We start from the raw sequence: 106,467 nt of genomic DNA, 5'->3' as shown, positions 1-106,467 counted from the left end.
CCTCCCCTCCCTCCCCCGCCACCCCCCGTCCCCGTCCCCACCCCGGCACCCCGCCTTCCCCCCCGTCCCCACCCCTGCAGCCCGCGTCTCCCTCCCCCGACACCCCCCGTCCCCGTCCCCATCCCCACCCCGGCACCCCCCGTCCCCACCCCGCCACCCCGCCTTCCCCCCCGTCCCCGTCCCCACCTCGGCAGCCCGCCTCCCCCCCCTCCCCATTCCCCCGACACCCCCTGTCCCCACCTCGGCAGCCCCCGTCTCCCTCCCCCTCCCCCGACACCCTCCCTCCCCACCCCGGCACCCCGCCTTCCCCCCGTTCCCCGACACCCCCCGTCCCCATCCCCACCCCGGCAGCCCGCCTCCCCTCCCTCCCCCGACACCCCCCGTCCCCGTCCCCACCCCGGCACCCCGCCTTCCCCCCCATCCCCGTCCCCACCCCTGCAGCCCGCGTCTCCCTCCCCCTCCCCCGACACCCCCGTCTCCGTCCCCACCCCGCCTCTCCCTCCCCATCCCCATCCCGGCAGCCCGCCTCTTCCTCCCCCATTCCCCCGACACCCCCCGTCCCCATCCCGGCAGCCCGCCTCTCCCCCGTCTCCATCTCTATCCCAGCAGCCTGCGTCTCCCCCCTTCCCCCGACACCCTCCGCCCCCAGCCCGGCAGCCCGCCTCTCCCCCGTCTCCATCTCTATCCCAGCAGCCTGCGTCTCCCCCCTTCCCCCGACACCCCCCGCCCCCAGCCTGCCTCCCCCCCCCACACTCCCCCAGTGCCCCCCATCCCCACCCCGGCAGCCCACGTCTCCCCCCACACACACTCCCCGGCGCCCCCCACCCCAACCGCAGCTGCCCACGTCTCCCCCCACACACTCCCCCAGCACCCCCCAGTCCTCAGGCACCCCCTGTCCCAACTCCGGCACCCCTCCAGCAGCCCGTGTCACCCCCCACTCCCCCAGCACCTCCGTCCCAACCCCAGCAACCCGCACCCCCCATTCCTCTGGCACCCCCCCCCCCAGCACCCTCTGTACCAACCCCAGAAGCCCACATCACCCCCAGTCAGGCCCTGTACAAACTCCAGCAGCCAGCATCACCTCGGACTCCCCAAACACCCCTGTGGCCCCTCAACAGGGGACGGCAGAGATCTATTTTAAAAATGAGTAGGGAACCATCCATTGTGCAAATTGTTTACCCCCAGCCCTAGTGATTACTTCCCTTATCTTCACCCCCAGCACATTTTGTCAGGCACGGAGGTGCTGGAACAATGTATATGTGTATAGTGGGGGTGCTGAGAGCCATTGAACCAAACTGTAAACCCTGAATATGAGGGAAACCATTTCAAGCCAGGGGATGCAGCAGCACCCCCAGGTCCAGCCCCTATGTCAGTCATGCTCAGTGCATTCCATTCCATTGAAAGCTCTTCCAGGTACAGCCCATGCGGCCTTTCGTCTTTGTACAGCACCTAGCACCAGAGGGCACGTCCCAGAGACGGCTCTTGTTTGACTTACAGCAGATGTTTTTAGAAAAACATCTTGATTTTAAAATGGCCAGCAATAGAGCATTCACCCCCACCGTTGGTAAATTGTTCCAGTGGTTAATCATCCTCAGTGTTAAAAATTCACACCTTCTTTCCAGTTTTCAGAGTAGCAGCAGTGTTAGTCTGTAGCCGCAAAAAGAAAAGGAGGACTTGTGGCACCTTAGAGACTAACATTTATTTGAGCATAAGCTTTCATGAGCTACAGCTCACTTCCTCGGATGCATTTCCAGTCTGACCTTTAAGCCAACTTTAAGCCTTTGGATCTTGTATACCTTTGTCTGCTACATTAAAGGTACCACTATAAAATAGATTGAGCTCCTTGAGGCACATAGCTACTGTTTCTACTGAAATGTGAGGATGTGAAGCATTATATTAGTGAAGATTACTTAAAGGGCTCTAGTTTTGCTCTCAATTATTTTTAAAAGTTGTCCCTTTTCCACATGAAAGTTCTAGTTCTGAATGACAGCATACTTTGAGCCAGCTCCATTCTTACTTCCTTAAACTCAGAACAGATGATGTCTCTCCCTTGCCTGGTATGGTGGTTAAAAATCCCTCCGCATTTTTGCAGAAATGATTGTTCCAGGCAAAAAAAGTTAAATTGAGGTGACAGGTCCCAATCCTGCCATTTACAATGCACAGACATGCTGCTGCAGCCCGATAGACAGCCCTGTTGATTTCAATGCGGCTTCAGGTTGTAGTCTGCCTATACATTGAAAACTGCAGAATCAGTGCCTTAGAGAATATCAGTTAAAACTAAGTCATATAAATAAGTCACAAACGGACTAAAATTTTAAAAATACTCTTATGCTTATTGTCAAGCTCTGGGACAGTCACAAGGTTGCACAACAACAAAAAGCTGCCAAATAGCTGCAATTTCTCTCCAACAAAGCGTGACTCTCCTCCCCAATTCTGAATATAGCCTGAATATTCCCTTGTTTGTATAAAGAAATATCCAAAAGTCAAATAAAAACATACCTAGTAAAGATGGGTTTTCCCCCATTCTACAACAGGAGTGTGTCCTTGCAGATGGTATTTCACATAGACAGCTACCTGCTGGAGCTTACTCGTGTCTAACAACCTCTTTTCGGCATGAGCAGGAGTTGAACACTGTGCTCCTGGTTCCCATCTCAGTTACGCAGGCCAGTTTTTACTGTATAACAAAAATCAGAGGCATTTGCTTTACAGCATGAGAGGGTGATCGTTTTTTATTTCCACGATCTTTGCATTTATAAGAGGATCTTTGTAGATTTAAACATTCTAACTCATGGATGTTGAGAGATGCTTTCTGTACCATGTTATATACTTTGCTTTACTTTGAACAGACTAGTCTAGTGTTGCAGGCAAATGTAGTATGTGAAGCGTGTAAATTTGCTGTTTTGAAAACATAAAATAAATGAAGGGAAAAACAAATTGGAAATAAATATTTTGTTTTATTAACACTCAAAGTGCCATTATCTATAGTCGTTCCATAGTTCATAAGGTTACATCCAGTAAACCTCTGCACCATAACCTTTCAAAAATGAATAAAAATTTGGAAGAAAAAGCAATCTTTCATTGTGCTAATTCTTGCAGGTCCTCATGCATGATCAACCTAAACAAAGATGTGTACCAACAATATATAAATTTCATATAAACAAAGTCATTGGTCAAACACAAAATATAAACATGGCTTCTTTTACATCCGATACAAAAAAAACCCAACCCAAACAAAATAAAAGCCATTTACCAGCAAGAAAATAAAACAGGTAAATACATAAAAAAGTAAAAAAAATCAAAAAAGTTTTTTATACATTTTTACAAGCACAATTTTGAGAATGTAACAAAGTCAAAATGTGCACGAAAAGTGGAAGAAACCACACCGTACCAGGCAATTAGTAGGTCCTTTGTTTGACAGAGTATACTGGCTCTTTTCCTAAACTATGGATTTAGAGACATTCAACAGTGCACTGTATACCTAGCATGAGGATTTTTACTTGGGTATCACTTTAAACATTATACAGGATTTTTTTTTTTAAGCCACAAAAATGTTAATCAAAATGGAAGTCAAAAGTTTGACTAGTATTCTTGAAAGGAGTAAGCCACATTTTTAAAGCATGTTCTTATCTCATGCGCCAATCAATCAACAATATAGTAACATGCTTTATCTTTTCTAATACCAGAAAACTAGAAATGGGAAAGGATAAAGAAAGAGAAGCATTACCATTAAATGTAACACATAGAACAGGAGATGGAAAAATCTGACTTTTCCAAGATTGATTTTTTCCCCCCCCTCACATTTTTTCAAGTAGCTCTGAGAATTCAAAGATTGCTTTCCCCTTTTCACAACAGTGGATTTTCTCCGTATCACTGACACATTAGCATTTTGGTTTTTTACAAAAGTCTTAAAGAGAAATCCCACTGTTGTCCCTCCAGAGTGTTTTAATATACTTCTAAGTACAATTCATGTCCAATTTTGGAAATACAAATACATTTTGAATGATTAAAAACAAAATTAAAAAAATATTTTCTGAACATCAGCCAGCTGAAAATATATTTATCTAGTAAATTATCTCTCAAAGCTTTTATATATTTAATTATTCTAACTAAACATAGTACCCTTAAAAAACAAGTTCATAAAAATGTAGAAATGAAACTGTGGAATAAGACAACTGGGATATTTCTGTGTGTGTGTGTACACACCGCGTACGCACGCACACAAAGTTCATATACAGAATTACAAGTATACTTTAAAGTTGGGAAAGTTGTTAGACACATTATAGAACTAGTAAGCAATGCTCAACTCCTGAGTTCCTCAACCAAGATATAACCATAGGCTAATACACTTGTACACAAGATATTCCATTTAAAGCAGCAACAGCAGTGCAGTTACTGATAGCAACATCTCAAAAGTAATAAAAAAACATACATCCAAACAGTAGTACATTGCACACATACTTGATTCTCATACGCCCATCAACAATTGGTCAGAGTATTAAATCAGTGTACAAATTAAACATTTTCAAAAATGTGCAAAAAAGTCAACATTGATAGAAAAAAACACCTTTGTGTATACATTACAAACTGTGCCCAGCATTCAACTGAGAGTAAAAACATATACAGAGAGAAACTGATAGATTAAATATAGAGAATTTAACAGCTACATAAAAATGTACATTAGATCAAAAGGGCAAATTTACACATTTATTCATAGCATTGTGAAAATTAAAAAGCCTACTTTCAAACTTATCCAAGTCTCCAACATTTATTTACAATGATATTCCATTAAATGAACTGTGTGACATCTGAGATGGCAGACAAGTTTTAACAAACCATTTACATTTTAGAATGAATGACATCAAGATTTAAACCAGTATTAGCGAAAGATAAACACTGTGAAACTGACAAAAAATTCAATGCTTGTCTTTATATCCACATTTATATATTCTTGGGGGAGGGGGAAAGAAGATCTATTATAGGGGGAAAAGATGCAAAACTTTCTGAAATATTTCCCACCTTACATTCAGTGTAAACCCATATTATCTTTCTTCTCTCCTCCCCGCAAGGAGCCTGATCCTGCAATCCTTACCAGCAGGAGTCCCACCAGCATAACAACTGAATGATCAGGGCCAAATTTTCACTAATTTTTATCCAGTTTTTCTCCCCTTTTAAAAAAATAATGGAAAAAAAAAAGCTAGTCAAAATGAGCTTACTAAATTCTGTCCTTTCAATACGTGAGAGGTCAACTGAATTACACCTTTAGTTGCTACAGATTTTCCCCAAGGTATTGCTCAAATATGATCCAAAAAAGGTACTGAAGTAATGCCAAAGAAATTTAAAACGTAAATCAGCCAAACAAAGGTTAAATGCAAAAGCACTCTTTGTTCCTGATGTGGAGTTTAATGACTTAGAAATCCTATCTTGGGGGAAATTCTGCTCCCTCCAGTGTGCATTCGTGGCTCTCCCCTTAAGGGCAGTGGAAGTCCCTTGTATCTAGGGGTGAGATTTGGCTCTTAAATTAAAAGGACTGCTTCCTGCAGCAACCTCTGAAGTCTTCTGGTTTGCTATGGCACTACGAGCAGTTCAGATCATAAATCTACTTTTCTTCATGGCTTTCCTTAAATGCCCCCAAGCTCAAACTTGGCTATAAAGAATATCATAGGAAAGGAATTTAATCACCAAGTTTGTGCATTATGTTAGTGATGTCAATAAGATCGTGTAGATCTTTTTTCAAACTTTTCCTTTTAATGCTGGAATGAATTTTGCATCTCAAAACAGCAACGAGGAGCCTCCAAACCTATCCTTAAAAATGGGCAGTGCTGGACATAACTTTTACTAGTACCTGTTTTATTCCATTTAGCAATAGTTTACTGGTAGATAAGGATGAGTAATAGTACTAATCTACGAAACATCACTTTTGGCTCTTGTAGAGGGGATAGAAAAGCTTTGGTTTTTTAAGTGATTTGACACTGCATACTTGTCATGAATACAAGATAGGAAGTTCCCAGCAATAAGAAATGGTATGGGCAGTAATACCTTTGCTATTCCAAAAAACACCATATGGGTTTCCATTCAAGCACACAAAAATATGCTTTTTTTATATTCATGATAAAGTTTAAAGAACTAGACGATTAAAAAGCTAACAAATAAATTTACTTCTAAACAACTGTAGATCTGACCAATTTGCTCAAGTCTCTGAAGCGGCAGTTTGACACTGGTCAATGTTGTCTGAAGGAATGGCTTACTATACTGCACTGTACCTTCTGCTTCTAGCGGGAACGCTTTCATTCAAGACAATGGCAGAGTTAGGATTATTTAAAAGAAGAGAACACAATATCATTGGAAACAAAGGTAGCTCATTTGAACTATCTGCTAATTTGTGCAGTAGTATTGGCTCTGTCTTAACACTTTTCTTAGCCAAACTTCCTTTATTATAGTACAGTACCACGTATAGCAAGTGGCATGTCTAAGCCTATGATCTTGGGCAAGTTATCTAGCCCACGTCTCAGTTTTCCAATCTGTAAAATGGGGATAACACTAACATCCTTGTTGGAATGTTTGTACAGTACTCTGAAAAAGGAGAGCACTGTAGGTGCTAAGTATTTTTATCATTTAAAAACAACTGTAGTAAATTCTCAACCTAAAAGTCTGCTACAGATACTAGTTAAAGTACAACTTTTGATGTAGTTAGTGAGTTCTGCCTTGGAAACTTGCATATATTTTTAAAGACTATTTTGGTGGCACTGAATAATTAGACGGCCATATGATTTAAATATGGTGTCTATACAAAAACAAAATTAAGGCATACAGATAAAAAGGCACTAGCTGAAGAGACAGCTGTTAAATTATTTTTCAATATTATAACCAAAAGGACAGTTTAGCTCAATTTGAAACGTACCCTGAACTATTACTCAAAAATTTTGCCTAAAAAATTGGAAGGAATTATGTATGCATAAAGTATAGTTTGTGGTTTAGATTAACTGAAATTCTACTCAATTCTTTTTTGTAAAGTAAGCATTTTCTTAAAATCATCACTGCACATCATTCTCCCCTTAGACAGGACTGAACTTGTACCAAAGCACATTGTTTGTTTTTACAAATGGAGTCTGTGCCAGCCATAAGTTATTCATATTTTTCTCCATTTCAATCAGATAGAAACCAGCTTATTAAAAAATACACAGAAAACTGTAGTTTAATTAATAAGCTTATTTCTGACTGGCTGAAGTACAAACCTACTGGTTATATAAGCCAATAAGAATGCAGCATATCAGAATTATGCAGCGACTAGCTCACTATTAAAACCAATTTACAGACAAGTTGTTAAATATTTATTACTAAACAGATGTAACAGAAATAAAGTCAGTGTAATAAAAAATAGTTGCCAGATCAACAGCTCCTGATTTGAAAATAAGCATTTCTCCTCTCCCAATAAATCTTGACACTTCTGTAAGCCCAGTTCTGCTTTGGTATTGACATAGGAGGAGACCAAAACCCTGTGACAACATTCTGTTCCACTGACATTTTCTCATAATTGGACGTAGTACTCACAAGTTAACGATTCTAAAATACTCTAATGTTAGTTGGTAGGTTATTCAAAGTGGCGCAGAGAAATCTTGCTTCATGACCCTCATCTTCAATGGGATTTTAATTATGCAGCTCCATGCACCTTCAGAATTATAGACATAAATTGTATTAGTTATACTGCCAGTGATGTGCTAGATGCCTTATGGACATGTAGGGATCTACTGCACCATCATTAAAAGCAGATAACACAAAAACCATTTTACCTCAACATGATCTTACCAAGTTTCCAAAAATGCAACATGCAAGGGAATGAATGTACTGCCTGTTTCTCAAAAGGCAGAATTTGACTAGCTTCAATAGTTCCTATTTCTAGCTCAAAATATAGTTTTATTTTATACAGTAATTGTTTAAAGGGTTATACATAAGTAGCTTAGATCGGTTGGGAGGTTCTCCCAAGGGTAAAAAAATAGTTCAGTCCTTCTTGTGATTCATATGACAAGATCTTAATCATGAACAACAAAACTGGTGAAATTAGTCATAATTAAAGAGGTACTATATTGCCTCAGTAGCTTTCTGATATGTCCAACAATTTACAATTCAGATGGAATTATATTTTAAGGGGAAAACTATGCCTAAAAGTTTTTAAAACTTTGTATTATTCTGCAAGTTCTCTCTTTTCCCAATCTCAAACCAGTTTACCATTGTCAAGACAGAAAGCAATCTTTTAAAAAGGCACAAAAGCAGCAGTCTTGGGTTTTTTTGTTTTGTTTTCCAGTCACAGCTAAGAAATGACACTGCAGCATAGAGAAGCCAACTCTGCCTTGCAAATAGGGTATATTTTTTAAAAACTTCAAGCTTCAGAGAGCAGTTTCTTTTATTGATCCAAGAGTATCTTTAAAATTTCTGAGTGCTGCAGTTAAACCTGGTTACATTTTCCCTTTAAAGTTCATTTTTTGTACTTTTTGGTAATATAAATGACTTTCTTACCCTTTCAGATACCACTGTCTATATATGTACATTTTCAGCTTGGCTTTTGATACCTTCTTAATTCGTTTGAAATCAATTTCAGATATATGGTTTGTACATTATGTAAACTATTAGTCTACAGTAGAACCTCAGAGTTTCAAACATCTCAGGAAAGGAGGTTGTTCATAAGTCTGAACAAAATGTTATGGTGATTCTTTCAAAAGTTTACAACTGAACATTGACTTAATACAGCTTTGAACCTTTATTGTGCAGAAGAAAAATGCGGCTTTAACCATCTTAATTTAAATGAAATAAGTACAGATAGTTTCCTTACCTTGTCAAACCTTTTTTTAAAACTTTCCCTTTACTTTTTTAGTAGTTTACATTTAACACTGTACTGTGCTGTATAGTCTTTGCTGCGTTTTTGTCTTTGCTGCCTGATTAAGTACTTCTGGTTACAGATGAGGTGTGTAGTTGACCAGTCAGTTCGTAACTCTAGTGTTCATAACTCTGAGGTTCTACTGTATTTTAAAGACAGTCTCTACATAACTCCCCATACTGTCCCCACTGCCACTAAATTTTGCTTATGAAGCAAAGGTCCTTTACAGCACAAAGGTTCATGCAGATTCTTTCCATAGACTGCTTCCATAGAGTGACAAAGAAGCCAAAGAAAGTGAACACAAGTTTACTTTAATTTTGGCTCATGGGTTTTCCCTGACTGAACTCTCATCTCATGCATGTAAACCCTGCACTGCTGCTTACCATGACCAACAAAATGACCAACCAGATAAAAGTCACAATAATCACAGAAAACAGACAACTAGAATAGGCCACCTGTCCAAAATATTGTGATCGTGACCCCAATAGAAGAATAATTGTTCACCTACTACAGGTAAATGGATTAGGATAGATCCAGACTCCTAGTTATGCTGCTGATACACAATTTAGCAGCTAAATTCGCAAAATAAAAATTCAGAAACCTCAAGAGTCTCTGTCTCGTGAGCCAACACTTTAATTTCTCATTGTAGCCCCAATACATTCATTTCTTAATTTTCATGCACCTCAAGCTTTTGATAGTCCTAATAAGGACAAAAAGCACAGTGGACTCTTGGAACCATTACACAAAGTCTTGCCAGAATGGTTTGATGTCCAAAGCATCAGCACATTCCGTCTTTACATAACTGTGAGGGTAAGATAGGCAACCAGTGAATCAATCATACTATCAAGAATCAAACTTAAGTTATATAGGTCAAAGAACTTATTTCCAAACTCTCTCTCAAATTCTGTATATTGCATACTTTTATAAAGATGGGAGGGTTTGACTTCTCTCTCTAAAGTGAAGTCAGTTAGTAAATGCTTCTCATCAGTATTTTTCAGTGGAGCTGTTCAAGGACTGTGAGATTTTGTCTCAGAATTTTACTCTTTTACTGCCCTGTTCTAGAGATGGAAAAGATAAATAAACAGTTTATGACTGTCTGAGATCTAGCACAGTTTGATCCTTCTGGATTGCAAAATTGTAGACTCATACTATTTAGTTGCTTTGTTCCTTTTACATCTTTGGTCATTTTTAATGCAAAACTCAGCATGACACATTGTGCTGCTGCTCTTTGTTTAGTTAGACTTCATTTTCAAAATTCATGTACAATTGCTACGTCACACAAGCAGCTTTAAAAATATTCCACTTTTTCTGTATGGTCTGTCCCTGATGTTTCTATGTTGACTGCTTTTAATGCTTTCCCTAGGAAAGAGGCATTTTAAAGTTTTTTTTTATCATCATTGCTGCTTGAAAAATATGACCTAAGAAGTCTTGAAGTGCCTTGTTGTCAATTGACACTAATGGAATTAGACACAAGGAATTAGAATTCATTTTATTTCAGGGACTTTTTCTAACATCCTAATAACTGGATTGTGTTATTAAAACAATCGCATTTAAAACAATTTGAGAAGGATTATTATATTCAGAAAAAAGAAAAGGAGTACTTGTGGCACCTTAGAGACGAACACATTTATTATTAGTCTCTAAGGTGCCACAAGTACTCCTTTTCTGTTTGCGAATACAGACTAACACAGCTGCTACCCTAAAACCTGTTATTATATTCAGTTGCATGACCTTCAAAATACATTCCTTCTCAGTCTCTGACAATTGTTCTGAATGTCTTATTCCTTGGTGATCATTTGGATAGTCAGATAATGCATACAGTAAATAAGGATTAATTTTTTTCTTTGACATTCATTGGATGGTGAACGACTTTGTAAGACACAAACCGGTGTGAGATAATCACCTAAGGGAAGTGACTCCTCCCACCCCCTTAACTTCTATAGTAAGTGTATCTTTGGCAGCTGCAGGGGGTAAGGATTCTCCTGACTTATTTCTATTTATCTGTTGATCTTTTTGGTTATTTTTTGTTTCTTCATTATGGAGACTACCCCCTGAGCTTTGCAGTCTCTAGAAGTTTGGATCTATAATAATTGATTTACCTGTAATTTTTGATCTATGAAGGTAACAGAATAACTTTATACCAGCTCCCACCAACTACTGATTTAGGGTTACGCTCCTGCCTTATTTTCTTTTGGTCACAAAGGAAGTGTCAGGCAGGTGCTCTATTATGCAGAGCATTCTCTACTGAGGGTTCTAAGTTCTTTGAGCTTTCTAATTAATTTCCAGAACTGTGGGTTCATGCCTCAAGTGTGATATTCAGAAACTGATTAACAAGCTAAAATATAACTTAAAACCCTCAGCAGCAACTACCTACAGTACAAAGAACAAATCACAGATAATGATTTTATTCTCCCTGCATGCTAGCTGCTAATGTATTTTTCCCTGCATCCTGAGACAGTCAGCGGTGTTAGAAAACGTTACAGTTCTTGACAGTCCAAGTCACATGTCTGTTTTCCCCTTAGTTAAGGAATGAATATGTACTAAAGTGCTTTATCTGTGAACCACATCAGTACATTACAGAAACAAAAGGTTCTAGGTCGGGAGGGGGGACCCTCATTCTAAATACAAAAATTTAGATTCTTGCTTATAATCTAAGTGAAACAAAGAATCAAGAGAAATATGTTTTCTCTCTTGTCTTTTTTCTCCTTTTTTTGTACAAAAATAAAAATAAAAGTGCAGTCAAATAGAAAATAAATGCAGTAGATGCAAGCTGAGTTGAGGCAGGCTGTTAGTGATAATGTGCAAATGTGTGTCTTAGCAGTTCATCTGCAGATGGTCGCAACTTGGCCTCGATAAAAATCCGCTTGAGGAAATCCCGACCATGGTCCGAGACATGAGGTGGCAGCTGTGGATTGGTTGGCTGGGTGGCAATTTTAAAGATGGCAGCCATTGCTTCATACTCTGCCCAAGGGGGTTTCTCAGTGAGCATTTCTACCACTGTACAACCTACGCTCCTGAAACAGAGGTGAAAGTAAAAGAGCAGGTTACAAACAGAATGATGTTCTCCCCCGTGGAAACAAAAACTACAACATGGAAGCTTACTGAAATGCCACAAATGGAAGATTGTTGCCCACACATCATTGCAACTCAATTCAATTGAAAAAACAGACTTTTATCACGTCTATAATTACACACTTGATTTGAAGGTCATGCTAGCTACTGCAAATCACAACTTATGTCCTGCTCCACATGTCAGCTAACCTGAATGCAATTATTTCAGTGGCAGATGTTTATGTGACTTGCTCATGTGACCCTGGAATCCACCTTGTGCCTATAATTTTCCACAAACTGAGACTGAGAACTTTGTTTGGACAGTAATATTCCACTCACATGGGAGAAGGTATAAAAGACCCTTGGAAACATCTCCATTTTGTCTTCATGTCCTGCTTCATTTTTCTGGACTGAATTTCTAACAAGGAAGCTCTAAACAAGGACTCATAATCCCCAAGCTATTTGGGTAACTTCCAGATAGACTTTTTCAAACTAGCAGTTTATTCCATCATTGTTTATTCCATCACTGATATAAGAATTTATGCATATAATCATTGCAATGAATTCCTCAACCATTTTAAACTACTTCTTTTCTCTTAAAAATAAATCTTTAGATTTTAGCCACTAAAGGACTGGCAACAGTGTGATTAGTGGGTAAGATCTGAGTTATATATTGATCTGGCGATCTGGCTGATCTTGAGAGACCAGAAGAACCCTGTTTGATGAAATTGGTTTTCAATAACCACTCATCATAAAGTATAGTGTCTAGGTGGTAAAATAAGTGCTGGAATGCCTAAAGAGACTGCATTTTTTATTTCTTGTTAACCAGTGTGGTGAGACAGAAGTTTACTTTTATTACTGGCTTGGTATATCTTATGATAGAATAACTATCAGTTTGGGGGTAAGTCTGCCCTATTTCTCAGCAGTTTGTCCTGAATCTGGCATCCTCAGCTGTGACCCACTGACACATGGTCAGTTTATCTAGACAGCACGTTAATTTCTTACTTGAAAAATAAGATTTACAAATGCTAGAGCCAGCAATCTGAATTTCTGGGCCAACTCCACAGTTTAGTGGCAGTGCTATCAGACAGTGGTGTTAAAATTATTCTTATGGAGAAATCCCTCTCCCTCCTTGCTCTGGCTTTAAGGTTGCTGCAATGGGAACATTTTAGAGAAATGTGCTCTTCCCGTAAGCAGCGGACACACTGTGAGTATCCATCAGAGACAGGCATTGTGTCCTTACACGAAGTGCATCTTTTAAACTCAGGAGAGCTTGGCATTTTCAGAGTCCAACTTAAGTCACAGGACAATAAAAGAAAAAGGGGGAAAGGGAACTCCTGAGTGGGTTTTGTTGTTTTTTTTTTAAAAGAAAAAGTCTAAATGGTTAAAACGGAAACCTAAGACTAACAATGAACTAACTACTGGGGACTAAACTGAACTAATAACTATTTCAAATTCTTTTCTAGGTAATTTTGTGACACTGCCGTTGGAGCTCTGTCTGCAGCCGAGGACGGCTGAGAAGGAACTGAGGGGGGTTGGGACACGCGAGCACGAAATGAAGTGCCAACGACATCGCGAAACAGCTACTGCGCACGGGCATCCCGACCAGGCACTGCTACCAAAAAATCTCTGATCGGCGGCGCCAGGACACACTGGCACCTGAAGTGGAGCACCCACAGGGACAGCACTCAAAGAAGAATTATTCTCATTCTTGTAAGATGGTGATATTTCACTGTGTGTTTTGTGTCCCAAGCATTTTGATGGGGAATGGGACACTATATAAATAAAATTATTAATTTTGAGACCTTTTGAGTATCAACCATCCAGAGTACAATGCACTTGCAAATAGTTGTGTCATTTCACTCAAAGAGCTCTTCAAATCACAATGCTCCCTTAGTTCTACTGTTCTGAATGTTGCAGTTTCTTTTTTTAAATAAAATCTTCAGTATAAAATATGTTGGTGTTATATTTTGTGTGATAGCTAAGTAAACTCAACACGTAATCCATTCTGTTAACATATGGTAGAGACCTTCAGGTATACAAGGGAGCAGAAGAAAGAAATAAAACTAAAACAAATTAGCCTCTTCCCCTCTCAACATGGTTGTGCTCATGATATGGTTTGGGCAAATGCTACTTAGGTAACTTTCATTAATCACTGAACTGAATGAATTGTGACATTTTCCTATGTTAGTGCCCCTCTAGTATTTACAAGTATGCCAGATAGGCCTAACTTCATGTGAGCTTGGTCCACAGTGTTCTCTTGTGGTCCTAAGTCAGTCAGCACAGTCACTGATATACAAAAACCAATCTGTTTAGTGTTAACTGATCCCCTGCCCCAATATATTCTTCATTGTCTACATAGCTTGTTTTCACCTTGGGCAACCAGAAACACATAATGAGTGCGCTCACGCTTAAAATAATGAAAATTTATATTTTGCACAGTTGACCACAAGGACATCTCCTCTGGGGTAGTATGTAGCTGTTTTTCATTAGAATAGCTCTTTGACCTACCAGATATCTGCTTTTCTCCCATACCCTTCTCCACTGATAACTTCAGGACTCATCCAGTATGGAGTCCCCATGACAGACTTCATTCCCGTGCCAGAGAGACAGATAGTCTGAAGTCGCTTGCTGGCACCGAAATCACCTAGCTTCACATTGCCTGCTGAATCCCGCAGAATATTTGCTCCTGGAAGAAAAAGAAAAATCTCTGCTTTATAGTCAGTAAAAGCCAATCAACTGCATGAGAGTGAATCAACACACATTTGGTTTAACTGATGCATTATAACAACAGCCAAGTATATTACATGGCACAGAACTTGCCCCTTGCTCAGAACTGTTCTCTAGAATCTGAGCTTTCATTTTAAAAATTATTTCTAGCCCCTATGGTTGGAGAAAAAAACCTCTGAAATCTGAACCAAGTGTAACTGATGCAGTGTCATCTACCTGCATCTGCAGAGAGTCTGAAAATTATAGTCCTGAGGCATAACCTGCCCTATTTGTCTCACTCAAGTCTCTGTGGATGCCACAATTCCACAGCTGCATAATTTGGCATATTTCCAAAATGCCATGGAATTCATCATTTTGCTGCAGCCTGGCAACCAACATTTTTGTGTGTGTCCCTGGGCTGCCTGCACTACCTCTTGCTCTGCAGCTTTGCGCATAAGGGGAAGTTAATTGAATTACAGTGCATGATCCCTGCAGAGTTCGCTGGAGCCAGGTAACAGGAAGTTGGGGAGCCAGAGCTAGAATCCAGCTTGCATCTAAGGACGAGAGGAGATGGACGCGTAGTTTGATAGGCTAGGAAGCAAGAGACTAGGTCAGCTAAGGAGGTAAACTGCTAAAGCTAGCTGCTTCCAACTTTCCTGACTCTTATGAGAAAAAGGAAGATCTGAGCTGAGTTCTCTGGGCAACACCCTGGGAGTTGAGGCTCAGGTAGCGGAACTGGGCCATCCGGAGAACATAATAAAATCCCACAACTGACAATCATGAATGAATTTTACATTAATGACTATTTTCCACTCTGAGCTACAGCTGTGTGTGTACTGGCAGTCGTGGTGGGGATGGGGACAAGAGACTATTTCATGGCCTTAGAATAAAGTGATGTTGCTGCAGAATTTAAGAGTTCTTGCTGTGGAATATATGGGGCCTGATTCTAATCTTAAATGAAGTTATATTTGAAATAATTTAATGAACAAAAATAAAGTCAAAATCCGGAGGGCAGAATATTAGGGGCACCTCTGTCATCTAAGAGTTTGCAGGTTATTTCAAAAATTGACCAATTTGGAAAAAAAAAAGTGCTGGATTAACTCAGAGCTTCTCAACCTTTTCCATTATCAGAGTGCTCTAGGGGTCTCCATTCCTCTAACCAGGACTACCTATCCCCCCATTTAGCAATATAAAAATGGCAGGGTGGCCACAGCTCCCTGACACTGATTTGCAACCCCCTGGGAATTATGGAGGTCCTTTCTATGAACTTTCTGAGAAAGTTATTGACTTGCCAAATCTATCTTATATTAAGAATAAATAAAAGGGAACTGGTTGGGTAAGAAAGAAGTGAAGTAAGGAAGGAAAGTGCCTAGAGCACTCAGAAAATCTGCATCTTCATATCATGTTTAAAGTGAATGACATACTTTTAGGTTTACAAATTTATTTAACTTGGTATAAGCAGGATAGTTGAAATCTGTCACCTTGAAATTTACAAAAAATTATATTGACACATAAACAGGAAAATAATGTAGCAATTTTAGCAGCTATGATACAGTTATGTCCACCAGATTTACTCACGCTCGCTAAGGGTTTCAACATTGTGTTCGCTGGATTGTTGTTCATAAATAAATGTTTTGAAAAGTCCTGATATTAAAACAGTCATATATACCCCTATTAGTATCCCATTACTCACTAAAACATTTTTTTTTCTCAGTTTGCAACATTGGCAATTTTCAGGTTTGAAAAACATTACAAAGACTGGACTATTGAAGTAAATCCTGATGGAACTGCTTGAAGTTAAGCCAATATTCTGGCATCAGAAATTTAGCAGTGACCCTTTAATTTTATTGCAATCATTTCCCTTTGGTTTATGAAGCTTCAAATGTTTCAAGGTCATGTTGCTTATTTGGAGTAGAGAAAGCAGAACTCACATCTCTTCTTCAATTACCTTTAATATCTCTATGTACAATCATATTACTGTGCAAATAGTAAACTCCCTCCAAAATCTGCCGTGTGTATTTTCGGGTCACATTCTCTGTGAGTGCTCCATATGCTTTTAACTGGTCCTTAATGGAACCCTGTGGCCAAAAAGAAAAAGTATTAATAATTATAGCACTTTTAAGAATGATAGAATAATTTATCTTTTAACCATTATTAAAAAATAACTGGATTGTATGAAGTTTGTACCAGAAATTTAGAGATGCAAGGCTCTACGACTTCTCCGGATCAGCTTAATTCACATTAGCAGTTATATCTCCAGCTAAACTAAATGATTCAGCCTTTAACAGGAGCATAATGATACACAGAAATGTTATCAAGACAATGAATTTTAAAAATACCAAATAGTTTAAATGTTGCTGAGCTGCTGTACAGGTAACACAGTAGAGTATTTTCCTTCTAAGCATGATTTTTTAGAGATTTACTAGTTACATGATGATGCTGTGTTTGGCACTGTACACGACACAGCCATTGACCGCACCCAATCCATCTTACACTCTGAGAGACAACAAACGGAGAAAACGATCTGGACAACCCAGAGCATGACATTTAAAAATATGTTGTTTAATAAGTTTTAGGTCTCAATAAAACAACAGGCAGAAACTTGGCATAAAAAAAAAGTCTCAGCCTACATCTGATGTTTTTCTAAATATCTTAATACAATTTGGGTTGGCCATTTTAAATTACACACTTTAATGGTTTAAAAGGAACAGTACCAAGACAAAAACCCAAAACTATACAGGTCTTTAAAACTGCATACTTTGATACTCTGTCCTCCAGATCTCAGAAAATCTTACAAGTCTCTAAAATGAGATCCTTGTCTCATCTAAAATCCTAATTTTTCTTCTGTGCAGACTTATAACAACAAACTAGAATGCAGCAATTACTTATGAACATTTAGGGATACATGAAACAACTGCATCTTACTATACTCAGGTCTGCTTGTTCTATTTTGTGAATAAGTGAAAATCTGCAGTTTTCAGAAAGCAAAATATTTCCATAAAGGAGTAGGCAGACAGGAGGGACAGTACAATACATGCCTCTGTGCCAACAAAAAGACAGCTGCAAGATCTAATTTTCAACTTATCTCTGGCTATTATTAACTAGTTTTTGCCCTCACAACATCTTTGACTGGCTGACACAGTGACCTAGTAATAGTGCCCAATGCACTGAGAGAGAGACCTAAACCTTAGAACTCGAGCTTGATCTCTCTCTCTCCCCCCAAGTCAACAGGAGTCCTATGTATGGCTACTGGGATACTCCCTTCATAGGCTTGCTAATTGGTTCAAGAGGCAGCTGTGTATATTCCTCATCTGTTAGAAGCATCTCTAGAACACAGTCAAGCTGGAGGTGGATGCAAACTTAAAAAGGAATGTTAAACTTGAGATACATGATTAAAAGTTGTTAAAAAAAAGCTCACAAAACTGTTTTTAAAAGACATTTGTTGCAAGTAGTCAGCCAGAAGCACACAAATATTGTGCTCTCTAAACTAATTCTAATTCTGAATTAATAAGCAATTAATACAGTAGGCAAAACTCAAATGTTATAATGCAGTTGTGTCTGTCTTTGGTTAATGATTTATCATCAGACATTTCCTTAACATCTGTGTGTGCTCCTGCAAATCTTATCCATTTAGATCATTGGTTCTCAAACTTTTGCATTGGTGACCCCTTTCACACAGTAAGCCTCCGAGTGCAATCCCTCCTTATAAATTAAAAACACATTTAACACTATTATAAATGCTGAAGGTGAAGCGGGGGTTGGGGGTGGAGGCTGAGAGCTCGCAACCCTCCCTCTCCCTGTAATAACCTTGTGACCCCCTGAGGGGTCATGACCGTCTGTTTGAGAACCCCTGATTTAGACTGTTGGCACACATTCTGTAGAAATGAGAATAGCCTCATTAGCCTCATAGCCTGCAATGAGCTCTCTTGCTTACCCCTGGCATGTATTCCATGAATATAGAGAGTGTTCTTTCGGGGGGATCCCTCAAGCAGCCATAATACTGAACAATTCTTTCATGCAGCAGGTTTTTCAACAGCTGAATCTCACATTCAAGTGCATTTACCTCCTGAAAAGAAAATATTCAGTAAAACTTACTATAGTTGAGACAAAATGATCTCACACAACTTTTAGATTTCTGTTAATAAGACTGACTTTATGAGGGTTTACTCTGCAGTCTGTGTAAAGTTAACACATTTTCTTGTTAGAAAACATCAGCAGTAGAAGAGGGAGAGCAGATCTACAGCATAATCTGAGAAATGTTTTGACTTCTATAAATTCTTTAGGGATATTTTCCAGTTATTTCAGTTTCTTTTGATTTCAAGAATCATTCTCAATCTCATATACTCAGAAACTAGAACCTGTCAGGTACTTTATTTTAAAATGTCAACAAATTCAAGAGCTGTACTGTAATATTATGTTACAAATTTTCAGTTGGATGAAAAATTCTCAAATTAAGTCTTTCTTCGGGTATCACTAGAATTAGTTCATAAAAGCTTATCTCAAGTTAAGCAACACATTTATAAATCTAAACTATAGTTCACAATTAATTACATATTTTAGTTTTGTTTTTCCTCCCAGATATATATTTTATTATTTATTTTTATAGCATGGAAGTGGTTAAGGGTGGAAAAGCCACTTATTCCCTGCTGTAAATTTCCCTATACAAGTTCATTAAAAAATAGGTATGATTTAGAATTTTAAGCATTCCAGAGGTTCCATATGGAAGCCCTTCACCAAAACTTGGTATTTATCCATCACAGACCACTTGATGTTGCCACGGGTGTGTTACAAGAAGTAATGGCAAGTTTGGTAACTTCTGAAAGGTAACTACTGCAAAAATGGCATCATGTGGTTCCACGTTTACTGTCCTTATGATTTCCAGAGCAAATTGGTTACTTTTTACAATAATTTGTTTTTAAAGCACCAGCACTAAAAACTACAGCTGCAAGTCAATCTTTGTTCTGTCTAGCTCCTATGCCACCAGCAGTAATACAGTCTACAGCTGGAAGTCAGCCAGTTAATTCTGCAGATGATGCATGAGCTGGAATGGAATCCAGCCCACTCTCCCCACAACTGTACTGACTATGGAATCCTAATGAATGAAAAGAAGAATTTATTTTTGTCAGTAAAACTGGCAGCTACAACTTGGAATACAAACAAGGAGCAGATCTGGGCAGTAACATGGTGCCGTTTTTACATTTCTGACTGTAACTGTATTTAAAGAAGGACAAGTTCAGATTAGACGTATGTAAATACTACCTGTCAACAAAAGCACTAAAACAATGCTCTTGGGAGAGCAATATAGGGGACCAATTACAGTAGGTTCATTGGCATTGCACTTTACCTATAATGTCAATTTGTACATAACTGCAGTCATATCCATTAAACAGTGTTCTTCATCAAAACATTCTCTATTGGTTTCATTATCAAACAAAGCTAATGTACACTAGGTTCCTATATTTTTCACTTTACTACTTAAAATAATATTTCTGTAGAATGTACCTTCCATGTTAGATTATGGTTTAGCTTTATAGCCTCAGACTGTATTGAATTTGATAATACATGTTAGTTTCAGAGAGATATATCTGAAGATGAAATCATGTGTTACATACCACTATATTCATTCAACTGAGTTATGAAGATTTTAATGAAACGGGATGTTTATCTGTCGTACAGACTCATAGAAGTATATGTCCTCAAACATTCATAAAATTAAGTGAAAGCAAAAAGCAACATCAGTTTAGACCACACAGAAAACCACTCTTAAAGTGATCCCTTTACAAATATTTCTTTCAGGGTCTCTTACCTTGCTTGTCTCTGGACTGTCAGGGTCAAATTGAACCTGTTTAACAGCCAATTCTCTTCCGGTGTCAGCATCATAACATAGATATACTCTGCCAAAAGCACCCTGACCCAGCAGCTTGCCAAGTCTCCAGTTAGTTGGCGCTCGTGGTGCTGAAAATAGAAGTATGTCTTGTTTTTAGAATGAGTTTGTTATTCAGTTGTTCAAGAAAAACTGGAACACAAAAATAAAACTCTTGAAAAAAATACTTTAATTTTAAATTTCCATGTAAAAAGCACGGATTTATAAAATTTCCTCTAAATAGAAAATGTGATCCTGTCAGCTACCTAATAATCTATATTTTATCCATAAAAATACATCCAAACACATAAGTACAAGATACGCACATCTGAGGTACTTACTAAAGTACCTGAAAAGGAGACTAAAATACATTTCATCACCGAAGTATTTTAAGAGTACCCTTTAAAAACAAGACATGATCTACAGCAACTACAAAGCATACATAGCTAGTATAAACACACACACCCAACCACCATACTAATTAAGTCCCCTGTTTATCGAAACAAAAAAATTAAGCCCATAGCAGCAAGAGCAAATAAAGTCATCATTTGACTGGTAAGCATCTTACTACTTCAGGTCCAGATGTACACTAACATTATTAAATGTTAAGAAAATTAGTGATTAGTTATAATATAAGTTATAATTATAATGTAATACTGTAATAATACTATGGATATGCCTTTAATAACATGTATTTTAGTAATTTTGTTGGTTCTGATGTATTATATATTTAACGAGATTTTTTTAAAATTTTCCTTTGAAGACTGTAATGTGCCTTTTTAACTTACAGCGGCTAGGTGGGCTGATGTCCATTACTGACAGGGTAGGATTGTCTATGTCACTTCCCCTTCTTCTCATTCGATTCTCCTCATACTCTGGAGTAAAGGTGCTGCTCCCACTGCTTGTACTCAGGGAGTGATCGGTGGGGCTGAAACTGACTGGAGACCGGAAGCTGTTCCCCTGGGTCCTTCTAGCCCTTGGAAAGGTTTTACGACCTGTAATGATGCACAAAGACTACCTAGAATACTGTACCATGAAGAATAAGTACTAAACAATATATGTCTGTATACTGCATGAAGTGTGCACTGAAAACAAAACAATTCAAATCTTCCATAGAATATGATGAAATGATAATGAAAGTTACTGGTTTAGCCTGCTGAGAGGGAAAGTGTGCAGAATGCCTACATGTAGAGCTCAGACTTAAACTAGCTTAATGACTTAGTCCAAGACTGGCTAGCTGGGAGAAGTGCATAAGTAACATCTGCAATTCCTGCAAACAGTTTCATAATTAAGTGACTCTTTCTACTGGTGGTTTGAAGAAAATGGAGACAAGTTCCAAAGGCAACAATACTTCTATCTTCACTGCTATGAAAGGCTATTATCTATTCCTGGAAAACAGGCCAAAGATACACTAGAGTTCTAATGGCCCACCTAGTGAGGAATCCTCACACAGAAGGTGTTTAAGTTCAGATGAAGATGAAAGATAGTCCATAATGGACACTACGGGAATTACCTGCCTGTAGAAGTTTCTTCCTGTCAACCACTAACTGATGGGAGCTAGGAAGAAACTTCTACAGGCATGGAAGCATGGATTCCCTCCCCTCTTTTTTCTCTATCTAATGTAACTCATTATCCAAATGTCTAATCTTGTTTTGAAATACAATACCTTCCAGCAATTAGTTCCACAGGTTAATTAACAAGTATTTTTGAGTTTTAAATTTATTGCTTTTCAATTTCATGACCTATCCTTCTTCTCTTTTATTATGAGAATCAGTAAACAGGAGCAACAATTTAGCTACTCTATGCTATTCCAGATTGAGTAACAGCGAAGTCTATTCTGGGTAGTAAAGTATCACAATTACTCATGGCATTCATTGTATGTTCTGTATAGTTTGTGCATAGGCTTTTGGCAGAGATGGTTTCCATGTACAGTTGCTCCCATGATTCCCTAATACTCTAATCTACATCTTCACAGGAGCTGGGGCAGCTCAGCATCTTTGAAAAATCAGGCTACTTTAATTTAGGTGCCTTGTGGTAGGGTGGTGCCCCACCCCCAGGCAAGATTGGGCTACAACAGGCCAGAGCGGCTGTGTGGAACGGCAGCCAAACAGAGAGGGACTGTGGGGGAGCCAATCAGTGCAGAGCAGAGGGCAGCCAATCGGGGCCAGGCTAGACTCCTCTATATAAAGGCTGCCCAGGAGAGGAGCAGGGAGTTTCTCCCAGACCTTCAGAGGGGAAGGTCTGTCTCCTGAGCTAAGGAGACCAGCACCTTGGACAGCGCAGTGCTGGGCAGGCTTGGGGTGCGCCCAGAGGAGAGCTCCAGCCCAATACCTGTCAGACTGCAGGCCCTGACCAGAAGGGCCTAGAGGGTGCAAGGGGTCAGAGGGGAAGTGACCCAGGGAAGACGGACAGATGAGCGGAGAGAAGGAGGATGGAGAGGCTGACACTAGAGGGTCCCTGGGTTGGGACCCAGAGCAGTAGGAGGGCCTGGGTGTCTGCCTCTCCCCCCCCCCCCCCCACCCCTTGTACTGCACCTGGCTGTGGAGGAGTGGCCGTGACAGACTGCAACTGGCCCTTGAGCAGAGGGACTAGACTTTGGGGGTTGTGGTTGGCCACTGTGGCAGAGGCGAGCTGGAAGACTGCTGTTAAACCCCCCTGGCCCGGAAGGGGGTAAGGATGGACTAAGGGGCACTGTCGGAGGGCAGTGACCAGAAGTGGACGTCGCCCATCAGGGAGCAACGTGGCTCTGGATATGAACAGGGGAGCAGATGATGAACGGGACACCACTGGCACAGGGTGCCCTGCAGAGGACAGAGCTAATTCCCAGATGTGCCAGCGGGAAGCGCTGCAGTGGTGAGTCCCAACCCCGTCACATGCCTAAACACAGATTTGTGACTAACTTTAAGCATGCTTTACATTTATTTCAGAGAGAACACCTGTTTGCTTCTCCAACATTTTCAGATTATATTTGTTAACTCTTTCAACTTCTTTTTTGAAAAAAATAAATATTGAAAATGTTACTGTCCCATACTCACCATCATTGTAATCTTGGTGATGATATGAAATATGATACCTTCGGGGATAAGTCCCGCCTTTTCCAAATTTCTCAAATACTGGGATATCATAGTCTATGGGGAACAAAGAAAATATTATCATACATTGCAAAATTAAACACATGAGGAAAAATTCATAAAACAAACCAAATTTTAATTGGTCTTGCATCACAAGTGTTTAAAAAAGCAACCCTACACTTAACCCTGAAGTGGACTCTTGTATAAAGAGACTTGTAAACTGGAAGGCTGTGCATATAAAGATCAGCAAATTAACATTCAGCCTACTAATCATGTTTTAGTCCCTATAAATGATAAAACAGCAAAACAATAAAAAAATAAATTTAATTAGATATCACATCCACTCAAACATGCTACCATCTGTTTCTAAGCAGGCACAAGATTACAATACCAATAGAACAGAAAATTATGTCTTAGTAGATTTTTTTCCTTCGATTGGCAAGTAAGCTTTTTCTATAAACCTTAGTTAGTAAACTATCTGGAGCGGCAGCATTGTTTGTGGGAATTTTCTGCCTGAAATGTTAAAAGCAATCTCCTGTTTATGCTGAATGGAAAAAAGATTCATGGCACTTTCTGTAAAAATATCTAAGACATCTACAGACTTCATGTGTATGGAAACACTGCATTCTATTCATTTAACGTTCAACACATAAGAAGGGTTTGTCCTAGCATCTGTTGCTAAACCTCTCCCTCACTGGTGTATCCAGTTGTCTGCCACCCACTACCCCATAGGTCACTGCATGATTCCTATCATAAGCAGGGCTGGTTGCACCACCTATTAAGGTTGTCCAACACTTCTCCTTATAAGACCCTGTTTTTCAGTTTTGTACCTTGCCAAACTTTAACTATTTGGGCTGACATTTTCTGTGCTGGTTGTCTGCCTCAGGCTCAATTTGTCTGGAAAATTTCTGCCAAAAGGGTTTAGATGTTTCTGAGAATGAGGCTCAGAAAATATATATATTTTGACCATGTTAAAAAAATTCTGGTGACTTTCTTTGAAATGCTCGAACACCTGCATGCTTTGGAGCAGGTTCCTGAAATTTGGCAAGGAGCAGGAGCGGCCTTTGTTTCAAGGATGTGTTTTTTGCCCTCTGGTAAAAAGGCCACTCAAATCTGGCTAAATTATAAACCTTTACAAAAAAATTGTTTTCACATACTCAGTTTAGACTTGCTAGCTAAAATCTCCAAAGATTCCATCCTCACTGAGCATGCTCCAGCCTCTCAGCTCCTAGCACTGACCAGACTAAACATGTATCATCCTCACAGATTGACTGAGCATGCTCCAACCCAGAGCTACAAAGGCTGGTACGGAAACAGAGCAAGTAGCTGGTCTCTCCTGTGCTCTCAACTCTCCTGCTGGCACTCAGGCAGTGTGAAGGAGTAAGCTGTCTCATTTGAATGCAGAAGGGACAAAAACCAGACCATGAGAGAGAGACAGGAGCAGACTGGAACAAGTGGCCTGGTGAGACAGGGATTGGCAGTGGAGAAACTGTGACTGGGAGTTGGGGAGGGGATAGACTGGGAATTGGGAGCTGGGACAGAGTTGGTGAGGGAAACAGGAGAGGGGTAGAAGGAAGAGCTGGTAGCCAGGTACCTGAGTAGGGAACACTGAGATTAGACGAGGAGCTGGGGAGACTGGGACCTGGAGCCAAGGAGGAGGTGGGGGTGGGGATGGGAGGCTGAAATTGGATGAGGAGCCCAGGGAGAGAGACTGAGCCAGAGGTGGGGCAGGAGAAAGATATAGACTGTATGAGGAACCAGGGAAAGACTATGATGAGGGCTGTCTGGGCAATAAGACTGACAACAAGGAGCTGGGACAAGAAAGGAGGAACTGGAGCTGACTGAGCAAGGAGGCTGGAATCAGAAGCCAGGAGTAGGGAAGAGTCAGCACTGGGACAGGTTGGAAGGAATGGGGTAGAAGAGGTCAAGCTTTGAAGTAGGCCAAAAGAGGACATTCTCTTCTAGAGCCTGGAATGGAACCCAAGATTCTTGAGTCTCAGTTTCTGCTGTCAGCAAATACTTGTCAACCCCACTGCCAAAGTATGTGTCATCTTCCATTAAGTGCTGCTCCACATAGAGGATGATAACCTAATACTGCTATCATTTACTCTGTTAGCTCAAGTGGCAGAGATGTGGTGATCTAAAGGTTCAATATGATGCCACCTGATGGAATTAGAGTGTGTAAGTGTAATTTCATAAGTTTTTAAAAAAAAAAAAATCTTCAGATTGCAGAGTCAAGCACACAAGTTAAGAAATGCCAGAATTCAGGTTGCCTGTGCAACCTTAATTAAGCCCCCTTATGTGAATGCATTATGACAGTCTTTAATGATCAGATCCTATTTTTTCCATAGGACACTTGTCTCATTCACTACACCTGATAGACCTACTCTGGGGACAAATCAGGGATGTGCAATGAAGCAGGCTGTTGGCTGTAGGACTACTGCCTCATTTGTTGTAGAAGTTGGAAGGTATGCAGTGACCGAGATAGGAAATAGCAGGAAGAGAAAGGAAGATCCCGTGGTTAAACCAGTTGAACGCTGCCCCAGAAAATCTGATTCTATCGTCTCTGCCACAGAGTTCCTGTCTGATGCTAACCAAGTCACTTACACCAAGCTTTTCACAGGTGGCCACTGATTGTGTCATTTTCCAGGTGTCTGCCTTCAGACTCTGGGGTCTGATTTGCAGAAGTTCCGAACACTCACAAATGCAACTGAAGTCAACTGGAGTTGTGCTTCAATATAAAAACTACTACATAATACTAGTTACTCTGAAAAATCAGGTCCAGGCACCTCAAATTAGGCACCCAAAATTAGAGAATACTTTTAATCCTAATCTGTGCTTCAGCTCCCCGTGTGTAAAATGGGGATAATATCTTGTCACCTCACAGCAGTTTTGTGAAGATTAATTAATAGATGTTTGTGAAGCACTTGGATACTATCGTGATGAGTGCCAATGAAAAACCTCTGACAAAATTAATAATCCTGCTTTTACAGAAGGGTTTGAATAGTGTGCACTAAGTAAGATCGAGGACCATATACTGAACAAAAAGGATCAAACAAAATATTGAATAGCTGTCCATTAATTGAGCATTGTCTATTCTGTGCATTGAATGAGGCATGGGACATGTGGAAAAAATAGTGAAATAAAGGCTCAGACAGGTTAAATAAATCACCCAAGGTTACACAACTATTCACTGGCAAACCGGAACTATGGTCCTGGTCTGACTCCTAGTCCTGTGCCACCAAACAAAGGTGTCTCTCTTGCTTTTGGATGAGAGGCAAAATTATCTTCTCCTGTGACCCAAAAATCCCTTGGTGCCAACTGGCAGACAGTGCAGAGGGTTTCACAGGGATCCCTTGGGTATTTGTAGAATAGTTCACCAAAGGGTGGTATGTGAGGTCTCTATTGAGACCCAGTAGCCACTGGTCATTATAATCAATACAAAATGTCTGTACTAATTGGATAATACTTTGCAAAATCTACAAGAGAAGAAATCTATAGGAAGGAACAAACTGAAGGGGGATATTCTTGTTTATGAATAAAGACAAAAGATTGGTCTGGCCTATCTTGGAAGTCCAAAGGGACACACTGAATACTTCACCTAGGAAGCAAACTGACAGCATGCTTGTCTCTTGTCTCATGAAAAGAGGGTCATAGCCAGCCAGGCTGTAAAGCACTGCAAAGATTCTGGGTGAGCAATACTCTACAAGACATGAGTATCTTAAGTTTAGGCTCTACAATGTGTGTTATGATTTTATTTCATTTGTAATTTGTTTTCAATACTTCTACTTGCTACTACTTGATTCTCTATGCTTTGTTAAATAAACTTATACCTGATTTCACTATAAACAAATCTAAGTGTTATGTGTTAAGCACAGCACTGATCTGAGGTGAAACTGGTAAGCTGAGGTGTTTTGAGTCTTTGGAAACAGCGAATCTGTGAATATGGAGAGTGTTCAGCGGATGAGAGGATGTACTGTAGAGATGCCTGAAGAGTTGAGGTGTGCCAACTACTGACCTGTAGAGGGACAGCGGGGCCTGTGAGGTCTAGAGGCAAGTGCTTGTATGGCCATGGCTGGTAGCGCTGGGGAGCTGAGCCATGGCAAACACAAACAAAAGGTTTCCTCACCCTAAGGGAAGGTGGTAGTGAGGTGCCTCAAAACCCTGGGTACCCCAAGGAAGCATCACATATACTATGTACATGCATCCTGAGACATGTTACTTACAGCTGGATGTATCTGGTAAGACTAAATGGCCCCAATAGATTTACCTACCTGAAAACTCCTGGTGGTTATCTGGATAGCTCTGTGCTCGTGGCATCCGAGATTTGGGGTAGCTATCTCTAGAAGCGTAAGACAACATTTTAGATGCTCTGTTACTGGAGAGTCAGAGTAGTCAGGCAAGCACTTAAGTTTTACTGTTTTATAATTGTTGAATTATACAGTACAGTGTGTGCTATTGTAGACATGAATGGGACTCAACTTTGAAATACCAAAGCTTGTAGGCATCAATTACAATGGATGGATCTTGCTTGGGATAGGGAGGAAACGAATGGCACTGCTCATTAGTACAGACTCTTAGTAGACACAGCAGTGCCAATGAAGCCACACACGAGCTCGTGCTTTGCACCTTCATGGATAAACAAAATCAAAACATCAGTTACAGGATATTAATTTAGCAAGAATTTTTGTAGCCTATTAATATTTTTTGCCAAAGAAATGCAGAGTCTTGCAGCTCTCGGATTTCCTTTTTCCTTCTGTGAAGCTCAAGTGTTTTCATAAAAAACTTTAAAAAGCAATTTTATTGAATTAAGGGGTTTTTCATGTGGTCAAATTTCTTACCTAGAAATTTGTCTTTATGTAACTCCCAGCCACCAAACAGGAATGGATGGGATTCCAGTCAGACAGAACAACCAATTGCAGTAGAGCACTTTCATAACCATACCACCCCAGCATCTTCCTTTTCCAGATAAGGATTTCTCTAGTAGGCAACAGAAGCAGAAATGGAGACAAGCCTAAACCCCTGTTAGGAGTCCTTGAACAAAGTAAGAGGCAAACTAAATGAGGATGACAAGAGTCTCTGGATTGGTTGAGGCAAGTCAAAAAATTTCTATGCAAGAAACTTTTTCATAGGATACTTTCAGTCTACCAATCAAGGTTAATTGGTTCTCTTAGAAAAAATCAAAAATTAGGCAAAAAATGAAGGCTGTTACTCAATCACAGTTAACTCATGTGATTAACTCAAAAAAATCACACTGTTAAACAGAATACCAATTGAAATTTATTAAATATTTTGGATGTTTTACTACATTTTCAAATATCTTTCTATTACAACACAGAATATGAAGTGTACAGTGCTCACTTTATATTTATTACAAATATTTGCACTGTAAAAAATATTTTTCAATTAACCTCATACCAGTATTGTAGTGCAACCTCTTTATCATGAAACTGCAACTTACAAATGTAGTTTTGTTACATAACTGCACTCAAACAAAAGAATGTAAAATTTTAGCGCCTACAAGTCCACTCAGTCCTACTTCTTATTCAGCCAATCGTTAAGAGAAAAGTTTGTTTAAATTTACAGTAGATAATGCTGCCCACTTCTTGTTTACAATATCACCTGAAAGTGAGAACAGGCATTCACATGGTACTTTTGTAGCTGGCACTGCATGGTATTTACATGCTAGATATGCTAAACATTTGTATGCCCCTTCATGCTTCAGCCACCATTCCGGAGGACATGCTTCTGTGCTGATGAGGCTAGTTAAAAAAATAATGCGTTAATTAAATTTGTGACTGAACTCCCTGGGGGAGAACTGTATGTCTCTTGCTCTGTTTACCCACATTCTGCCATATATTTCTTGTTATAGCAGTCTCGGATGATGACCCAGCACATGTTAGTTTTTAAGAATACTTTCACTGCAAATCTGACAAAATGTAAAAATACCAATATGAAATTTCTAAAGATAGCTACAGCACTCGATCCGAGAATCTGAAGTGCCTTCCAAAATCAGAGGGATGAGGGGGTGGAGCATGCTTTCAGAAGTCTTAAAAGAACAAACACTCTGATGCGGAAACTACAGAACCCAAACCACCAAAAAAGAAAATCAACCTTCTGCTAGTGGCATCTGGCTCAGATGATGATGATGAACCTGCATCGGTTTGCCCAGCTTTGGATAGTTATTGAGCAGAACCCATCATTAGCATGGATGCATGTCTTCTGGAATGGTGGTTGAAACATGAATGGACATATGAATCTTTAGTGCATCTGGCATGTAAATATCTTGTGACACTGCCTACAACAGTGCCATGCAAATGCCTGTTCTCACTTTCAGGTGATATTGTAAACAAAAAGCAGGCAGCATCATCTTCTGCAAATGTAAACAAACTTGTTTGTCTGAGTGATTGGCTGACCAAGAAGTAGGACTGATTGGACTTGTAGGCTCTAAAGTTTTACACTGTTTCTGAATGCAGGGGTTTTTTGTACATAATTCTACATTTGTAAGTTCAACTTTCATGATAAAGCAATTGAAACCTCATACTAATATAACTGAAAAATACTTTCTTTTGTTTGTTTTCAGTGTACATATTTGTAATCAAAAAGTGAGCACTGTATACTTTGTATTCTGTTGTAATTGAAATCAATATATTTGAATATTGATTTTTTTTTAATTGTGTGATTAATCGTGATTTTTTTTAATCACTTGACAGCCCAATAAAAACCCTAACTACCTAAAATCGAGTGCATAACCTTTTACACACCAGCTACAAAGTGGATATTTCAAGCATTGATGCAATCTCTCTGTACCATACATAAGTTTTGTTATCTGTAAAATGGGGATAACAATTATCTCAAAGGGGTAGTTGAGAGACTAAAATAATATTTGTGAAGCACTGATTCTCAAATGAAAAGTTGCTATAGAAGTGCCAATTATTCAGGAGTAGAAAGCTTTCTTTCCTACAGAAATGGAGTACTCTTATTAGAAAACAAATGCTACATGAATGGAGGAATGGAGATCTATGATTCAAGTTTTCTTGAAGTCTGTGAAGCTTCTTGAAACTTCTTAAACATGGTATAAATAGCTATAGAACTAATCTTTCCTTCCATTGGAAAGGATAGTAATTTCTCTCTCCTTCTCTAATTGGATAAGCATAACTAAATGAATTCATCCAGTAAGCAATCTTTTGCCCCTAAGTATTTCCAAGCTTCCGGAAAGTTCAAATCTCAAAAATTTTCAAAGATCCTTTTGTGATACTTTGACATGAAATTGTAAGCTAATTGTCTTTCCCAAAAAATGGACATGAAGAGATACATGCCTTAACTCTAAGTAGTTATAGCCTTCAAAGTTTAAACAATGTGGAGTCCTTGTGGCACCTTACACTAACCAATTTATTTGGGTATACATGGGCTATAACCCACTTCATCATATGCATCCGATGAAGTAGGTTATAGCCCACGAAAGCTTATGCCCAAATAAATTTGTTAGTCTTTAAGGTGCCACAAGGACTCCTCATTGTTTTTGCTGATACAGGCTAACAGGGCTACCCCTCTGAAACTTAAAGTTTGCAGTCTAAGATGTATCTGATCTTCAACTCCAAGGTAACCATATTCAGTATGCCACTGATATCAAGCTAGATTTCAGAGTGACTCACATACCCCATTGCTGTGCCACTATTTTGACTCATGGGACTCCAGTCTAGTTCTGAGTCCACTTAGCATGTGTTCCTGGACACAGCAGTTTTTCCCTACCAGTATAAACATTTGAGAAGCGGAGATAGATCAGAAGCCCCTGTTGTTGTCATTCTCTGTCCCATGCTCCATAAGCACAAAACAAGCTGGGAGTGAATCTTTCCCCACACTTTTTACCCTCTTCTAGCCCTGCATTGCTAGTACAGGAAAGGAGTGCTGTTGATGTTTTGACAGTGAGAACAGATTAGAGGAAGAAGTTCCTGCGGTGCTTTGGATATGGGAAGTTAGTCTTTTGGCTCTTGTCAGAGTGGAACAGGAAGAGAGCAAGACTTTTGAATGGATATTTAACTCCATGAGCGCTTCAATCATCAACAGTTAATTACTGGCAGGATCACAAAACTTTACAACAAATTAAATTACAAGACAACACAAAGGGAAAGCATGGACATGTTTCATTTCTGATGACAATGCAGAAATTTTGCACCATGTGCTGGGTTGAAGAATTTTATTTATTTGAGTTATGATGTCTACCCACACCTTTAACCATCACCCAAAATTTAAGTATATTTTAGGGTTTTTTTCATGAAACCTGTCATTATAAAGTTTTGATTCAAACTTCCAATTTCAAATAGATTAATTTTTACTTTCCCACAAAAGAGAATAAATGCCCTCTCCACAACCATATGGTGAGACCCTCTCAGATCATCCTTCAGTTTCCAGCTCCCCGATTATTTTAAATGCCGGAAAAAATGGACTTTGCAGCATGCGTGGAAGATAAGTCCTTCCACAATGATGTCTTCATCAAATAAGGAAAGAAGGCACAAGGAATTTACCTCAACTATGACTGGCTGTTCTGCCAGTCTGACTGGTTCAACATGGGAACAACCATCCATTTCAGGTTGGTGGATCTGTGGTTCATAAATGTGTACTAATAATTTTAATTAAGTATTTAAACTCCACACCTCCAAATATTAGACAAGAGTGGCACAAAATGACAAAACCTAAAGCAAATTTAAAACCAAACCAAGATAAGTTGACTGTATCTGCTTGTTTCTCCTGTACAATGATTTATTTCAGAACAGAAAATATTCAACTTAGCAAATAAGTCAGTCAGTTCATCTGGGAAATGTTCAAATTTTGTTTTATTTATAATATTTGGGCATGTAGGTGGAACTGAAATGTTCAGTGAAATGTGCCAACAATATAATCTTATGTTTTGAATGGATCTTTATCTGCAATGACTATACACAACTATCACTCACCTTTCCATTTATGTTTGACTGTTTGCACTGATTTATCATCTGTGCAGTAATATTAAGCACAATGCTGGGTAACCTATTAGTAGAATGGAAGTTTCTTGCAGATTATGCCAAATTCTAAAGTGGATGTTTAATGGAGCTGTTCATGGCTGTGGAATACACTCAATTTACAAACAAGACAACGATGTCCAGATTTACAATAAATCTCTGTGTGCAACAAAAAGCAGCAAGTCCAGAAACTGATGTATTAAATTTCATGCATCTTCAAAAATAACAGGCTGATATGGCACTCTTCTCTTCTGTGCATCAGTAAGCAGTTAAATCCCAATAAGTTATAGTGTTTTTGCTTTTCTGTGTGTGTTTGAAAAAAGTACACCTAGAAATTGTTTCTGAAGGTTGACTTACTATGTTCTGTGGTCAGTACTTTCAAGCAATCTAGCAGAAAAAAGTGCTCAATGTAAGTAGTTCTTACCCATCTAAAGGACTGTCAAGTGAGGGGCAGCTTCCTGAGCCAGAGTTTTCAGGACTGCTCAAGGACAATGGATCCAGCATCTAGTAAGTAACCATAAGAGAGGGACTGAAATTTTTTTTTTATTGTTGGTTCTTTGCATCACATTTTATAGCTCAAAACCCTAACATACTGATCATAAAAATCAGCAGTTATAACTGATGTGGCCGAAGTCATATTGTATGGAGTCCTGCTTGTTGAAAAGCACTCTGGTGCTCTTCTCCCACCTAATACAAACAGTGTTTGTATTTAATTTACAGTGTTTAGGAAATAGTAAATTATAGCAATTATGTTAAAAGAAATGTATGTAGTACACACACAAAGAGAGGAAGTATTTGCAACACCTATATTAGATTAACAAAATTGCTTGGTCTCTATCTCAGGCTGAAATTTTTTGGAAAATATGAGCAAAAAAATTAAGCTACTAAAGATAGTTAGCTGTGGCAATGTTTCAAAAAATTTTGTTTTTTAAAGAAACGGCTCCAGGAGAAGGAACTTGAAATTTGGAAAAGAGATGGTTATGGGGTCAGAGGTGTGTCTTTTGCTGTGTCGGTGGCAATCCAGGTTACATGCCCTTTTGAGTGGCTGGTCCAGAGAGGATAACAGTCTACTACTTCTACCAGCTGAGTGAGTTATTCCTATAGATTAAATGGTAGAGGCATATGCTATAGAGCTGAAGGTCCTAGGTTTAAACACTGATGACTCATGCAGGTGGTTGTTACAGTTGCATGTGCTATAAATATTTTACGTTTTGGAGTGTCCATACATGCAATCCTTGGTCTCTAATTTCCTGTGAGCATTTGTGTACTTGAAATGTCTGAGAGGCATCAACTGACTTTATGCAGGCCAATGGTAATGATTATTATGTACAGAAATGGGCTGGATCTGATCAGAGGATGGGTAGGCAGCGTTGTCCAGAGGACAGGGCCTGGCACTGAGGGTCTGGAGATATAAGTTCTACTCCCAGTTCAGACACTGACTTGCTGTGCAACTGACAAGTCACTTTCACACTATGCTTCTGTTTTCTCTTCCACTCTCTCTCATCTCATCTCATTGTAAATGCTTCATTGTAAGTACTGACTCTTACTACTTGTGAGTACAAAGTCTTCCTGTAGGGGGTCCTGATCTCAAATGGGGCAATGAGACACCACTGTAATAAGGATAAATAATAATGGCCCAGATGTGAAAAGTACTACATATCCCCTTTTCAATCCTCTGAGCTATTCAGACCCCACCCACCTTTTCCATCAGTATCCAGATAGGATATGATATTGAGAGAGAGAGCAGGAATTCTGGTAGATTCTAATAGCTTCATTCTGGTGGAATAGTTGAGTAACAGACAGATCAGAGGAACAGAATGACACGCCCCTGTGCACCTGCTAGAGGAAGGTGGTAATGCTTACTAGGTTTATAGTACTTAAACCATTATAGAAACATTAACTGAAAAGCTGATAGGTGGTAATTGGTAGGTCAGTCAGTCACCATGCCCACAGTGACATTTAATCAAGTGGAAATGGAAAAAAAAAATATTTACTTGATCCATGCTTTCTGGAATGAACTCTCCTTCACTATTGATACTAGTGAATGATCCATTTCGTACCACCTGGTGCAGCTCATCTGGAATGTATCCTGGGGGAGGTGAACTCCTATCACGTGTATTAGATCCTTTTAATAAAAAAAAGGCAATATTGGAGAACAGTTTTCTTGGACTGGAGATTAAAAACAATCCTCTCCTGCAAAAAAGCTTACTATGGTATTTTTTCTTTTTGTAAAGCACAAAGTTTGCTTCTACATCTACCATGATTTATTTCACAGTTTTTAAAAGCTGACTGTTGCTCTCATGGAGCCTGATACTGCAAGGTGCTGATTTTCCAATGGCCCAGGATTCAAAAAACAACCGCTCCTCCTCCCATTAGGCACCATCAACTAAAACTTTAATGTCATCTCCTAAAATTTAATACTTTAAAATGTATTAAGTGACAAAATAAAGCCCAAATCCTGCTCAATGGATGTGGACTCTGCTCATGCGGAGCAGCTTCCAGGATCAGGTCTGATGACGACAAATTAAGAACTACTACACATCATAGGTAGGATTGCTTAAGAAAGTCAATCTACATATTGAAGGACTGGAAAAGTGTATTGGGGTACTTGAGTTTACCATGATTAAAATTAAAATTTCCATTGTTTCTTATAGCAGAGAACAAGAACAGTTCAGTTTACTAAAGAGGGTTTAAAGGTGACTGCAAACAATCCACTACCATCACATCACTATGCCTTTAGTATGCTGGAGAGGGTTCCAGAATGATTCTTTGGGATAAACCCCCAAATTAATTGACTCATATTATATGAAAGTGTGTGAAAGGAATGAATCTTAAGGTGTACTTCAGACATCTTCCTTTGTCCCCACAGATTAGTATATATTTGTTTGTTTTCAGTGTTAGCTTTAAGGATAGAACTTACTTTTAAAATATGAAATTCTCCTTTACATCCTCAATAACCCAAAATTAAGGGCAGTCATAAGCTTCATGGGGCCCAGAGCTAGCTGTGATCACTTTCTCCTTTACAAACATTCCTAGACCTGTAGTCAACATTCTGTGTTTCTCCTGGCGTTTTTGGTGCCCTTAACTTCATTAGAAGAGACAATATAATTCTAAATTTATAATCTGGGAATTGTGTCCATCTACATATCCGTCTCTGGATAAAAATTTGCCTCTGCCAATGTGCAAGCTAATCTGGTGCATTCTAAATCTTGCATTTAGAATGCACCAGATTGAATGTACTTTTCCACTGTACAGCACAGGCATATAATTCATTAATTCCCAGCACACCAGATGACTGGATCTAGATTTCATAAGAGAGGAGTATTTACTGATGCCAATTCTCATGATTTTTATTGACAACCTCATGAACTTTTACTTAAAACCCCAGCTCCTGGAGTCTTATGAGGATGTGAGAATTTCAGCTTTCACTAAAACACACAACAAAAAATGTTTATAACCATCATCCGTGCAGAGAAGAGCTTGAAAACACAAACCCTAAAGACTTAATCCAGAAGGCAAATAAAAATAATCCAAAATGTAAAAAAAAAGAGAGTACTTGTGGCACCTTCGAGACTAACAAATTTATTTGAGCTTCACGAAAGCTTATGCTCACATAAATTTGTTAGTCTCTAAGGTGCCACAAGTCCTCCTTTTCTTTTTGTGAATACGGACTAACACGGCTGCTACTCAAACAAATCCAAAATGTATTATTTATTTTAAAAAAACTCATGATTTTTTGTGGCCTGACTCATTATTTTAAATCTTGCAGCAGGTACTACTGGGAGTTGTAAATAAAAAGCACATTTCAACTGTATCAAACCAGGTGTGACAAATCGTTACCTAAATACAAAGGTCCTTATATTACATTAACATCTGTATTTAATATGGTCATATTTAAAATTTTAAAGAAAAGATGTCTGAATATCCAATCCCAAAATAAAGTAAGCAAACATTTAATTAAGCATCCAACTATCTCCTTAACACAGATGAGTTACAGTGCCACACTATTTTCTTTTGTTTGTAACAGTGCAATATATACACTGCAAAAATATGCTTACATGATGTGCAAAATCAGAACGTAATTGACAATTAAACTGACAAACAAATGTTACTTGTTCAATTAATTCTTTAGTCACAGAAGACATGAAACCAAGGAATCCACATAATTAAATTTCACAAGTTAACCTCACACTTCAAACTGCATAGGAGAAAAGGTTAATTAGTCCAATGCTAACACAGCTGCTTCTCTTAGAGGTACTTTAAGAGCAGCCTGAACAATCTAAATCACCAAACATTTTTAAGAATGGAATCTTGCAGTCAGGAAAATGCATTGCCATTTAAATAAATATGGCTTTGTTCAGAAGCTCAATCCTGCATGTAATGAAGTCAAAGAGAGTACTGACACTGAGTTTAATGGACAGAAGGGATGAGTCTGCAAATGAACAATAAAAAAGAAAATCTATAGGCTAACATTGGGGAACAAAGAATTAACCCATTTGCTAATATCCCAAATCTAATTCTATTACAGGGTTCTTTCAACTATGGATCAATTCTTTTTTTTGGTCAGTCTTTTCTGCACTAAACATTTAGGCAAATTAAAAAAATATTTACCTTTATTTATTTTTTCTTTGATTTTTACAACTAAAAATTATCACCCAACTCATCAGCATGAATAAACCTCAGTAAAAGAAACATGACATCAACCAGTCAATCAGGATTAACGGAGATACTCTCTCAAAAGTATGAGTCTGCAGACAATTTAAAATGAAAGCTCATACACTTAAAGTCACAGGAATATTAATTGCTTTACCTATTACAGACAGCCTGTTTTTCCTCTCTGCCACTCCAAATACTGTATTATCCAAATCTTCCAGTGATGGCAAGGGTTCCATGTTACTCAGAACAGGAACCTAAAAATGAAAAAAATATAAAATAATATATGTTTAATTCTGTAGTCCCAAAAGGAGAAGAAATAAAGAAAAACACACTACAGATTTCCAAAAGCTCTTTGTTACGAGAAACGTTTCCATGCGATATCTTTTTTTGCGTAAGGAAAAGAAGCCAATTTGCTTCAAAGTCCATGTATTTCATATCATTTCAGTTGTTTACTCAAACATTTCTACAACCATGTCTTAAATTACACTGAAATAGCAAGTTATGTTTTTGTTATAATTAGAATTTTTTTCAAACTTGCAATTTTCAGTTTGTGTCAAGAAAAATACACACTCTCTTTTAGCTCATAGAATCTGATGTTTGGATTTCATCTTCAAAGAATCACTATACAAAATAATAATAATTACTTATAATGTGGTATAACTCAAATGACCAAAGTATTATTGTGCTAGTAATGTCCACATAAAGTGGTACTGTGGGACATGACAAAAACCTATTATATCTTCACTGTTACCATTTGTTGTGACAGATACATTTGAACACCTCTTTTTTTATTTAAAGAAAATTTGAAATTATTAATTTAAAAAAGTTAAATGCATTAGCCTCTGAAATTGCATTCCTATGTTGGCGATTTTACACATTTTCCTATTTTAAAAAATATCTTTTGCTGCTGTATGAAAAACCCACACAAAGAGGGTAACTCAAATAATTTAACTCTCCAGGGGAACACAGTGAAAATGACCAAACATGAAATGTTGCATGCATAAAGTAAACAAACTCAAAAAATAGAAAAAACATTCTCTCTAATCTCTTATGTTTCTTATAACAATAATAGATACATATTTCACAGAGAAGTGTAATTTTTAAGTAGGCAATGTCCCGTTGAACTCTTTAATCTAGACATAAATAAATATACTAATTCATACCTGTGAATTTCCATGTATTACAAGCAATATCTTGAGGCTCTTCATGTGAACACTACGATCTAGCAGTTCAACAGCTTTGTCCAAATCATCCTGTGTGGTTAATGGAATCACCAGCTACAGGGAGAGAGAGGAAAAAAGTTGTCTTAGTAAGGGACAAAAAGAGTAGTGTTGGTGTAAACCCGATACTGTGTGTGACTAAGAACCCCCCAAAAAATGTTTTTAAAACCAATTAATATAAACTACTATAATAATGCAGCATTGAGACACCTCAGTCAGGCACTGAAGAGAATTAGGAAATAATGTTAAATTTGAATCACAACTTTAACTTTGCCTTCTAGTCTGCAAAGCATTATGAAACAGGCATTCATAACAAAGTAACAACCATTTCAAAATATACAATGTAACATTTTCTGCAGCTTTAGATACATGTAGCATCTTATAGTATATTTTCTTCATTCTCCTACATAGAAGTATCATAATAAATCACTATACCTTCCCCCCACAGAGCTCATATATAATTTCTTTTCTACATCATTATGTACAGTATTTTGTCACCTCACATAGTATACATTCAAAATACATTTTTTAAAAACAGTAATGTTGTTTGTACACATTCCCCAATGACTTATCTATTAAGTAATTACATTATTCAAGAAAGGTGCTAGACATAAACATTCCTACATGGGATAAATACAGGCCTCACTAGGAAGGCATGAACTGAATTAATTCTTTGCCTAGGCCAAGGTCACAAATTGCCGACTGAAATCCATTTAAATTATAATTAACATTTTTTAAACCATAACCATATTTTAATCAAATTAGAATTGAAATATCTCCTGTTTATAAAAAGAAACTGCACAATACTGGTCTATATCAATGGATTTTCCCTGCCCACAAGTAACTATTGTAATGAAATTTGAGGAATGAAACATTTTGCAAATTTGGTTCTATAGCAATCAATTAACCTCCATGTTACTCAAAGAAAAACACAATCAAACGGGTGTGTGTGGAGGTGCGGGGTGGTGTACATTTTAGAATAAAACCAGAAACTAAGCTATTAGTATTTGTATTATGTTAGTACCTAAAACCCATAATCAGGGATTGGGACATCACCATAACGGTCACTGTAGAGATATAAAGTATAGTAAAGACTGTCCTATCATACAATCCTAGAAGATTAGGGTTGGAAAAGACCTCAGGAGGTCACCTAGTCCAACCCACTGCTCAAAGCAGGACCAATCCCAACTAAATCATTCCAGCCAGGGCTTTGTCAAGCCGGGCCTTAAAAACCTCTACGGATGGAGATTCCACCACCTCCCTCGGTAACCCATTCCAGTGCTTCACCATCCTCCTAGTGAAATACCTAGTCCTACCTCAAAGACCTTAATTACAATACAACAAGTGGACAAGAAGACAAGGTAAACAGTAGTTTCTAATATTTATTAGCTTAACAGTGGCAGGTTGTTTCTAACACACTTCTGACTATACCTTCTCCTTTCTCATTTTAACTCAAAAAGGGGACAAGAAGAGCAGAAAATTCATTCACATGCCCTGAGGCAGATTACCCTTTTGTGGGGCCCTGGGCCAGAGCAAGTGGGTGCCCTCCCCACCCCTTCTGCCTGCAGTAGCTCCCTCTGCTGCTCCCCCTTCCCTCATGCTCCTACCAACAGGAGAGCCAGGCGGGTAGGCAGAGCGGGTCACGAGGCAGGGGCACCCATTTTTCTGGGGCTCCTCAGTTGGCTGTGCTGCCCAGAAGAACTAGGAGGAAGAAAACAATTAAGTCCAGAAATGGGACAGAAGGTCCGGCTCTTTACTCAAATGTCCCAATTCTAATAATAGTATTTAACACTTACATAATATTAATCTTTAAATCTCCAAGCACTTTACTGTGAGGGTAAATATCATCCACATTTTACAAAAAGGAAGGGAGGCACAAGAAGAGATTAAATGAGTTGTCCAAAGGCACACAGCAGGTCAGTGGCAAAGCTGGGAATAAAAATCAAATTCACGACCCCCATCCCCAGTCTGGTGTCCCATCCATCAGGGCATGCTGCCTCCCTACAACATTTTGGGCTGTGCCCTCTTCCTTATCCCTGTTTAGACAAATCCCATTCACCTGAGGGAATGGTGCACTGGAGAACCCTGCAAACTCATGGTAGAAGTGACTAACCTTGGCCATTCTGCAACTTTTTAAGCAGGAGGCCATCAGGTGGCCTTCAGTCATTATGAAAATACGTTGGATTTCAGTCTTGAAATGTTCAGCTGTCAAAACCATTAATACATTAGAAACTGAGGATTTAGGAAGGCAGAATATTACCTCATTATTGCTGTAATGCAAGTCCATAGGCTGTCCAAAAGCAACTTTAGCTTTAGATGCAAGATCTTCTAGTTTGACAGGCCTGGGAAATTGTAGAATCCTGTAACACAAAAAATAATTTTTGGAGAAATTTTTCACTAATTTGAAAGGATCATTGTTTATTAATGAATTACCCATGAATAATCTTATAACAGGAAAAAGAAAAAACAGTTTACCAAATATTAGCTGCCTGCCTTTCTGGGACATTAATATGCAGAATAAATTTAAAAAGCATCTTCTGTAGTAAAAATTAAAGGAACGCTCACAGTTTTTCATATTTTACTAGGCATAAAATTAGGTCCTGCTAGCTGTGCTTGAGTAATTTGCATATTGCTCCATTCTGGTGAGCACTCACAGCATTAAGTATTCCAGAATCCTGCTCCAACTATTCCAGAATGGAGGATTCTTGTAAATTTCAATAACTTCTGTTTAACAGAACTAAGTAGAACACGGGAGGCAGCTATCACTGAGGCTTGATCTGTTCAACATACTTACTTCGGTATAATTACGCCACTTGGGTGTGAAAAATCCACACCCCGAACGAAGTAGTTATACCGACCTTAACACACACACACACACACACACACACACACACACACACGTAGACAGAGCTACGACGGCGGGAGAACTTCTCCCACTGACATAGCTACCACTTCTTGCAGAGGTGGAGTTAAGCCAATGAGAGAGTTCTCGCCCATTGGCTTTAAGCATCTTCACCAGATGTGCTGCAGTTGTGCCGATGTGAATTTGTAGTGTACACCTGCCCTAAGAAAAACAGGATGTAGGCTAGTAATTGACTGACCAGCAGAAGAGTTAGAATTACATCAATATTACCGCCTTCATTTTAACTGGCTAACAAATTTTCTAGAATCATGAGGAGAGTTTAAAAATACCATCCAGCCACCCCCCTTTTTGAAAGATATGATGTAGTTAAATTGTTAAGACTAACAACATTGACAGTGTTTCTTTAAGTAAAATTCCCTTAAAAATTTCTAAAATGTGGGTTATAAACTTAAAGATTTCCTATTAGCTGAATGCCACCAAAACTAAAAGATCCTAAATGTGTGTCACTCTGAGCTTCCATTACGTACAAATATCTCTCAAAAAGAAGCTGTTAAATTATTTCAGCAGAAGGCCATATAACAGACTTTTGCTTCATCGCTATTCTAAGTGACCGAGGCAGATATGAACCACAAATCCTGAAGAGGAATTCCACTTGAATTTTATGGATATTATGCTGGAAAATGAACAATGGCTAATGGTCCCTTTTATCTGTGTCTTCATTAACCAACATACCAGTAAGAACGTTGTTTCCTCGGGAAAAGGAGGAGAGAAGCTAGGTCATCGTCTCTTTCCTCTCTCACCTTTGTGCAAGCCTGGAACTTTGCTTACTAGAAGACTTTGGCTATCAGTTTAGAATGCCATATATATTATCTTAGGAACTTATGAATAGCTCTGACTCCTCCTTTCTGCCTCCTATTTTACAACAATGTAGAAGCACCATTCAAAATATTTATTTATTGCATAACCCTATGTCCATTGTGCCACCCCATCCTGGTATCTTTGGAACTGTATGTTCTTACACAGAACAGAGCTCAACCTGCATATTGGACGTGGTTCGTCCAGCATCACCTGTTTGCAGTTGTAGCTATGTTGGACCCAGGATACTAGAGGCACAAGGTGGGTGAGGTAACATCTTTTATTGTCCCCACTGCTGTTGGTGAAAAAGGCACGCTTTTACCAACAGAAGTGGGTCCAATAAAAGAATGTTACCTCACCCACCTTCCTTCTCCAGTATCACCTGGGCATTAGCTCCAAATCACTTCTATCTGGCCTGAATAGTCTTAATTTTAAAGGAAGCTACAAGGATGTCTTTTGCATTACATAAAACATTCTTCCACAAATGATGTGCTAATACATTTCAATTACAATTCTAGACACAGACAGTGAAGTCTGTTAATGGCCAGTAAGAGTACTTCTATTTTTCTAGCCATTTTAAAAGGTGGCCACACTGCTTTCTGATTAGCATGGAAGAACTTGCATTGATAGATTTTACAGGCCACTAACAACTGGTGACCAGTAGCACAGGCTTCAGTGTAATCTGGTTTTTTAAAAAGGAAAAGAGAACTGTTGCATTTGCTATTGTTAAAAATGGGGTTCTCTATCATCATTATTACTGGTTACATAGTACTGAGTGTGCTTGGTGTTTCACCAATATAAGGATAAAGGTCCTTGCTCTGAAGAGTTTACAATTTACACAATGAATATGACCAGAATTTTTGAGGTTGTTTTTTTATTTTGAGTTAATTTTCAATAGTTTAACTTGTGACCACTACTCACAGGAAGGTCTAGGGATTTACTTTGTAAGAAGCATATTGGCAGGAAGTACTTGGAGAAGAGAAATGAGGCATGGCAAACCTGTTCAGGAACAGAGTTCCAAGCAAAGGAGATGCATGAAGGAGGAGAGTGGGAGACCTCCACAAAGGGGAGATTGAGTCATACATCTTAGCTTTAATTATGCATTTTAAGCTTTTGAATATCTTTTTGAATATCTGGAAACCAATCAGAACAGCCCAGTTACAAATCTCAGAAGACTTTCCTATAGAAGAATTGCCAGTTAGGATTTTCCCACAAAATCACAGTCAGTACAGAAAGATCAAATCAAAACGTTTCCTTTTCTTACTAATGTAGGGCTTGATCCTGCAACCACTTATTCATATGAGAATAAGTCCCAGTAACTTTACTCGTGAATAAAGTTATTCATGAGAGAGCATTTGAAGAATCAGGTCCATTCTTTGGAATTTACATCTAAGTAAATCCTATTTGACAATTCCTTGACTAATCGAAAGGGTATAAAGCTAATTATGCAATGAAAAAAGTTTTCTAAATCCCACTTTTCACTCTTACAAATATATCAACTTAATAAAGCTTAGGGCTGGAAGAAGTCTCCAGATTAGTCTGCCCTTCTGCAAAAGTGCATGAATTGCTCAACTCATTTCTCTGGAAGTTACATTGCGAGTTTGTCTACACATTTCTGGTAATGGAAAACCGCTCTGGGTCAGGTATTCCTCTGACCTCATGATCAACATTTTTTTTCTTAACATTTAAACTAGACTTTTATAGATAATTTTATAGATCATTGCTGCTAGTGACTACAACACACAGCATCAGACCCCAACTAGGATGGCAGGCAAATATGGTAGTCTCAGTAATCACTATAAATTCTTTGTACTGATAACAAAATAGCTCTGGTGATCCAGTTTAGATTTTGCATTCTCACTTCATGTACCATGACCATACTGCTTCAACAATTCCTGACCACATATACAAATCTACTTATATTTGAGGTGTACACTCCTTGTTTGTGTAATTAATCTATGCTAGAAAGTTCTATTTTAAAAGCTAACATATGAAGATTTGGTAAGACATTTGCTAATAAGATACCTTTTTAGTTTTAAGAACAGTTTGGGGTCTACATTTAACAGCTTTTAATTAATTTTGTTTAAATTATACATTTCTATTTTCTGCTTATTTGTGCTGACTGTTCTATTTCTCTTAAGTCATGTGTGTACATCAATTTCTATCAAGTACTTTTAATGGTTTCTTTGGGACACTAGCAGAGAAATAGCAATAAAACCCATAAACTAGCAATAGAAATGCATTAAAAAGTTTCTTTTCCTGCCTTACCTTTTTTCACCTCGGTGTTCGAATTTGACTCTAACATCATTCTGTAATGAAAGAGAGAAATTATACATTTTTTAAAAAGCCATAATAGAAACCATTATAAATTATTAGTTGGTGACAAATTCTTACTCAGAAAACCATAAAAATACATTTAACATTCTCAGACATTTTGTTTAATCTTTAGAGGGGCCATAAGGTTTATTTATATTCTTTTCTGCCTTACTGAACATTTTGGCAGAAACTAACACAGACAAGTGGAAGATTATTTCTTCTGGTAAGGTATCCGATATGATAAGTCCAGAAATCCATGAGGATCAAAAGGATGGTTTTGAAGTAAACTAAACACTTGTGTGAGAAAAAACACACATTGGCCAGGAACGGCGAACCGCGGCCACTGGGAGCTGCAAGGGGTCATACCTGCCAACGTAAACAAAATGTCTCACAGCCCCCCAGTGGATTACTCTGATGGGCCACGTGCCAAAGATTTCCAACCCCTGATTTACATTTAGCTGTATTAAAATGCATGTAGTTTGCTTGTGCCCACTTTACCAAACGATCCAGATCGCTCTGAATCAGTGACCTTTGCTCTTCATTATTTACTGCTCCCCAACTTTTGTGTCATCTGTAAACTTTATCAGCAATGATTTTTAGGTTGTCTTCCAGATAATTCATAAAAATATTAAAATAACTGAACGGAACCCAGCGGGACCCGACGAAAAACACACCAGTTCAATGATTCTCATTTCACAGTTATTTTTTCAGACTCATCAGTTAGCTAGTTTTTTAATTAATTTAACATGTGCCATTTTTCTTTTAGATCTTCCTAGTTTTTTAATCAAAATGTCATGTGGTACCAAGTCAAACACCTTACAGAACTCTAAGGATATTATACCAACACTATGACCTGTATCAACCATAATTGATTTTTTAAATGAGATTACAAGTTAGTTTAATGGGATCTATTTTCCCTAAACCCATGCGATTTGCATTAATTATATTATTCTCCTTTAACTATTTATTAATTGAGTCCCATATCAGCCACTCCATTATCTTTCCAAGGATCAATGTCAGTCAGACAAGCCTACAATTTACCTGAGTCATCCCATTTATTCTTTTTAAAAATTGGCACAACATTAGCTTTCTTCCAGTCTTCTGGAATTTCCCCAGTGCTCCAGCATTTCAGCATTAATGGTCCAGTCAGCTCCTCAGCAAGCTCTTTTAAAATTCTTGGATGGGCAGTTATTTGGGCATGCTGATTTAAAAATGGTCAGCTTTCCATTCCACTAATATCTCTGAAGGATGTTAAAGAGTGTTATCACCATATGATGAGACCATATCATCTGTTTTTCCCCAAATACGGAACAGAAATATTTATTGAACCACGTCCACTTTTTCTGCATTATTATTGATAATTCTACCATTTCCATGCAGTAATGGAGCAATACTACTGTCGGGATACTTTTTGTTCCTAATATATTTTTTAAAACTTGTTTTTTCATCTTAATATACACACATGCTTTACAGCTGCCTTCACTTCCCCTCTAAACCAGGTCAGTTTTTTTTAACCAAGACAGCCTTCTTCCTTGATTATGACTCTCTGGGCAGCTAGCAAGGTGTTAAAGTATTTCCAATTATCATTCAATTTTTTCTGATTAAAATCTTCCTCTCATCTGATTTGGCTCACAATTGTTTTCAGCTTTGTGAAACTGGCCCTGTAAAAGCACCAAGTACACACATTACTGGTTTGGACTTTATTCTGCTTGCATATTATGATACAAGCTTGTATCTAAGCTACCATTAATTTTTAGTTTTGTAATCAGTTCCTCTTCATCGGTTAGGTCAAGGTCTAAGAAAGAATTACCCACATATTGGCTGCAACACTTTTTGAGTTAGGAAATTGTCATCTATAATGTCTAGGAATTCTAAGTCTGTTTTAATACTGGCAGCATGAGAACTCCAGCACATCACTCAAACTGAAGTTCTCCATGATCTCACAGTTCTTTTCCCTACACATTGTAAATAGGTACATAAGGAGGTTGTCATCCTGTTCCCTAGTATGATTGGGAGGTCTATAGCAGACACCAACTAGTACCCCATCTTGTGCTTTATTTGTTAGGATATTGATCCATAAACATTCAAGATCATTTTCTTCCAAGTTATCACTGACTCAGAAACAGATTATGCGATTTATGACAGAGTGCCACTCCTCCTCTCCTTCTGCCCGCTCAATCCTTCCTAAATCAGTATTGCCATTTTAACATTCTGATTGTGTGAATCAACCCATCAGGTTTCAGTAATACCAACCTCATCAAATTTATGCTCAAACGGAAAATTCCAATCACAATTCCTTGTTTGTTACAAGTGGAATATCTATGGCTTTTAAACCACCAATAAGGAATGACCCCCGCCCCCTTCTTCCAAATACTGAAGATAAAATAGATTAATACACAAATACATGTAAAAATTCAAATGTCTTGATAGACCACCAATTCAGGCCCCAATCCAACAAACATCCATTTAATTCTATGGGATTATTCTCATGAGCAATGCTATTCACATGCCCTTATACAGAATGTACAGAATGTGACCTACTGTACAAAGGCAAAAAACTGTGGCTTTTTGCTTCTTTATGAAGCTCACAGAAGCCCTAAATATTATTTTTCAAAATAAATATAAAATTTGAACATTCTGACTAAAAACTTCTCCCCCCACCCAATTGTTCAGCTTTATCAATTCTCTTTTGCAATACCACAATCTCCACTAGTTCTCTAGCTGCCCATAGTCTCTGGGAAAAACACAGTTCACAAGAACTAGTATTTCTAATGTCAAACAAATGAAAAAAAAATCTTTCATACTTTCTCTATGTATTTCCCCCCACTGCAAACCACCTTTAATATGACAGTTTCAATACCTGGATAGTCCAATTCAGTTGTATATGACTAAATTCAGTCTAAAGAAACAATTCAAAGAAGGGACGGCAGCAAATCTTGCTTTTAAAATAAAAATCCTAAAATAAGTCAGCAAAAAAGACTGTGATCCAAACCAAAGTGTGATCTTGACAATTAGTGTAATTCTCGGTCTTTAAATATTCAATTAGGGAGTAGGAAGGGGATGCTTTACCTTCACCAGATACATTTAGTGTGCATGTGTTTAGAATGTGTCCTGAAACATTACTCTTCATTTTTGTAACTAATTTCAAAAATATGCAGCATCCACAAGGGATTAGAATCGCTCATTTAACACTGACTTTGGTCTTGCAATTGGAAAATTATAGAAGTCACAGTAGGATATACATTGTTCATTGTGTTAGACAAGAATGCAGAAAATTACCTGTTTTTTGGGTGAAGATGATTTTGGTTTTCCTGTTTCTTGTACTGGCAATGCAGGACGACTAGCCTTATGAAGGACAGCCAAATCCTGCATGATTGAATTCAAAGCTTGCTGCTCGATAGAATTGAAAGACTGATCATCTGTTTAAAAAAAAAACCAAAAAAACAAACACACCAACAATAGGACACTTAAAAGTTCAAATTGTTTCACTTGAAAGCTGCATTTAAAAATTGACTAGGAAAATAAACATGTTTCCTAAAAACTTAAGAAAGGGCACACACATTCATCACAATTAGCTAAAAAAAAAAAGAGATCCTGTAGCTAGCATGTTGCAATTACAAACATTCATTAATTTGTTTCTAGGAAGTAACATCATAAGCAGGACTTAAGGAACTAAACTTTTATTGTTAAGTACTTAAATTTAAATTTTTGAAAAAAAGTAAAAGCAGCTTCCCAACAAATTAGGACTGACAATTCAATTCACCTTGATACAACTGCAGACTATAACTAGGAAAAAGGGTTTCAAAGGCTGTTTCATGTAAAACGCTTAGGAAAATGTGAGAGAAAAAAATTAGATCTTCAATTTGTAAAGATGCACTATTATGGCAGTACTTGTTTGTGGCACAGAAAGACCAAAGTTAACAATTTACTGTGGGCATCATTCTTCCCCAACCTAAACCAGTAGAACTCAGGCACACCGAAAAAGCAACACATTGGAACTCTAATTAGAAGAGACTTTTGCTACTTGCTGATTGCTCTCAATGTAGTTTTTAGCTAGCTTCAGGACAAATTCTGCAGCAAAGTTCATGTAGACAGGTGGTGAAGAGCTCCCACTAGAATCTAGAGAACTGCTTAAATGGATTAAGCATGCACATGACTTTATATTTCATAAAACTAAAGCCGTTTGCACAGCAGGGAAAGCCTGGGAGATTGGTAGAAAGGAGAGAACAGTTACATATATTAAAACTTAGTTCCTCTTGGAAACTCACATTTTAAATGTGCATAACCCTCCTTTGAGGCCAATACAAAGTCGAACAACTATATGAATGACTCCATCAGTCCTTCAAAAGGTGAAACACCAGAGTCTCTAATGTTTTAATAGAATGCCAATCATTGCAGTCACCCCTGTGGAAGAACTCTATTAGGTTATCAAAGTTAAATATTAATGGCTGCATTGGTCCTATGCATAAATGAATGCCAGGTTCAAAGATTCAATTTTATGATCCTTGACAAGCATTCTTGTGAAATGCAATTTTGTTATAATGTTAATTTTGCAGAAGTAGGAAGCAAGCAAGAATAATGTGCTCTCACTTGAAGAGGTGTCAGGGCTAAGTCAGATGTCACTGACAAATATGAATGGTGACTCCTCAACTTCAGTATTTGCAACTGATACTGTTCATTTATGCCATCACCACCTTACACAAGGAAAGGAAGAGCTGGGGATAACAGCAATTCCATGTTCATCTAGCTAACTTCTCTCTTCTTTAAAATAACTTGTACTGGGATTTACAGCAACTTAATATTTCACTGTCACGGTCCTTTTAAGCTGTGGTTTATGCTGAACACTAAAAAGTGGTTGAAAAGAATAAAATACAAACTTGTATAATGTATAAACAACTGTTTAATGTAAATAGTAAATATAATCCAGATTTTAATTTTTTTAAATTATCCAAAGACCTTTGGCCATGAATGCCTAAAAATTAGTTAGACCAGGTAGGTAACGTAATATCTTTTATTGGATCAATTTCTGTTCGTGGAAGGGATGCATTTTTGAGATTCACAGAGCTCTAAATAATAAATACGAATCTAATAAATATGAATCATCTATTATTGCTCATTGATCAAACTGAACTCAAAAATAAAAATCAAGTTACAGTAAATTCATTTATTTAAAGATAAAAACACTGGCAAGTTCAAAAATACCATTTCCTGTCTTTAGTACCGCAAGAATTGTCATAAAATATTGTAACAGTACCATATGATTGCAGTAACACCACAATTGTAAATGTCTGCACACAACTGAAGATGTTAAAAATGTAGTTATTGTTAGCCAATAGCAGTAATGAGCTACCCAAGAGTTTGTGTGGGATGAAGGTTGATGATTCGATACATTCAAATAATTTAAATCTAGTTTCCAGTCTTTATTCGTGAGCTGTAGCTCACAAAAGCTTATGATCAAATAAATTTGTTAGTCTCTAAGGTGCCACAAGTCCTCCTTTTCTTTTTGAGGATACAGACTAACACGGCTGCTACTCTTAAACCTGTCAAAATAGGCAGGTCAAAACTTTTACTTGGAACTAACCAATAGTGAAAATCTGCATTCATAATAATGGTATAAAGCCTCTAAAATTTTCCTACCAAGGGAAAAATTAAAAGCAGATCTGTTTCTTACTGCAATACTCTCAAGCAAGCCAACTGATGCACACTTGCTCTTTACTATGATTTATGGTGGAGTTTATGATGAGAATCCTGGACCTGGATCAAAGGATTTGAAGCATGTCATCGATGTGCTTCATCAGTTGCTGAACTACCTGAAGTCATCTGCCATGGAAGGTGGTGGAGGCAGTGCAGCTTCGCCAGGCAATGACGACAATACAATTGTGTGAGGTGTCACCTCCTTGTCAGCCCTTGCTTCCTGCTCCTTGAAGGTCTCCTCCAGTGGTTCTGGTTGAGATCGTGGAAGTAGAGGTTGGGGAGACTCTCTCTGCATATGTGCCCTATGACAGCGATTCAGGGCCCTAACGAACTATTGGTGATAAAGGACCCGGGGTCCCAACAAGGTTACTCTAGGAGCCCAGAGAGCATAGGAGGAGGCATCCACCATTGATATCAGGTGCACAGGGGTCAAGGTAGAAAAATGATGTCTTGGAGGATAAACAGGAGAATGCTGTACTGAAATCTGAGAGTCGGAAGAGTCATCCTCAACATAATCCAGAGTTGGTGATAACTGTTCACTTTGGATGGTTCAAGTCTGTAAACAAGGTGGTTCCAATGAAAAAATGTGGAGTGAGCGACCAAGAGCATCTCTGTGCAGACAGCTGTCCGGTACCAGTAAGTAACAAGGATTCTAGCTCAGTGTAGACAAGCAGGTTTTTGAGTGTCTAAACTCCTGCGGTACTGGTGGTATGTAGGAGGGAGTTAAATGAGGTCTGGTGGAGAACGGCTTTGGTACCAAGCTAGGTACTTGTGTTGAGTGTATGAATGCTATGGATGTCAAACACTTGATATGAGGGACAGACTCCAATAGTATGATACAGAGATATGAGATGATGGTATAAGGACCAGGTGTGACACTGCACCCCATATTCTTCATAGTGATATTAGTATGATATAATTATATCATGATTATGATGTATTTTATGCAATATAAGGCATGTGAGGTGTCATTGGAAAGGCTATGGTTTGCTGAATATGTATTATTTTTGTATCCAAAGTTACGAATATTGACTATATCTATTTCACACATAGCTATTCCTGGGCATCCCCCACTAGGCAAAATGCTCTCAGTCTAGATGGCTGGCTGGGAAGGGCCCATTCAGGTTAAATGAGCCATTAGGAAGAAACAACAGGCCTTAGGAGAAGCTTATCTCCCATCTGGTGCGCCTTCCTGTGAAGGCTCTCAACAGCCTGTGGGAGATGGCTGCTGTGACTCTACAGGGAAACATGACCAGGTAACCTGGTGCTGGATTCCATCTTGGAATGTCAGTATTTTTCCACTGACTGGCATGGGAAGCAACCTTTGAAACAAAGGGTTGCAACCATATGCAAAAGCTATAGAAGGCAGGGGAATGACATCATCTGGATTCTTCACTCCCCACCCAAGAAGACTCCTGGAAACACCTGAGGAATGAAGACTGAACTGGAGGAAGTGCTGGACCCAGGCTAAAGGGATTTTTAGCCTGTGAATGGAACACCTGGGGGTTCCAAAATGGAAGCAAGTGCAGCTTGCCCCTTAAGAATCTGCAGCCTGCTTATATCCTCACTTAGGGTGAGAATCTGCTATTCATATCCAACCTATTTAGTATATTAAGCTTAGATTGCATTTTTTGATTATTTGCTAGGTAATCTGCTTTGATCTGCTTGCTTTATAATCACTTAAAATCTATCTTTTGTAGTTAATAAATTTGTTTTTGCATTATCGAAACTAGTGTATGGGAATCCTAACTCGGGGGGAAGAAGGCTGTTGCATATTCCTCTCCACACTGAGGGAGGGGGTGAATTTTATGAGCTTAGGCTGTAGTCCTCTGTGCAGCGCAAGATGGTATAATTTTGGGTTTATATTCTGGGGGAGGGGTTACGTGCTTAAGGAGCTGGGAGGTACCCAAGCTGGAGCCTTTCCATGCAGGGGCTGGTCAGAGAACCTAACTGCATGTAACCGCAGCTTAGTGTGACCCTACCTGTATGTATGCTGGTGAAAGTGCAGGCTAGAGGGGGTTTTGCAGCTTGTCACAGCAGTACAGTGTAAAGGGAGCCCAGTCTGGTGGGTCAGGGTGGGCTCAGTGGTACCCCAGTTCTAGGTGGCACCCCAGGGGGAACCCATCACACGGGGGATATGGAAGGGTACAATGGTGTAGACCTCTCTGACATAAAATTTCTAAACTGGATATGGCCATCTGCAGTTGAAGTCCTCAGTACAGAGTCCCATTTCATAGTATGGCTCTTAAGGGACATTTTAGATGTTCTCAGGGTACTGGAGTGACTGGGAGCTTCAGTGGAACTGAGGTCTCTGGAGCCTTCTTAAGAACATAAGAACGGCCATACTGGGTCAGACCATCTAGCCCAGTATCCTGTCTTCCGACAGTGGCCAATGCCATCTGCCCCAGAGGGAATGAACAGAACAGGTAATCATCAAGTGATCCATCCCCTGTCACTCATTCTCAGCTTCTGGCATTGATGGACCTAACCTCCATGAATGTATCTAGTTCTTTTTTGAACCCTGTTATAGTCTTGGCCTTCACAACATCCTCTGGCAAGGAGTTCCACAGGTTGACTGTGCATTGTGTGGAAAAAATACTTCCTTTTGTTTGTTTTAAACCTGCTGCCTATTAATTTCATTTGGTGGCCCCAGGTCTTGTGTTATGAGAAGGAGTAAATAACACTTCCTTATTTACTTTCTCCACACCAGTCATGATTTTATAAACCTCTATCTTATCCCCTCTTAGTCGTCTCTTTTCAAAGCTGAAAAGTCCCAGTCTTATTCATCTTTTCTCAGATGGCAGCCGTTCCATACCCCTAATAATTTTTGTTGCCCTTTTCTGAACCTTTTCCAATTCCGATGTATCTTTTTTGAGATTGGGCGATCACATCTGCATGGAGTATTCAAGATGTGGGAGTACCATGGAATTATACAGAGGCAATATATTATTTGCGGTCTTATTATCTATCCCTTTCTTAATGATGCCCAACATTCTGTTAGTTTTTTTGACTGCCGCTGCACATTGAGTGGATGTTTACAGAGAACTATCCACAATGACTCCAAGATCTCCTTCAGTGGTAACAGCCAATTTAGACCCCATCATTTTATATGTATAGTTGGGATTATGTTTTCCAATGTGCATTACTTTGCATTTATCAACATTGGGCAACAATACGGCAGATGAAATTCAATCACCCAGTTTTGAGAGATCCTTTTGTAGCTCTTCACAGTCTGCTTAGGACTTAACTATCTTGAGTAGTTTTGTATCATCTGCAAATTTTGCCACCTCCCTGTTTCCCCCTTTTTCGAGATCATTCATGAATATGATGAAAAAGACTGGGCCTAGAACAGACCCCTGGGGGACACCACTATTTACTTCTCCCCATTCTGAAAACTGACCATTTATTCCTATCCTTTATTTTCTTTTAACCAGTTACCAATCCATGACAGGACCTTCCCTCTTTATCCCATGACAGCTTACTTTGCTTGAGAGCCTTCGGTGAGGGACCTTGCCAAAGACTTTCTGAAAATCTAAGTACACTATACCCACTAGATCCCTTTGTTCACATGCTTGTTGACCCCCTCAAAGAATTCTAGTAGACTGGTGAGGCATGATTTCCCATTACAAAAAGCATGTTGACTATTCCCCAACAAAGTGTGTTCATCTGTGTCTGACAGTTTTTTTCTTTACTTATCAGGCGATGACCAAGATTTCTTAAGACATCTAGTATGCCTACTTTCCTTGTTGGTACCCTGAGATTTAGAAATGAAGCTCTTTTTACTGCAGACATCAGTACAAGTGCTGCCTCTCCTGAGCTGGTCACCAAGACTCGGAGGCAGACAGGGTAGCAACACTTGGATCCTTCAAGACTCCTGGTGACAGGGATCCTGAATTCTATGAGGCATAAAGAGTACTCAGAGGCCTATGTGCAGAAGGGTTCTCAGAGCCTGGGTCAGAAGCTAGTCTTAGGGCTTACTCCCTTATCAATAATTTGATCTTCCTGTTTTCCCAAGATCTGGTTTTGAAGGAGCAGCATATTTTACACTTCTTGGGGCAGATGGGTGTCTCCCAAATAGCAGAGGAACCAAGAATGGCGGTCATTGATTTGGGATAGCTTGCTGGCAGGAGACACTCTGCTTAAACCCTGGGGATCCTGCCATACCCCAAAGCAGAAGTTCAGAATCAACCCTCAATCGGGGAAATTGAACAAAAGGGGAAAGAAACTATTAAACTAAAACTATACTAGAAATTAAGTCTGAGTAAAGTGGGCATGGTTGATGTTCTGCCTCAAGCTGAAGGTGGTTGAGAAGGAACTGAGGGCAGTTTGCCTGGGCAGCCCTATATGACCTTGGTATGGGACAAAAGGATGAGAAGGTTGCATGCATGGGCCGAACAGGCACTGTTCCCAAAAATCTCCCATCAAAAGCACATGGATGGGCACACAGTCAGGTGGACACACAATCCTGAAGTGGAGCACTACTCAAAGAAGAATACCAAATGTGATGGGGTCCCCCCCCACGAAGCCTGAAATTAGACCAATTAACCTTAGGCTGCACCTGGAGGAAACATAGGGACTGCTAGGGCCTAATTGCAGATGAAGTCCAGGTCGGGGGAGGAGCTCAGCAGGTCTATAGAGAGAGGAAGTTTGTAGGTTGCAGGAGAGGAAACCTGCAGTTGTACTCCCTGACATAAGGGGGAAGAGCAGGAAGCAGTCCAGGGAAGGAGCAGTAAGGGCTGGGAGAGTAAAAGCCCAGAGCTGCTGGGTTGAGGGTCCCTGGACTGGAAAACAGTGGAGAGAGTGCGTCCGGGTTCCCCTACCAGCTACTGAGAGAGTAGCGCACACCAGGCATGAGGAGAGGACTGCCTGGGACAGGTGGAAGGTCCGCCGTGGCCCCCAACAGCTGTCTCTTGCTGTGGCCGGGCTGTGGCTCTGAGCCGCCACCTCCCTCCCCCACCTGGAGCCACGTTGGGGAGAGCTGAACTGGCAGCTATGGGGAACCTAAGTGTCTCCACCTGCCCTGGGTTAGAGGCCTGGAGGGCAGGGACACAGGCCTGGGGCTGCTCGGGCCCCCCACCCAGGGCAGGTGGAGAGACACAGGCTCCCCATAGCACATCTCTCCCTGACCCGGCTATGCAGGGGAGAGGGAGGTAGCTTGGAGCTGCAGCCCGGCCATGGTAAGAGCCAGGCAGGCAGCTGTGGGAAGCCACGGCAGACCCTCCACCTGCCCTGGACAGGGGGCCCAAGCAGCCCCCTGTCTGTGTCCATGCCCCTCAAGCCCCCCGCCAAGGGCAGGTGGAGGGTCTGCACTGTGGTTCCTCATAGCTGCCCACCCAGCTCTTACCATCAGAGCACTGCACGGATACATAATTTGTATCTGCATGTATGCTGCTATCTGCAAAAATGGTCCAGGGATATCCACATCTGTGGATACCCGCAGCTATAAAGCGGATACCCATGGATTTTCAGTGCTCCATGGGTATGACCTCCCCTTGAGAGCGGCCGTGCAGAGGAAGAAGTAATCTGTTAGACCACTGTATTTGATAAAAATAAGAAATTAAGTTTTAGCTTGAGGACTCTAAATGCAATTTAACATCTAATGCATGTTATAATTTGACAAAATCCCTATTCTTACAAATTTCAGTGTGTGCAGAAACATTAGCAGCATGAAAAGCACTATATTCTTAAACAATCCTGGCTCATTGTTTTTTGTTTTTTTTTTAAAGTATCAGATTAGGACCAACACTTACACAAAAATCAGTTATATCATAATTCCCAGACAAAGAATACACTAAAATAGAGTTACGGTTGAGAGCATATATCAGTATTTTTAGGTTAAAATTGGGATGGTGCAATCATTCTAAAAACTAATCATCCATCATAAATCCCAAAAATTCAGGTTAAATGTAACAAAAAATCCAAACATTTTGAGGTACAGAAATGCATAGTTAGGATATCTAGACAGCCTTTACGCCACCTTGTAGTGAAACTAGGCATCAAATGTGCTTATGATTAAGGCATTTGAGTGTTTGTAGTCTCAGATTAGATTAAAATCATTTTTAAAGAAAGATTTTGCCCCCCACCCATGGTGTCATTAAAGAGTGAGTGTTGTGTATCCTAACAGCACATTTCCATACTTTAACTTTTTTCAATTTCTTTTAAATTTATTCTATATCCACAGAGTAAGTGCTGTAATTTTGTCAACAATTTGCAATATTTTTCATATTCAAACTGGTTGAATGTCTGCTTTAAGTGCAAGCCTCAATTCAAATTTCACTATCAAAGTCATGACATGCATTTCCAGCATAAAAAATGTTAATTACGTAAGTGGTCTTGTTCTTTTCACAAGGAATTAAGCCAAGGTAACAGTTTAATTGGATTCCACTTATAGGTAACTTACCCATCATGGCAGCCAGCCAGAAAACCTGAACCTCAGGGAAATGGCTGTCCCATTAGCATTCATTTATTTTCTAAAGAGAAAAACAATTAAAAAACATGTAAGCTCTGAAGACTTAAGAGTAAAGGTTTAAAGTGTAAAAAATTTACATATGAAGTATAACTATTTTCACTAACTCCTACATTTCTTGAGAGTTTTAAACCACATGTCTGAAACGCTGGAAGTTTTAATCTAATATAACACCTACAACTACAATTTAAAGACCAAATTATGAATCTTCATTTCAGTTGTTATTTCTACCTCAACATACGGATGTGAAAGCTGAAAATCCACTAGAGCAATGGTTACCAAACTTTTCACGTTGTGACCCCTCCCCCCCCACTCCTGGTCCACACCCATAGCTGGGAGCAAGGCTGTGATGGCGGGAGAGAAAGAGCCACAGACAGGAGTAAGGGGGCCAAGGCTGGGGATGGGAGTGGGGCCATGGCTCAGAGAGAACCTGCAGCTGGGGGTTGAGGCACGGCCAGGAGCTGAGACGGGGGGCTGAGTAGGGTTGGGGGCACTCCCTCCTCATCCCGCATGGGGGCTGGCCCAGGCCCTGCCACACACCCCTGAATGTTCCTCTGTGTCCACCTTGGGGGGCATGCCCTACAGTTTGTGGACCACTGCACTGGAGGTATAGACAGCTGTATAAATGCCTATAGGAAAATACTAGGTATTAAATGGAGTGAATTGATAACAAGTTTCTCCAAAAAAGAATTCTTCTGCTGGATTTTCTTCCTCCTGGATCCTCTCCCACAAGAGGGAACAATGTGTTCCTCCACACAGTATTATAATCAAGACTTTAGACAAAAAAATAGTCAGGAAATTCAGATTTATAGTTCACCTTAATTTGGTCCCCACTGAGCACATAAAATATTTTCAGAACTAATTTCTTAGTATTTGCAATGTGCTAACTTGCACAGATATTATGTGACTATACAGACACAAGTTAAAGTCACAGCCATAATAAAGTATTTGTATTTACATTTCTCAATTTCTTTTAAAAATATTTACACACAATTTATAAGGAAAAAATGCAAATGATCACTGAATAAAGACACATGAAGTCAAAGCACCCAGACAAATGAAGTAAGATGGCACTAGAACCCAGAGCCAAACCCTAATCATTGTCACACATGAAGACGAAATCATCCTAAAAACATAAAGGACTACCTTTGACTCTCAATAGTTGGAAAAGTTCCAGGTCAACTGTTTACATACACTATATGTTCATACATTCAGAATCCCCCAGTCACCTTACAGCCCAAGAGAAAGGCTGTAGAGAAAGCCAAGATAGGATAATAGCAATAATGTAAACAATTCAAAAAAGAGTTGAGGCAAAGTATGCAGCTTCTGTTTAACAGTATAATTATCACCATATCTTAAACCACGCTAGGATCATGAGAAAAATCAGAAAAGCACACTTCCTAATTGATCTGCCAGAATACCATCTCACACAACATAGGCAAGGACAGTCTTTTTGATCTGTGGCTGTATATCACTTAGCACAACAGTGTCCCACTCTTAGGTGCTACAGTAGTACAAATAAAAACAACAGACTTTAACCCTGCAAACAGAACTGGCAATCACAGACACACTTCCACTAGTGGCCTCCCACTGACTTCAATGATGTCATGCACATGTGCAGTGCTTTATGTTACAGGATCAAGCCCATAAAAAGACATCCACACATTTTTCCTTTTAATTTACTAAAGCATCTGGCAACACTGAAGGTACAAAATTTTATTTTCTTTAAACGAAAAGAAAAAGTTGTTTAACAAGGAAGTTTCTCCACAAACTGAAAATAGCTTGCTTTCATATAACTGCTTACTTTTAAATCACTCAGCTTGATGGGATCAGAGTTCAGACGCCAAGAAGAGACTTTGAAACACAGAGGGACTGTGTACTTTAGGCAAAGGGAAAAGTAATTACTCTCTAGGTGCCATTCTGGCTAGCAGCAAAAGACTATGGTCACTGCAAAGAGTGGTGTTAAGGAGTTCTGAAGGGAATAGCCCCTTGATCCTTTCTGCTAGATCAAGTATCACAACAGCATAGGCTCTAGAAGGAGAATGGGGAGTGTAAGTGAGGATCTTTATGAACTATAGAGCTACTGAAAGGGGTGGGAAGAAGAGGCTATGATCTTGTAACTATTTATAGCCATTAAAACTTGCCCTCCTAATTTAGAGATTAAAACATGCAGCTCAGCAAAATCTGCTAAAAATCCTTAAAATTATAACAGTAAGCATGTTTGTATCTTCTTTGAGCATTTGTCCATATATATTACACTTTTGGTACATATGAACTCGAGATCAGAATCATTTGACCAGCAGCATGCATTGGTGTCCACCCTCCCCAAGAGCACAAAGGGCACAGAGAAGGTAACCACCTCACAGTTCCTTCACCAATACAGAATCCAAATGTTATAAAACTCTGTAAAAGTAGGCATGGACGGTGTGTTGTGGAACATACATATGGAAAACACATCTTTAAAAAAAAGTTATTTAAAGTAAGCAACTTTTCTTCTTTGAATGCTTGCCCATACATATATCACTCTTTATGGCCCACAAGCAATAAACCTGTAAAACAGCTCTGCCAAAGGAGACATTCAGTCTAGAAGCTCCTATCAACGAATGGTGTTTTGAGAAAGTATGAACTGATCCCCAAGTACACCTCTACCCCGATATAACATGACCTGATATAACACGAATTCGGATAGAATGCGGTAAAGCAGCGCTCCAGGAGGGTGCTGCGTGCTCCAGTGGATCAAAGCAAGTTCGATATAATGCGGTTTCACCTATAACGCGGTATGATCTTTTGGCTCCTGAGGATAGCGTTATATCGGGGTAGAGGTGTAGCTGCTATACATATTTCTGAGACTGAACAATTCTGAAAAACTGCCTGAGCTCAAGTGAAATAAACCCTGACTTGATCTGGTGGATCTAAACTAGCTAACCGATAACATATCTTAATATAACCTGAGACCCACTTACACAACTTTTGAGATGAAATGGCTTGGCCCTTCATTCTCCCCACAAAGGCAACAATATAAGTTAAATACGAAATGACTTTAATTCTATCCAGGTAAAGATAAAGGGGTTTGTGTATATCTGAAGAGTGTAGTCTAGACTGCCCTTGGTTGGAGTGGGGCTTGGGTAATAACACTGGTAGATGAATCATGTGGTTTAGGTGGAAGTCAAAAACAGCTTTGGGTAGAAATTTTGAATGGGGCCAACGCATTGCCTCCCTATATGCACAAAAAAAAAGGTTACCATGCGTGCAGGCAATTCCCCGATCCTACCGGCTGGTGACTGCCACTTAGAAGTCCGAAAGATAGTGTAAGGAACATGATGCTACAACTCAAAGGGAGGACCCATCAACCCACCTAAGTCCACACTGAGATCCCAGTAGAGTGAAGGCTCCCACACTGGTGGGAATACATGTAGTAGTCCCTTAAGAAATCCCCCCAAATTGGGATGAAATCCTGAACAGGAGGATGGTGCCCTGATAGAGCTGCCAGGTGCACCTTACAGAACTGATAAAAAACCCTGATCTTTTTATCAACATTAAATAGTCCAGATATTTAGGAATGTTTGCTGCTGTTGGAGAAATACGATGTTGCTCTGCCAATAAGGAGAACTTTTCTACTTTGCAGCGTATGTGAACCTTGTAACATCCTTTCTATTTTGTAGGATAATGTTTTGGAAATCTCTAGAACAAGCTCTTTCAATGATTGTCAACATCCAGAATGTGAGAAGTAGAGAGGCCAAATTTGGATACTAGATATTCTCATTGTTCAGGAAGACAATGTTTGGACTCACTGGCAATGTTACTGGAGGCTAAATTGAAAGTCTCATGAAGGCTGGGAACCAGAATTGCCTGGGCCAAGCTGGTGCTATCAAGATCATTAGTCTTGTTTGAGTTTCCAGGAATGGAATCTATATATGGACAACACATTTTAAAGAACCACAATTACAGTACGATAAATAACCATATTTTTTACATGTAACAACTGCACTCAAAATTTGTCACCTTTTTTTGTATTAAGATTCTCAGCACTTACAGCAGATGGTGTTAAACATGGTCTCTGAATGCAGATATAGCAGCATCCAACAAATGCTGCAACAGCAGAACATGCTCATACTCATTTTAAAAGCTTATGCTAAAGAAGGGGAAAATATATTCAAAGTTCAACCTGACACTCCTAAAATACAGACCCAGATGAGTCTCTGAGCACATAATCTTGTACTTTATCACACTCCCACCCACTATGGAGGTGCAAGAAATTAAACCAAAGATAGAGGGGCACCATCAACTTTAAAAACACATTTGTATCTGAACTTTTACCTGCCCCCTATCCTCCCAAGCACACCTATGATTATTGTAGCAAAGATTAGAGAAAACACCTTTAATTTCAGTTTAATTGTGCATTTGTTGATACTTAGTTTCATTATTTCCTTTGTGGCCTTAGTTTCCCTTGTTTATGTGGCTGGTGTTTTGTACACCAAAGGAGGAAAAAGACATTTTTACAAACATGAAATTGTTATAGTAAACCTAAAAAAGTTGGCATGTTGATTTAAGAGTACGTAGACTATTTTAACAAAAATTTAAAGTGGTTTCTAATTGCCAATGTCCCTTTAACAAGAGCCTATCAACCTGAAGCAATGATTAGTTCTGTTCTGTTCAGGTTATGACACCATGCCCATCACCAGGACAAGATTCCCTTTGTTTGACCCTTTGACCGCCTTCCTATTCCTGTTATTTTATTAGTTGTCCCCTGGAATTACTTGGCTTCCAGGTCCTGTGGATCCCCCCCATAGGGTGGGGGTGGGGACCTTTTAGCAGTGAGCGGGCGTCCGCCCATTTCCTGGGTCCCAGTAGGAGTAGGACAATATTAAGACATAGCCACTATAGGCCCACACCTAGCATTCCAGTGTTATCAAAATCTCAGCTTTCATTTTCTAAAAAAATAAGTTTATAGTCCTGATGGTTGTGAAGAAAAGCTTGAAAACATGACTCAAATGTAACAAACACAATGATGTCTTACATCTACTGACAGCCTAAAACAATAGCTCAGAATTGAGTGAACTTCCCCATACACCTCAATGGGGTGTTACCTCCAAGACCTACTGTTCTGGGGGGCCCAGACAACACCATTCCTGCAGAGGACTGTGTGTGTCTGGCAAGAGGGGGAAAGAGTGCAGCAGGACTGTTCTGGTCCACCCACCCAAGCAGATACACCCTAAATACTGGGTGGAGCACCCTGCTGGCACTCTGCCTCTCCATGGTAGGAGAGCATGGTAGGACACCTTCCTCACTCCTTGTTTCCAAGGGGAGGAAGCTCCTGATACTGCTCCTGGAAGGAGAAGGAGTTATGCTTCTGCCTCTCTGGGAGATTAAATTGACCATCCCCGTCCCCCCCAGTCCACGTGGGGAAAGGAACACTGGGGCATAAATATTGGGGCCTCCTGTCGCAAGTTGCCAAGGGGGCCTGGATTGCCTTTATCCAGCTCTTAACCATCGGTATCTGATCACCTTCCAGGAGTTCATTAAGTGACATGACTACCATGTATGGTTCTCTCCTTCTCACCACTCAGATGGAAAGTTACATTTGAATGTTTTTCAAAAATAATTTTTATGTCTGATATACAATGTGATGTTTGTAGTAGTGCTCAGATGCCACAGGATTTTGTTCCACAGTCTTGGAGGAGTCCCATAAAAGCTCTATTGCTTTATCAATTTGTTACATTGTTCTTAAAAGAAACATTTTACTCGCTATTTGTTTCAACTTCCCTGAAATGGAAACTGGGTCCTTTTAATAAATGTTATCTATTTTAATTAATTGTCTAATTGTATATTAAAGCACCAAAAATATGTTCTATATTCTCTGCTGAAATGCTGTATTTCCCTGACAACTGTGCTGCCAAATTAACCCCTCCATACACTTTTAAAAAAAGATTATATCCCATTTCTTCAAAAATGAAAGCGTCAAAGGCATTAGCAGGATCTGAAATAGGAAAAACTGGGAGTAAAGAGTCTTAGGACTGGAAGGAGCATAGGGAGCAAGAGAGAAAGAAAGACGACAAAACCAGAGATGAAGCTGAGATGAGATTATAGCAAAGACTTGAAGACAAGGACAGGCAGCATGAGTTGAGACAGAGGATACCCAGGAAGGTATTTCAAGGAGAGGACGTTGTGGTAAGAATGGCAGACAAAGAAGAAAACTAACAACTGCATTTTGGTTATATTGGAAAACGGTAGAGTATTCATATGCAAGGAGGCCAGAACAGAAGGTTACACTGGCCAAGCAAGAGGTGGATAACTAAGGTTTGGAGAAGGATTGGGGCCAGAGTGGTATAAAACAGCTTTAATTTAAATGAGAATCAGCTGTTTTATCTACAGCCCATTATTAAATATTTGTTCCCAATGCAGATACTTACAGATTGCAATCAAGTCACCCCTTAACTTCCTCTTTGCTAAACTAAATAGCTAGAGCTCCTTGAGTCTATCACTATAAGGCATGTTTTCGAATTCTTTAATCATTCTCAGAGCTCAACTCTGAACCCTCTCCAGTTGATCAACATTCTGCTTGAATTGTGAACAGACTAGGACACAGTATTCTGGCAGCAGTCACACCAGTAACACATCTAGAGGTAAAATAGCCTCTCTACTCCTACTCAAGTCTTCCTTATGTATGCATCCAAAGATTACATTAGCCCTTTTGGCCACATCACCACATTAGGAGCTCATGTTCAGTTGCTTACTCATCATGGTTCCCAACTCTTTTTCAGAATCACTAGTTCCCAGGATAGAGTGGCTCATTAAGTAAGTATGGCCTTCACCAGGGAGGGGCAAACTTTTTGGCCTGAAGGCCATATATGGGTATGGGTAATTTCCATATCATGAAAATTGTATGGTGGGCCATGAATGCTCACAAAATTGGGGGTTAAGGTGCGGGAGGGGGTGAGGGCTCCGGCTGGGGGTGTGGGCTCTGGGGTGGGGCCAGAAATGAGGAGTTCAGGGTGTGGATTCCCAGCCAATGGGAGCTGCAGAGCCAGTGCACCGTGTAGAGCCCCCTGGCTCCCAGGCCCCTACGCATAGGAGCTGGAGGGGGGGGAGGCATGCTGTTGCTTTTGGGAGCCGCGTGGAGTGGGGCGAGCACCCGACCCTGCTCCCCAGCGGGAGCTCGAGGGCTGAATTAAAAGGTCAGACGGTCTGGATGCGGCCCGTGAGCTATAGTCTGCCCACCCCTGGCCTACACTCTTTGTTCCTAGCTGTATATAGATATATTTGGCCATATTAAAATGCATATTCTTTACCTACGCCCAGTTTACCAGATCACATTGCCTCAGTGACCTGTCCTCTTCATTGCTTACAACTCCCCCAATGTGTGTGTTTGACAAACTTTATCAGTTATTTTATGTTTTATTCCAGGTCATTAATAAAAACGCTAAATAGCAGAGGGCCAAGAACTGATCTATATGGGACCCCACTGGAAATACCCGTCTGATGATGATTTTCCCATTTACAATTATGTTTTGAGACCTATCTGTACGCCAGCTTTTAATCCATTTAATGTGTGCCATGTTAATTTTATACCATTCTAGTTTTTTTAATCAAAAGCATTCAATACCAAGTCAAATGTCTAAGTCTATTACACAAACACTATTGCCTTCATCAACCACACTTGGTATCTGTTTTTGATGACATTACAAGCTAGACAGGATCTATTTTCCATAAGCATAAGAATACAGGAACATAAGAATGGCCATACTGGGTCAGACCAAAGGTCCATTCAGCCCAGTATCCTGTCTACCGACAGTGGCCAATGCAAGGTGCTCCAGAGGGAGTGAACCTAACAGGTAATGATCAAGTGATCTCTCTCCTGCAATCCATCTCCACCCGCCGACACACAGAGGCTAGGGACACCATTCCTTACCCATCCTTAACAGCCATTAATGGACTTAACCTCTATGAATTTATCTAGTTCTCTTTTAAACCCTGTTATAGTCCTAGCATTCACAACCTCCTCAGGCAAGGAGTTCCACAGGTTGACTGTGGGCTGTGTGAAGAAGAACCTCCTTTTATTTGTTTTAAACCTGCTGCCCATTAATTTAATTTGGTGGTCCCTAGTTCTTATATTATGGGAACAAGTAAACAACGTTTCCTTATTCACTTTCTCCACATCACTCATGATTTTATATACCTGTCACATCCCCCCTTAGTCTCCTCTTTTCCAAGCTGAAAAGTCCTAGCCTCTTTAATCTCTCCTCATATGGGATCCGTTCCAAACCCCTAATCATTTTAGTTGCCCTTCTCTGAAGCTTTTCTAATGCCAGTATATCTTTTTTGAGATGAGGAGACCACATCTGTATGCAGTATTCAAGATGTGGGCGTACCATGGATTTATATAAGGGCAATAAGATATTCTCAGTCTTATTCTCTGTCCCTTTTTTAATGATTCCTAACATCCCGTTTGCTTTTTTGAGAGCCGCTGCACACTGCGTGGATGTCTTCAGAGAACTATCCACGATGACTCCAAGATCTCTTTCCTGATTAGCTGTAGCTAAATTAGCCCCAATCATATTGTATGTATCATTGGCGTTATTTTTTCCAGTGTGCATTACTTCACATTTATCCACATTAAATTTCATTTGTCATTTTGTGGCCCAATCACTTAGTTTTGTTGAGTTTTTTTGAAGTTCTTCACAGTCTGCTTTGGTCTTAACTATCTTGAGCAGTTTAGTATTATCTGCAAACTTTGCCACCTCACTCTTTACCCCTTTCTCCAGATCATTTATGAACAAGTTGAATAGGATTGGTCCTAGGACTGAGTCATAGGAAACACCACTAGTTACCCCTCTCCATTCTGAAAATTTACCGTTTATTCCTACCCTTTGTTCCTTGTCTTTTAACCAGTTCTCAATCCATGAAAGGATCTTCCCTCTTATCCCATGACAACTTAATTTATTAAGAGCCTTTGGTGAGGGACCTTGTCAAAGCCTTTCTGGAAATCTAAGTACATTATGTCCACTGGATCCCCCTTGTCCACATGTTTGTTGACCCCTTCAAAGAACTCCAATAGATTAGTAAGACATGATTTCCCTTTACAGAAACCATGCTGACTTTTACCCAACAATTTATGTTCTTCTATGTGTCTGACAATTTTATTCTTTATTATTGTTTTGACTAATTTGCCCGGTACTGACATTAGACTTACTGGTCTATAATTGCTGGGATCACCTCTAGAGCCATTTTTAAATATTGGTGTTACATTAGCTATCTTCCAGTCATTGGGTACAGTGGCTGATTTAAAGGACAGTTTACAAACCATAGTTACTACTTCGCAATCTCACATTTGAGTTCTTTCAGAACTCTTGGGTGAATGCCATCTGGTCCCGGTGACTTATTACTGTTAAGTTTATCAATTAATTCCAAAACCTCCTCTAGCGACACTTCAGTGTGTAACAATTCCTCAGATTTGTCACCTACAAAAGATCGTCCAGGGGCCCCACTGGATGTTTAGCAGGCTTCCTGCTTCTGATGTACTTAAAAAATATTTTGTTATTACCTTTTGAGGTTTTGGCTAGCTGTTCTTCAAACGCCTTTTTGGCTTTTCTTATTACATTTTTACACTTAATTTGGCAGTGTTTATGCTCTTTTCTATTTAACTCATTAGGGTTTGACTTCCACTTTTTAAAAGATGCCTTTTTATCTCTCTTACTGTTTCTTTTACATGGTTGTTAAGCCATGGTGGCTCTTTTTTAGTTCTTTTACTGTGTTTTTTAATTTGGGGTATACATTTAAGTTGGGCCTCTATTATGGTGTCTTTGAAAAGTGTCCATGCAGCTTGCAGGGATTTCACTCTCATCACTGTACCTTTTAATTTCTGTTTAACTAACCTCCTCATTTTTGCATAGTTCCCCTTTCTGAAATTAAACGCCACAGTGTTGGGCTGTTGAGGTGATCTTCCCATCACAGGAATGTTAAATGTTGTTATATTATGGTCACTATTTCCAAGCAGTCCTGTCATAGTTACCTCTCGGACCAGATCCTGCCACTCCAAACTAAATTGAGAATTGCCTCTCCTCTTGTGGGTTCCTGTACCAGCTGCTCCAAGAAGCAGTCATTTAAAGTATCGAGAAATTTTGTCTCTGCATTTCGTCCGAAGTGACACGTACCCAGTCAATATGGGGATAACTGAAATCCCGCACTATTATTGAGTTCTTTATTTTGGTAGTCTCTCTAATCTCCCTTAGCATCTCATCATTACTCTCACTGTCCTAGTCAGGTGGTCAATAATCGATCCCTAATGTTATATTCTTATTAGAGCATGGAATTACTATCCATCCAGATTCTATGGAACATGTGGCTTCATTTAAGATTTTTTACTTCATTTGATTCTACATTTTCTTTCACATATAATGCCACTCTTCTCCCCTCCCGTTCGTCCCCCCCAATGACCTGTTCTGTCCTTCAGTTATATTTAGTACCCCGGAATGATTATGTCTCATTGATTGTCCTCACTCCACCAGGTTTCTGTGATGCCTATTATATCAATATCCTCCTTTAACATGAGGCACTCTAGTTCACCCATCTTATTATTTAGACTTCTAGCATTTGTGTACAAGCACTTAAACTTGTCACTGTTTATTTGTCTGCCCTTTTCTGATGTGTCAGATTCTTTTTTATGTGAATGTTTCTCGTCTGATCTGGCCCGTACTTTATCATCTTCCATCCTCTCCTCCTGACTAAAACCTAGAGAATCTCTATCAATAGACTCTCCTCTAAGAGAAGTCTCTGTCTGATCCACGTGCTCCTCTGCAGCAATCGACTTTCCCCCATCTCTTAGTTTAAAACCTGGTCTGCAATCTTTTTAATGTTAAGTGCCAGCAGTCTGGATCCACTTTCGTTTAGGTGGAGCCCACCCTTCCTGTATAGACTCCCCAATCCCAAAAGTTCCCCCAGTTCCTAATAGATCTAAACCCCTTCTCTCTACATCGTCGTCTCATCCACGCATTGAGACTCTGAAGCTCTGCCTGCCTACCTGGCCCTGAGCGTGGAACTGGAAGCCCATGTTGGTATGCATAAATTATGTTACTCTCCTTTCATTCTTTATTAAGTCCCGTATCACCCACTCCATTCTCTTGATTGGATGAATGTCAGACCGAAAGGCTTTTAACATTAGCTTTCTTACAGTCTTCTGGAACTTCTTATCAACTGTCTGATTCCTAGCTTCTGATTTATATTCGTTACTATCTACTTCCCCTTTCTTTTATTTGTTATATTTATGTAGATAGATATAGCTATATCTGCCTTAACTTCCCCTCAAAATCAGTGTTGTTTTTTTTAACCAATACAGCCTTTCCCCTCAACTGTAGCTTTTTGCGCATCTAATAATGTATTCTTAAACAATTCCCAATTATCATTCACATTTTTCTGATTAAGCGCTTCATCCCAGCTGATTTGGCTCATAACTGTTTTCAGCTTTGTGAAATTGGCCCTCTTAAGGCACTTCGTTTATATATCACTGGCCTGGACTTTATTTTGTTTCCACATTATAAATAGAAAAGGAGTACTTGTGGCACCTTAGAAACTAACCAATTTATTTGAGCATGAGCTTTCATGAGCTACAGCTCACTTCATAGGATGCATCCGATGAAGTGAGCTGTAGCTCACGAAAGCTCATGCTCAAATAAATTGGTTAGTCTCTAAGGTGCCACAAATACTCCTTTTCTTTTTGCGAATACAGACTAACACGGCTGTTACTCTGAAACCTCACATTATAAATGTGATCAAGTATGACAAAGTTTGAACTCTAACATTTGTGGCAGAGGTGAGAATGTTTTCATTTACTCTTTATATTATTTGTACTTGATAAAATTATAAATTCAATCTAGTTCCAACATTGTTCTTGGCTCTGATTTACAAACAAGATCACTACATTTCTGTATAAGTACTGCCAGATCTCAGAATACTCTACAGAAAGGAATTCTTACTGCATATCCAAGTATGACATGATCTATTTGTCTGTGTCCTCCATTGTCTACAAAACAGACATGTTTCCCATTCAGTTTCTGCAGATGGACAACATACTTTATTTTCTTAGTTTGGATTTTTGCTTTCTTAATTTCTGCTGCATTTATAAGTCACCCAACAGCATGCTGATGTCATATTACAGGGCCTTAAAGGAAATATTTAATGGGTTTATCTTTATCTTCACTAAAATCATACTTGATTACTATGCTAAGAGCCATACCCACATATTAAAAGGGTTTTTTGATTTGTTTGCCCTTTGTTAGTTTTTTCTGGTTGGGGAGGAGTGGGGGTGTTTTTCTGCATTGCTGCTTGGTTTTTGTTTTTAAAGGCAGTCTAAGCTAAGGTACCATTAGCTTCTGGTGATCTTGGAAGGTCTTCTGCTGAAACTTTCACTGGGTGGCACTACTGCCAGTTGTAACTCAATCTTACGGCCGAAGAGTCAACCTATTTTCTTTGGTTTGGTAAACATGATATAAAGCTCAGTATTTCTGTTACAGAAGCTTCAATGCATTAAATTTTATTTCTTCAAGAAGCCATAGCTAAGGCCTTTTTAAAAACAAACATCCTAAGAGTTGTAAGCCATACTCCCTGAAGTGTATGTATGTACAGGATATTTCTGTTATTTATATTATAGAAGAACTCAGACACCAGTCAGAACTGAGGTCTAATTACACTATGCTGTACAAACAAAGTGAAATACACTTCAACAGTTGTTTCCGGTTCTAGAAGTATTACTGATTGCAGCATATTCCCCATTCTTAAAATGAGGCATAGCACTAAAAGTGGTAACATCTCTAAAGTCAGAATGAACTACGTTTACCTACTTATTGAAAAAGCAATTCCTGCCCTCAAGGAGCTTATAATCTATTAACATTAATTTTAAGTAATAAGAATATAAATTAAAATTGAGATCTGACTCCCTATATAAATTTAGCGCTACATACAATTAGGACAAAAGTGTTTCACTACCATAATTTAAGTATGAATAGCTACATTTTGCTCATGGATTGAGATACACGTTTGACAGTTCACCTCCATATGCACCCGAGTCTCAAGTACAGGGTACACAATTTAATATCCAGTATCTAGAACTTTACAATTATTCTTTTACAGGTTTATGCTTAAGTTCTATGACCCCCAATGGGCTGAAAGTCTACCATTTTGGGGGAGCAAGAAAGCCAGAAATATGAATTCCTTGTACATGCTACCTGTAAAGAATACTTATTGTAGACTATATATTGGATTACTGTAGGCTATATTTATTATTTTGACTTTTTAAAAAATAAACAATTACATGCAGAACAAAGAGGGAAAATTCAACATAAGTAATTTTTATAACTATACTAAAGATGGCAGTATTAGCTTTTTCAGGACATTGTGGAAAGGCAAGACAATCTTTCATAAAGCATTTAATCAAGTCTCCAGGAAAAATAACATTTTCTATGCCTTGCAATACAACTAGTTATTAGACCGATACATTATTCTAAACTTGCTCGTGCATTCACACAAAAATCTGATGTAGCAACAGAACTGTATATTTCCAGTTTTGCTGAATGTGTTTTTGGAATGGGAAGTGTTCTCAAAATAAACTTTGTAAGCTATAGATGTGCCACTCTAATAGCTATCACATCCAAATAAGTTATGTTAAAAGAGCGTTAAGGTTGCAGAAGTACATACTCAAGTTAGGAAATGTCAAAATTAAGGTTGCCTACGAAACTTTAATCCCTCCTGTATTTGTGATATGATCTTTAAATATATTATCACTTACTATTTTTTACACAGTACTTCTGCCTCAATCAGTGCACAGGATGGATGATGCTAAATGAATGGGTAGCTATTCAATATTTATTTTTATCTTCTTTCAGAATGTGGCCCCATGCATCATTTACTGCACATCCTTAAGAGCCTGCTCTGAATACAAAATTAATTGTCCTTATAAGCTTTTCTATGGTGATCTTATTTTGGTATCTTATTTCTTTACAAACCTTAATTTATCACCACAACACATCTATGAAGTGATATGGTATTATCCCCATTTTACATGAGGAACTGCGGCAAAGAGACGCCCAATTTGAGAAGCCTAGGGAAGGCCTGATTTTTCATATTACCTAACTCTTTTCAGGTTCAGAGCACAGCTCCTACTGACTTCAGTTGCGAATGCTAAGCACTTCTGTAAATCAGATCCCAAGTGTCTCAAGTTCCCTAACATTCTAAGGAACACATGGATCATTTTAGCTGAAACTTTCCAAAACAAATTCAGCTTGAGGCAAACACTTGGCATGGAAAATTCCAGCCTTAAAGGTTAAAGTTTGGCAAAGTTATAAGCGCAACTCAAAACAGGGTCTTAATAATGGGAAGCACTGGACAACTTTTACTACTGGCATCACTACCAGCATCATCAATAATATGGTAATGCACGACTTTCACGGCCTTTACACTTACATTAAAAGTGATGTTTATCCTAGATATGTTGTCACACAATATTTTACCATTTAACTTAGTTGAAAATTCCAACTTTCACCATCCATCTAGGTTACTAATACAACACTGAAACTTACTGAATCAGTCTCAGTCAGATGCAAGATTAGAAATGGTACTTTTATTATTTTTCTTATTAGTATTACCGTAGTGCCTACAAGCCCGTGTCATGGACCAGAACCCCATTGTGCTAGGGACTGCACAAACAGACCACAAACACTGTCCCCAACCCCAAAGAGCTTACAACTTAAGTAAAAAACAAGCATCAACAGCTGGATACAGACAAAATACTCTCCTAAACAATCAGTCGACTGAGTATTGAGATGAAGGTGGCCTAGATGAAAAAAATTCTTCCAAGTATATGTTTTTGAGAGCATCAGCCTTTTAGGTGGGACCTGATATTTTTAGTCAGCATGTTCTGGAAAAGCAGAGATAGATGCTGGCATAGCACACAAGTCTTTTGCAGGTTTAAGAATGCCCTCGTCGACAGGTAGGGCTACTCTATTTTGTGTAGATGGTTGAAGAATGTTGAAAAGTTAGTCTTCTTCTAAACCACCTCCAAAGGAATCTCAAATCACATCAACCATCCTCTAAGGGCTCCTGGAAATTCTTAAAACCATTTATAGACACTGATACTGACAACACTAGTGTCGTATCTGGAGATGAAGATGAAAAACATCTCTTTGGAGATGATTCTACCTGGTGTGCCTCTTCTTCCTCTTCGCTCAACTGTAGTGTTTCTGAAGTAATTTATCTTGAAGGAAAGACCCTAGATACTTGAAGACACACCATGTCTTGAGAGAAGAGCAGATGGATGACTTGATGTTCTGGAATGTTTAAGATAAAGCATATTGGGCAAGGTGGTGGCATCTAGGGAGCAAAGGGGGTTTCTCATATGGGATTTCTGAATGTAGTTCAAAATGAGCCTTTCTTGAGCTGTCCACTAAGTTGATAACCTGAATTGCTAAGTTGATACCATATCCATAATTTGATTGTCTTTTGGAACATAGGCGACAAACATTCACCTCTCTTGCTCTCCCCCTGCACCCATCACACACTAACTACACTGGGGATGTATTGTCTGTGAGGATGTGTACGCTGGAATTCGTTTAGCCTGCAAAGCATTTCTGATTACCTTATCTTATTGCCCCAAGTTGCAAGACATTGAAATGGAGTCTCATCTCTTCCTGGGACCACATTTTCTATGTTTGGAAATGGTAAAGGTGAGCATTCCAACCTGTTCCGTATCCATCTGTGATCACTGTCTTTAGAGGTGCAGGGGTGGAGGAAGAGTATCCTTATCTAAATATTCAGGGAGTCTGTCCACTAGTTTTGCGATAAAAGGATATGAGCTGGGACTATAATATGCATGTCCAGCTGAGGTGTCTCAGGGCAATACATGGACCTCAGCTAGCCCTGTAATGGGCGTAGGTGAAGTCTAGCTAGTAAATGCAAGCCTGCATATGACCTGTTTGAGATAGAGTCTCAACGTGATGGATTTATCTCGAAGCTAGAGATTATCTGGCTCTGTAGCTGAAATCTCTCCTCTGAAAGGTATGCCTTTGCTAATTTGAAGTCAATTATAGCTCCTATGACCTCTATCCTCTGCGAATGGTTGAGCAATAGCTTTCTGTAGCTCACTATCAGGCTCAACTCCCTGAACAGGTTGCAGATGGTCTCATGAGGCCTGTCCGATCAGCCAATCATCTAGATATAGACAGACATTAATTACTTGCCTCTACGTGTGTGGCCACCAAGGCTAGGCATTGTGTGAAGACTCTTGGAGCCACAGGGAGCACGAATGGCAGTATCTTGTACTGATAATGATTGGACCCTACTACAAAATGCAGATGCTTCCTGTGGGCTTGACGGATCACAATATGGAAGTATGCATCCTTGAGGTCTAGAGCCACTAACCAGTCTTGTCTCATGCCTATAAAGAAGGGATGGTGGAGGCTAGCATTATTATTTATCCTTTGTATTATCATAGTGCCTAGGAGCCACAGTCATGGACCAGGACTCCACTGTGGTAGGTGCTGTACAAACAGAACATATCTGAGACTGTGTGTATAATTCTTTAGTCCTTTCAGATCAAGGATAGGAGAAACACCCCATCTCTTTTTGGAGTAAGAAAATATCACAAGTAGAAACCTTTTGGCCTGACTTCCAGAAATGGCAAAGCAGGGCAGCCACTTTTCAGTTGATTTTTGTGAGACGGTTCCCTGAAGAACGATGGGGAAGCTGGTGGGTAGGATGCAGGGACTGGAATTGTTGAAAATAGTCTACTCTGAGACTGGAGTCTGAAGTGTTTCCATCTCAAGACCAGGGTATTGTTACCTAGTGATATCAGAGTGGCTCTGGAGTCCTACACTGAATGCAAAGCCTCATCAGTTCAGTTGCTGAATAGGTCTGTGCGCTCAAGAGCAAGTCCTCTACGGTATTCTGTACTACTTTTGGTACACTGGATGGTTGGTGCCACAAAGCCTTCCTCATTGTAACTGCCACAGCCATGGACCAAGATATGGTGTCAGTGTAGAGATTTTCAAGATAACAGTTGATGTTCAGAGATTATGGCTTTAATTCCTCCCTGGTTTCTTGAGGAAGTTTGTTGAAAAAAAGGGGGACCCTTGCCCCATGTAAAGAAATCATACTTCGTGACTACAACTTGGTATTTTGCTGTTCATAATTGGAGAGCAGCAGAGAAGTAAGCCTTTCCCCTAGCCCCCTTCCCACTATCTGGAGAAATTTAGCTTTTTCAGATCTTCTGGAATGGCTCTTGGAAGGTCAGGTTGTCTAGCTTTCCCTTAGACTACAGAGATTCCAGGGGCAGTTAGGTATAAAACGGTCTGAAGTCCCTCTGGAACACTAGATAACATTTTTTCCACTCTTTTTGCAGTTGGGGCAAGGTAGATGGCGTTTGCCAGAGCTTTTGCTGGCTCCAAAATGCCCTTCTTAACAGTCATTACTATCCTGCCCAGAATACAGAAGTGCAAGATATCAAATAATTTGTGCACCTTTTCTTTTATTACTGAAGTCTCAATTTCTAAGGCATCAGCAATCCAAGAGAGCAAGTTTTGAAGGCTCTGAAACAGTTAGGTGCTGGTATCAGGGATGATGAAACTCCATCAAGAGAGGACTGTGGATATTTAGAAGAGACTGATGGACACTGATCTGGTGGTTCAGGATCAGTTTCTTTTTTGTCTTTCAGTAAATTATGATTTGAGAACTTCAGTAACTCAGCCAGAGGCTATCGGTCTATTACAGGAGTGGAAGAGTGAGGTTCTCTGGCATGAAATGTTCAGGAGGACAGACTAGACGATCATGATGGTCCCTTCTGGCCTTAAAGTCTATTAATCTAATTTATCCTCCTTCTTATGCTGTTTAATAGGCACTGGCAGAGGCGCAGAAGGATGTCTTGAAATACGCCTGTAGGAAGTCATGGATTCCGTGACTTTCCGGGACCTCTGTGACTTTTGCAGCAGCTGTTGCAACTGATCTCCGGGCCACCTGAGCAGCTTGGGCAGCCCCCAGGCCAGCCACACCAGCGGCAGTCCCAGGCCACCCCCTGCCCCAGAGCACCCAAGCAATATGTCTTCATTATTTTTATTCTTGCACACTATATGCAGAAATTCAACAGATTCAGTTTAAAAAAAAACTTAAAGGAAAGTTATCTTCTCATCTCCCTTATAGTTTGCTCACTCAAGAAAACACATGCCTCACATTTTGCACACCTAACAGGGTAGTAGTGACTTCCTTTGAATGTGGAAACAGGAAGTGCTTGGGACAGTAGCAAGAAGCATGGGACAAAATGTTTCTCAGTTTCTGCAGGGAAAGAGAAGCACAGAAGATATACATATATCAACTTTCTTTTAAATTTTACAAGGCTAACAAAGTTCTGCTTCATAAACATTCAACAGCAAAAATATTTTAAAGGTAATTTAGAGGGGCCATCAACTTGAAATGTTTACATTTTTAATTAAAGTAGTTTTAAGGACTCTCTCTCTCTCTCTGCGCAAGTCTTCCTGCCAATTTATTATTTTACAAACACGTTTTCCTATTTTTTTTAAAAAAGCTTTTTTCTCCCTATTGCTGTCTGAAAAATCCACATAAACAGGGAAGACTGACTACTGAAAAGTAGTTGAATTGCATATCTGAAAAGTCAAGTTGAAAAAGAAAAACGTTTAACTAATCTTTCAATACTAGTAATCTTTAGGGGATACTTGTAACATAAGATTTAAAAAATAAAGGAGGCCAACGGTTATCTTTCAGTTAGATGACACTCAAATATTAACACGTGATTATACTTTAAAAATTACACCAGTTCCAAGTTTGCTTCCCCAATGATTCAGTACCAAATTGCTTTCATTTTCTAAACTGTTAATGCTGCAAACTTATCCTGTGATCTGAAAGACAAGTTTTGTTTTGCTTTTCTTGCTGTATACATCAGAAGAAACAATCTGCAAGTCAAATTCTGCCCTTAGTTACATGGCTTGGATCGGTTTAATAAAGCAGGATTTGACTTTGTAAATGTAACTTTCTGTCGGTGTGAACCAGAAGAATCCATCTCTCTCAGCTATATTGGATCTGCAGTGCTAAGAGAAGTTAAAAGCAGTAAAAGTTTACTTAGAGAACCAAGAACCAAATACAAGTAGGAAAACAACATATCCTCATTTTGCTTCTTTCACACATTTCCCACACTCCATCATCGGAAGTCCTAGGGACAGGATCCTTGTTTTGGTATTTAGGAGACATGTATAAAACACTTTCTGGTATTGTTTTAGATACACTTTTTTTTTCTTCAATCGATAAAATACAAGAACACCAGATAGGATTAGGAAGAAACCTATGGGAAGTTGTTCTATAACTATGCAGTTAAGGGATTATCTGACGCTCTGAAGCAAGAATGTTTAAATCCCTATTCATTTTTATCAATTCTAGTAAAATGTAACCATTCTGGCTACTGTTCCGATTCCTCACACTGATTCACTATTCCAACATGATTTTAGCAGCCAATATTCTCATAAAGCCCTGAAGTTAGAAATTCACGCTGTAGTATGCTTTTAGAAGGCATACAATAGTGTTCTAGTTCTAACTTATGGAGTCCACTAGAGTGGAAGCTTAGAGTCAAGAAAGAAATGTGATATACAATCAGAACACTGGCTTCTCAAATTTCCAATGGTGCACAGTATTAGTTTTTCTAGTTCTTGCGGTTCCCGAGATCTCTGGAATGGTCACTAGTCTCTTGGCCCAGAAGTATTATTTTGGCACTGGTCCACTACTTCAAGGAAATCCTGGACCAGTGTCATTTTCAATCCATACTGTGTTTAGAGTTGCATCAGCAATTGTGTATCCATTTTTACAGAGATATAAAACCAAGTGAAGCAGCATGCAATGGATTAAAACTCTGCAATACATATTTTAAACATCTGCAAACTGGGATTTAAATTTAATTTCTCATTTGAAAGTTTTATTTGGTGCTCATGAATGGTGCCAAACTGACAGTTTTGGAGTCTCAAGACTTTTATTCACAGAACAGTTACAACACAGGCCACAGCAGTGAATAAAATAGCCTTAACCCTGATGTGAAGGGAGTTCTCGTAAGGGAGATAGGGTAGTTCATAGAGTTCAAACCTTCACCTCAAAAGAATATTAACTAGGATGCCAGATGTGGAAATGGTTTGTGAACTGAACATCAGCCCACTAGGAAGTGGGCCAAGACCATGAACCCATTTTATGCAGGCCAACATACATCCACCACTACTGCACAACAGATTGGGCTAGACTTTAACCAGGATAAAAGCTGAAATATTCTACACCTGGTTACAAATTACTAAAATATTCAGTGCTGCATTTTTTTTTAAATGTAGTATTTATATATTAGCAAATAAAATATACTTAGGGATAGTGCACCCAACCCCTCAAAAGCATGGAAAGAAGAAGTTATGGGAAAAGACTTGTGCGTTCCTTTCCACCTTCACATTGCCTACAAAACAGTCACCAACACTCCAATGCTCCATAAGGCTTTAAGGTATGTGTTGGGAAAGCAATACATACCCCAACTTCAAACTTACATTCCAATGCAAAATCTTAAGGGCCCACATTTGCTTTTATATCAGTTATATCAACAGATCAGCATGTATGAATGACTGTCACACTTTCTATGTATTTGGAAGTTATTTTGCCTTAATGTAGCTGACATTAGCTTGCTGTTCTGGCTAAAAACTAATAAAATATTTTACTGTCCTATACTCCCAACACATTTATGATTCCAGGACTCAGTACGAGGAACAATGTGGCCAAAGGACAGGGTCCCAGAGCATTTTAGATTTCTTGCAAAAGTGGTACAAAGAAAAGTGAGATGCTGCAGTGAAAAAAATACATAAAGGGATGATGGATGGATTCATGACTTCATCAAGAGCAAGTCATGCCTGACTAATCTAATTGCCTTTGATGATGAGATAACTGGCTCTGTGGATGAGGGGAAAGCAGTGGACGTGTTGTCCCTTGACTTTAGCAAAGCTTTTGACATGGTCTCCCACAGTATTCTTGCCAGTAAGTTAAAGTAGTATGGACTGGACAAATGGAATACAAGGTGGACAGAAAGCTGACTAGATTGTCAGGCTCAACGGGTAGTGATCAATGGCTCCATGTCTAGTTTGCAGCCGGTATCAAGCGGAGTGCCCCAAGGGTCGGTCCTCGGGCTGGTTTTGTTCAATATCTTCCTTAATGATCTGGAGGATGGTGTGGATTGCAGATGACACTAAACTAAGGAGAAGTAGATACGCTGGAGGGTAGGGATAGGATACAGAGGGCCCTAGATAAATTGGAGGATTGGGCCAAAAGAAATCTGATGAGGTTCAACAAGGACAAGTGCAGAGTCCTGCACTTAGGACAGAAGAATCCCATGCACCGCTACAGACTAGGGACCGAATGGCTAGGCAGCAGTTCTGCAGAAAAGGACCTAGGGGTTATAGTAAATGAGAAGCTGGATATGAGTCAACAGTGTGCCATTGTTGCCAAGAAGGCCAATGGCATTTTGAGATGTATAAGTAGGGGCATTACCAGCAGATCGAGGGACGTGATCATTCCCCTCTATTCGACATTGGTGAGACTTCATCTGGAGTACTGTGTCCAGTTTTCGGCCCCACACTACAAGGAGGATGTGGAAAAATTGGAAAATGTCCAGTGGAGGGCAACAAAAATGACTAGGGGACTGGAACACATGACTTATGAGGAGAGGCTGAGGGAACTGGGATTGTTTAGTCTGCAGAAGAACGAGGGGGGATTTGGTCACTGCTTTCAACTACCTGAAAAGGGGTTCCGAAGAGGATGGATCTAGACTGTTCTCAGTGGTAGTGGATGACAGAATGAGGAGTAATGGTCTCAAGCTGCAGTGGGGGAAGTTTAGGCTGGATATTAGGAAAAACTTTTTCACTAGGAGAGTGGTGAAACACTGGAAGTTTTTAAGGTCAGGCTTAACAAAGCCCTGCCTGGGATGATTTAGTTGGGGATTGGTCCTGCTTTGAGCAGGGGGTTGGACTAGATGACCTCCTGAGGTCCCTTCCAACCCTGATATTCTATGATTTTTAAATTCTTATTCTCTGTATTGATTCATTTTTCACTGAACCATGAAAAATTCAAACAGTGATCAGTTTATTCTATGTTTTGGTTTTTGCCATTTCAATTAGATTTTTACAAAATGAAGAACTCTACCACTACTACTGCAACATAACAATTGCGACACAGTGACATTAATCTGTCAGTAACTGGACAATGAATATAGAGTGACTTTTTAAAATCAACCATATTCAAGCAGTCAGAACCTGCTTTTCAAAAATGTGTAGGGTACGAATTCCCCACCACTCTGCGATAAAACATGTCTGCTGCTTTCTTTAGTTCCCTGAAGAAGTTGGTAGGGATGTCAACATTTTAATTTCCTTTGTTACTGTGGTTGTCAGCAGAGTCAGATGTTCTAATTTTATATTCATTATCTGAGTGTTTGCTAGTCTCCAGCTGCTCTGCTGAAATGTAAAATCTTCACTCCAAGGTGAAATTCTAGTTCCCATTTGCATAGATTTGCCTCCATAGTGCTGAAAACTGTCAGCATTTAGATGGTTTAACCTTTCTTAAATTCTTTCTGCACCAGCAGCCCGTCCAATAGTTTTAGCTTAATCACCATCTACACTGAGTTATCATTTATATCCAAGATGACAAATCCCCTCCCATGCTTTCCTTAACGACCACCGTTGGTATTTGTTTTGTTCTTGGACACGATTCTCTATCGGTACTGCCCTCAATCTGCCCCATAAGGACAATTGTCTGACTCACTATCCCTTCCACTAAGGCCAGGTCTACCCTAGAAACTTTTGTTGATATGTCAGTTCAGAGTGTGATTTTTATGATGTTTTATAATGGCAAAAGCGCTATTTTAGGCACGAACTATAGCAAAACAAGTGTTTTGCCACTATAGCTTGTTTGGGAAACCGTTATAAGCTATACCAGCAAAAGCACATTTTTCCTCAAGAGAACCTGTTTCTATACTGGGAGGGTTTGTCAGTACACCTATATCACCACACCTTTACTAGTGTAAACTAGACCCAAGTTTAGAAGTCCCAGGGGTAGGGTGTTTTTGGAAAGGGTTGTGGAATAGTAGGAACTGTGTTTTTCCACATCATCATCCATTTGTTAACTCATCCAAGTGAGGGGATCCAACTCCTATTGCACCTGTGCTCCTGCAAAGAAGTGGTCCCTTCATAAGCATCAGCAGTTCAAAACAGATTTGAACATCATTATTCAAACCATAGGGGCTATCTAACTATTGTTACTGTGCTTAGCAGGGGCGCATTTCTTTGGTGTCCTTTGCTGCTGTGCATACTCAGAGATGCAAATTATGAAGGGGCTGCTGGGAAAGAAACAAGCGACAAAAGAGACATAAAAACCAAGGTCTGCCGGAAGCAAGGCAGTGACAAGGAGAGAAACAGATCCCCATGTAACTGGACATTAGCATACATAAAATGATTTCACACTCAGCTGACACCAGGAACTAAACAACTTAATCTCTTGGCAAGTACACCTATTTTATAAGCATACAATATTTGACAAATGTGAACATGCAATAAGAGACTTCCAACTAATATGCACAAGAGATGAGTTAAGGGTGTATATACCATCTTAATTTTGTCATTTTGTGACTTCAGCGCTCAACTCGTGTATGTGTGTGTTTTGCATTTCCTATCTTTACTGCACTTATATAACACTTGTTCATCTTGAGGACTTTACAAAGATAAGAAAGAATACTTTAAAGCACCATCAAACTCAGGAGAGAGAGTTGTGTGTGTACACAGGAGGGAGGTTAGAAGCGACACCTGATTAAGAGCCCAAGTTAACTGCACAGTGAAGACGTACTCTCACAGGCCAAAGATCTAGGTTCTGTTCCAGGCAGCAAGTCACTTAAACCACGATGTTCCAGTTTCCCCAACTGTGAAAAGGGGTAATATTTAATAGTGGAGACAACCTGCTTGGTCCTGCACAAGTCATAACAAGAGCATTCTTGCCCCAGAGATCTACTTCCAGTTTGCAAACTGACTTCGAAAAACAAGATGTATAAGGAGATCCAGGGGAGGGTTCTTGGGCAAACAGCAAAATAAAAAGATATAAGAATATTTACTTAAGTGAGGTGTTAGGCCTTACTAAAGTAAGTTCACAATAAGCAAAAAGTATTACGGCCAATTAGTGGAAGAAGTGAACAGAATTCAAGTCCTCTGGACTCTCAAGCCCTAAAGCCAGTGCTTCTCAATGACCAGCCCATGGACCGGCACCAGTACCTGAGATCTCCCTGACACAGTTTAGGAAGGTAGCAAGCTAATCCCTGATAATCAAAAAGGTTGAGATACTATGCCCTAGGCTATGCGGGTTATTTTAGTGAGAAGAACAGCAATAGACAACTGATCATCAGGCAGTGGGATTTTCAAAAGCACTCCCTATTGTTCTAACCATTGAAGTCAATGGAAGTTTTACCATTGACTTCAGAGACCAGAGTTAGTCCAACGCTAAATGCTTTTGAAAATCCCACCATAGATTCCTGAAACATCTGTAATGTCCTTATTCATAAGTTGAATTTAAAATCAGAAATATAGGCCTGGACAGAAATTCAAGAAGTCACCTAGGCTATGGCTACACTACAGCTTATGCCAGCACAATTTATGCCACTCCCCCAACTGACATAAATGAATCACCCCCAAGTGACATAAATTACACCGACATAAGTGCCAGTGTGGACAACGCTACTGCTCCTCGCAGAGGCTGGGGTAATTAAGCAGGCAGGAAAGCTCTCTCCCATCGGCTTAGAGTGGCTAATTCGGGAATTTATAGTGGCAAAGCTGTGCCCCTAGTCCAGCCCCCTGCACCGTGGCAGGCCCAAGTAGACCATCCCTGACAGGCGTTTGTCTAACCTATTCTTACAAACCCCAAATGATGGGGATTCCACAACCTCCCCTGGTAACATATTCCAGAGCTTATATATTCTTGTAGTTATAAAGTTATTTCTAATATCTAACCTAAATCTCTCTTGCTGCAGATTAAGCCCATTAGCTCTTGTCCTATCTTCAGTGGACATGGGGACCAATTGATCGTTGTCCTCTTTGTAACAGCCCTTTAAGACTTATCAGGTCCCGTCTGTCTTCTTTCCTGAAGACTAAATAGTTTTTTTTAAAACCTCTCCTTACATCATTTTTGTTGCTCTTCTCTGGACTCTTTCCAATACGGCCAGATCTTTCTTTAACTTACAGCAGTTCAAGTTAAAATAAATGCCAATGATCACAACTATCAAATCGAAACCAATTTCCTCTGGAATAAGGTGATGAACTACTCTTCAAAGGCGAGCTATAACAGTCAAATCATCACCATTTTTACTATAATCATACTCAGAAAAAGAATGTTAAAGGTTTTTCTTTCCTCTCAGAAGTTGCTGAACCATTTTATCCTCAGAATTAAAAAAAGAAAAAGAAAATGTTCACCTTAGGGCACAGATGAAGCATGGAAAATTTAAGCCTCAAAGGTGATTACAATGACTAGTTGATGACAAATTTATAACAAACTGTTTTGCAACTAGAATTATAGACAAAAAGGCATTCTTTAAAAGTGAAAGTTAAATACTAGTGAGGAAAATAGAAAGGAGCATAAATTCTGGCAAATGAAGTGTAAAAATATAATTAGGGAGTCCAAAAGAGAATTTGAAGACCAGCTAGCCAAAAAGAAATAGCTTCCCCCCCCCAAAAAAAAATTAAGTACATCAGAAGCAGGAAGCCTGTAAACAACCAGTAGGGCCACTGGACGATTGAGATGCTAAAGGAGCACTCAAGGACGATAAGGTCATTGCTGAGAAACTAAATGAATTCTTTGCTTCGGTCTTCACGGCTGAGGATGTGAAGGAGATTCCCAAAACTGAGCCATTCTTTTTAGGTGACAAATCTGAGGAAATGTCGCAGATTGAGGTGTCAGAGGAAGTTCTGGAACAAACTCATAAACTAAACAGTAATAAGTCACCAGGACCAGATGGCATTCACCCAAGAGTTCTGAAGGAACTCTAACGTGAAACTACAGGACTACTAACTGTAGTTTGTAACCTATCATTTAAATCAGCTTCTGTACCAAATGACTGGAGGATAACTAATGTGATGCCAATTTTTTAAAAGGGCTCTAGAGGTGATCCTGACAATTACAGGCTGGTAAGCCTTACTTCAGTACTGGGCAAACTCGATGAAACTATAGTAAAAAGTAAAATTGTCAGATACATAGATGAACACAGTTTGTTGGAGAATAGTCAACATACTTTTTGTAATGGGAAATCATGCCTCACTAATCTACTAGAATTCTTTGAGGGGATCAACAAGCATGAGAACAAAGGGGACCAAGTGGATAAAGTGTACTTAGATTTTCAGAAAGCCTTTGGCAAGGTCCCTCACCGAAGGCTCTTAAGCAAAGTAAGCTGTCATGGGATAAAGAGGGAAGGTCCTGTCATGGATTGGTAACTGGTTAAAAGAAAATAAAGGGTAGGAATAAATGGTCAGTTTTCAGAATGGAGAGAAGTAAATAGTGGTGTCCCCCAGGGGTCTGTTCTAGGCCCAGTCCTTTTCAACATATTCATGAATGATCTCGAAAAAGGGAGAAACAGGGAGGTGGCAAAATTTGCAGATGATACAAAACTTCTCAAGATAGTTAAGTCCTAAGCAGACTGTGAAGAGCTACAAAAGGATCTCTCAAAACTGGGTGATTGAATTTCATCTGCCGTATTGTTGCCCAATGTTGATAAATGCAAAGTAGTGCACATTGGAAAACATAATCCCAACTATACATATAAAATGATGGGGTCTAAATTGGCTGTTACCACTGAAGGAGATCTTGGAGTCATTGTGGATAGTTCTCTGAAAACATCCACTCAATGTGCAGCGGCAGTCAAAAAAACTAACAGAACGTTGGGCATCATTAAGAAAGGGATAGATAATAAGACCGCAAATATCATATTGCCTCTATATAATTCCATGGTACTCCCACATCTTGAATACTCCATGCAGATGTGATCGCCCAATCTCAAAAAAGATACATCGGAATTGGAAAAGGTTCAGAAAAGGGCAACAAAAATTATTAGGGGTATGGAACGGCTGCCATCTGAGAAAAGATGAATAAGACTGGGACTTTTCAGCTTTGAAAAGAGATGACTAAGAGGGGATAAGATAGAGGTTTATAAAATCATGACTGGTGTGGAGAAAGTAAATAAGGAAGTGTTATTTACTCCTTCTCATAACACAAGACCTAGGGGCCACCAAATGAAATTAATAGGCAGCAGGTTTAAAACAAACAAAAGGAAGTATTTTTTCCACACAATGCACAGTCAACCTGTGGAACTCCTTGCCAGAGGATGTTGTGACCCTCCCCAGCCCAGTGCAAATGAGCGAGTGAGGGTGGGGGAGAGGGAGCTACAGAGGATGGAGTGAGTGGGGTGGGGCCTCGGAGAAGGCGTAGGGCAAGGGCGTTCGGTTTTGTGCGATTAGAAAGTTGGCAATCCTATGTGAAGGCCAAGACTATACATAACACGGTTCAAAAAAAGAACTAGATAAGTTCGTGGAAGATAGGTCGATCAATAGCTATTAGCCAGGATGGACAGGGATGGGGTCTTTAGCCTTTGTTTGCCAGAAGTTGGAAATGGGCGACAGGGCGTGGATCACTTGATGATTACCTGTTCTGTTCACTCCCTCTGGGGCACCTAGCATTGGCCACTGTCGGAAGACAGGATACTGGGCTAGATGGACCTTTGGTCTGACCCAGTATGGCCGTTTTTATGTTTTTATTCACCATTGCTATAATAAAGTCCAATTGCTTTTGCCCAATTTTTCCAAATTTAAGATATCTAGCACTGAGTGTTAAATATAGTCTAATTAACATAATATATAGTCTATTTAACACACACACAGTAAATATACCCCTTTTATTTGCCTTCCATAAAATAATCTTTTGTTGTGGTGGTTTTGGGTTTTTTTGTGTGAGAGAAGTTAGAAAAAAGTTACTCTGTTCACATTTTATTATACTTTCAATTTAAGAACATAAGAACAGCCATACTGGGTCAGATCAAAGGTCCATCTAGCCCAGTAATCTGCCTTCCGACATATATTACACTTTACAAACAATAATCTTCACCTTCATGATACTGTGTTGAAATGTGATATCACAAATATTACCATTTTGAGTCCAGAGGATGTTCAGTAGTTTTGACATATCGGGTCTGTAAACAAGTCCCACCAAAACACACTGTTACACTTAATTCATAACTGAAAATGTAATCCTATAATTTATAAAAGTCAGCCTGTAGTCAAATTTACATAAAATATAACAGATGAAGATGGTTAACAAATACCACTTGAAACTACTAAATACATGGAACCTCCCTCAAGAAGGTTTCTCCAAGCGTATGTATCAATACTGCAAAGTTTTCATACCACATCTGACTTGAACCAATTATTTATAAACAGTATCTGAGGAAAGGTTAACAGAAGAAAAACCCAAGAACAGTACTGGCAACATGCGTGAAGGAAATTTACAGAGTGACTGATTTTCTAGCCCTCTAAAGCACAAACTTTATGTTTACAATAAAACAAAGCATGCTTCTGTATCTAGCTACAGTCATTTTTAAAGATTCAAAGCTCTAGACTCTGAATAACTTTCCTAGGAACCACAGGAAAGAAGCAGAGATGGAATTATAACCAAATTGTAAAGTCTATTTACCTCACATTTTTACTTTTACTACACATCTACATATTTGTACAAATATTATATTAAACTGTGTATATATAAATTCAATGTGTGTTTATGCAAGGTTTTTTTACTCCACAAGAGCATTAAAATATCTTAAACAAAAACAGCATTATTGCAACATTATATGGTGACAAATTTTAAGAATTGAGGAAGTTCTCTCAAACCTCAGTTGTCTCCAAAATATGCACATTTACATGTAAGCAGTGTTGTTGTAGCCATGTCAGTCCAAGGATATTAGAGGGAAAAGATGGATGAGGTACATTAGCATCTCAGAGTTATGACGAACACCAGAGTTACGAACTTACCGGTCAAACACACACCTCATTTGTAACCAGAAGTACACAGACTGCAGCAGAGACAAAAAATAATAATACAGTACAGTACTGTGTTAAATGTAAACTACTACAAAAGTCAAATCTTTTTTTAAACTTTCCCTTGATAAGTTAAAGAAACTGTTTCTGTGCTCATTTAAATTAAGATGGTTAAAAGCAGTATTCTTCTTCTGCATAGTAAAGTTTCAAAGCTGTATTAAGTCAATGTTCAGTTGTAAACTTTTGAAAGAACCATAACATTTTGTTCAAAATTACAAACATTTCCGAGTTATGAACAACCTCTATTGCTGAGGTGCTCATAACTCTGAGGTTCTACTGTAATATCTTTATTGGACCAACTTCTGTTGGAGAGAGAGAGAAGCTTTTGAGCTTACACAGACCTCTTCTTCAAGCCTGGAAAATTAACTCAGGTATGTCTACATGGCAAAGAAAAACCCGTGGCTGGCCTGTGCCAGCCAACTCAGGCTCACAGGGCTCAGGGCAGTTTCACTGCTGTGTAAACCCTGTGAAGCCAGGGCTTCAGCCTGAGCCTGGAAGTCTACACAGCACTGAAATAGCCCCCCAGACCAAATCCTGTGAGCCAGAGTCAGCTGGCATGGGCCAGTCAGGGATTTTCTTTGCTGTGCAGACATTGATTCAGAGTGTCACTGCTAAATACAAGGTGGAACAGACTGTCTATCATAAAGAAAAGGAGGACTTGTGGCACCTTAGAGACTCAAATTTATTTGAGCATAAGCTTTCGTGAGCTGTAGCTCACTTCATCGGATGTATTCTCACGAAGCTTATGTAGCTCACGAAAGCTTATGCTCAAATAAATTTGTTAGTCTCTAAGGTGCCGCAAGTCCTCCTTTTCTTTTTGCAGATACAGTCTGCTACTCTGAAACCTGTTTAGCATAAGTAGTTAACATATTTCAAGGAACCATTCAAGGTTAAGTGGCCCATTAGCACCCCTCCAGTCAGGGATGAAAGGAAGGAGTGTGGGGGAAAGCAGCTGGGCAGTGGTTGTTAGTGCGTTACATATTGTTGTAATAAGCCATAAATCCAGTAAGTCTACGCAGTCCAGGGCCGTAACTAGGGAGGAGTGAGCGGGGCAGTCGCCCAGGGTGCAAAGCCACAGGGGGGTAGTTTCACAGACACAGGATCACCGCACAGATGCTTCTAGTCTCTGTATCTACGCAGCCTGGCAGGCCAGAGGCTGATCACTTGCCTGGCTCTACAGCCCCGCCACAACCATTTCTTCCCCCCCCCCTGGATCCCCAAGCCATGTCCCCTCCTGTACAGATCCTGCTTGGCTCTGCCCCTTCCCCCTCATGTAAATTCTAGTCCCACTGCTGGACAAGAAGCCCCAACTCCTCCCCACTGCCCCACCCATCTATCTGCTCCTCCTCAGGTAGGTGCTGGCCTCCCCTTACCACAACCCCCTCCCCCGATCCTCCTCAGGTAAGTGCCAGCTCCACCTCCTCCTCTCCCCCCGCCCAAGACCACAGCCCCAGCCTGTTTGGAGGCCAGAAGCCAAAGCCGGGCAGTGCAGGTCAGCTGCTACACAGGCTAGTGCCATGGTCTGGATAGCCACAGTGCTCCCCCATCTCCTCCTCCTGCTGAGTCTGCTAGTGCCCGGAGCTGTGGCTGCACCTAAGCGCCGCACCACTCTTTGACTGCTTGCAGCCAGTATGAGCCACCCAGGCAGGGAGACCCAGCTCCAGGGCCAGCAGAGCCCTTGGGGAGCAGTTACCACAGGGTGCAGGGCCCAGAAGCCCAGGGCAGAGTGAATCAGTTTGGGCTGCTGTGGGAAGCTCTGGACCCTCCACCTGCCCTGGGCAGTGTGCCACAGCAGAGACACGGGCAGGGGGCTGCTCTCCAGCCTCCCTCTGCCCCTCAGCTGCTGAAATGAAAGGACCTCCCCCGCTTCAAGCGAGACCTGGGGTGTTACTAGCTGAAGGGCTTGCCCACTCCCTGTTACAAACCCCCTTCTCAGCAGGCCCCGCCTGGCCGTGGGACAGGTGGCAGCTGCCTGGCCATGGCGGGGTTAGTCCCAGCCTTTCACCCCACATCACAATTCCACCTTGAACCTGACCTCTGACTAGGAGCAGCAATGGCCCAGTGGCCTGAGCACAGGGACGGGAATAGCCTTGGTGCTGTGCCCAGCTCTCCCATTATTTGCTCATGACCTTCTGATTACTCAATTTTAATCAAAGTGGACACTGATTTGGAGGTGATCACCCATAAATGCCACTTTTGGAAGATGTTGGCATTCAGTGCAGTGCCTCTGGAAATCAGGCATAAAGTGTCCCCAGTTAAGCATCCAAAATTACTGACAGCACATTAAAAGTTTTGCTCTGAAACTCCACCTCAGTTACTCCATCTGTAAAAGGGGAACAATGCTTGAAACTTCTGTCAAAACCTCTGACATCTACTGATGAAAAGTTCTATTTAAGTGCAAGTAATAGTATTAAAATTAGAATCTATACACACAGTGGTTCTTTTATTAACGGTCTTCCAAGGGTCCAGGGAAAAAATAATTTTCCTACTACAAGTGGTAGTAGGTAATAGTTAAATTGTTTTCAAACATATCCTGTTACAAACACTTCCGATCCCAGACCTCTCACCTCCCATTCCCTACAGAAACTCAGGGCTTGTCTACACTGGCAATTTACAGCGCTGCAACTTTTTCGCTTAGCAGTGTGAAAAAACACCCCCCTGAGAGCAGCAAGTTTAAGCGCTGTAAAGCAACAGTGTAGACAACTGGGAGCTACGCCCCTTGTGGAGGTGTTTTTTTTAAGAGCGCCAGGAGAGCTCTCTCCCAGCACTGTGCCGCAACTACACAAGGTGCGGCAGCACTTTAGCATTGCCAGCGTAGACTAGCCCTTAGTAATGTTTGGTTAACTGAAGAAGTAATGTAAAGGCATTATTAAAGATACAGGATCAAAATAAACTTGCTTTAATTCGGTAGGTAGGTATGCATGGTTTCTTCCAGTCTGCTGTTTAATTTTAAAATATTCCTAGCCATTACAGTTGTGAAGAGTGTTCTGAATATAAGCGTGATGCAGTGGTGTCATGCTGGGTTTGCAAAAAGCAGCTCCACTGCCCCAGCTGCTGCTCAGAACTTTCCCAAGCAGCAGCACAATGAAACTTGGGACATTCTGGCTACTGTCAGTGATGCTGTATAGAACTCTGGGGGTAGTAATGACAACGAGCTGCAAAGGAAAGCTATGTGAAGCCCTAGTTTTGTGTTTGTTAGTACCATATCTTTCCACACAAACCACTTTGATTCAAGACCACAAAACGGCATGGAGAGATTAGTCTTCTTGTGTGTTAGAAAACACAAACTCTTCTTTGAAAATTGTCCATAGGGATGCCCATTCTGAGAAAAATATGCTCCCAGAAACCTCTAGTAAGTGGCAGCTATGGAGGGTCACTAATGCTGGTTAATCTTCTAAGAAAAGGGATTCACAGAGTAAATATGGGAAGAACAACTCACTCACTCATATGGATCCACCCTCTTTGACCACCTTCCCCATTTTTTAAGTCTCCAGTTAAGGATTCAAGAACTAACAGAGTGAACTAAAATACAAATCGGACCCCTCTTGCTCTCAAAACCAGAGAGAGGGAGAAGGATGAGAAAGCACAGGGACATAACCAGGGTGGGGCAAGCAGGGCAGCCGCCCAGGGCACAGAGCAACGGGGCGGAAAAATGACAAAAAAATGGTAGCGGGGCTGATACACTCCCTCACCCTTTGGAAGCGGGGCAGAGGTGCGTTACAGCCCCACCGCTGAGTCAGTAGTACAGCCCTGGCTATCGGGGCAGTGCAGCCTAGCGGCCAGAGTCAGTAGTGGTAGTGAGCTGGGCCACCACCCTGGGGTGGGTGGTGGCCAGGATAGGAGGACCTGGGCCTGCCCTCTCCACCGGACAGCTTGGTGGGGATCCTACCAAAACATGATGAGCCCGTCTATGGTTCTACAACCGCTTCCCTGCAACATTTCCCTGAGTCACTTCCTAACCGATTCTCTGCAGTTTGCTGTCTCCGAGTCTCCACAGTCTCTCCCCTCTCTGCGGGATCCCGAGCCCGTGTGTTGGGGTCCATCTGCGTCTTGCTGGCCTCCTGTTCCTGGAGTGCAGGCGGTCCTACCACAGGAGTCAGTTGTGCACCTCCTTCCTCATCGGCGGTCAGTCCCAACTGAGCTGCTCTGCTGCCTTTTATACCCTGTCTCCAGCTGGAACATAGCCAGCAGAGCCACAGGGGCGTGGCCTCCTTGGCCCAGAGGGGAGGATTAATCCCTGCTGCATGCAGGGCTGATGCACTCAGTCACACACCCTCTTCCTTAAGATAGCATCTGGGAGCTGTCTTCCTTGCCCTTCTTCCCCTCCCTCACGGGAGAAGTCATCTACATTTGCATTGGCCTTCCCTGGCCAGTGCAGCACACAGAAGGCATAAGGTTGGAGGGAGAGGTACTACCGCATAATTCACACATTGGTTTCCTTCGTACTATGGATCCGTCGGAGGGGTGCGTGGTCAGTTACCAAAAGAAAGGGGTTCTCTAAGAGGTAATACCTTAAGGTGTCGACCGCACACTTAACGGCAAGGGCCTCTTGTTCTACCGTGGAGTAGTGGGTCTCCCGGGGCAAAAACTTGCGGCTGAGGTACAGGATTGGGTGCTCCTCCCCCTCTAGTTCTTGTGACAACACTGCTCCCCGTCCTGCCTCCGAAGTATCTGTTTCAAGGATGAAAGGTTTTGGGAAGTCAGGCTGGGACACCACTGGCTCTCGTAGGGCTTGGAAGATGGCCTCACAGTCCTCTGACCACTGGACTTTCCGTAGTTGGGAGTTTTTTATCAAGTTCATCAGTGGAGTGGCAAGTGTGGTGAAGTTGAGCACAGATGGTAGTAGTACGCAGCCAGCCCTAAGAATTTCCGTACTTGTCCCTTTGTCGTGGGGGTGGGGTAGTTCCATAAGGCCTGCACCTTTTCCATTAAGGAGCATAGCTTTCCCTTACCCACAGTGTAGCCCAGTTAAGTCACCACCCGCTGGCCTAAATTACACTTGGCCAGGTTCGCGGTGAGGCCCGTGACTCCCAGGGCTTGCAGTACACTGATGAAATGTTCCTTTCAGCCCACGCTATAGTCAACAATATCGTCAATGTACACAGCAGCATACGAATTATGGAGGCTCAGTATTTGGTTCATAAGCCATTGGAAGGTGGCTGCAGCCCCATGCAACCCAAAAGGCATCAAGGGGACTGGTATCTTCTTGGGGAGCAGACGGTGGTTATTTCTCACTTTCTGTCCGGGGATGGTGGCGATGTGATGGCTTCTCACATTTGTTCACATTCACACATTCGTTCTCCCTGACCAGGCTGGCAAGATGGACGGGAAGGCTGACATTAGCGGTCATATCTGATCCTGCTATTCGGGGTTGAGCTACTGGATGATTGCCACTGGCCCTGATTCAGAGGGTTTGTCAGCCAGCAGCCCCAACTCAGGTTCCAGGAGATATAGTGCAATCATCAGGCCTTCCCAATCCTTCCAGACCTTGAGGAGGTTCACGTGGTAAACCTGTGCGCCTCTCCTGAGTCCTGGTAGCTGTATCTTGTAGTCAACAGGCCCAACCTATCTAGTTACCTTGCAGGGGCCCTGACACTTGGCCAGCAGCTTAGACTCTGAGGAGGGTAACAACAACAGGACTTGGTCTCCAGGCTCAAAGGTCCTCATCTTCATTCCCCTGTTGTACTGGCTCTCTTGGGCACATTGGGCCCGCAACAGGTTCTACCATGCCAAGGTACCCAAGATAGGGGGACCCACATCCACGCTCTCCACCGGGTCCTAACTGCCACCAGCTCGTCAGGGATCCTACCGAAACATGCTGAGCCCATCTATGGTTCTACAACCGCTTCCCTGCAACGTTTCCCTGGGTCGCTTCCTACCGGATTCTTTGCAGTTTCCTGTCTCTGGATCTCCCTGGTCTCTCCCCTCTCTGTGGTATCCCGAGCCTGTGTGTCAGGTTCCGTCTGCGTCTTGCTGGCCTACGCTTCCTGGAGTGCAGGCGGTCCTACACCAGGAGTCAGTAGTTCACCTCCTTTCTTATCGGCGGTCAGCCCTAACTGAACTGCTCTGCTGCCTTTTATATCATCTCCCCAGCTGAAGCATACCCAGCAGAGCCACGGGGGCGTGCCCTCCTTGGCCCAGAAAGAAGGATTAACCCCTGCTGCACCAGTGCTGATACATCCCATCACAGAGTGCAAACATGTTTACTCACCCTTGGTGCTAAAATGCCTAGTTATGACTCTGATGCAATCCATAATTTTTAGTGTCCACCAAAGTTATGAATTATCTATATGGTAAGGGACTGAACTTCTGCCCCACCACAGACCTAATATGATGCTAATGTGGAGAACTAAGAGTTTTCCCACCGACTCCACCTCAAAGAATTATGTCACAACAATGACACTCTACTCACAGTTACCACGTCCCCACGGGTATCATAAGGAGAAAAGGGATCTAGCTGACCACCACAGAGCAGATGAAACCACACTCTTGATCGTTACATTGATTGCTTCAGGAAAAAAAATCTTAAACAAACATCACATCAACCAAAATCTCTCCAGCTCCAAGAGGACAGCTACACAGTCCCTGAAATCTAACCACCAGACAGTGATCAAACCAGCAGACAAAAGAAGGCACCACTGTAGTCCTCAACTATGATGACTACATTAATGAGGCCAACCAACAAATCTCCAACACCACCTTCTATGAAGAACTAAAGGTGACTTCAGACCACAATTTCCCCAGGAATTTAAGGATATCAAATCCTTCCCCAAACAACTCCAAGAGAAACTCTACAAACTCATCTCCCACAAACCTGCTCCGGGGAACTTTTACATGCTTCCTAAGATACACAAACAAGAGAACCCAGGAAGACCCACCAGATCTAACCATGGCACTCTTACTGAAGGAATATCAGCACTGTTAGAAACCATCCTCAAACCTCTCATCACACAAAGGTTCAGCTTCCTCCAAGACACTGACTTCCTCCACAAACAACACAACATTAAAAACCGCAGTCAGAACAGCATTCTTGCCACTATGTATATGTCACCTCCCTATACACTACGCACTGTAAGATTTCTAGATACTTGAACACTGTTGTTATTTCTAAACAAAGTTTCCTTTCACACTTTCATTTAGAACTCTCTCAAACAACTGGAGACAAACTATTTAAAAACGTGGATATTTTCTTCACAATAGCCCTCCATTAATGTCATGTAAACAAATGATACAAAGAATTTCACAAGACAAACAGGATATACATATTTTCTCCAAATATAAGTCGATTTGTAAAATACCAGCTTGTCATTCTGCTTTATGAAAACCTAGATGGCCCTTTTACTCTGTATTTAGTGACACTAACAACTGACATTACCAGTTTGCTTCAATATGTCCTATGTCGTGGTTGTTACTGAAACAAATGTCCAGGGAAAAAACCAAGTATTAGTTACGAGATGTTCACATTTTTAAATACCTTGTGTGTCTGTGTGTGGAGAGAGAGAGAGAAAGAACAGTGTATATCAAAGAAAATATCAATTTCCCATATTTCTTACTATGTTGCTGTTAATGAGGGAGTTTTTTTAGTCTCAGAAACATTCTATAAAAAATTTTATCATTGTAATGTAGCATCCAGAGTCTTTCCTAACAACTTCTTCATTTTCTCCTCCCTCCAACAAAATAAATGAATCACAGAATTTTCTGCTATTCCCCCCCTTCCCTAACAAGTGCCACTCCACAAGAGAATCCAAGATGTTTTGCAAGACAAGCATGTAGACCTTCATCTTGCAAATACTAAGCCTTTGCCACATATGTAGCAGTGAATTTCTGAAGGCCTCTTGTACTCAGCAAAATACTGCATTGTTTTAAAGTGAATCTCACAATTTAGAGCTATTTGTATATACCATAAGCTTCCCTTCTATCAAAGATGCAAGACAGACTTCCCTTATCCTCTTCAACACTCCCCACAAATAGAACTTTAATGATATAATATCCATAATTGCTTAGCACCTTTCATGCTTTGATCTTTAAAACCAAAAATCTTGTGGCAAACCTTTAAAAATTTGTTTGCCAAGAAAAAGCAGAAGCCAAGGAAATACCTTACATGTATTGCAATGCACTTCACAACTGAGAGGGAAAAAAGAACCTAATGTTCTCTCTTTTCCGACAAAAATACCTGCTGATAGCCAGCCCACATAAACAGCTACAGTGCTGCCACCATCACAGAACTCTTTAAAGGAATGAGACTTAAAGGAAGGAGACTACTTATCTCAATGATGGCATACTGTCAAAAGCCTAAGTGACATTATAATTAAATATTATGTATTTTTTTTATAAAACACCCAATTCCATCAAGGCTCTATAATTACAACGTAAACACTACTATTATGTCCAATTAACACACACAAAAGCCACAAAGAACTAATTTATTGTGCTATTTTGTTTAAACAGCTTTGTTACTTGGTCTGGGGGTAGCCCTGTTACTGTTTGTTTGTAGTAACCCACAAGATACGTTTCAGAGCAGCAAAAAGAAAAGGAGTACTTGTAGCACCTTAGAGACTAACAAATTTATTTGAGCATAAGCATACTGGTCACTTTCCGGGCATTCAGGAAGGAGCGCTTTGCTGTGAAGAACTCAGCTCATCAAGAACGCCCCCCCCCCATCAAGACCCCCCCATAGTTGGGGACTGGTCCTGCGTTGAGCAGGGGGTTGGACTAGGTGACCTCCTCAGGTCCCTTCCATCCCTGACATTCTGGGATTCTATGATCACCTGACACCAACATGTCATCCCCAAACTGATGGCTCCGGACTCTCTACTCCTCATTGTCTTCTGCACCCCCCTAGACTGCTGGGCTGTCATCCCCCCCAAACCCACCACTGCAATTCAGCAGCTCAGTGGCTCCCCCCCCACGATCCTTCCCCCCACACACACACTCCACCTCGGCAGCTCACGTTCCCCCGCCACACACATACTCAGGGTCCCCCTCTCCCACCAGCTAAGGCTCTTCCCCCCCACCCCCACCCCGGACAGCTAAATGGCTCCCCTCACCACGGCAACTCAGGGGCCCCTCCCTCTCCCTTCCCCCCAGCTGGGCAGCTCAGACACCCCCCCATACACACATTCAGGCCCCCCCTCCCCTCCGGACCTCGGCACCCCCCTCTCCCTCCACACCTGCCACACACCTACCTGGGTCCCAGCCGAGCCCCGAGTGGGGGTGAGGAAGCCGTTGGTGCCCGAGCCCGGGGAGCCCCCCCACAGCTCCCTGCCCGGTGCAGGCCCAGGGGACGCGGGTGAGGAGCAGGCTCGGGGAGGGGGGGGGCGCAGCCAGGTTTCCGGGCACAGGCGGGGGGGGGGCGCGCGGGCAGGACCCTGCAGCCCACCTGCCCCTAGCCCCCCGGGGCGGCGGGACTGGGGGGCCTATCGGCGGGGGTGACGGCAGACGAGGCCGCAGCAGGAGACTCCCGGGAGAAGGCGGGCGGGCCAGAGGCCGGAGTGGGGAGGGGGCGAAGATGGGGAGCGAGCTGCCGAAGGGAGGGCGCCCGCCACCCCTCACGCGGATCGAGGGCAGAAGGGGCGGGGGGGGGGGAGCGACCCTTCAACGTGAGGCGCCCGCGACCGCCGCTACCGTCCCCGCTGAAAGCGCCGCCTCCTCCACCCAGAAACTCGTGACGTAAACCGCAGGGGCCGTCAAAGCCGGGGCCTACGGGGCGGGGAGCGCTTGAGGAGAACGTCATCCCGCCAGACAAGACCTGTAGGCGCACGCACAGCACGCCAGCCCTCTCGCGCTCCTCACAACGCGACCTGAGAACGCTGGGGGGGGGGAGGTAAGGCGGCCCCCCAATGGCGCATGCGCAGTGGGAAAGCCACCCGTTGTTCCGATTCCGGCGCGTGCGCCTGAAGAGCGGCGCGGGAGGCTTCTGTCAAAGCTTCTTCATAGGGAGGGTCGTTGAAAGAACCTGTCTTCGCAGCGTCTCGCTGTGCGCATGCGCAATTAGACTCCCCTGAGGCGCCAGAATGACGCCCTGTGACCCTTGGGGGCCTGCAGGAGCTGTGGTAGGGCAGCTGGGGGCTGGGTTCTCACTAGCTGCCCTTGGGCCACCATTGGCCTTAGCCTACTGCTGCCAACCACGTGCCCCTGCCCCTAGAGCTATAGGGGAGTCTCCACTCGCTGTATAGGAGCTTTGACACACAGTGGGGCAAGAGTGCTGCCAGGCACCAGCACTTAGTTGACATCAGGTTTGGGGGAGGGAGGTGTTCCCCCAAATTGCAGGGACACTCCACGGTGTGGGGGAGAATAGGAGGGTCAGGCAGGAGGAAGAATTTGGGCACCTCTTGAGCTACAGCTCACGAAAGCTCATGCTCAAATAAATTGGTTAGTCTCTAAGGTGCCACAAGGACTCCTTTTCTTTTTGCGAATACAGACTAACACGGCTGTTACTCTGAAACTTGGGCACCTCTGTTTCTCCACGGGTGTAGGCACTGTTTCCTGGCTATGGACGGTCCTGTCTGCCCCCTTCTGGGCCACCGGCTGAGGGGTGCATTGAAATTAGGCTTGGATGGAGTCGATTTTTAAAGGTAAACATCAATTCCACCATACACACATGCAGCAAGTGATACACAAATATTTCCATCAGTAATTGAAATGTACAGATAGGCAAAAGAACTAAAAAGCTACACTAGGACTTATTAGAGTCAAACTGTACTGATTAGGCTTTTGAATAAGGCTTGTTCCGAATAGCCTAGCAAATGAATGGTAAAAACAGGTACGGTTTGTTAACTTAAGAATATTTACTTTGTATATTTTGACATGATGTTAATTTGTTTAAACAGTTTATAAAGCTTTAATTTTTTGACTCTCAACAGTTACTGTCATTAAATTATCTGACCTCCCCAGTTTCTCTCAGCTGTGAAAATCTAAATCTATCAAAATTAGAAAATGCTTAAAGCCCATAATTTCATGCAACTATGAACATTTAAATAGATAAAAGTTTAAAAGAAATGCTTAAACATTGATATTCGTCAAAATTAAAATATAAATTTTTTTGCCAGCCCTAAGAATAATGTACCAAAGAGGCTCAAAGAAGGGAGCTTGTAGGGGGAGCAATTTTTTACCACAAAGTGAGACCGTTGCCAATCACACTGACCAGTACTGTCTCATTGTTTCCTTATACGCCCCATCTGTTTGTATCCATCTGATGTCTTGGACTGTAAGCTCTTTGTGGCAGGGACAGTCTTTTTGTTTGGTGTTTGTACAGTGCCTAGCACAACAGGGTCCTGATCCATGACTGGGGCTCCCAGGTGCTACAACAATACAAACATAAAAATTAATAAGTGCAAATGCCCCCAAATGCAAGGCAGAATGCACAGAGTCTTCCACACAGAGAGCCAGTCAACTTTTCACATTGCTCCTTCACTGTATTTTCTGTGTATCTCACAAAGAGATCATTACCAGTATAGCTGTACTATCAGACAATTCAGGTTTCCCAGTAGAAAACAAGAAAGTGATTTAGGTTTAAAGTCATATATTTAAGCAGTAATACCAGTACGTGCCAGTCTGTTACACACATCTCACTCTCTTCTTTCAAGTCACAGAGGTTGGAGGCGGGGGAGAATGATTTTGGTCAAGAATAGCATTTAGTGAGCTACCTTTTAACTACCTGAAAGGGGGTTCCAAAGAGGATGGATCTAGACTGTTCTCAGTGGTAGCAGATGAGAGAACGAGGAGTAATGGTCTCAAGTTGCAGTGGGGGAAGTTTAGGTTGGATATTAGGAAATACTTTTTCACTAGGAGGGTGGTGAAACACTGGAATGGGTTACCTAGGGAGGTGGTGGAATCTCCTTCCTTAGAAGTTTTTAAGGTCAGGCTTGACAAAGCCCTGGCAGGGATGATTTAATTGGGGATTGGTCCTGCTTTGAGCAGGGGGTTGGACTAGATGACCTCCTGAGGTCCCTTCCAACCCTGATATTCTATGATTCTAAGAGGTCAACCATCTCCATCCTTTCATGACCAAGAGGCAAATTCAGTTACAAGCAACCTAAGGTCAACAGCAAGTTGTTTCTGGACTCCTTGTGTCAAATTGTGCTATCTTGAGAGAGAGGATTGTGACAACTGCACTTGAAATTAGGGGAAGTTTTCAATGATCTCTGAGTAGTGACTTCCTCAAAACCTGTTGTTGAGATTACAAGGCTTCAGATGGTTATTGCATCATTATGTTGATGTTTATGTACTATATCCCCTAGTGCTTCTCACTTTGCTATAGATTTTTGAAAAGGAGATTAGTTTGCCAGCCCATGGCAGGAGGAAAGTTTTAGAGCAATACTGAACTTTACCTTCTGAAGAGATATAGGACCAGATAGTTATTCTCATTAGCAGGATGGTTCTGCAGTTAAGGTGCAGAAATTACCTAAATTAACTGTTCAGCATGCAGGCCAAGACCCGTGAAGGGGGAAAGGCATAACGATGCTGAGTCTTGCAGCACCTACCTTTTAGGCACCTAGAAAAATCACAGGAACAACACTTCAGTACACAAAGCCTGAATTAGGTGCCAAACATGTGGCTAATTTACAGTTAAAGTGCAGCTCATAGAGTCCCCCATGCATCCTCCATTCTCCGCCTACCAGACTGGGCAGGGTGGAGCTCGGGGCTTCTGCCCTGCGGCTGGGTTGTGGGACTAGGGGCTTCTGCCCTGTGGTGGGGTCTTTCTCCTGAAGGGAGGAGGTCTAATGGCTTTAGCCCCATGGGAGAGAGTTGGGGCAGAAGCCTCACACCCTGGCAGGCGCCACCCCACAAAGCTGGTTGTGTGTGTCTTGCGGCTCTCGAACTTCTGAAGATTATGCGATTTGGGGGGTCAGTAATTTTGGCCTTTCCTGTTCTATACAATGAAGCGGGAGAGATAGGTGCCTTACACTGTGATCCACAAAGGCAGCAAGCTACCCAGGGAGCTGCCTAAGCTAGCCAAGGTGAGACACTGACCAGAGGGATGTGTGCTAAGCCTTGCCCTTTTCTCAGAGATAGGTGCCAAAGTCCAGCTGTGGGGAGGCACTTAGCAGTGCTAGCAATCCACGAACTGGCAGAAGATGAGATTTGGCCACCCTAGTTGCGTTCGGGGCCTGAAACAAAATGGCGGGGGAGGGAAGAGGAGGATCTCCCTTATAACCTTTAGCCTCTAGTGAATACGTACTCAGCCTGAATGTGGGAGACCCCCCAATTAAGTCCCTCCTCCTCCTGAGAGGAAGAAGGGATTTGAACTGGGATGTGCCACCTGTCAGGCTAACAACTAGGTTCTGGAATATTCTGATGTGGGTCTCCCTCAATCTTGCTGATTGAAGTTGATCCACTTTAATTAATTAATATTAATTGGGCCAGTAAAAATTAGAATGACTATATGGCCTAACTGTTAGGGCACTCACATGATAGTTCAAATCCCTTCTTCCCCTTGGCCCTTTTGTGTGAGCTCACTTAAGGGGCCTGCTCCAGTTCGCAGCCTCTGACCACACCTACCGGATCAGGCCTCCATACATAACTTAGTTGGATAGGCACCTGTCTTTCCCAGTTTGGGAATCATTCTGGGGCTTAGGCAAGACATGAGTGTCTGGATGCCAATCATGAGGCCGTAGTGCGCATGCTCAGGCAGGAGAAGCTGCAGTGTGCATGCCCAGAGGCAGAAACTCAGTCGCCGAGTTTTAGGCACCTACAGGGTTTGCTAGCAGCCAAGCGGGGATTTTATGAATTGCAGTGGTGCCTAAAAATGGGACTTCAGTGCATAAGTACCTTTGTGGATCGCACGCATCCTTAGATACTATCATGATAGCCATTGTAGAAATCCATGTTTATTTTTCATAAACATTTATGTTACTATAACTCCCACATGGAGCTCCATTGTATTGGGCATTGTATAGATACACAGATGAGAGACAATTCCTGCCCCAGAGCGTTTACAGTCTAAAAGACAGGAGGAGACAAAGGATTGAGCAGGGACAGGCCAAACAACATATGCACGAACACCAACAACTTTTTTAGTGACATGTGTTATTGTCTGGCTTTTTAATTAGGGGTAGAGATAGGGGATGAAATCCTGAAGTCAATTGAAGTCAATGGCAAAACTCCTATTGACTGCAGTGAGGCCAAGGTTTCAGTCAGAGCAAGGAACAGCTGGAATGGGGAAATTAGAGAGAGCAAAGGACTGGAAAAAAGGAAAGGGAAGGGGACAGGTAAGAGGGATGTCACACCTCATTACCTGCCTGCTCTTGATTACCAAGCAGGGTACCGTAGGCACCACAGCAGGGAGTATGTCTTACAGTGAGATTTGAAAGAAGATAAGGTAATAACCCTATGGATTTTATCAGGGAGTTTTTCCCATGCAGAAGGAGCAATGTGGGAGATATCACAAAAGTGTTTCAGGGAGAAACTGACTGGTGGGCAGAAAGGCTGGGAATGCTCTCAGAGCAATGGTTGCAGTTGTTATTGCAGTAAGTTGTATGCAGTGTTGTTGTAGCCATGTTGGTTCCAGGATAGTAGAGAGGCAAGGGGGGTGAGGTAATATCTTTTATTAGACCAACCAACTTCTGCTGGTGAGAGAGACAAGCTTTGGAGCAGAGTTCTTCTTCAGATCTGAGAAGGATACTCAGAGTGTCACTGTGACAGTCTATATCCCTATGGTTACCCTTTTTACAAAACTGTAATGGATTATGTACAAAGTATACCTTGTGAGGTATCATTTTAAAACTCATAATGGGCTGATCATTATTATCCTGGTAAAATATGTGTGGCAACGCTGCATGTAAAGTTATAAGATTCTTCTGTATAACATTACTGAGACATATTTCAAGTTTAGAAAAACAGGCACAAACCAGTTCCTCAAAGACAAAAGGCAAACTGATGTCTCAGGTAGGTGTTAACAAAATCAAATGGACCATCACCTGGTTACGTGGCCATTCCTTGGCAGGAAAAGGGTGTGAGTGAGAAATGTACATCTTGGTAAAGAAACAGCTGTGAGTTTTCATCGCAGAGATTTTCTGTCTCCTGAACCCCACCTGGAGATGATTCTCAAAGAGGAGGAAAAGATATAAAAATGGGGAACAGATGCCCCAAAGGATCTCTCTCCCTTCATCTCTACTCATGGCATCGACAACACTTGAAAGACAAAAGAAGCATCATTGGACTGGGGATGGATCCTGGCTGAAAGATTCAGCCAGTAAGGCTGTTAGAACATGTGGTGAGAGAGACCTTTTGGTTTGAATTCATTTGAACTTAAGTTAGAATTAATTGTGTTTTACCTTGTATTTTCTTGGAACCAATTCTGACTTTTATGCCTCATTACTTGTAATCACTTCAAATCTATCTTTCTGTAGTTAATAAACTTTCTTTATTGTTTTATCTAAACTAGCGTGTGTTTGGACTGAAGTGTTAGGGAGACTTCATTTGGGATAACAAGGTTTGTGAATATCATTTTCTATTAATGAAATGATGGGCTTTACCTGAGCTTGTATTGTCCAGAAGGGTGCTGGGCAATTCAAGATACAGATATCTGGGGGTAAGGCTGGGACTGGGAGTCTGCTGGTGTTGCCGTGCAGTGTAATTCGTGGGTGTCTGAATATAGTACTCATACCGGATACCTGGGAGTGATTTACATGCTGAAGGCTGTGTGTGGGCAGACCAGGAGTGGTTGCTCTCACAGCGAAGCAGTGTAAAAGGCACCCTAGGTTAGAGAATTGAGGGGACACAGCTGTCCAGCAGTCCAGATTGTACCCTGGGTACTGTCGGACTCACAGTTAAGTATGAGGTCAAACAGATAAGTAGTTAGCACATATTCTAACCTATGCTAAGAGACCATTCAAGATGAAATGGCCTGTTAACACCCCCGTAGTCATAGGACAAAGAGGGGGGGTTAGCGGATAACAGATTGTTGTAATAAGCCATAAATCCAGTGTCTCTGTTCAATCCATGATTTTTAGTGTCTAGCAAAGTTATGAGCTCTGCATACCTTACAGCTGCACTGCTGCAGCAGCACATCTGTGTCACTGTAAGGGCTTATTTTAGAATAAGAGTGTTCTTAGGGGAAGTTATACCTGTTTAACTATAGCAGTATAATTATGCTGGTAAGTTTCCCCGTGTAGACAAGCTCTTTTATAAGGGCCCAATCATTCAAATCCTTAGACGTAGCTAGTAATCTTTCAGTGGGGTTTCCTCACATAAGGGCTATGTACATGTCTAAGAGAATTACAGGATAAGACCATCCTATTTTTATGTGCTTTGAGATCCTTCAAAGGCAAATGCTGTTGTGAAAGATAATTGAAATAGTTCTTACAAATGTCTCTTTAAAAGTGCCAAATAAGTACACAACTGATGAGCATCCCAATGAGAGGCATGAGGCTCTGAATCACACTAATGAATAAGGGTCCCATTTAACACTATTTTGTCAGGACCCTGAGAATTAAAGAACAGAGGGTGCACAAGGGTCCTGCCAAGTCAGGCAGCTTCATCCCACAGCAGACAAAGCCTTGCCAGGCATGTTCCTCCTAGCATGCTGAGATGATGACTATCATTGATCAAAGCTCCGTTCAGAACTCTTAACTAGTCAGTAACCAAGGTGACCTTTTGCATTAAGTGACAGGAGAAGAGCCAAGAGAAATGCTGACATTGTGTGATGCTTCTGTGTTGTCTAGTAGTGTTTTTCAATGACCACTAGCAGATCAATGAGCCACAGCTGCCTACTGTGCTTTGAAAACACATCCAACATTCCCCCCTTTTATTCCTGTTCCAGCCCACAGCCATTTGTCCGTTTTAAACATCTTTAGAAAGGAATTTCACTGAAGGGGAAAGAACAGCTGGAGGGTGGGGTATTGAAGGTAGCTTCTACCATATTAGAGGAACTCTTGCGAGGTTGGAGAGAGCTCATCATTTCACCTTTTCCCCCCCTTATATCTGGCTCAAATCATGCAAACCCTCCTAGCATACAGCTCCCATCCACTGTAATGGTAGTTCAAGGGCTGGGGCACTTTGAAAAGTCAGTGTAGTTCCTTGTGGGTGCCAGTTTTGCTTGTGTCAGAAGAAATAATCCCAGGAGTTCAGAGTCCGTGGTATAAATACCCAGAACACATCTACCTCTTTTTAAATTTAAAAAAAAAAGAGAGAGAGAGAACACATCACCAGCATGGGCTAGCACTTTTAGAATGACTTCACCTATGCCTTAGCAAGCTGGGTCTATGCCAAGATCTCAGCGTTAGGTGTGATTATTACTTGCTAAACAACTTGTTAGCACAGACAAAGTCTCCTGGACTTCCTCCCTTCAGTGCAATTTCCTGATCTTTGATATGGGGAGCCCCTCATTCAACCCAGGTGTGGCTCATCCTGTAATCAGGGCTGGCTTAGCCCCAGGCTCTCCAGCCCATAGGCAAGCCACCCTATTACAGGTATATTAACAGGAGTGTCATATCTAAGACACAGGAAGCAATTGTCCTGCTCTGTTCAGCACTGGTGAGGCCCCAGCAGGAGTGCTGTGTCCACTTCTGGGCACCAAACTTTCAGAAAGCTGCAAGGAAACTGGAGAGGGTCCAGAGGAGAGCAACATAAATGATAAAAGGTTTAAACAATCTGACCTATGAGGAAAGGTTAAAAAACTGGGCATGTTTAGTCTTGAGAAAAGAAGACTGAGGGAGGACCTGATAGGAGTTTTCAGATATATTAAGGACTGTTATAAAGAGGAGAGTGATCAGTTGTTCTCCACATACTTTGAAGGTAGCACAAGAAGTCTTCTTAGCGTATATGCAACATGTCTCAGGTGGCACGTGACCAGGATTCATCACCGAATTTTAGTCTGCTGGCTGGATCATTAGCTTCCCCAGCCTGGGCCCGGTACTGATGGGGAGTGCAATGTGAATGCTGATCCATGCCCTCAAGGATAAGGAGTAATGGGCTTAATCTGCAACAAGGGAAATTAGGTTTAGATATTAGAAAAACTTTCTAACTACAATGATATTTAAGCACTGGAATAGGTTTCCAAGGAGGGTTATAGAATCCTCATCACTGGAGGTTTTATCTAACAGGTTAGACAAACACCTGTTAGGGATGGTCCAGGTATACTTGGTCCTGCCTCTGTACAGGGGACTGGACTAGATGACCTTTTGAGGTCTCTTCCATCCCTACATTTCTTTGATTCTGTGCTGGTGCAGTAAACTGGAAAGTCTGTGACAGCTTAATTATATTAAGCTGCTGAAGATTTGTATTCATTGAATATGAAAATGAATAATACAATGGACACAAGAAAGCCTGTTATTTAGGTATTAAATTCAACACTTGCAGAGGCATAGGAAGCATTAGGTTAGGAGACTGTAGAATAAGTACTAGCCGTTTCTACAAAAGTAACTGACAGTGAAATAGTCAGTTTGGCATAAAGCCGGGGTAAGAAGTTGTGCGGTGGGGTTTGCCCCTGTGTAAACTCATGCACACAGGGGTTGGGCTGGAGGCAAGAATAGGACCTGGAGGGACTTAAGTAGCTGCCACGGAGCTGAGGATTTGGCCTCAGAGCAGGTAAGAACTGCTGGGATCCCCCTTTCCAGCCTGGAGCCGACTGCCCATCCCTGCCCCACCAGGTCTGAGTAGCTCCCTTCTCTCCTTCTCCTCTTCCTATCTCTCTGTCCCCCCATTCACAGTGTTTCCTTGTACCAGTTGGTTTCCATTCATGTGGGAGTCTGTGTTGAGATCAGGAGTATGTGACCCTGCCACAGCCAGCACTTCCTTCTGATTCTGGTGAAAACAAACTGCTGATTCATGATCTCTTTGTTGGTACTGAAGTCTTTCCAACCAATTCCTGGAATCTCTCGTAGGCACTTAGTTTCGTTTTAGTCGAGCTCCAGCTCTCACCGTGGTACGTTAGCACTGAGATTACATTTGAATGGAAAATTCTCAGTTTTGTTCTGATGCTATCCACAACCTCACCTCTGCACTTTGTTGTGCTGCACTGGTCCCAAGCCCGGATAAAATAGGGAAGACTGAGTGCAAAGTTAACCAGCTAACCTTGTGAAAAAAGGCTTCACTGGCTTCAGAAATTGAACCAGGCTACCATTCTGGTAAAGACGGTTGCTCAGCATAGAGCACTGCTGACCCCTTGTGCTGCATGAAGGTTCCTGGTGAAAGCCAGTCTTTGGAAGCCAGGGCCCTGTAAAGTTTGGTTCTGGCCACAGGAAAACACTTTGAAGTGGCCTCTATTGCATTGTTCTTCATCTTCCACCACAGGACACGTTATTTCTGAGACAGTCTGTACTGTATGTTCACCCCTTTTTCAAGACTATGATACATTTTGTACAAACTCCGCCTTCTAAGGTATCATTTGAAAACACATAATTTGCTGATCATTATAGTCCTGGTAAAATATGTGGGGCTACATTGTATGTAAAGTTATAAGATTCTACTGGATGATGTTACTAAGACATATGCCAAATTTGGGGAAGCAGCCACAAACCAGTTCCTCAAAGACAAAAAGCAAACTGACTCCTCAGGCAGGTGTTGACAAAATCAAATGGACCATTACCTGCTTAAGTGACCATTCTTTGGCAGGAAAAAAGGTGTGATCGAGAAATTCACATCTTGGCAAAGCAACAGCTGGAGATTCATGTACCCACAGACTCTGTCTCCTGAACCCCAGCTGGAGAGGATTCTCAAAGAAGAGGAAAAAGTATAAGAATGGGGAACAGATACCTCAAGTTATTCCTCCTTTTCTCTCTATCCACAGAAGCCAGACCTAAGGAACAGACACAGCTTTGGACTGACGGAGGGAGGGAACCTGTCTGAAGGGAATCAGCCAGTAAGACTGCTGCCTGAAGCATGCAGAGAGAGAGACTTTTGCTTTGAATTAATTTAGGCTTGTTAAATTAAGCTGCATTTTACCTTTTATTTCTTTGTAAGCAATTCTGACTTTATGCCCCATTACTTGTAATCACTTAAAGTGTATCTTTCTGTAGTTAATAAACTTGTTTTATCTAAACCAGTGCTTGGATTGAAGTGTTTGGGAAACTCCATTTGAGAGACTAGAAAAATGATATGCACAAATCCTGTTAATAAAATGACAGACTTTATATGAGCTTGTGTTGCCCAGAAGGTGGGCAGTACAAGACGCACATTTCTGGGGGAAAGTCTAGGACTGGGAGTTTGCTAGGACTGGGAGTGGTGCTCTACAGTGCAATTTAAGAGTGGCTGGCCATAGCATTCATATTGTTAAGCCTGGCCAGGGACTTACATCGGTTTACACCCCTGCATCCCGCATCTATCATCAGGTGCTTTTACCCCAACAGAGGACCTGACAGAACATAAGGTGCAAAACAGATAAAGTTTATTAACAAGGTGGGACTCCGGACACCCAACTTAAACAGATAGACCTAGAACAATACCTCACCTGTTAACTCCCCAACCAGGGCTTAAAGCCCAGGGCCAAAAATATTTACAATAGGTAGGAATAAGATATGACAAGCTGACACTGTACCATCTCTTGTTGACAAGTAGGGCACGTCTCACCAGCAGGACAGGAGCACTGGCCACATAGATGGAGAACCAGATCCTGGAATTGGGCGCACGAGGACTTCTTCAGGTAAGTAGCTCTTCTTCTTGGTCTTCTCCCCAGCGCTGTCCTGGGTGCAAGTATGAGTTGAAGGTGGATAGCTGATGGACTGCTATCCT

At 40.9% G+C, this 106,467-nt stretch overlaps 1 protein-coding gene across 1 annotated transcript; it reads right to left on the bottom strand.

Moving 5' to 3' along the window:
• Positions 1 to 2,934: 2,934 nt before the first annotated feature.
• Positions 2,935 to 95,467, bottom strand: MAP3K2 (mitogen-activated protein kinase kinase kinase 2). The gene is made up of 17 exons (XM_073305011.2): positions 94,983 to 95,467; positions 56,567 to 56,636; positions 47,752 to 47,891; positions 44,425 to 44,465; positions 40,699 to 40,798; positions 38,382 to 38,495; positions 37,373 to 37,472; positions 34,557 to 34,687; positions 32,987 to 33,066; positions 27,838 to 27,905; positions 23,528 to 23,620; positions 21,281 to 21,487; positions 20,436 to 20,584; positions 18,564 to 18,695; positions 16,578 to 16,707; positions 14,432 to 14,609; positions 2,935 to 11,883 (listed from the first exon to the last, which is right to left on the bottom strand). The coding sequence occupies exons 2-17, from the start codon at positions 56,571 to 56,573 to the stop codon at positions 11,658 to 11,660; spliced, it is 1,896 nt and encodes a 631-aa protein (XP_073161112.1). The 5' UTR covers positions 56,574 to 56,636; positions 94,983 to 95,467; the 3' UTR covers positions 2,935 to 11,657.
• Between the last annotated feature and the right edge of the window lie 11,000 nt (positions 95,468 to 106,467).

The sequence above is a fragment of the Lepidochelys kempii genome, chromosome 11, assembly GCF_965140285.1.
Source record: "Lepidochelys kempii isolate rLepKem1 chromosome 11, rLepKem1.hap1, whole genome shotgun sequence".
NCBI classification, from domain to species: Eukaryota; Metazoa; Chordata; order Testudines; family Cheloniidae; genus Lepidochelys; species Lepidochelys kempii.
The sequence above is the reverse complement of the archived record's forward strand: the minus strand, read 5'-3'. Positions and strand labels throughout refer to the sequence as shown.

Coding starts and splice junctions, on each gene's coding strand:
- MAP3K2 (XM_073305011.2), bottom strand. Junction 20,585..21,280: donor CATCAGCCCACCTAGCCGCT/GTAAGTTAAAAA, acceptor TTCTATTTTCAG/CACCACGAGCGCCAACTAAC. Junction 11,884..14,431: donor GGGAGAAAAGCAGATATCTG/GTAGGTCAAAGA, acceptor CCTCTGTTTCAG/GAGCGTAGGTTGTACAGTGG.